At 39.6% G+C, this 144179-nt stretch overlaps 2 protein-coding genes and 1 long non-coding RNA gene across 3 annotated transcripts; 1 reads left to right on the forward strand and 2 right to left on the reverse strand.

Annotated features, from left to right (window-relative positions):
* Positions 1-12527: 12527 nt before the first annotated feature.
* LOC143888166 (uncharacterized) lies at positions 12528-83308 on the reverse strand. The gene is made up of 25 exons (XM_077392505.1): positions 83158-83308; positions 73242-73464; positions 72933-73090; positions 72707-72852; positions 63811-63873; positions 63621-63713; positions 62302-62463; positions 61789-61886; positions 61541-61704; positions 53745-54049; positions 43948-44343; positions 41345-41591; positions 29286-29487; positions 28902-28986; positions 28020-28160; positions 27819-27937; positions 27598-27694; positions 27074-27246; positions 26883-26949; positions 15315-15473; positions 13953-14229; positions 13662-13770; positions 13046-13158; positions 12856-12931; positions 12528-12684 (listed from the first exon to the last, which is right to left on the reverse strand). Exons 1-25 carry the CDS (start codon positions 83246-83248, stop codon positions 12528-12530), a joined length of 3921 nt encoding a protein of 1306 aa, XP_077248620.1. The 5' UTR covers positions 83249-83308.
* Positions 20430-22343, reverse strand: LOC143887535 (uncharacterized). The gene is made up of 2 exons (XM_077391617.1): positions 21635-22343; positions 20430-21452 (listed from the first exon to the last, which is right to left on the reverse strand). Exon 2 carries the CDS (start codon positions 21412-21414, stop codon positions 20572-20574), a length of 843 nt encoding a protein of 280 aa, XP_077247732.1. The 5' UTR covers positions 21415-21452; positions 21635-22343; the 3' UTR covers positions 20430-20571.
* Positions 83309-85591: 2283 nt separating the features above from the next.
* LOC143887013 (uncharacterized) lies at positions 85592-127942 on the forward strand. Its single transcript, XR_013253980.1, has 3 exons — positions 85592-86153; positions 124954-125029; positions 127497-127942. It is a non-coding gene; the product is annotated as an uncharacterized LOC143887013 (long non-coding RNA).
* The last annotated feature ends 16237 nt before the right edge of the window (positions 127943-144179 follow it).

Raw genomic sequence — 144179 nt, forward strand, 5'->3', positions numbered from 1 at the left:
TAAAATACCGTGGCAAGGCATTTGGATTGGAGAGATATACGAAGCCGGTGTGCTCATAAAACCAGACCTGTGATTTCACGACCAAGAAGATATACACTTAATCAAATCTAACATATTCATCATTGAAACTACCGAGTGTAGAATAAGTATGCGATCCTAACCTGGTACGCAACTACTGCACAGTGGAAATATGTAGTCATTTGTCCTGCCTCCGTCTTTCCCTTGTTCTCCACTAACATATCATACACCTTATTTCCCTACGAATATTTACAAATCTCTCTAACATCATCAAGATAATCACAAAATAGAGAATCGACTTTGTGCTTCGATGTAACGAATAAGAAAGTCGAAAACAAAAGTAAAATAAGTAGTCGTACACTCTCGTCCACTTGAGAGGATCGACTACACATTGTTTCAGCCTATCAAATATTACCTCACAATTAATGGAACTATATGTGACAAATGTCTGCCTGAATGGGGTAATTTCATACTTAACCTATTTAATTGGCTCCCCCTCTATGGGCAACCCAAATATAGCACCAACATCAGGGGCAGTAAATTGTACCGACTGCTCACCAAGTTTAAAGAACTTGCCCCCTATCTCTCAAGTAGGAATCAACTCTTCCAGAAGGGCACGATTTATAGGCATGTTATCTATTCTCCACATTAACGTGGAGAATGGAGTCCTCCCCAATAATGACAGATGCTCCTTCGTTAAGGCTAATAATTTGTAGTAGTATTTAAATTTCTTAGCACTGCACCTCGAATCAAACGGAACCTGCAAACAAGACGACCGAATTAAGTTATTCAACTGCAACCATAATCAAACCTAACTTAATGACCCAACCCATCCCAAGTAATGGTAGATTTACTCTTTCTCACTGCCGGGTCAGTGAGGAAGAGTTAAATTTTATGTGGGAACGAAAACGTCTGTAACCGAAATTCCCGCTGGCGTACAATGCAGCTTTTACATGGGTATGCCACCAAAAACTTTGCCGGAAATAATTATACCTATATCGCCATGTAAAAATGCTAAAGTAGATTTAAATAACGCCAATGAGAAACGAGTACGCCATCGGAAACATCCCTGGGAATGCCAGCGCTATCGATTTTACCTAGTAATTGAGGGAAGGTCAGATCGAAATCGCTAGCGGAAAAGCCACCGGAAACGCCAGCGCTATCAAATATACCAAGTTAATGAGGCAAGGTATCCGGTACCTGTAAGCCCAAGGGTTTCCCTGAGTTAATCATTCACCTTACCTTCTTGTTTTGATGCTAGCAAACTAAATTGATTAGCATTTATGGACTGATGTGTTGCTTTGAGGTGTTGTGTTGCATACAGGAATTTCATGTCATAATCGCCATTACACAACTCTTCACAACACATGACTTGTGGATCAAGGATCAAAGGACCCAAGAGCTTGTACCTACATTGGAGTCATCATCATTTGAAAATGCTCAAGTAAAGAAGCTCATCATGAAGATCGCACAAGTTCCTAAGCAAGTTTCAAGAAGGAGCTTGGATCTGAACATACCATTGGTGACACCCCATGCACCTCACTACATACAGTGAAGATTGGAGGATGTCACAAGAGCCAAGACAAGGTCAAGATGTTCACCCAAGCCGAAGAAGTCCAAGAAAGTGCAAAGGAGCCAAGACATTCTAAGAAGACTCAAGGGTCTTATTTTTAGAATGTATTTGGAGTCTTCTTGATTTTATGTTTAAATGCACTTTCAAAAGGTTTTCAAATGGTCTTTATACTTAACATTTTACATCTTTGAAAACTACCAACACACCAAAAAATGTGATTGAAAACCTTGGACTTTAGCCCAAAGACCATAGCCCAAAAGCTCCTGATCTTTAAAGTAAAAATGGAATTTTATACAGGGCCGGTGTACCGGGCTATGCCGGGCGACCCCGGGATGGAACCTGGAAATCCAGGCCATCTCGAATTTTATCGGGCCGGTCGACCGGGTTAAGCCGAACGACCGCGAATCTGCTTCTATTTCAAACAGAACAATCCAATTTGGTCTAGGGCGGGTGACCGCCGTGGGTCGGTCGACCGAGATAGGTTTTTGAGCCAAATTTTTGAGCAAACAGTAAGCCCTCGCAGGGCGACCGCCATGTGGCCGGTCGACCGCAACCGCCATGTGGCCGGTCGACCGCGATGGTAAAAAATTTGAAAATAGAATAGGGCGTCTGATAGGGGCGGGCGACCGCTGTAGCTCGGTCGATCGCCGCAGTCGACCAAACTAGCCGTTGGGGCATTTTCTGCTTGTCTTTTTCAAGCCGTTTATTTACAGTTTTACCCCAAACGGTAATATTTTCAAATACATTATATATACATCATTAAAACCTATCTCTATAAGCTTTTGAACATCTGAGAAAGATCAAATCCCATTTCTCTTTGAGCTTCCAACATTTTATTTCAAAAGCTAAAAACCTCTTTGATCTTCCATTTCTACATGTTATCAAGAGGCACTCCATAGAGCTTTTATTTGTTTATTTCTTGGAGTGAATGTGAGCTTTCAATATTGTAATCTGCTTATTAAGAGGCACAAGAGTTTTTATTTTTATTTGTTCTTCCTGTGAGAGTCTCCTCTTCGGCCCGTAAAGAAAGGTGAAGAAAATGGTCTTCGATTCGGCCCGTGAAGAAAGGTGAATCATGTGCAAGAGTTGACTCCCTTGTCAAGGCTTCGTGCGAGGGGCTTCGCTTTCGCCCTTGAGAATGAAAAGGCAAGGGTTTTTTCCCTTTGGAGATGAAGGAGTCGGGTGTACGGCTTCATCATTTTAGTGGAGATCCCAAGGAGGTAAACTTGGAAGAGTGGAGTAGGTCAAGTTGTGACCGAACCACTATAAATCTTGTGCCTTGTGGATGCTTGCTCTTCTCTCTCTCTCTCTCTCACGTGTGGTGATTGGTAATCTCTAACCTTACTTATGTTTATGCTTTAATTGAACAAGGGTTAGTGAATGCACTTAAGATAAATGTGTAGAGCCTAAATTGCATTATAATATCTATTTGAACAAAGGGTTAGCTAAATGTGCATGATTAGAAAGTTTAATCCCTAGAGTTTATTGATATGCCTATTTGAACAAGGGTTAAACTAATTAGTGCTTAATTAAATAGATTAATTTTTAATCTCCTTTAATTAAGCCTAACATTTCTAATTGACCAATTCACCCGCCCTCTTGGATTGTCACACCTGTATTTCAGTACCTCTACCGGAGGTGCCACCTGAAACGTCAGTGCTCTAAAATAAACACTGGAGCGCCACCTGAAATGCTAGCGCTCTTAAATTGAACCCTGTTGTTGCAGAAAGGGTCGAATCGATAGAGCTGCAGGAAATGCCACCTGAAACGCCAGTGCTCTCAAATAAACACTGGAGGCGCCGCCTTAAACGCCAGCGCTCTTAATTGAACCTGTTGCTGCAGAAGGGTCAAATCGATAGCGATGCACGAAACGCCAGCGCTATCGGATGAAACTTCTGACTACAGAAAGGTCGAATCGATAGCGCTGCAGGTAACGTCACCTGAAAAGCCAGCGCTATAGGATGTACCCTAATACAACGACAAGGCCGAATCGATATCGATTGAGGAAACGCCAACTAAAACGCCAGCGTTATAAAAAATTACCCAATAATTAGAAAAGGTCGAGTAGATAGCGGTAAGGGAAACGTCACCGAAAATGGCATCGCAATCGAATTTACCTTGTTACTGCGGCAAGGTCGAATGCATAGCGCCACCTGTACCGGAAATGCCACCGATATCGAATCTACAAGCTATTTATAGAAAATGGAATCGATAGGGCCATCGGTATTGTGTTCACGCCACCGGTTAGGTAAGTGTTTTTTTCACATGACCATTTAACCTAGAAAATGACGTTACTCCGGTGTGGTCCCCGACGTCTCTTTTCAAATATCACGTTACTTACAGTTACAGTTTAACAAATGCAAGAAAAAATCATCCATACCTTTCTCTTCATCCTTCCAGGCTTCACTGGTACTTCCACAGGAGGAACCTGCGCCATTGGTGCAGTTGTTGCGGCCTTCTTGGATTTCTTCGGGCCCATTTTGCCTTTATAATGGGGGGGGGGGGGGGATTTGATGAACGAATACAAGGGTGGGTTGAACAAACTGTTGAAAGGCAAGGGTTCGAATGAAGAAGATGGTGAATACAGAGAGATGGAAACGGTTGAAATGACAGGGATGCGCAGAGGGTGGGACGGTTTTGGTTTAAATTTTTTACTAACGCCGGCGGTATTAATAAAGGACGCCACTGTTACATGTACATGTCCACATGTCGTTGATCCAACCGTCTATGCATATCGGCGACGGCCAAAGGGACTTTGGTTCAAACACAAATTTCGAAACCAAACCAAACCAGCTGTCAACAAAGGCGCCACCGTTCAGAAAAGTTTATTTACGACGTGTCAAGTATCCTTCCGTCTGCACTAATTTCCAACGGATAGGATCCAAAAGAACCCAATGAAACCTCGTGTAGTGCGCCAAACGTAAATGGGGTGATATGCATTAAATACATGGGGTTTTCCTTTCGAAGAAACTAGTAAAATAATGAAAAAGAGAATGATGAGGACCAACATACGTGGAGTCGTGATTGTGTCAGAAGGGTATTGGGGTCTCTTTCCCACCTGATTTTGAAGTTTAGCCCTTTTTTCGTTCTTGTTTTAAAAGTGCTCATGATCCGTAATTTCATTGCATTACGTACTTTTCTCAGTACCCTTTATCGACTGGAATCTTTCCGTGTTGTGTTGTCAGAGAGTCCTTCATCCTGATAGACCTACCTACAGCTGGACGTGGACTCTAGCCGGATATTAGGATATACGTACGCTCATAATTCATGCTCCTAGTGATAATGGCACTATCTTGTTTTAATATGGGAACAGTAATAAACCTTTGACAGATACTTGAATAATAAAAGACAAGATGAATTTGTGCAATTATTAAAATATGGCAGTGCTGATATCAGTAGCCTAAATTTACAATCTCTCATATGTGTTTTTTTATCAGCCTAGGAACGAGCATTATTCATATGCGAGTCCTAATAATAAATTTAGTGATATAATTCTCCCTTGTTTGTAATACCTAATAATAAAATTTTAGTGATATAAGATACAAGAGATTATTAAAAAAACATTATTCAAAGTACATGCAAATGAATATTAATGTTGTGCATTTTAAGTACATACTGTTTGAAAGTACATATGAAATATTCTTCAATATCTTCAGGAGAATATAGTCTGGTGGTGGCAGCAGCTATGGACTCTAGCGTAGGAGTAGCAACGACACCAACAGTGATGCATGGTATTACACATTACCACTCGGCAGTGTCAATGAGAGGTCAATGGTTTTTCTTCTTGCAAGACATACAAGTATAAAACCTGTTAGTATTTTAAACGTGGGCTGAAACAATGATAAAAAGTTGGACGAATGAAGTGTCGCATGGCTAAGGTAAGGGGGAGCGTAAAGGACAAAAGCTATTTGATAATTAATATTCTCTAATACCTTAATAAGGTCAACTACAATATTGATTGTTAGAGTGCTAGCTACAGTTAATTTCTAGGACATTTACCCCAAAAAAAGAGGGGTAATTTGGTCATTTTTCATAGGTGTTACGATATTGATATCCTGTTCTTGACCAAAATACACCTCTTTGTGGGGCAAATTTCCTAGAAATTAACTATAAGTGACACTCTAATAATCAATACTGCCTCATTTTGTATAAGGTATTAGAGAATACTATTGAAAACAGTGTTTGTTTTCATAGCAACTCCCAAGGGAAGCCTTCAAATACCAGGGTTGTTCAGTAAGGGTGCAACTCGGGTTGATTTTTGGGAATTTGGGTTGAGATTTTACCATAAAATCGGGTTGGGTTCAAGTTGATTCGAATTCAGTTTTTAGCAAAAGCTCAACCCGACCTGATCCAAGTTTCATCCTAGCTGTTCTCCACAGGGATATAAATCCTTATATAAGTTGTCCTTGGGGATTGGCTATCATATGCTTGGGTAATTTTATCTGAGGATTCTGTTTTCTAATGTGCATCAATTTTGTTCTAGTAATATTTTATCCAAGAGCGAAGGTCGAAGCCCACGACAGGATAGTAGGTCTATAAAAGGATAAGATAAATTATATATACATCTTTACAGTGTATGTGTTGTAGTTGCAAAGAAGTTATTAGGTAGTTACTTATGCAAGGTTGTGGGTGTTAGTTTCATTATGTGTCATGTTAGTGGGTAAAGTTTGTGGGTAGTGGGTTCTGATAGTAGGCAAATGGGTTACTGATATGGCACACCTTTCTACTTGTATATAAGTTCTTTGATTCAATGAAATGAGAAGAGGAGAAATTTACAGCAAAGGAAACTTGTGTTTCTTGGAGAGTCATGGTTCCTCTCGATTTGAGCTATTAGGAGGTCCGGTTGCCTCGAATCAACCTCTTTCCTCCTCTTTTCTATTTTCTTTTTGTTTATTTGTGTTGCGGCCTAATTAGGCACGTAACAATAAACCATGATTTGCTATCACCAAAAGGTGTATTTTACTCCATGGCCTATCTATTTATAACAAGGCCTAGGCAATAAATGCTTTGGATCAGTGAGAGCAGCCCCACTTGTACTTTTAGGCTGCTCGTATTTGGAAGAATATGTGCATTATGGTCATGTTTGTCAACAATGATTTTATGATTTTTTTTCCATGGAATATTAGCTTGCCCAATGGTGAGTGAGGGCGGGAGACGAGGTTGAGACGTGAGGGGCACAAAGTGAGGACAGGATAAGGCTGACAAAATATGAAAAACAAAGCGCAGTGATATCCACCTTTAACAGTTTTCGTTAACTTTCATGAAGGGGAGGAGAAGCAACCGTTAACTCTAAAAGCATAAAAATTAACGGTTAGAGGGGGGGGGGGGGGGGGGAATATCACTCCCCAAAACAAAACACCATTGAAAATAGGATTTTTTTTTTCCTATATTTTAGCAACTTCCAACTCTCTTCTCATTCATGCCCTCTCAAGTCTCTCCTCAGTCCTCCCACCCTCACTCCTCTCTCACCACTTAATAAGCTGATTTCACATGGAAAAAGAAATCATGATATGATGCACGCTATGAGACGGGGAAGGTATAAGTGGAGACCATCTTTTCAATAATTGTTATGTGATGCACTAAAGTTGCACCCACCAAATGATTCTAACCCTTCAATTTGTGATTATTAAATGGAATGCAAGCTTATCTTCAACATTGTTGCTTTCCTTTTGCGTGTTTGTTTTTTTATTATGTTTTTGGCTTTTTCTGATTTATTTTTGTAGACCTCGTTCTTCATGCTCTTTTAATGATATCATCATTCAAAAAAAAATAAAAAATTTGGATCATTGAACAAGTGGACCTCACTTATACCTATGCCTCATATCTTCTCGAGCAAATAAAAAACCTCTTATGAGCAGCTGACAACCTGCACCACCTTGACCTCCTGAAATTCGATTACCGTCCGCATCCGTATCCGTTTAAAGCGAATATTATCCGAATCCGTTTCAAGCGGATATTATCTGAATCCGTTTATGAGGTATCCGGCTCTTAGCGGATGCGAATCTGGTAAATGGTATATCCGATCCGTTTAACATCCGAATCCGAGAAGTAAATCCTTTTTATTTATTATTAATAATATCATTAATATTTATTTTTAGTAATGACACACTATCTTTTGTTTCTAAAAGAAAAGTGAATTTTCTTTTTAGAAAAGAAAAACAAAAACAAAAATAGCCCAAATCCATTCCATCAAAATAGCCCAAACCCATTCCATCATATACAAAAAAAAAGGGAAAAACCCAAAGACCACTACCAACACTATCATCCATCCCCACCGCCTCCCTCTCTCTGCCTTTGTTTTAAAATGAAGAAGAGGATCTCATATATTTTAGGGTTTGTGAGCTAATTTTGTGAAGAGAATGTAGATGTCTAGTTTTAGGGTTTGGAAAATTCATTCGAGTAAAGAGAAAAAAGATAAAGTGCTGCAATAAAATGTTCGAATTTACCAGATAAACGGATACGGATAATATCCGAATTCGAATAATATCCGGCGGATACGAATTCGGTAATAGATATTAAATATCCGTCGAATCCGAATCCGAATCCGAATCCGAATTCGGATAGTTTAAACTGTAATCGAATTCGAATATAGCCATATCCGCTCCGAATTCGATCCGTTTACACCCCTACTTCACATCAACACCAGTCCTTTCTACTGTATAAGGTCATAAACAGGAGATAATTTTTTTTATTGGTAGAGTCAAATGGGAGATATTGATAGAGTCAAATGGGACTGGTGAATAAGACATATGTTTTTCACAAGACTGGTTTTCTCAACCGGACTCTCACAAAGTAGGAATTTTGTTATTGATTTTCTTTGTTTCTAAGTCTAAAAGATTGTGGGGTTTCAATATCAACATGTCATCAAGCAATAGGGTAATTATATTGGACCGTCTAGTATATCACATGTCCTCTGCCAAAGAGTTAATCTCAATGACTTTTCTAGTTAAGTGTACTACGTACAAACTCTAGTATTATAGTGTGCATGTAATTCAAAGTATTTCGAAAAAAATGAATATAAACCCAACTTCCTTTGAACTATTTTTTTGATCCCTCACTCATGTATGTATTTAATTATTGAATAAGGCTTTGTTGGGCAATGCTTCCGGTAATCCATTTTCCAGAGCAAACAAAACAGGCAAAAATGGGAAAATGAGAATCAGAGGCGCGGCATCACTTCGAAAATATAATTTTTTTTACTCCTCAAAACGCGGGATTTGGAGAAATAGGAGTCTTGGGTTGGATTTTCCAAATGCATGCTACCTATTTATTTATTTTTCATTCTCCACACATTAAAAGCACAAAAACGCCACAAAAATGATTGCCAAACACAGCCTAAGCTGTTCCATTGATTGAATACCCTGCTTAGATACTTTTATCTTGAATAAACCCCTGGGATAAGCTACCCCTGCATGTATAGCATCCCATACTTATTGAGGCGGTTCTCTGACCGGAGGATAGCAAGCCTATCCAAGGATAAAATAAACATCAGCTTTCTATCTCCATGAAAAACAGCTCCTATGGAACCCAAAACCTAACAACATTTTTTTTTAAAGATGACAATTTTATCGACACTATGAAAGATGCATTAGGGACTAGTGGTCCCGATTTGCATTACGTAGGATCAAATAGTACTGGCGAGGATCATGCTCCTAGGCCATTAAAAGCAACTAAAGCAAAAGCTACCCTATGCTAAGAAAATAAACACTACTAAAACTTCCTCCGAATCTCCGCCATTACATTTCAGTCCCCCAAAACCTAAACATCTAAATGTTCCAAAAACTATGGAAACCTCCCTCCTTCCGGAAAAACTACAGCGGCGTCTCATCTTTAGACGACTTACCGATGAGAGTACTTTTCCAATTCCCCAAAATGTGCTGGATTTGGAAATCCGGCATTTCAATGAGAAGTTCCTCCAGAATTCGATCCAGGCGACTACGGTGTTTTCTTTCAGCGATCATTTCTTACTAATCGAATGCCTACCACCTTATTAGCTCCCAATTCATTCTCCTCTCGGCCCTTTCTTCAGCTACAAGTAGTTTGAAGAAGGGGTATTTAAATAACGGCGAGTGGGTCTCTTTGACCTCGCTAGTCCCACATAGATTATTCAATGTGAAGGGGCAGTCCTGGGCTTTTAGTTTAAAAATTTTCCACTGTTTCTGAAGAAGCTCTGCTGCTATTTCTTTGTGGGTTGGGTCAATAGTAGAAGTCCTCTCCTCATTGTAAGTCATAGACTTCATTCTTGTGAGAATGTTTTCTAAAATTATAATTTCCGTGAATATCTGAAATCTCCGCCCGTCTGAACCAGAGGAAGACCCACCAGTATTGTCTTGATTATCCATTCCTGGTTTATGATTTGATCTCTCAGAGAGAAGAAGAAACGCCCAAATACCGAGTGCTCCTTTGGACTTCTTACTGCTCTTAAAAGAACTGAACTAATGATGCCCTAAAAAGCCAACTCCAGGACCTTAGAACTTCCCGTATCTCGATAGGGGGGTAAAAACTATTTTAGCAATAAAGTTAATGTGGTCCACTCCCCAAAGCCCTATCTCTAATGAAAATATGTAAGAAATTCTGCCAGTGCAACTTTATCTCGAAGTCCTCACATCTGCTGTAAGTAATAAAGGTAATCCATACCCAAAAAGCCAATATCAACTAGAGACTAAGGAAAAATGCCTAGTGGTTTATCCCAAAGCAAAACCTACTATAGGCAAATGGGATAATTTGTCCCTTACCTCTACTAAAGTGGTTCCGGATGATTTGTCCAAGCTGCTTATTAGCCTTTCAATTGGTTTTACCATTCTAGCCTTAAGTTTTAAACCAAGAAAGCTTTCGTCAGAATAAGTGTTCCTAACTCTTGAAAAGTTGCCAGCGTTTTTATTTGCTAGCCACTTTACTTTCCACCTAGGGGTAGGAGGGTCATTTGGTTCGAGCTCCACCCTTGACAAGCTAGCATTTCGCCTGATCCTATGTCCCATCACACCTTTCCCAGAGGCTTTCTCAGTTCCAGTCTTGGACTCGCGCAAGGAAAATTTGATTAGTTAGATTTGAATTTTGAAATCAGGCCGGGGTCCAAGGGAGCACCGGAAAAACTCTGAGGATTAGATGGATCCTCGACCAGAGCCACTGAGTTGCCCAAGTCGGCGGATACCGAAGGAATTTCTGACAAACGCCAATCCAATGACCTAGAGGGCTCAAAATTGGGTGTACACTCATTTTTTCCAGGGATTTCGATCCGAATGGGATAAGTCTGGTTCAAAATCCTGATCTTAACAAAAGAACTAAAAATTCCTTCGAGGCGCTAAAATTTTGGCGGAGATGATTTCCTTCCATCTTTATTTCCAGGACCCTACCAAAAAAACTCCCTATAGCTTTAACCGTTGATATGGCCCAGGTGTGTAATGGGATACCGTAAAATTTTACCCAAAGGGCTTCCTCGCCTTGAAGGAACTCCCTATTCCAAGGTGCAAGAGAGCACAATTGGGACCCTAGAGCTTCAGGACCTTTAGTGAGGATGTTAAAGGCCTGCTGTTCTGATTCAAACATAAAGAGGAGCTCATCTTCCACCAAAATACATGGGCATTGTAAAGATGGAATGTCCCATAATTTTTTGCCCATAACCAGAGATCTTTTAATGAGCCATTAAGATTTTTCCTTTTTCCTATCAGACGAGCTTTTAGAGTATCCATTCGAACTCCCACTTCCCTACTCGAAATGGACAAGGTCGAAATCCCTCCAATCTCATGAGAGGAGATAGTACCAGTGTCCGGCCATCAGTCGTCCTCAGCACAGCCCACCTCCAGACAAGGTGAAGGGCTAGGCCGGGGTACCCATTTAGAAGGGCTCCTATTCCGTCGACACCAGCGACAGTTATCCCGCCACTTAAAGTTAAGATACTTACAGGGAGAACAAAACCAGTTACCAACACTACTATCTACCCCTTGTTTGGTCCTCCCCTCCACACTCTGTTTTACTATAGCTTGTTTGTAGATTCTGCATCTTTTCCACCAACCAAAACCTCCAACCATTTTCTCCTTATCGCCTCCTACCAAATATCATTTTCTACATTAATCACAAAAAGCAAGGTCTTAATTTTGAGTCCAATTAATTTTGGACTCGCAATTGATTCTCAAAATCCAAAATGAACAGGGACTTAATGTTCTTACTAGTGACTAGAGCATCAACCTTTTCAAATAATCCAGTGACACATGTTTTCTATATGAAAGTTAATTTTCTTTATTATTGGACAAGGGTATTAGAGGTCCCATATAATGACAGAAAATGTAAATTTGGAAAAGCAAAAGAAGCTATGGTAACATCTCAAAAGAAACTATCACACCCCGCCCCCCCAGAACCTAACAACCTAGCAAACACATCTAGTCAACCTTAGTTCCATTGCATTTAGCTATGTTTTATCCAAAAAAAAAAAGTATATGTTTTAGTCATGTTTTATGGGGAACATTAAGTGTATGCATAGTAACTACGAGTTTTAAATAGAAAAACACACATTTTTTCTGAAAAATTCCCAACCTCTTCCCGAAAATTTACCAATTTTTTCGAAATTTCCCTCTCCGAATCATTCCCCAACCCAAACTTTTTATTTATCAAACATATAAATATAACATTTCAAACTATATACATCTTGAGAATTTTGGTTTTTGAAGCATTAACATGTATAATCCTATCCAAAATATGCTTCAAGAGAACGATAATTGGAACTTCTTTGCAGATAATCCAAGAGGTTTTGATATATCACCCCTAGAGTATCACATCTATGGCAGAACACATTTGCAATCTACTTACATTTTCTATACAGATTCATAAGCATCGCAAAGTGTATCATAAGATGGGAGGTAAGAACATCAAGATTCAATCCACAAATGGACCTGGTTCGACATCCACATAGAGGGGCAGATGATTGCTGGGTAGAGTTCTTCTAAGCAAGAATCTCTGAAGTGCCTCCATAGATCTCGTCTGCGTTGGTGGTGGGCACGTAAACTACATCCAATAGAGAACTATGGTTCTGCCCGTAGACTAAATAAACAAATACTCCGATTACCAGCCATACAGAAACACGAATCCATGTACCAGTGCTGAGGAGTTAAAGAGAGTAATGTTAGAGCCTTGAGCTCAAGTGGGTATGTGTTTGGATCAAATCCATGAGCTCAAAGTTACTAAAGTTGCAGTGTAACCACAGAAACAGAAATGGTCAATGTGTAATGAAAAAAATGAAAAACACAGCAGTGAGGTGTTTGGGTACTCACCTGAGATTTATCAATAAGTATACATTTATGAGAATGCAAGAAACGGGGAGGAGGGGAACAAAAGGGCACATGAAACCTGTGGAGATTATTAAAACAATCTTACTGCACAAAGCCTATTCGTTGCTTTGATGAGTTGGTACAAAGCAGAATGTGTTAAACAAAAATTAAGATATGAAAAAAGGATGTTTACCTCCAGTGTGTCCAAAGCTGTGCCGACCATCATCTTGGTCGATCCAAAAGAGCACTATTAGACCACACAAAAGAAGCAGGCCACCAACTAAACACGCTGATAATCTTACAAAGCTGATGAAAATAACCGAGTCAGGAGCCAAAACACTCTAAACCCAAATAATTCACTGGAATATTAGTATTGGACTTACACCCAGGGACAAGATATTAAAACCGTGCTACCCAGAGACATCGAAATAATACTATATATTAAGTCATGAGCAATCTAAATCAAATTGAATTGTGCAATTGAATGAGCTAAAGAGCAATTTGTAGGCATAAGTGGAGCAGAATAATTTGAATTGAATAATCAGATCGAAATAAATAAAATTTCCAAAAATTCTTTTTAAAAATTAAGACAAAAGGAATACTTTCTCTGAATACAGATGGAAAACAAAGACAAGGCCAAATCAGCCATATTCTGACATTACAAAAGACAGTTCTCTGCAGTGACAAAGTGTATACTATATATGCATATAAGTACATATCAAATGGCAATATTAATATGTTATTCGAATTTAACCTTGTAGTATATATGGGCCTTAAAGTTGAATAGAGGGCATGGAGACATGACTAACCTGGGAAAAAATTCAGCTGAAGCCCCAGAAGTGAGGAGGAGCACTCCAATACATACGATCGTTATACTCAAAGCCGCCGCTCTTCGCCTTTTTTGGTCCTTTAATTTGTCTGCAGCATTCAATATAATTGACATGACCACTTAAAACAAAATCCATGCAGACCAGAAATCCATAAAAATAAGATTTGCTTGCTAAATTTACCATAGAAATAAAGGGGACCATTCAATAGGTGCAGACACAATATAAAACTAAACATCACAGAATAAACTGCTGCATCTGACTATCAGTTACCTCGATCAACTTCCTCCACAATAAGAGGATAAGCATCTGATTCTTCTGCATCATTTGGATAAAGCATGCTATCTTGTGAATGTTGATTACTATGCATAGAGGCCGCAACAAGATATTTTGGGCCTGCATTTTTTTCCCGAGTATTATATTGTAATGATACGGAATCAATAGATTCCTTGAGTGATGACCGCATAGGTACCTCATCTGGTGGGACATATCTGAGTATCAAAATAGACAGTGCAACAATGGTGAACGCAAGAAGCGTGCCCACACTGACCTGCACAAAGAGCATCTAATCTCAGCTTTATTTTTAGAACTTAATGAATCTGATGTTCAATCTTCATGAGATAATCAATGCACCAATTGGTCCCCATTCTATTTCTTCATTCTCATTTCTTTTTTAACAATTTCAAAAGCATACCACCATTGCACTCCTGACATTCCATGATATCCGGAGAGCATGGTTTTAAATTTCCACTGAAACCAACACGAATCGACCTAAATGTTTCCATTTCCATCCCCACCGAAATGCATCCCAAAACTAAAATGCACACCGAAACCAAAACCTTGTGTATATATTACATTATTTTGGTTGAAACCAAAAAACATGTATGTTTTCAATTGGAAATTTCATTGAAAATCATATACAATCATGAAAATGTATGAACACATGCAAATGATGGAAATTTAAGATGAAACTTCAGAAAATCCTAAAAAATATTTATTTTATTTCAAAATAGGGGATATAATTAATATTTTGTATTCAAAATATTCAAAAACAATAAATAATATTTAAAATTTATCGTAAGTTAGAATGGATAAGAAAATTACAAGAATAACATAATTCACACTATTGTAGTGTTATTATAAATAATATTTGAAAATTATAAAAATCAGAATTGACAAGAAAATTATATGAATAACACAATTCATACCATTGTAGTGTTACATACTACATTTTAGAATATTATAAGTTTATAACTAACTTTTTGTTTTTATTAAAAATAAAAAAATCATTAAACTTTTAGAAAAAAAATAGTTGCATGTACATCAAAGTGTATGATGTTGTTAAACCATTATAGGTATTTTTTTTACTTATGTAATGGTTTTTGAGTTTGCATTTATGCTTATTCTAGCACTTCCTGAAGTTTCATTTTAAATGTCCATCATTTGCATATTCTAGCACTTCCTGAAGTTTCATCTTAAATGTCCATAATTTGCATGTGTTTCCATACATTTCCGTGGCTTGACAAGATTACCACCAAAACTTTCATCTAAAACCGACATATTTCCATTTCCGTCACAACTGAAACGCATATTGAATCGAAACCTTGCAGGAGAGAATGCCCGATGGTAGCTTACCATGCCAGCTAATTGAGAAACATCCATACAGAATGCTAATGTTGCAGCGCAGATCCCAGTCACTATTGTGCTCTTGACAGGAACTTGTGTATGTTTGTTAATGTCTGAAAAAAATGGAGGCAGTAGTCCATCTCTAGCCATTGCCATCAGTATCCTAGGCTGAGAAAAGAGACAACACAGGAAATCAACAAATCAGTGAAAGTAAGGGTGGAAATCAAGCATATGTAATCATATTTGGCAACAAAAGTCAAATGCCATGTTAAAAGAAGTTAGAGATTACAACGTTGTCCATAAGGCATTGTGGATAGAAAGATCGCAACCTTCTTTAGACAGGGATGGGATGTTGAAGGCACTCTAATGCAGTGTATCTATGCCGTTTGAAGGCCAAGAACTACAAATCCATGATCGGACGATTTCAGACTGTCGGATCAACCAACGGATAACATGTATCTACGATCGAGACCGAGATTATGCAAGATCATGCTCTTCAAAGGCCAATCAATGCAAGACCATCAAGATAGCGAATGGCGCTTAATAAATGGTCCTTGTTTCACAAAGGATCTAAAATTCAACTTGTGTTAGTTTATTTTATTTGCTAATTTTCTATTGGCTTAAAATAACCTTTATTTTAGTTGTGCAACTGTGTTAGAATTTATAGAAAAGTAGAGTTGGATGAATTTCATTAAGAGATATTTTAGGATTTGAGAAAGTTTTAGGAAATGATTTCCTCACTGTTTCTGAAGGAAGGTCTTCAGCTTGTGATGCCATTTCAACCCATAGATAGCTTTACGAACACGACACGTTGAAGATCACATCTCTCTCTGAGCAACATATTCAAGAGGTCGCTCCATATATACCACCTTAGTATGGTCATCATGTAGAAAAGCATTCTTGACATCCAATTCATACAAGGGCCAACCCCGGTTGACCACTAAAGAGAGTAGAACACGTACATATGGTATTTTGTCAAGTGGAGAGAAGGTTTCGGTGTAGTCCCCACCAAATGTCTAAGTATATCCTTTTTCAACCAGTCGCGCCTTCAGGCGCTAGGCACTCAACTGTACCATTTGGTAGATACTTAATCGAGAATACCCATCAGCGACCAACAAGCTAACCACCAGAGGGAAGAGAGACAAACTGCCAAGTGTCATTTGAGTGGAGAGCATCCATCTCAGCATCCATGGCAGCACACCAATCTGAATGATCTAAAGCCTCTGCAATAGACTTAGGCACAATGATAGAAGACAAAGCACAAACAAATGTATGATATAAGGGTGAGATACGATCATAAGAAATGAAATGAGAAATGGGCTGTGTTGTGGTACATGAACGAGTACGTGAAGCAACATGAGAAGTAGGAAGCACATAACTAAGAGGATCGGTGAGCTGATTACCTGAAGAAGACATGTCGGACTCGAAAGTCGATTGGTCGGGTGGAGGAAATGGCACAAGGGTATGCTGCAAAATCCAATGGGGTACACAAGTGTAAACCTACAGTTGAGAAGACTGGAACATCTAATAGAACAGAAGGAAGAGGAAGAGTTAGTCCATAGTCATGAAAAAATTCAGTCACAAGGCCAAGAGCTAATTTGTGAACAAAACACGTACAACCAAAGACACATGGGACGGGACCTAAGGAAAGGAGTCTGGTCAGATCATACTGATGAGGGGAGACGATTCCCCAAGAAGGAAGCTCTGAGGACAGCATCACCCCAATAAGGTTTGGGCACCCTCATCTGGAACATAGGAGTACGAGCTATATCAAGAAAATATCGGATTTTCCTCTCAACCGCACAAGAGAACTAATGAAGGATGCCATGAGACTCCAAGAAGTGCTGAAATCCATTACACAGAGAAATATTTTCTAGCATTATCAGTATGCAAGCATTCAATTGGGCACTTACATTGGTTATAAATTTCCAAATAAAATAAACGAAAGTAAGAGAAAACTTATGACCAATCTTTTATTAATGTTAGAAAAGGGGGGAGAGAGAGAGAGAGACGAGATGAGATGAGAGAGAGGGAGAGAAGAGGGTGTTAAGGAAATTCCCTCTCTCCACGCAAAAAAATATAATATTATTACGTGTGTGTGAAATGACATAAATACCCTTAAGGCTTGTGCACTTATTTAAGACTCCCCCTCAAGCCGGAGTGTATATATCATACATTTCGAGCTTGTTACAAATATCTTTTAACTTAGCAGGTCCTAAGGCTTTGGTAAACACATCTGCAAGTTGATCTGCTGATCGAGTGAACACGGTATAGATTTCGCCTCTCTGAATCCTCTGGCGAATGAAATGATAGTCAACCTCAACGTGCTTGGTCCTTTCATGGAAGACAAGATTATTGGCAATATAAATTGTATACTTGTTATCACAATATAATCGAGCTGGACCTGAAGATGAGAGACCAATCTTTGATAAGAAGGAACGTAGCCAGATTAGTTCCCCACTAGTATAAGACATGGCCCTGTACTCTGACTCTGCACTTGATTTAGACACAATGTCTTGCTTCTTACTTCTCCATGATACCATATTACCTCCAACAAAGGTGCAGTAACCAGTTGTTGATCTCCTATCAGCTGGAGATCCTGCCCAGTCAGCATCTGTGAATCCCTCTACTCTCTCATGACCATTCTTCTTGAAATACAATCCTCTTCCTGGGGTACCTTTCAAGTACCTAATAATTTGAATTACTGCTACGCAATGAGAAGTCCGAGGAGAATTCATAAATTGACTGACTACCCCCAAAACAAAGGAAATGTCGGACGAGTAACTGTCAAATAAATTAATTTGGAGTCCATGCTCCCTGAACCTCCCAAACCATGCTCTCGGAGATTGTTTGAGTCCATAAAAAGCTTTATGAAGACGACAGACTGATGAACACATCTCCCCCTTAGCAACATACCCATGAGGTTGCTCCATATACACTTCCTCATATACACTTCCTCACTGAGATCACCATGGAGAAATGCATTTCTAACATCAAGTTGATAGAGTGGCCAGCCATGGTTAACAGCAATAGAAATCAAAACTCGAACAGTTGGTATCTTGGCCACAGGAGAGAATGTCTCCTGATAATCAACCCCAAAAGTTTGAGTATACCCTTTAGCCACAAGTCAAGCTTTAAGCCGTTCAATGGTGCCATCAGGAAGATATTTAATTGCAAAGACCCATCAACACACAACCGTCTTCGCACCAGAAGGCAAAGAAACAAGTCGCCACGTATTATTTGAATGCAAAGCAGCAATTTCGGCATCCATAGCCGCTCGCCAACCAGGATGAGCAAGAGCTTTTGAAACAGACTGAGGCAAAGAAATAGAAGAGACACTAGAAACAAATGAACGAAAGGAGGGTGAGAGATGCTCATAGGAAACAAGCTGGGAAATGGGATGTGCAGTAGTATGTGAGCGACTGCGAGAGGCAATAGGTGAATCAGAGATAGGAAGAGAAGTACCTGACGTAGGAGCTTCCGACTGAGGACGAGGATCAGCTGTATGAGATGATGGCTGAGCAGTTGAGAAAACAATCTGTCGAGGTCCTCGAGTATAAACTTTTGGCTCTTTGTGACCCTCGGGTGTCTCACTACCACCAACCACTGGAGAGGGCTCTACAGGATAAGGGGGTAGTGGAAATAGTGTAGTTGGTACATCAACAGAAGTGGAAGGATGGTATGAAAGATAAGGACTATCCTAAAAGAAAGTAACATCTGTAGAAACATAAGTTTTGCACAGTCGAGGATTATAACACTTGCATCCTTTTTGGGTACGAGAGTATCCTAAAAAGATACATTTTCCAGCCCAAGGATCTAGCTTATCGAGACCAGGTCCTAACTTATGAACGAAACATGTACACCCAAATATACGTGGAAGTAAAGGAAATGGGTCACCTAATGGGTATAATGTAGCGAAAGGTGTCTTGCCAGATAACACTGAAGAAGGGAGGCAATTTGCTAAGAAACATGCTGTAAGCACTGCATCTCCCCAATAGACCTTTGGGATATGCATCTGAAACATGAGAGTCCGAGTAATATCTAATAAATATCTAATCTTCCTCTCTGCAACACCATTTTGCTGCGAAGTATATGCACAAGATGATTGATGAATGATGCCACGTGAATCAAGAAAATGACAAAAACCATTAATGTTAGAAAAATATTCTCTAGCATTATCTGTACGCAAGCAAGAGATAGAACATTTAAACTAATTAACAATTTCAAAATAAAAATTACGAAACGCATTAAACACTTCAAAACGATCCTTCAAGAGGAATAACCACGTAACTCGTGAAAAATCATCCACAAATATAACAAAGTATCTAAATCCAAATAAAGAACAGTACGTGAGGGACCCCAAACATTAGAGTGAATAAGCTCAAAAGGCCGTGAATCACGACGAACACCACGCGAAGGTAAAGACACACGATGGTGCTTTCCCAACTCACAAGACACACAAGAAAAGGACTCAACATATGTAGTAATAAAAGGAGATTTCCTAAGACTATCAGCAGGAGGGTGGCCCAAACGACAGTACCACTGATAAGCATCAACTGAGGTGTGAAGCGCAGCACCAACATGAGCAGAATCACGATAGTACAAGCCAGCCCTCTCATGTCCTAAACCAATCCTCGTCCCAGTCTTCAGATCCTGAAAAACACAATAGGAAAGAAAGAAAGAAAACAATTTAGAGTTTTCGTCAATTGACTCACAGACAATAAGCTAGCAGGAAATGAAGGAACATAAAGAACTGAAGATAAACAGAGGTCTTTAGAGATGGGAACTACATCGACCCCAGAGACGATTGATGTAGTACCATCTGCTAAAGCAACAGTATAAGGTGTACTAGACGATGCTGACTGGAAATAAGTAGTTTGAAATTACCAGTCATGTGGTGGGATGCCCTTGAACGAATGAGCCACGATCTAGAAGCATCGCTAGAAAGGAAACAAGATGAGCTACCTGGTTGGGCAAAAGTGGCAATGTGTTGCTTGCCTCGATCACGTAGGCGCAAAAGTTCTTCATACTCAGCCTTGTTAATCATCACAAAGTCTCGCTGAACCAAAGGAGCAGGAGCAGGAGCAGAAACAGGTGGCAAAACAGGAGGAGCAGACCCTGTAACAGAGGCATGGGGGTGGCTATCAGATGCGGTGGTCAACCGAGATGGACGAAGCTCCGGATGTAAATCATAACAATAATCAATAGTGTGTCCCTCCATACGACAGTGGGAACAATACCTAGACCCACAGCCATGGACTCCCCCTCAATCACGACCACGGCCACGGCTACCTCCATCACGACCACAGCCACGGGAACCTGCATCTCGTCCACGACTAAGTCTAGTAAAACTGAGACCATGCTCTCCCCTAGTGGATGTGGCCAAAGCGGATCCATCGAGAGGATGATCACTAACTGGAACCGTTCTCATATGCTGTACTCGACAAAATGCCTCGGAAAGAGATGGAAGGGACCCAGAATTATATATCTGCTGTCTCATCTGAAGATAATCTGTTCCTAAAGAATCAAGATAGCGAACCACACGCAGTTTTTCTTGACGCTCTGCAAGGACGATGGGATCGACAGTGAAAGGCATTAGCGTGTCAAGCTGCTGGCACAATGAAATATATGAGTTGTAATGATCTATTGTGGACGTGTCACCGCGCTGAAATTTAAACCAATCTGAGAGTAGATCACACATGCGAGTGATGTTATCTGCTCCGGAGTACAAAATCCTAGCCTGGTCCCAGACTTCCTTAGATGAATCAAGATACATCACATTAGCAGCAAGCTGCGAATCCATACAACCCTGTAAGAAGGATCGAATCACTGCATCCTCTTGTTCCCACTTGGCATAAGTGGGATCTTTCACATTTGGAGGAGACTGCTCAAGAAAACGAACCTTGCCTCGACCCAGAAGATATATACGAACTGCCCTCTTCCAAGCAGGATAATTATTTCCATCAAGACGAATAGAGGTCATTTGAAGAGGAGGCTCTATGTGGGCACCCTTATAAGAAGAGCTAGTGGAGGGAGCCGTAGATGAAACAGGAACCCCATCATCTTTAAGGGAGGTCATCTGCTGCGAAGATGAATCAACAGGATTCATGACGCAACCAACAACAGTCGGCAACCACTACACCAACGCTGATAACAATCACCAACAAGTAAAAAAAAAAAAATTGTGATCACCGACTTAAGCAATCAATAACAGTGAACATCTACCACTCTTCCACAAAATACTTCCAACACATCCACCAACAGTAAAGTAGTCACCAACAAACAACCATCATAATAAAGGTGACAAAACCCATGTAAGATGAAAATACCTCCCACACAGCCACCAACAACAACCAATTAACACTTTGGTCTCACGGCAATAATCAACATCCAATACGATACCCACCAGCAGTAGATAATAAGACATCAACAATAATCAACCTCACGCTCCAACAAGACCACTCATATGAACCAACCAAGAGATCACAACGCGAATCATCAACTAAACACGGAGAAACCAACAATCAACAACACCACCACTTCCATGAAACCATCAATAAATCGATTACCACAAGACAATACCAATAATAACCATCGCACAATCCACTAATAACAAGAGAGAGAGTATGGCAAACCTCTTTAGATCATTAAGAAAAGCCAAATAGGGGCTGATTTGGTCACAGAGGGAAACCGGTATAGTGGAATCACAACATACAAAGAACTAGGGTTAGGGTTTTAAAAGGATAACACATGGGATTTAGGGTTTAGGGTTGTCAGATGGCCAAGGGAAGGGGGCGAAAATATAGAGGGGGTGGATGAGAGGGTTCGGTTAGGGTTAGGGTTAAAGAGGAGATGTGGTTAGGGCTAGGTTAAAAAACTCAAAAAGGATGAAGAAAGAACTGTAAAAAAAAAGGGAAAAGAGGGGGGCTGAGGTTTGAGGGTTTAGATATGGTACCTTTTAGGGAGGATCTTCCTTGAGTTTTGATACCATGTTAGAAAAGGGGAGAGAGAGAGAGAGAGAGAGAGAGAGAGAGAGAGAGAGAGAGATGAGACCAGACGAGACAAGAGAGAGGGAGAGGGAGAGAAGAGTGCGTTAAGGAGATTCCCTCTCTCCAAGCACAAAAAATATAATATTATTATGTGTGTGTGAAATGACATAAATGCCCTTAAGGCTTGTGCACTTATTTAACAATTAAAAATAACCATGTCATTCTAAAATAATTATCAACAAAAATAATGAAATAATCAAAACCAAATAAACACAAAGTACGACAAGTTGCCCATACATCAGAATGTACTAACTGAAACGTACAAGAAACAAAATTAATGACTCTTGAAGAAAAAGTCACCGGGTGGTGTTTTTCCTACTCAATGGACTCACACTGAAATGAATGGACTAGAAACCAATCAGCATCCTAATTGAGGGATGACCCAAACAGCAATGCCACTCAAGTTAATAAAGATCATCTACCACACAACCCAAACCAATCTTCTTTCCAGTCTTCAGATCTTGAAAATACTATAAGGGAAAAAGGAGGCAGAACAGTTTAAATTTTTGGTTAACTGACTAACATATAGCATATTAAAAGCAAATTTAGTACACAGAACATATGATAAAGAAAAATTTGAGTGAGGGAAGCCTACACCAACTCCTGAAACATGAGAGGTTGTCCCATCAACCAAAGTGCCACTATGACCTGGAGAAGAATATGACTGAAAGGAAGAATGAATGCCAGATTTACCAATCATATGATTGGAAGCTTTTGAATCAATTAGCCAAGGCCGGTGACCCAGAAGCAGTAGAAGTAAGAAAGCAAGATGAAGTGCTACCTTGTTGGGCCAAAGTGGCAGTTGATTGCTTGCCTTTACACTTCAATTGTAAGAATTCATCATATTCAGCACGGTATACCATCATAGAATCATGCTGCTCAACCGGACCAAATGATGGAGGTACAGAGCTCTCAGACACAACAATTGAGGCATGACTAGCATATCTAGGAGGTCGTAACTCTGGATGCAGATCATAGCAATGATCAACTGAGCGGCCCTCCTTATAGCAGTGAGTGCAAAAGTGGGTTCCACGACCACAAGTACCACAACCTCCCCCTGAATCAAGGCCACCTCCACGACCACGGCGACCTCTACCACGGACAAATTGACCACCACCCAACTGAGCAGCTAGGGCCGAGCGCTCAACAGAAGGCTCACTCGAACCCTCAACTCTCATAGACCTCTAAATCACTCAAACCAATTGAGCAGTCATAAACTCACTATCCTCAAATAATCACAAGTCACCAATTAGAACCACAGGCAACCAACACAAGAAAAGAATCACTAGAGTCACTTCATAGAACTAATCCAGAGAAAAAAAGATAATGATAAGGGATGCTGAGCCTCTGAATCATATAGACTCCAACAAAACACCTTTCAAAAGTGATTAATGCACCAACCCAGCCATATATCCAAATTTGTAGGGCCAAATAAAGAACATACAGACAAATCCGAGACTTACGGCATCAAAACGGCGGCGGCTGAGGCTTACGAAGTCAAGACGACGGCGACCAACAACAATATACGCACTATTTGGTGCCCTCCGATAACCCTAGAAAACTAGGGGTATTGTTCACGTGAATAGTGTAGCGGTACTATTCACGCAGTACTGTTCATGAGGTACTATAATGGCACTACTCATGCCGTACTGTAGCAGTACTGTTTACGTGGTACTGTTCATGCAGTACTGTAGTGATATTGTTTACGTGAACAATGGATCATTGATGGGTGTAAGGGGTGAGAATGTAAGAGCCATAGGTAAAATGGATCACTGATGGGTGTAAGGGAATACTTCGGAAAACGACCAATAAGTCCTCCGGATATTTTCTATTTGGGAAGGAATATAGCGAACGAAACCTGCACCTGTGGCTATAGAATAGAAAGTCTTAAAGATCTATACCAAGACATTATAGAGGTTGGCTATACTGTTTTTGAAGCTCTGCAATGGCTGGAGATCGACAAAGATTGTTGTAGGAGAAACCTAATTCTTCTGGGTAATGGCCGTAGGCCACCATCTCCCCGATCAATGCCGAGAAGCCCACGTGAATATAAATCAATTACAGGAAGCAGAGGCGAAAGGTCACCAGAATTTCTTCCGAATAGCAGACGACGAGTAGGAAATTGGACTGAAAATCACTCAGTCAATTGGACCTGTGGAACCTGTGAGTGTTACAACTTCGGCTCAGGTAATAGATGCCGCAAGTGCTCTAAATACAGAGAAAAGGAGAAGGAAAAGGAAGAAAGAGATAGATCAAGACCGGACAAGAGAGAGACCTATATTCTGTTTGACATGGAAATCCGGGGGAAATATCTAGAAATTGAAGTGGCTGGCAAAGAAGTTGAAGACAGTAAAAAGGAGCTCAAAGGAGCTCAAAGAATGCCTGATTGGGTGTATGAAAACTGGCTCATGAGACCTTGAAGAGGTATGGCAGTGGGCAATTAAAGAATGGCACCTACCATTACTACAAAACCACTTGTCATTAATAACCAGGAGGTTTTATTTAGATTTGACTCGGAACAACAAGCACTGTGGATTCTACGGGGGGGGAAGCCCAGGGGTCTAATATATCCTCTTTGCTCTCATGGAATCCAGTGACACATTTTGGAGCCAAAACAGTCTGCCTGAAATTTTATGATATCCCTCTCTACGCATGGTCATTATCAACTGTTGAAGCTTTGGGGAAGCTTTTTGGGCATGTAACCAAAGTTCAGTTATCAAGGAACCATGACTATTGTGTGGCCTTTACCTTAGTGAAAGTCCTAACAGAGCACTGGAAATAGATACCACCTTTTGTTAGGTTAAAAGTGGATAACAAATCCTTCCTAGTTCAAGTGAAAAGTGCTACCTCCAATCATAAGGGGAATAAGGATCTTAAGCTAGGAATAGCCTCAGAAAAAGGCAAAGTTTGGTTTCAAAAAGATTTCGTGCAATCGAGACTACAGAACTTCTGTGAAGAGTCACCTCATCTAGAAAGGTAAAAATGAACAGAAATTGCATAGTTTCCGTGAAAATAAAGTTTCCTCTCTAAGCCGCCTCTATAAAACCAAAATCCCGTACCCTCCCAGAGAAGGTAGGAAAGTTAGGTACACATTTCCCAAAAACGGTGGGGGAGAAGTGTCTCAAATAGAAAGAACCAAAAAACGAAACATTTTGTTTCAAATATAATAAAAATGCTAGAAAATTATGGGAAACCAGGTGGCTCGTGGCACTCAGATGAGGAGGAAGGGGTAAGTATAATAGAGGAAGGGTGTATCAAAAAAGAAGTCGGGGACAAAAGCATGGAAGACCTCACGATGTTTCCCCATCGAGAAGTGAGATTGCAAAAGAATTCAAGAAACTCCAACTCTCAAAACTTAGGCAGGATGCCGTGGCTTTTGAAGACAGGTCTTCAGAACTGCCAGTTCTGGCAAATGAAGGCAATGACCCCCCCCCCCCCAATCAGCAACATTTTAATGAAAAGAATTGGCAAGAAAGTAAGGAATGGTCGGAGGCTAATCGGGCAGGAGAAAGGGGTAAGGAGAAGGAAATAATACCCCCGGACGAAGGATCCAAAACGACGAGAGACTCAATGGAAGTGGAACTAAGTGGGAAAATTAAATCTTGCATTGAGAGGGGCGAGCAGCTATCAGTAGAAAGAGGGAAGAAAACTTTAGAAGAGGAAAGAGGAGTTTCGTCTAATTCAGAGGAAAGGGTATCCTCTGAGGAGTTCGAAAAAATGATTAAATTGGGAGACCACTTGGGAATAGGATACCGGGAAAATATTGAAGAAACAAAGAAAATGTTCCTAGATATAGAAAAAATGGACTTTATGCTAAAAAAAAGGAAAAACCCCAGGAAGAGGTAGAAGGGAACTTAATGCTCTCAAAAGTTACGGATCCTCTCCTTTTTTACGGATTCCCCCAGATTATAATGTTAGGTCCTTAAACCATCAATAATGGTTCGGGGCTCTGATGTTGGATAAATAGTAGAGCAAATTGGCCTTCCTACTTGAAGGACTTTGAGAGCGCTTAGAAAAAGATACTCTATGGCGGTAGGAAACGCAGATACCGCGACCATCCACTAAGGAACTGGCTTCCATGGGGAGCTTCTGTGCTGGATAATTTTGTTCAGTGTTTTGGAAAATTGTAAAGGAAAATGTAAAGACGCTAGTTTAATTTCAGGAGGAATGGGTTTTCTTTTTGACCTAGGAGAATGCTCCTGGGCAATTCATACTATGTACATCCAGTGGGACTACTGGTCCCCACTGTATTTTGCTGGTATGAATATATTTGTCAATTTTCAAAAAAAATGTAAGAGCCCTAGGTCTCTGATATCATGTTGGTGATAGAGGAGAAAAGTTGAGAGACATGAGAAAGAGAGATGGAGAACGCCCTCTCACCAATATGATTTATATAAGTGCACAGTTCGCCAGGGTTATACATAGTGAATTGAATAGTATTCCCGCAGCCCGATAACTCATCAAACAATATCACAAAACAAGACAAGAAAACATGCACAAATACTAATATGATTAAGCAATTGTTTACCTGAGGAAGAAGCATTCCAATTAAGGCTGAACAAAGTGCGGTCACTGCCCCGGTTGTGATAATGTACCTACACTTAAATAAAATGTCAATTTGAAAATGGTAAAACAATTACGTTTATATGGAAAGAAACAAACTTATAATGTGGCTTCGGGTCTGAAATCACCATATTTTACAAGTAAAGCATTCCTTACATTGCCCACTGCATCCCATGGATGGAAAACGCAGACGAAATCGGGGTATCTGGATCCATTGCATAATATGGCACCAGGCCAACAATAATAACAGATACTGACATGTACAAGAAGCAACATGTGGACAGTGCAATTCCTATACCTAGCGGAAGATCTTGCCGAGGATTCTTCACCTGTGAAGCAGGTACTCATCTTATCAGAACAAGAAACAATGGAAATTCAAGAAATCCCAACATAATAAATCTATTGAAGTGGCATCCTGTTCATGCTTACTAAATTTCTTTCAAATCTCACTGATCCACTCTGAATAGGACCAAGGTTTGAAATTGCAGTTTCGGCCTCAACTGAAAACGAAATTCCGATGGAAATTTCGGTGTAAATCTTATAATTTAGGCCAAAAATTTTATTCAGTTTCGGCTTAAAATTCGGTTCCAGCCAAAATCCGAAATTTCAGCCGAAATTTAAAACCATGAATAGGACATAATACACAAACATTTTCAACAGTACCAGTAATAGTGCTATACCTCTTCTGCTGTGCTGACAACTGCATCAAAGCCGACATATGCAAAGAAAACAGTTGCAGACCCAGCAAGCATCCCATTTATTCCAAAGGGAAAGTATCTGAGGATCCAAAGATAATAGGAAGGTTTAAATTGCCCATGAATTATCATATAAACGAGAGAGAGAGAGAGAGAGAGAGAGAGAGAGAGAGAGAGAGAGAGGGTATAATGGAAAAGAAAATTACCCGCTAGGGAGAGAGTATCCAATCCACTTAGTTTGGAAACCAACGTAAGCACCAGCTATGATGACAAAAACCATGACACAGACATTAGTCGTCGTGACAACAGATTGTGCAAGAGCACTCTGCAGGAAAAATAAGGATTGAAATTAAAGACTGTAGGGGACATGTTAACCTTCCTATACAATATATCTCTTAAAGGGATACCTCCTTTATTCCCACGCATAATAGGCAAGTGACAATGAGAACAAGAATAGCAGCACAAGGATCAACCACAATATCAAGACCAGGGATGGTTGTACGGGCTAGAAAAGTAGGCATATTATCTTGTCCACCAAAAAACAACGCCTGAAACATTAAAAAAAAAAAAGGGAACATCATATGATACCCATAAAATCTTGGAAATCCAGTGTTAAGTCAGAGCTTCTAGTTTTCAACTTTTTTCATTAATAATGGTAATGCTATATCACACGTACAGCAATATGGACTTGAAGTGCACAACTAAAAAGAAGAGAGGGGATTAACAAAGTCATGAACTTTTCATAAAAATAGACATAAATGAAAAATAAATATTCTACAATAATAAATAAACACATTTAAAAAAGTCATGTCTAATATCTAAATTTTGCAGGTTGCATCCAAGTCACTATATCAAAACTTGTTCAAGAGTACAGTCAGAACCACCATATTTGAGTTTCATAGACGATCCAGTGATTATAGATTTGTAGATCAATGCAAATGCATAAAAAAAAAAATTCAAAATCAACATTTGGGAGAAACTCAATATGGTTGTTTCCAACATCTAGGAAACAACAATGATTGGAAAAACAGATTCCCGAGTGGAAACTAAAAATTGGAAGAAGAGAAAAATGAAGCCTAACACATTAGAGAATAGCATCATTAAAAGAAATGCACTTCCAAAGATGACTCAAGAGTAACATATACTAAAAGAAGGCTCATACTTTAAGAAACCATTCTAAAAGGATGCCTTTTTAGTATGCAGAAAAATATAACAAGTCACTTGCATGCATCATTGAATGATCAGCATTACTTATTTGGTATTCCAAATTGCAAAAAGAATGAAATTACCAAATTTGGAGATATGCCACGAGCAACAGCTGATCCACCAATTGTATATTCCAGTATAAGGGCCCAACCAATCAGCCAAGCAACACTAGAAACAATCAGAACACTCAAAATCACCAATTGGAAAACAATCCCATCCAGATAAAAAAACAACAAATAAGTAAATATGATTTTCACCGGCATGAAAGTACACTTGCATGGTGTCCAAGTTGGCCTATTAAATTATTCAATCGCCATAGTTGGTACACAAGAAAATAATATGTTGGGCACATAGCTTGCTCCCCTCAAGCAACACTACATAATTAACTTGCCTATATGATTTTAGACATTGAAACATGTACCACTAAAGACTAAAAAGCTTGAAAATGATCCAAAAGGTTGCATTACCCTTCACCAACACATATGTATGAGTAGTGATAGGCGCTTCCAGCTGACGGGCAACGACTCGCAAGCTCCGCATAGCAAAATGCTGAAAGAGCAGCTGCTACTCCAGCTATTAGGAAGGAAATGGTAAGAGCTGGTCCTGAATGCTCTCGAGCAACTGTTCCAACAAGCACATAAATTCCAGATCCAATAGTCGTTCCAACACCTGTTTAGAAGCAGGAAATTTTCATTGGCACAACAAGATAAATGTATACATAACTGCATGCCTGACTACAGTTACACATTGGGTTAGTCCGCAACAACAGCAAATAAAAACTTTTAAATACAATAATTAAAAGAGGAAGGTTAAAAGGACAAATAATTTACTATTACAGTCATCATTGAGGAACTGGAGAAAGTATCGTTTAAGACATTCATGGTGATAATTGGTAAGACAAGACTAAATGAACAAAACAAAAACATATTCACACAGACAACACTAATTGAAGAAGGCTTAAACATAAAATAATTTATGAAAGAAGAGAGTATTGCATTTCCAATTCAGCGAATGTGTGACACAAGCAGGTCAAATAATTCCATGATTTTTTAAAGCATAAGAATTGCAACAGAATCCAAATGAATAGAGGACGAAGCCCAAGGATTAGAAGCATGGTTGCTGTCACTATCTGAACTTTAGGATGAGGGTGCTTTCTGTAAGTGTGGTTTTCATCCAAACATTGCAAGGAAAGAAAATAAGTGAGAAGAAGATTTTATGAGTGGTAAGGCCACGGACATTGGGCATGAGCCTCATAAGTTGGAGTATGTTCTTCAAAACCCAGAAATCAAAGGCAGTATGCTGGGAGCTAAAGAACTGAAGAAAGGATCATAAGCTGAAGTAAGAAGGGATCATCAGTTGGAGCTTGGGCCAGCAAAAGGGATAGCTTGGTGTAGGTACAATAGGGGATGCCCATGTGGTCCTAGTGGGGAACAAAGCTTCTAAGAAGAAAAAGCTCCTAAAATCCTACTTAATTGTACATTTGGTGTCTGTTTCCATTTGTGCGTAACATCAACAAGCATCAATAGATTTTCTACTGGCCTTCATTATATATTATGGGCAAATTCACGGATTCCCCATGCACATCAATTCTTCAATTGGTGGGAGCAAATAATATCTTAGGGAAAACGACTACAAGTAAAGCGCCTAGAAGCAATTTTTCTCTTTATTTCTCACCAATATTCACCATTTTCTTACCCATTTTGCTCGACAATTTACAACCCAACAGAAAGTTAAAAAAAAAACATTTTGAATCTACCAGGCATTACCTTATGATACTCAAATGGAAACAACAAGATCGAAAGATCGTTGATAATTTTCCAATGCAAGAACATGAAACAGATTTCAACAGGATTCCAGCTAACTAATAAGTTTTGAAGATAAAACCCATTACACTGCAAGCAATTTGAGATAATGACCGTCAAAGTGATTTACATCAATCGCAGAAAGAATAAACAAAAGTAAAAATTCAGGTAAAATAGACACACACAACAACAATCTGAAGACACATAATAAATTTCCCAACATCTTCAAAGCAAAAAAGAAAAAAACAGAAACAAAATATTACGAAACCTGAATCAAGATCACAGTTCAGATGTAATCTTTTGAATAACGTGTACTTAGGGTAGTTTAGTCATTACTTGTAGATTAGGGGTATTGTAGTCATTGTACATTGGATGCGCCATGTGGGGCCTATATATACATCATTTACATGAGGAGCTCCCTAGTGGAGACTCACGATCTTCTCCATTCCTCCTCTTCTTCCTCTTCTAACCCTAACTCCATTTCTAACATGGTATCAGAGCCAAAGGGATGATCCTCAAGAAGGAAAGAAGAAGAGTTTATCTCTGTCCACGCCATTCACGCCTTCACGGCATTTTTTTATTTTCTTTCAGTGTCTTTTGTGCCATAAACCCTATCTTCCATTTCTCTATCTTTTAACTCTGTGTAGTCTCGATGTTGTTCATCTCTCTGTCTTTTAATCCCCATAAACCCTAACATTCCCCACTCCAATCTAGTTTCTGTTATCGCAAAAAAATATAAAAAATCTTATCTCTGTTACTTGTGTAAACCCATTTTTGGTTCTCCTCCACTCCAAATCTCTCTTTATTTTCTCTATTCTATAGCTTTATGGCCTATTGCCTTTGTCTTTCTCATCTCATTATCATCTTCATAGTGTACCCCAAGTGCTTTATAAAATGTTTCAAAGGGGTTTTGTGCCTTGAAAGTCTTCTTGTCATCTCTTTCTTTCCATTGTCTTTTGTGTTATTCTTCAAGGTGCACCCTAAGTGTTTGATAAAATGTCTCAAAGGGGTTTTGTGCCTTGGAAGTCTTCTTGTCATCTCCTTTCCATTGTCTTTTATGTCCTTTGTGTTGTTCTTCAAGGTGCACACCTAAGTGTTCGATGAAATGTCCAAGAGAGGTGTGGTGCCTTCTTTGTCTTCATTTCATTGCAAGTTGAAGGTATTCGACCTTCAACTTGAGGGGGAGTCTTGTCATGTAGCTCTTCGTGTTGTCATGTACATGGTTTTAAATTTCGACCGACCGAAATTTCGGATTTCGGTATAGACCGACATCGAAATCACCAAAAACCGAAACGGTATTTTATTTCGGCTGAAATTTTGATTTTTCCGAAATTTCACCCAAAAAACCTGTTTTTAAAAAAAATTAATTTAATATTCCACCGAGATTTCGACCGAAATTTAATATTGAATAAAATATTATTTTCATTGTTGTACCGGATTTCGACCGAAATTTCGAAATTTCAGGGGTCCGAAACCGGTACTGAAACCGAAATTTTAAACCATGGTCATGTAGTCCTTTATTGTCGTCATGTAGTTCTTGGTTTGTCCTTTTCGTGTCTTTTCTTGATGAAGTGTTATCTTGTTTTCCTTGTCTTGTTGTCTTGGTGTTGTCTCCTTGTTATCTTTTCTTGTGTTGTTGTCTCCAAGCTCATGGAGTCTCGCTCGAGGGGGAGTATTGTTGGTGATTATGTTCCTCGTCCTTCTTCATGATGTCTCCTCTTTGATGTATTTCACTATTCCTTCGTATTGTGAGTTTTCTTTTCGCATTGTCGTTCTTCGCATTGTCTGTCGTCTTCTCTTCGTGTTTTTGGCGTAGTTTTACGCAGCCTTGTCCGGTTTTATGCCTTATCCTTCTTTCCAGGCGATGGTTTCCCCATCCTTGGTCGGCTCTCTTACAGGCGACGTCTTCATTTTTCCGTTGACCTCTCTTTTCCGAGCGATGGTTTCCTTATCATTGGTTGGCTCTCGGGCGACGGCTCTTTTGCCCGTCGACTTCCCTTTTCGGGAGATGGTTTCCTCATCGTTGGTCGGCTCTCATCGGGCAACGCCTTTGTTTTCCCGTCGACCTTTCTTTTCCGGGCGATGGTTTCCCTATCGTTGGTTGGCTCTCTTACAGGCGACGACATCGTTTTCCCGTCGACCTCTCTTTTTCGGGCGATGGTTTCCCCGTCGCTGGTCGGCTCTCTTGTGGGTGATGGCTTCATTTTTCCATCGACCTTCTTTTTCGGATGATGGCATCGTTGGTTGGTTATTTTCTCCCTCATTTTCTTCCTATCTTCAGGCGACGATGTTCATACCGTCGACCTTATCACCAGACGATGGGGAGGTTGTTTATCCTCTTTCTCTTCTTCTTATCTTCAACTGATGGTTTCCCCGTTGACCTTGTCTCTGATGGTTTCCCCACTGGTGGTTATCTTCTATTGGCGTGGTGTTGCTTATCTGGTGTTCCTGCTCGTGGTGCTTCGCCGTTTCTCATGTATGCGCCCTTGGTATGCCTATTTCGCTCGCTGGACCGTTGATGGTTCCTGCCATGGCACCTCCATTGCTCGTTGATATGTGAATCTGTTCGTCGTGCTCTCATTCAGGGGGAGGCCCTATTTGATCGCTCTCGTCGTTGTGCTACTTCAGGGGGCTGCTCTTTTTTTATGGTCGTTGATCTCGATGTTGTTCATGGGGGTCGTTGTCCTTTTTTATGCTTTTCATTATGTATTTACCACATTAGCTTGATGAGTATTATGCCAAGTTGGATGTGTATATGAGCTTATTGTACTTCTTGTTGTATGGTCTTTTTGTCGTAATTTTGTTGTTTGTTGTAGTCTCCTTTGTTGCAAACTGGAGTTCCATAGTATATACACTCCAACCTGAGGGGGAGTGATGCAATCCAAAAATTAGAAATAAATTTTGACGATGGCTATTTTAGGAAGATTCATAAGTGGAAATTTCACAAGTGGAAAATATGGAAAGTTTTCTGTGAATAAGGAGGCATTTTGGTGGAATGGAAACCTGCTAAGCTTACATGATTTTGAGATATGGGAAACTTACATTTTTAGAAAGCTTGCAAGATTACAAGCTTTGAGATTTAGCAAGTTTTAAGATTTGGAAAATATGATTTCCTATTCCCTTAAGTATTTTCTTCCTAAAAGGTTATCATTTTCTAATTTAGCTATTTACTAGATTTGATAGGCTGTAGTTGCTTTTCTTATTTGTAGCTAGTTTTTAGCTAAGGAAACTTCAATATTTTAGATAGATATGCCAACATCATTTAGCTACTTTTTAGATTTTGGAAATCTTTTGGAAATCTTTTAGAGATGTAATAAAAGAGATGGACGATTGGAGTTGGGGGAGTTTTTGAGATTGGATAAAAATTTATTTTCACGGCATACGTGAGATTTCATACGAGTTCTTCTTGTTACTTGTTCTTTCTTGGTTTTTGTTTGATCCTAGTATTTGAGCTGCTCCAGATTGGTATCAGAGATATCTCGTTCCTGTGATAGGCGGCGGATTGATCATGCCACCGAAAAGAAGAGGCGCTCATTCTGTTCTGATGGCGAAGATTGAGACACGAGACGAACTAGCCATGCTTTGAAGACAAGTCGAAGACTTGACGGCCTGGATTTTTCACTTGGAAACTTCTGGCCAAGATGAAGAAATGGAGAGGAAGATGAAACCCGCCTGAACCGTTTCCATGACAGGGTGAAAATGGAGGCTCCAGTGAACCCGCGTGAAAGAGACAACCGCAGTTGGGAATCCGGACTGAAAATAGAGATGCCCAAGTTCCATAGTGGATTGTCCGCAGAAGAGTTCTCAGATTGGTTACACACGGTGGAAAGAATATTCGAGTTCAAAGGGGTTCCAAACCCAAGCAAGTCTAACTTGTGGCTTTGAAGTTGAGGGGACGAGCTCGGCATGGTGGACATAATTGGAAGTGACACGATCCCTTCTTGGAAAATCCAAAATCAATACTTGGGAAAAGATGAAGAAGAAAATGAAGGAAGCCTTCCTCCCTTTTAGATGTCTTCAGTTTTTTTATCAAACTCTACAGAATCGAGAAGGCAAGCAGTTGCTTATTAATATAGACATCGAAGGTCAAGATGAACCCGTCTATAATGAGTACGGGATGAAGATGAAATAGTGGAACTACAATCCATTTATGATGAGGACGAGGATGAAATAGTAGAACTACAAGGAGTTGTCGGGGAAGCCTCGGTCATTCGAAAAGAAATGATTTCACTTCAAGACAATTTTGTCGACTATTTTAGAAACAATATTTTTCATTCTACATGTACGGTGTCCACGAAAATTTGCTCGTTTGTTATCAATAGTGGGAGTTGTGAGAGCATCCTATCAGAGTCTCTCACCTCCAAGTTGCAAATCGACATAACAAACCGTTCAAAGCCCAACAAGCTTGTATGGTTGAAACGAGGAAGCAAGGGTGATTCGTCAAAGGACGATGTATCGAATTCGAGGGCGAATACACCCTAATGCAATCCAAAACTTAGTAATAAATTTTGAGGATGGTTATTTTAGGAAGATTCATAAGAGGAAGTTTCACAAGTGGAAAATACGAAAAGTTTTCGTGAATAAGGAGGCGTTTTGGCGGAATGGAAATTTGCTAAGCTTACATGATTTTGAGATATGGGAAACTTACATTCTTGGAAAGCTTGCAAGATTACAAGCTTTGAGATTTAGCAAGTTTCAAGATTTGGAAAATACGATTTCCTATTCCCTCAAGTATTTTGTTTACTAAAAGGTTATCATTTTCTAATTTAGCTATTTACTAGATTTGATAGGCTCTGGTTGCTTTTCTTATTTGTAGCTAGTTTTTAGCTAAGGAAACTTTAATATTTTAGATAGATATGCCAATATAATTTTTACCTACTTTTTAGATTTTGAAAATCTTTTGGAAATCTTTTAAAGATGTAATAAATGAGATGGACAATTGGAGTTGAGGGAGTTTTTGAGATTGAATAAAATTTTATCTTCACGGCATACGTGAGATTTCGTACAAGTTCTTCTTGTTACTTGTTCTTTCTTGGTTTTTGTTTGATCTTGGTATTTGAGATGTGCCAGGGAGTGTTGAATAAGGTGTATTTAGGGTAGTTTAGTCATTACTTGTAGATTAGGAGTATTGTAGTCAATGTACATTGGATGCCCTATTTGGGGCCTATGTATACATTATTTACATGAGGAGCACCCTAGTGGAGACTCACTATCTTCTCAATTCCTCTTCTTCTTCCTCTTCTAACCCTAACTCCATTTCTAACATAATTAAAAAAAATTGAGACATAGGTTGACATGAACACAATAACTTACACTTTCTAAAGACATACAAACCCAGAATTCCTACAGAATAACCATAAACAAAAAAACCAAAACAATGAGTAAGAACAAAACCAACCCACTACAGAGTGGGGAAAGAAAAAAACACAAACGAAAAGCAAGTAAAACCCATATGAAGAAAACAAACCCAAGCAAGTAAAACCCATAAGAAAAAAAAAACCCAGCAACCAAATAGCACAAAAATCAAGTGTTAGAACCCTAGGTCCCAACGATGAGAAATTAGCAAGAGAGAGAGAGAGAGAGAGAGAGATGCGTTGATTCGAAGTAACCTGGGCCTCCCAATAAGCAAGAAAGCAATAGAATTTTGCATAATCCCCTAGGCATACGGCATCTACATTATATAGAGGATCTATGGATCCCTGCATAGGAATTAACACAAAGATGGAATAAGTAAAATAGGAAAGACAACGTAACAATGCTTAAAATAAACGTAACAGTGCCTAAAATAAAGACTTGCTAAAATAAGGTCTTGCCAAAGGAGGGATCGTAACATCCTCCCGCCCTTCAATCCAACCTTGTCCTCAAGGTTGACCAGCCACAAACTCCGGAAATCTTTCATGTAATGACTGAAAGGATTCCCATGTAGCATCTTCTGCTAGCAAATTTGTCCATTGCACCAACATCTCTGTCACGGCCCGATTACCACACTTGACCATCCGTCGTTCCAACATAGTCTGCGGTTGGATTTTGAGCTCTCCATTTGGAAGCATATACAGAAGTTGGCTCTGGACCACAATTGTATCACCCACTCTTTTCTTCAAGAGAGACACGTGAAAGACAGGGTGTATCTTAGCCCCTTCTGGAAAGTCCAAACTATAGGCTATAGGCCCAATTGTTCAAGCACTTTGTATGGCCCATAGAACTTGGATGATAACTTCATGAATGAACGAACATTGATCGAGCTTTGACAATAAGGCTGCAGAAGAAGATAGACTCAATCTCCAACCTGAAATTCACGTTCCGACCGATGCTTGTCTGCTTGTTGCTTCATACGGGCTTGAGCCCCAACTAGGTTATCCTTTAAGAGCTTAAGGATACAATCGCAGTCTCGCAAGTCACAATCCACCTGATGGACATTAGATGACCCATGTGTATAAGAGGTGATGAGAGGAGGTGGACGCCCGTAGACCACCTCGAACGGCGTCGTCTTAGTCGCAGAATGATAAGTAGTGTTATACCACCACTCAGCCCATGAGAGCCATCGGACTTAGTCCTTGGGACGGTCACTAGTAAAGAAGCAGAGATAAGTTTCCAGACACCGATTAACCACCTCTGTTTGTCCGTCGGTCTGTGGGTGGTATGCTGTGCTCATTTTCAGCTTGGTACCCTGTAACTGAAATAGTTCCTTCCAAAACTTGCTAGTGAATAGAGGATCGCGATCACTAGCAATAGACTGAGGCATCCCATGCAACTTGAATATGTTGTCGATGAACACTTGTGCAATAGTCAAAGTAGTGTGGGGGTGGGATAGCGGACAGAAGCGACCATCTTTTGTCAAGCGATCAACAACCACGAGTATAGCATTCTTTCCTCAGGATATCGGTAGTCCACCGATGAAATCCATAGAAATGTCAGTTCATACCTGATCTGGAACAGGCAAGGGCTGAAGCAAGCCAGGACTAGCCATTGTCTCTCCTTTGTTTCACAGGCATACATCACACTCTTTGACAAATTGCTTGACTTCCTTTTGCATGCCCCGCCAATAAAAGGGACGTGATAGCCGTTTGTAGGTCCAAAGATATCCAGAGTGACCGGTAGTTGGGGAAGAGTGCATCTCCTAAAGTAGGACGTGCTTTCGGGCTGAAGTGGTTGTCAGCACCAGTCGACCCTTATACCTCAAGTCAACTCCATTCCAAGTGTAGTGAGGTACAATTGTAGCATCATGTTGCAGCTTTTGAATAATTTCTTGTGGGTCCTCCATCCATCTTTCCTGATGTCATCCAAATCGGCACACCAAGGCATGGATATCGCAGCCGGTTGTACTTGCTCTAGAATACAGGACAATGCATCAGCAACTACATTCTCGGACCCCTTTTATAAATGATTTCATAATCGTAGCCTAGCAACTTCGATACCCAATTCTGCAGTTCCATAGAAGAGATCCTCTGCTCCAAAAAATATTTTAAACTTCTATGGTCTGTCCTGATTTGGAAGCGACATCTAATCAAATAAGTCCTCCATATCTCAACAGAATGAACAATGGCTAGCATTTCTTTGTCATATAGTGAAAGCTTCTGGTGGAGTGGGGAAAGGGCCTTGCTAGTGAAGGCCAACAGACGACCATCCTGCATCAATACACCGCCAATGGCTACCCCGGAAGCATCGCACTCTAGTACAAACTTTTTATTGAAATCAGGAAGGGCCAAGACTGGTGTGGATGACATGGCATTCTTCAATCCCGTGAAAGCTATATCAGCTTCTGAACTCCATTTGAAGGAATCCTTCCGTAAAAGGGTTGCCAATGGTGCGCTGATTTTGCCATAATCTTTCACGAACTTGCGGTAGTAACCAGTTAAGCCGAGAAATCCGCGTAATGCCTTGACGGACTTGGGTGCAAGCCATTCTCTCCTAGCATTGATCTTGGAAGGGTCTGCTGCCACTTCCATACTAGAAATGATGTGACCTAAGTACTCTACCTCAGATCTCCCAAAGTTGCATTTAGACTTCTTCACAAACAAGGAGTGCTCTCGCAAGAGGGTGAGAGTAATATGACTATGGTGCAGATGATCCATAAATGACGAGCTATATATGAGAATATCATCGAAAAATACCAAAACGAACTTACGTAAGTGTGGCCGAAAAATGTCATTCATCAAGCTCTGGAAGGTGGATGGCGCGTTGGTCAATCCAAACGGTATCACAAGAAACTCGTAGTGGCCGTCATGAGTCCAGAAAGCCGTCTTTGGAATGTCTTCCTCGTGCACTCTAATCTGGTGGTACCCAGATTGAAGATCCAACTTGGAGAAGTATTGAGCACCGATAAGCTCGTCAAGCAATTTGTCCACGACCGGGATCGGATATTTATCTTTGACGGTGATCTGATTCAATGCCCAACAATCGACACACATACGCCACGTTCCGTCCTTTCGCACTAGAAGCACTGGAGATGAATGTGGACTTATGCTGGGCCGGATGATCTCTGTTTGCAACATTTCCCAAACTATCTTCTCGATCTCTTTCTTTCTGAATATGGGGGTAACGATAAGGAAGGACATTTGGAGGACCACTACCCGGAATGAGAGGAATGTGATGATGATGGGTACGATGTGGTGGCAAACCCTCGGGTTCCTCAAAAATGTCAAGGAACTCTGACAATAGCAACTCTAGCTCATGTTCCATCATTGGTTGAGAATTCGGTTTCTCAAGAGACCGAAGATGCAATAGGTAAGCGTAACATCCTTTTCGGAGGATGCACTCCATACAATGGTTGCTCACCGTTGTAACGGTGTTGTCATTCCTGCCTTTGATTGTGACCGCCTTTCCTTACAGTTCATAAGTAGCTTTGAAAAATTCCAAGTAATGTCACCCAGCGTGTGTAACCAACGGGCTCCCAAAACAATTTCACATCGATCTAATGGTAGTAAAAACAAATCTGTGGTTAACTCGTGATCTTGTATGAAAATTTGAACATGAGAGCGTTTTCCCGGACTTGTCAAAGTTCTTCCGTCGGCTACCTTTACGTCAAACTTTGTCGCCTGCTCTACAGGACAAGCGATTCTTTTGGCCATCCGTACATCAAGAAAATTATCGGTACTACCCGAGTCTATTAGGATCTTCACAGGTTGACTTTGATGAATCCATTGACTCGCATAGTTTGGGATGATGAACAACCAGCTAGAGCATCGACAGAAATAGCGGCAGGGTCATTGTTACCCTCGGGGTCCTCTTGTTCTGGCTCATCACTATCCCCACCCTCTTCGCCTGGGTCATCAGGGTCGTCGGCAGCATCAATCATCAGAAGTCGCTTTTCCTTACACTGGTGACCCCTATAACACTTCTCATCACATCGCCAGCATAATCCTTTTGCCATTCAATCCTTGAGCTCTGCGTCTGTCAACCGCTTCACTGGCTGGTTTTGACTAACAACCTTTATAGGGTTTTGCCGAGAGACTTCGGAAGGTCGACTAGTTGCGGTACGGAAAGATCGTCGACTATCTTCATTCAGACGGTCTTTCTGTAACCTGGCATAAGAGATCGTTGAGGACACAGTGCGAGGCGAACACATATTGACTTCCCGTCGAATTTCCGGGCGAAGTCCTTCAATAAATGTTCCCACTAACTGAGGTTCCAATCAATCTTGTGCATGATTGGCGAGTCGTTCGAAACGGCTTTGATACTCTAAGATTGTCGTAGTTTGTCGTATCTTTGCTAACTCGCCGTGAACGTTCTCATACTGGGAGGGGCCGAAACATACTAACAACCCATCTACAAACTCTCTCCAGTTTGGCAATCCATGATACATCCCCTCAAACCACTTGAACCATTGGATGGCATTACCTTCTGAATTAATGGAGGCGATGGTAGCCCATTGGTCGATAGGAGTTTGATAGAATCGGAAGAAACGTTCCGTCCGTGTCACCCATCCCTCTAGATTACTACCATCCAATCGTGGGAAGTCTATCTTCATACGGGGACAATGTTGCTCTCGTTCAAAGCCGGAGCCGCCTTCCCGACGAACACGATCTTCGTCCCGTCAATCCGGTGTATCGACAGATCTAAGCCCTGCACCCGAATTGTCATGAGTAACGGTTGGCTAGGGTGACGGACGCATTTGCAGAAGAAGATCCGTGATCTTTTGTAACTACGTCTCAATGTTGTTGAATTGTGCCTGGTAAACCGCATCGAGTCCGTCATGCAATAGATTTGGAGGTTGGTGATGCCGGAAAACTCTTTCTAATGGCAAGTCAGTACCATGCGCCAGGAAAGTGCTCTGATACCAAGTTGTTAGAACCCTAGGTCCCGACGATGAGAAAATAAAAAAAAGAGAGGGAAAGAGAAAGAGAAATGGGTTGATTCGAGGTAACCCGGGCCTCCCAATAAGCAAGAAAGCAATAGAATTTCGTATAATCCACTAGCCATACAGCATCTACATTATATAGAGGATTTATGGGTCCCCGAATAGGAATTAACACAAAAATGGAATAGGTAAAATAGGAAAGACAACATAACAATGCTTAAAATAAACGTAACAATGCCTAAAATAAAGACTTGCGAAAATAAGGTCTTGCCAAAGGAGGGACCGTAAAAGAAAAAAAGTTCAGAAAGGGAAAATGACTAACAACTAAAACAGAAGAAACCCAAAAACCAACAACATGCCACTAATTTACAAGTACAAGACACAACCATTATAAACATATAGCAAATAAAAAACAAACAAAATTTACCAATTACAATAAGCTGAAGAAGAGATAATTTCTTTGCCAATTGTTGAACCTCCTGCTTCCCTTGAACAGAATCAACTTGTTTTCTCCTTATCAAACTTCCAAAACTCCATGAAAATCCACCACCCCTTTGAAGATCAACTACTTCCATAAACACAAATTCAGAGAATGAGTGAAGAAGAAAACCCAAAACTTCAAAACTCTTCCTACTTGCAAGCAAGCTGCTCTGATTCCTCGACAGTAACGAAAATTAGAAGAGGAAAAATAGCCAGGAATATATGATGGCTCTTCATTTGAGACGTAAAGTAGCAGTGCCATCATGGTGTGGGTCCAAATGCGATTTGGAGTTCATCGATTGCTTTGCAAATAAAATTCGGTTTTCAATTCATTTTAGCAAATGAAACACTTTACTTGAGGAATTCTAGACTGAAGGGAGCCTGCAAAAAATAGGTGAAAGGGCTCTCCTATTTGGCTACACATCACTATCATGCATTCAAAACAGATGGAAGTCAAACATGATGGTGATGTGCAGCCAATGGGGGAGCCCTTTCAGCTCTTTTTTGCGAGGGCTCCCTTCAGTTTAGACTTCCTCTTTTTTTTATTGCTTTTCTCCATCGGACAGAATCCCGTCCCGATTCAAATGATTATAATTATCGTGTGGTTTGTGTCTGCCATCAACATCTCGGGTTCATATTGCAATGATATATTCGTTTTTACATGGGACACTAGAGTGGGCTGGCCCAGGGAAAACAAATGTATCACTTCGCTTTTGTCTTACGATTGGGACATGCACCAAAATCCACCCCCATTGGAAAGGTACTACTAGAAGTGTCAACTGGATCCAAAGTGGATCCACTTTGGATCCGATCCATGGACGAAGCCAAAAGGGGCTGGGTGCTATGTTTGGTTGCCGGGTTTTTTTTTGTTCCTGGGAGTTATGTGGGAGAAAAAAATACCCTGGGAGATAGGTGGGAAAAAAAAGTCCTAGAAGTATCCTGGTAAAATAAAAATTCCATGTTTGGTTGACCGGATTATGATGGGAAAAAAAAAAAACCTTTGTTTGGTTGCTTGAACTGTTGGGTAGGAAAAAAATTTCTTCTCAAGCTTATTTTTGGTTCTGAGTTTATTTTTGTTCCTGGGGTTATCTTGGGATGGGATGAAAAGGCAATCATTACAAAAGTGGGATTAAAAATTTCACCCCACAAGTAATCATTACAAGAGTGAGATTAAAATAAACCTAGTGCTAAAAGGCAACCAAACATGGGATGGGACCAAAATTTAACTAACTCTCCCACATAACTCCCAGGAACAAAAAAAGCCCGGCCCCGTTTGGATACGTGGATTTTAGAATCTTGGATTTCCTCAAAATCGTAGATGGGAGATAAGGGAAGGAGACCAACCGTCGTTTCCTGATTTCTGGCCTTACTTTCCGTCAGCAAGAGAGCAGGAGATCATCCCATTTTTCCAGGTTTTAGAAATCTCAAGATGTGGGAGAGATTTTTGAATGGATTTCTTACTTAGAATCCAAGATTCTAAAGAGAAACGAAACGGTTGTCTCCTTCTCTTGTCTCCTATCTAGGATTTTGACGAAATCCAAGATTCTAAAATGCAAGTATCCAAACGGCCCCTTAGTGTCTAAATTTTTCCACTCTAACTCTGTATAAGCACGGCAGAGCCAGGAATTTGCTGCAGAGGGGGCAAACAAAGATGGTCAGTCTCTTATTAGAGAAAAACACAATAGGGTGAAATCAATGCCAATGGCTCCCTAAACGACAATCAGTATTTCTATTAGAACTAAAATAAAAGGAATGGGTTCTTGAGATATTATTTGACAAAAGGAGTACCAAAAAAAATTTAGGACTTAATTCAAGGAAGTGATATATTCACCCCCTTTTTTTTACTTGGGACAGCCGCCCCTAGTGTATTTAGGACTATTCTTTTACACTGGAGGGGTTGTCCCAAGTAAAAAAAAAGGGATGGATATATCATTTCCTTTTTCTAATATCAATTATCAGAGTTTATCAACAGATAGGAAAAACCATATCACTCCAAAGGAGATAGATTTCTGTTTGATTAGAGAAGCATCCATCTAGGGGTGTAAACGGATCGACTTCGGAGCGGATATGGCTATATCCGAATTCGATTACAGTATACACTATCCGAATTCGGATTCGGATTCGGATTCGATGGATATTTAATATCTATTACCGAATTCGTATCCGTCGGATATTGTTCGAATTCGGATATTATCCGTATCCGTTTATGCGGTAAATTCGAACATTTTATTGCAGCGCTTTATCTTTTTTCTCCTACTTACTCGAATGAATTTTCCAAACCTTAAAACTAGACCTCTACATTCTCTTCACAAAATTAACTCTCAAACCCTAAAATATATGGGATCCTCTTCTTCCTTTTAAAACAAAGGCAGAGAGAGAGAGAGGGAGGTGATGGGGATGGATGATCGTGTTGGTAGTGGTATTTGGGTTTTTCCTATTTTTGTATATGATGGAATGAGTTTGGGCTATTTTGATGGAATGGGTTTGAAGCTTTAATCGTTCCCACCATATTGAGGCATGTTTACGAAGTTTGATTGTTGCGATTTTCACTTTGTGCTCGTCGGGAACTTCTTTATCATAAGAAATCTGTTCAACCGTAGTAAGCCATTCTATGAAGATATCCGGTTGCATCTTTCCTTCAAACTCGGGAACCTCCACCTTAACATCGGTGAAACATTGACGTAAAGGGGGACGTCTCGAAGAAGAACCGTCACTCTCTCTTTGGCGTTGGTGTGGCTGAGCGAAAGGGTTGACGTCCGACTCCGATTCATTATTTTCCTCCACCTCATCTTGAGGCTCTTGAAGAGCTAACCTCTCGGTGAGAGTTTGAACTTGACACCTCAATTCTTCAATCTCGATATCACGAAGATCCCTCTCTCGATTAGGAGCCTCTCGTTCAATCGGACCTCGGTGACGTCGATTGGCCATTGAGAAACTTGAACTAGCCTAAATTTCTCGTTGGTAAGCACTAGCGTAGGATCGCCTCACGATCACCGTCGTAAGGTTACACCTAGATGCTCAGATACCAATTTGATACTGTTCGGATCGACGATCGCAATCCTTAGGGTTGTGGAAAAAAAACACAAGAAGTAGAACTCTTGCTAAATGCTTAGAAAAGCTTTCTTTCTTTAACAAAAAACTATCATCTCCTCTTTTCTCATTCTCATTGATATATTTGGAGATACAAGAAGTAAATGAGATACATGGAAAATGACTTATTAATAACTTCTAGGACAATTTTCATGACAATACCATTTCCTAAGTAGTCAAAATACAAACCCAATAAGTCTTAACAATGTCCCTATAAATCATTAAAGAAAGACTTAACTAACACATACTAAAAACTAGACATAGTAGTTGCTTATCTAAATTCCCATGCAAAACCCAAGACCAAGTCAAACCACAAATATGTGCCACATGGATGACAAATGGCATTATCCTACTGTGCCAACTTGGATATGCCACTACATCAGTCATAGATACATTGTAGTAGGCTGGCCCAAGGAAGAAAAGGGGGCAAATATATCATTACCTTTTTCAATACTAGTGCAAATTGTCTAAAAGACTTATTTAGATGAAAAAAATATTATGGCAAGGGGTATTATCGTCCTCATGAAAGTTAATTGCAATCTGCGTTCATGGTTTAAAATTTCGGTTTCGGTACCAGTTTCAGACCCCTAAAATTTTGAAATTTCGGTCAAAATCCGATACAACAAAGAAGAGACTATTTTATTCAATATTAAATTTTGGCCGAGATTTCAATAATTTCGGCCGAAATTTCGGTGAAATATTAAATTAATTTAAAAAAACAGGTTTTTTGGGTGAAATTTCGAAAATATCAAAATTTCGATCGAAATTCCGAAATTTCGGCCAAAATAAAATACCGTTTCTGGTTTTTATCATTTTGGTGTCGGTCTCCACCGAAATCCAAAATTTTGAAATTTTGATATTTCGGCCAAAATAAAATACCGTTTCTGGTTTTCATCATTTCGGTGTCGGTCTTCACCGAAATCCTAAATTTCCGTCGAAATTTAAAACCATGCCTGCGTTAAAGGGTTTATAGGGGTGCTATTGTCCTCACGAAGGATTATTTTTTTCGCGGCTGCGTTAAAGGGTTTAGGGGTATTATGGTCATTATGAAAGTTGAGTATATTTTACGTTAAAAAGTCCTCAACGTGGAAGAATCTAGAATTGTGGAGCAGTTTCCTGCTTAACGCTGAGGAGCGAAGTTTTGTTCTAAAGCGCACCACCTCCTTCCTTCTTTCCTTCCTCAACGTAGAAACATATGCCTAAGGTGCATCTGTTTTGTTTCCAAAACCAGTCGGTTTCTCTCTAATCTTAAAGAAAGAAAAAGGAAAAAAATAAGGTGCATCTGTTTTGTTTCCAAAACCAGTCGGTTTCTCTCTAATCTTAAAGAAAGAAAAAGGGAAAAAAGTGGGCTTTCTGGGGAAGAGGAACCCTGAAACTATAAAGGTAAAAATGAGGTTTTTTCTTCTTCCTTTAATTTGTTCTTCGTTTGGGTTTAGATCGAAGCACAAAAAAGAACTCTAATTGACCCTCTAATTTATCCTCATATGCTCATATTTTTCCTGATCAAAACAGTCAGGATTTCTTAATAATCTGTTAGTCAAAACTCTACAATCTTTGCCATGAACTTGGAATTTTTTTTACTACTTCAAAGTTTAAATACTAAAGTTGATACCCTTCTGCTGTCATTGAAGCAGAACATTGAACTCTCAATGGTAGAAAACTTTCCACTAGTGGTATGCTGGAATTCACAGATAGAGTAGTTTGAGAATTAATATTCTTCTGACCTTACAGAAAACTTCCCACTAGTAGCACGGCTTCCAAACTTTAGTATTCTAAATTGGGTTGTCTAGGAGCACACTAGATACAATATAGGTAGAAAATCTCTTCATTCCAACAGTTAGTATGTGGTTGAATAAGACTTGCCACCCTCTCATTATCAGAATTAGAAAGTTAAGGAACTTAGAGATTGTTTGGCAAATTGGCAAGCTGAATATCACCCACCCAAGAGTCGGCCCAAAGCTTTGCATATTTCTTATCACCAATTAAAATCTCCCTTGGCATAAAGATTTCCTCCCTTCCACATGCTCTTCATATGTCCAATTATGTGCGAATTTACTGAGTTATGTAAAGCTAGCACTAAATCGTGCTATATACTTCTGGTACCATCTGATTCTATTTGTATTGATCGGTAGTAATACTATCATCTATTACTAGTGTGGAATTTATTTCCAAAAGTGGGCTTCTATTATCTAGGGGAGCGGGCATGGCAACAAGAAGTCCAAATAGGCAAATTAGAAGCATCAAGTAGTTATCGGTCACTCTGTTCCGTTTAATGTCATATGTCCCTTACAAAAGAGTTCACTATAATGGTTATGGTGCATATCAATGTTACATAATTCAATGTCTTCTTAAAAAAAATGTATTTAAGGCCTTGCACTTTCATATAATTAAATTATAATCCGCACACGTGTAGATTTTCTCGTGTTGTATCTCCTACCCACCTATACATTTATTCATGTTTCCTCAATCACATAAGGTTACAATCTTCAAGAGAACCCTTAATACAAACTCTAGCAGAATATTCCTTGTAGCACGTCTGAGGCCAAATATCCATTGACAATTCTCATGGTCTTATAGGCATTGTAGATTTTTTATTGTAGACTTACCTTCATCTAATTAGGTCAGTTTGTACCAACAACCTGAGTGGATTTTAAATAATTCCACCATTCACATGATGCATATATTTTACTGTAGTTGCATGTATAATTTTAGAGAGTACCTAAAGCAGCTCTAAATCTCCTTTGCATACTTACATTTATCACTGCAGTTACTTATATTTAATCCTTGCTCTGATTGCCTATCATATTTCTTTTTGTTCTTTTCTTAGCTTCCAATACCGCCAAATAGCATGATACACATGAACAGTGACATGGATAAGTGGTCTGAAATTCCAAATGAGCTGTTAGAAATGGTCGTGGATCGTCTTCCTCTCATTGATCATATCCGGTTTAGTGCTGTGTGCTCGTCCTGGTATCAAGTCACCTTAGAAAATCGCCACCGCTTGGATTTTCGAGATCAACTTCCATTTATGATGCTCCCTGATAAAGAGCGTACTAAAACTCGCAGCTTCTATAGTATCGCTAAAAATAAGCTTTACGATATTCAGTTACCAGAATTTAATGGAAAATGGTGTTGCGTGTCTTCCAAAGGATGGGTGATGACTGTAGAGGGGAGTGGTAATGTTCATCTATTAAATCCCTTCACAAGTACCCAAATTGAGCTTCCCTCGCTTGATAAATTTCCTGACAACCAAAATAGTACTGTACCTGATAAACCAAGGCACTACAGGTAGTCATCAAGACTCTTTTATCTGCAAATTCTATTTCAACACTAGATCAGTACGTTGTTGTTACCATTATCACTTATTAGCTGAAATTGTCCCTACAGGTGTATTGTCAAGACTGTTTTATCGGCAAATCCTACTTGAACGCAAGACTACATTGTTGTTACCGTTGTCAGTAATTGGTCGAAATTGTCCTTCTATAAACCCGGGGATGAAAAATGGACTACTATAAACCACGGATGGGTTCATTATTATGATGTCGCATTTTTCAAGCACAAATTGTATAGAGTCACCAATAGCAATGCTTTTGTAACTTGTGACTTTGCTTCCAATGATTTTCCCAAGTTTTCAGTAATTACACATACACAAGAAAATGACAGAGCTGATCTGAGGTATCTAGTGGAATCTTCTGGGAGGTTGTTGAACGTTTTAAGATTTATGGATTGGGATCCTTCTGAACATGAAAATTTAGAATGGCTTTATAGGACGGAGCGGTTCGAGGTTTTTGAATTGAATGAAGAGACAGGAAAGTGGATCGAGATTAAAAGTTTAGGCGATCAGATATTGTTCGTGGGATTTAGTAGCTCTTTCTCTCTTTCAGCTCATGACTTTCCCCAGTGCAAGGGAAACTGCATCTACTTCAGAGATGGCTTTGAAGAAGCACCAAGGCATGGTATTGATAATGGTGTCTTCAACTTGGAGGATAAGAGTTTAAAACCATTTTGTCCCAGCTCTTCGACTTGGATTACGAAGCCCATTTTCGTCCCTCCATATGTTACTAAGTGAATCCCATTTAATTATTATATTTAGTTTCCTCTTTATTCTTAGTTTACCACGTAGTGGTTTGATCATAATATAACCACTGGTACTAGGTTTAGATTATTGAATACTTGTAAGCCTACTTATACCTAACTTCTTTAATTTTCTCTCAATAATGTTTTTTTTTTTTAAGTATGCATGAGAAACTGATGTAATTTTATTGAGAAAATATTTCTTTGATTTCTTATGAAATTTTCAACCATACTAAGTCCGGAACTTTTCTTCCATGAGTTGTGATTGTTGTTTTTGTAGGTTGCATTATCGATATTTGCTTTTCATCTGAATCCTATAAATATTATCCACTTGGGCCATTTTAGTTTGGAATTTTGAGAATTGATTTTGAGCCTGGATTCAAAACTACGTTTAAAACATGCTTGGCAACGTTGGAAAAACATTCTATGTAATATTTGTGGGGTCAATTGTGAGTGATAGGTGGGAGAGGGGCAAACTTGAGAGGTGGGAGTGAGAAGAAAGACTCTTGGTGGCTGAAATGAGCTCGCCAGGTTCAGAATTCTGAACTGATATGCTCCAATAGTTGGTTGGCCCGGTTCCCTTTTAGAGTGTACTTATGCTCTCTCTCATGTCTCTACCTCTCCCTCCTCCGGCCCTTACACACTTATATGGCCCAGATTGATGATGACCCAGATTATCATCAGTGAAGGAATATTAGTAGAAACTTAGATATTAATGAAGGGAAGTGATATATCCGCCCCTTTTGATTACCACGAACACCCTCTGTCAGTGTGCGTGGCAATCAGGGGCGTTGAATTCTTCTGACATCAAATACAACAGCCCCTCTTTAGTCACTGATACACTGACAAGGAGGTGTTCCTGGTAATCAAAAGGGGCAGATATATCACTTCCCTTTCTGTTTTAGTTGGCTGTGAAGAAGGATGTTCGGTAACAATCCATATGGGAATTGAACACAAGACCTCAGACAAAGACAAAGTTCATGGACAATTACCACAAACACGATGGTGGGGGATTGGTTTTTCTGTTTTAGTTGGCTTGTAAGAGCTGTCACACCCCAACCCGAGGTGTGGAGCCGGGCCCGCGCGATAGCTGCCACAAGCCTGTAGGGTCGCCCCCCATGGGCACGCAAGGCTCATTCTCATTCAACCATTCATAACATACAAAGCTGCTAAATGATTTGCGGAAACATAATTTATTTAAAACATTAAGATCAAATACTTAATAACAGGGACACATGCTTGAAGAACAAGTTCTCTGATGCGAGTGGGCGATGGAAGCAGGGGTGGAATGGACGAAAGGACTAGAGCTGCCCTACCTGTGGTTACTGTAATTTTAGCTGGAGGAGAAAATGTCGCCGGTATGCCAATGCTAGCCAGAAGATGAAACCTAATGTGGCGGTGAAATCAGAGGCTAAGCAAGGAAGAATCAATGAAGATGGGAGAACTACAGAGGGAGGCTGGCCCGACTCAGGAGAGATTTTGACCAGTTCGGAGGGCGGGCTTTCGCGTTTATCAATTTCGGGGAAAGAAATAGATGAAAGGTGGAATCTTTTAAGGGCTTGCTTGATAGAAAAGTTTACAGAGAAGGAAAGGAATATTGAGGAACTTTGGATTTGGGCAAGAAAGCACTGGGGGATCCCATCCCTGCACAAGCCCTGCTTTCTTGCAAAAAATGAAGTATTGTTCATGTTTGACCTCAAAAGGTTCTTACTATGGGGGATAAAGCCTGTGATATGCATCTTTTATCCTTGAAAAGGTGGGATCCCGATTATCAACAAGAAGCGGAGGTCTTTTGGGTAAATTTGTATGGAATCCCCCTTCAGGTGTGGGCAACATCCACTGTTGAAGCTCTGGGAAGGTGCATTGGATATGTGCTGGAGATCCGAATGGGGGTAAACAACGGCCGGGGCATGAGCTATGCTTCGGCGAAAATCCATACATCAAAATGGAAATTGTCAATACCCTCTTTACGACTACGAGTTCTGGATTCTTTTTTTATGATGGAGGAGGCTCAAGGGGAAGGAGTGTCGTTTTCGACAGAAACGGTGGTTCCTCGCCGTGAAGATGCTTTGGTAGATCTCACGGACAGTCCAACGGTCAATCGCACCTCGGCGGATGTTGGGATGGACGATGTTATTAAACGACAAAAGAGCATGTCCTCGAAAGCTCAAACAGGCCAATGTGAAGTGTTTTCGAATTTTAAATTTCAAATTCAAAAAGCTAGCTCAGGAAAAAACAATGAAAAGGTGACAGCTGGGGAAAAGGAAAAGATGGCGTGAAAGAAATGGTGCGAATTTGCCCGGGCTCGAAGCCAAAGTCAAATGGGCCATGGGTATCCTAGAAAGAAGTGCGGGTGGATCCAAGTTTTAAAAAGGGTTATCAAAGACAAGAAAGAATCAAAACCGAGAATGGAAGGACAAAGGGCCTCTTGGAATCCTTCCATAAGCGTGGTGGAATGATTGACGAGCTTGTCGCCATGAATGCTATGGGTGACAATCTCGGTGATGATGTGTGCACCCGAAAGACTTTCATGAAGATCGAAAACAAGGATCGAGCCGGTAAACATAAATTAAAAAGCTTGGGAAAAGGAAAAAGGAAGCTCAAAGCCTTACGCCACGCAAGAATTAGAGGGTACTGTGGGAGGGGCACTCGTCTTCTTAAAAGAAGATCATGATCTGGATGATTAAGGGTTTGGGGACGGAGAGGAAGAAAATGACGGCAAATGACATCCGCCATAAGTGAAAACTAGACTTTTTGATATGTTTTTAATGGGGAGCCGCTGGTGTCCGATGGTGGTCTTTTACATGTTTCAAAATTTAAAGGATGGTGGAAGGATTTGATATAATGGGGAGCCGTTGGTGTTTATTTGTGGTTCGACGTGGAAGCCGCCGGAGATCGGATGATGATGTTAGGTGGTTGGCTATCGTGCACGGTTAGGGGCACACAATAGCTCTGGGCCTTCGAGTGGAATTTTGGAAAATCGAATTAGCCAGCTGGATTGTGGTGGAGAAATTGGTGTGATTTGGCAAGTCACGACCATGATTTTAAATTTCGACCGAAATCTGAAATACCGACACCGAAATTGACCAAAACCGAAACGGTCATTTATTTCAGCCGAAATTTCGGTTTTTCAGAAATTTGACAAAAAAAACTGGTTTTTTAATATTAATTTAATATTTTACCGAAATTTTGGCCAAAATTTAATATTAAATAAAATAATCATTTCGGGTTATGTACCAGATTTCGACCGAAATTTCGAAATTCCTTGGTCTGAAACTGGTACCGAAACCGAAATTTTAAACCTTGGTCACAACCTTCACTTGGTAGGCCCTACAAATATGGCACATTTTTCTGGATTCGATTCAGTTGAGGCTATTGGGTAATGTAAGGGGGTAATGGGTTTTTTTGGGCCGATGGCACTAGTGGTCCCCATTGTACTTGCTACTATGAATATATTTGTCAATTTTCAAAAGAAAAGAAAAAAAAAAAAACTTAATATAAGGAGTTCCTAATCACTTCCTACCCATAGCTAATTGTTCATTAAAAGACCTCAAGTACAAAGTCTAAAAAAAAAAAAAAAAAACTGAATAACGTGATTACACTTAAACTGAAACTTATTCCAACGATCTTTTCACTCAGGGATCCAACGGGGATATATCTACCGCTCTTCAATACCTGAAATTTTTAACCACATAATGAGCTAACAACCTAGCCGATTTACCCAATCCATATCAGCTAATAGAGATATATTCTAGTCACTGAATTTGTCATACGATTAGGGGCACGTTTGGTTGCCAGGAGTTTTTTTTTTTCCTAATAAATGGGCCTCTTGAAGTGGAGATGAGGGTGAAGTTGGCTAAAAATCAGGAAACATAATCTCTGAAACTAATGTCCGGCGATGAGAAGTTGCTAAAAAATCGGAAAAAGGTGGATCCAGTGAGTAGACCTTTTGTTTCCAAAATTTTAACAACTTCTCATCAGAGGTGGCTAGTTTCTGGGATTTTGTTTCTTGATTTTTAGCCGACTTTACCCTCATCTCCACTTGGAGAAGCCAATTTACCATGAAAAACAATTCTTAGCAGCCAAACGTGCCTTTCAGTCTGTAAAACTCAATATTTGGTAGAGATTCGATTTTCTGATTCCAACTATTTCTAATCCATTCCTTCCTGTGTTGGCCATGTCAGCTTTTCAATTGTGTCTCCTCTCCCGGCCATCCAAACGGACCCTCAATGAAATGAAACTGAAAAAAAAAAATCATTTTTTTAAAAGGAGACACGCATCATTTGACTCGAAGAATAGTTAAAGAACGAAGCCGAATGGGTTCTCCATTTGCTACCGGGCCGGACCAACTTGGTAATTCTATGATGATCAATCAGATCAACCACCCCGATCATCAAGTACATAGACACAGAGTCATGGCCAACCTTAATCGGATGATCCTAGCCTTTTGCGCCTCACGAGATCAACAGTCAAGATCAACATGTCCCCATGAAGATGACAACATGAATCAGAGTACAGATATTCATTAGTTGGTCCCCTAATGGGCTGGCCTAGCCCAAAAAATCTCATCAAACAATCCTATCTAGAACAGTGAGGCCCAAAAATGGTTGGTTAACAAAAAGTTCAGCAGCAATCCAATTTGAAGTAATTAAACAAATTGCTAAGATTGTTTGCTATGTGATTTTCAAGCTATAGAATCCACATGCTTGGGCCCACACATGAAATCCAAATCATACAGACAACATTCGGGTAGGCCCCATCACTTCTCACCTTTCCCCAGTAACAACCTTGATTTAAAGAAATTGTCAAATAAATAAATGAGAGCGAGAGAGTGATAGAAACAACATTCCCTTCAAATGTGTCACAAAATGGTCCTTTGTATACAAAAATCATAAGTGGGAGAAATTACCAAAATCTCATTTCAATTCAAGAAAAAAAAAGGATCAAAACAACCTACCTTTCATGTACAAACTCGCAATGGAGGAGCAAACAAAATCAGCATAGTCTACCTCTACCATAGTTTTAAAATATCAATATCAGCCCTCTAAATAGCGCGATATAACGGACACTAAAATGGCACTAATATATCGGCCCATATAACCGTATCAGCATACCTCTGATAAAGATATATATTGATTATATCGGCCACTATTTTCTGATATTTAAAACCTTGAGCTCTAGTACCACTTGAAAAGGCTAAGCCCACTGCCGCTCTCAACAACAGTCTCTTCTGAGGAATCCGACCCACTCACCATGGAGTCATCTGAGCTTTCATCTGGAAGAAGCTGTATACGATCTGCATGCTCGACTATCCAATCCGTGAACTCTGGAGAGGACGCCCATTCGGCCAAGGCTTGCTTCGTGGATTCAGATGTGAAGTCCTCCCATTCTTTCTTGGAGAATCTCTTCCGTGTGGGAACCTTATGGAAGGTGGAGTAGTAGTCTTGCTGATTTGGGGTTGTCTTCTGAGGGGATGAGAGGAGCAACCCTGTTAAACCAAAAAAAAGAAGAAGCAAAACACTTCCATAAATAGATGACTCAACCCTACTAAACATTAGTTACCAATATGAAGACAGACTAATTCCTCCGAAAAATTAGTTACCAATATGTAGAAAGATGTTTTATGGAAGCAAGCAATGAGTATAAGAAATCTGTCATGATATTGATAATTTTTAAAGAGATAACAAACACTATATTAATAAAAATGAGAAAAAAGTTACGACGGGTGAAAAGATTGTTCCTCCACTAGTATATCCTCTCTACTTGGCCCTTAGCTAAAGAGTTAGCCAGCTTGTTGGATTTTCTAAGAACACGAATAGAGAGACCTCTTTATCCCTACAAAAATAAACTTTACATTAATAATATTTACTAAATGCCATGGCAGCAAGGTATTTTCAGCTTGTCCAACTGATTGCATTCTTCTAGTCTTCTTCAACTAAAAGGCTTCCTTTTAACCTTGTAAAAGGTAAATGCAAAACAGTAAGAGGGCTTGGATTTCTTTGAAACTTCAATACCAATATGACCCAAAAAAGCCAACATAACTTCCCTGTTACAATGTCTAAGCAACACCTACACCAATCGGGCCAAGATTGCCTGATGAACAACCATCAAAATTTAACTTGGTGGGTGGGTGGGGATATCAAACTAGCATGTCTTCTAGGCTTGAATAATTTTACCTCCGAACTCACTTTCCATTTTAAAAAAATTGTGCTGACAAACCCCAAAATTATTCTTTTGCTAAAGCCCAAACTCACCGTTGTGACTTAATTTCTGCAGTGATCACGTTAAAAAGAAGCATATGAATTTAAACATACATTGATTCCTCTCGTTCGACAAAGACCACACCACTGTCGGAGGCTTTAAGACCCCTATACTTGCCTCTATCACCAAGAGGCTTGAACTACCATCCATGGAAAAGAACCCACAATAATTTTGGGGAAACCCAAGTCATATCGAACCATTTGAAGATTGTGCCCCAATCCAAGGACCCAACAAGCAATGAATGAAGATGTAGTTGGACGAGGTCTCCGCACCATTGCATAACATGCATCTATTGGCGATCTGGAACTTTTCTACTTTACAACACCAATCTTGTATCTTCCCCCAATTCCTCCTTTCCATCTCGCATTTTGTCAAAATGGACACCTTGAGTCAACGTTTCTCAAACTCTACAAATATCACCTTGCAATTAAAAGACATCCACTAGAATGCCCAAGAGGTTAGAAGACCATCAAACCAAAAATCCCTAGAATTCCTACAGAAAACCCAGCCCATGAACCTCCTATAACATCAAACATTCTTGCCTCCTTATCTCTAACCTAAAAAGGAATCAGGAGTGCAACGGAGTAAGGGACAATTTCCTATCCAAATATTACCTAGAAGTTCATCCTATCACCCACCTCACCCTAAGCATAACCCAAGGCAAAAACTACCCCCAACATGACATAATTCCATGGCCCAAACATCCACCCTTACATAACTGATTGCATTCCTACCCTCCCCATACTTTTCCAATAAATGATTTTTCTCCACAATGCCTCCTCGTCCCCAAATCTCTAAAACAATTTCCTGCGGAGCACTTGTTCCTTAGGAAGCGGTTTTCCACCCCAAGATCCACTCCTCTTTTCAAGTTACATACCATTTCCCACTTCATCGGGTGCTTAAACTTTTCTCCTTCCCGCCTCCCCCCCTCCAAGGAAATTCATCTTTCCAATTTTTGCTGCTCACGCTCCATGAATCCTAAAAAGAGACGTAAAATAAGAGGGCAAATTGAATAAGAAATCCTTTATCAAAGTGATTGTACTCCCCATAAGAAGGATACCCATTCACCCCTATGACCGCGGGCCAAAGAGCCTTTGAAGGGATAGTAACGCCGAGAGAAGGCCTATATATAATCTGGATCTAACACAAAAATTTACGGCAAATTGTCATCCTGATTATAGAATTTTTTTTTTTTTGTGACATAGGGTATACCCCACCCCATTTTAGGGCGGAACTAATCCCTATGGATGAGCGCAATCACCCGTAAACCATGCGCATCAGGTTACTATGGGGGGATTCAAACTCGCGTCACTGGGGAGCATACCCATGACTTTAAGCCAAAGAGCCACACCCGTCCTGATTATAGAAAATTTAAACATGCCATAATGCTCACCTGCCATACTGCTCTCACTTGCATTGACCCTCAAACCCAAGCTAAAACTGTTTTGAACCACCTTAAAATGCACTTCAAATTCAACAATTGCTCCTCTGAGTCATCACAAGATATCAATGTGTCGACCATGTACTACAAGTGATGGCAATGGATATTCATCCCCTTCCAATTGAAACCATGACCATTGCACAGGTAACCGTTATATTTAAGGCATCCCCCTTCTCTGTGAATAAGAATGCAGATACAGTCATACAGCATCATTGTAATACCCGGCCCCACCTTAGGAAATTATTTTCTGAAAGGGGTGTCTTTATCAAAATTGAGCATAAGTTTTTAATTAAACTTGTATGGGTGTTATAAAAAATGGCTTCCGATGTATATTGGACTTTTGGAGATAAGTATCTAAGATCTGTTAGCCCATTTTGGTTATCTTTTTCTTTGAAATTTAACCAATAAGATTTTGAAAGGAAGTTACTTTAGTTTTGATTGGCTAAAATTAAAAGAGATATTTTTCCTTCGAATTTGGGAGAAGTTTTGGGATTGAATACTTCTTGACTTGGGCGTACAATTAGAAGATTTATACGAAAAGCTTTAGGGAATCTAATCAATTTTAGGCGTCAAAGGGGTTGTGGTGAAACTGAATTTAATTGTAGGATTTCCTACTTTTTCTGATCTAAATTATTCTCTGTTCATTAATTAGCGCATCTCCACGCGTCTAAGATTAAGGGGACCTTTATTTGGAATTTGTATAAGATAGAGTGAGAGAGAAGTTTTAAGAAGTGATTTAGCAATGACATTAACGGTTGGGATTGATGACAAGTTGATAACGGTGGTAGTGTAAGTTGGAGATTTTATTTAATACTAGAATCTAAGAGTGGGCCCAATCTAGGGCACCATAATAGAGATGTCATGGCCCCACTTGTAAATCCATGATCCTTATGGATGGGTATCATGTATCATGCAGCATAGCAATGACTTCTTCTGTTATGATAGGTTTCCTATCATAGGTCTCCCACATAAAGTAGTTGAGAAAAACAAGGAAATCTCTCCACCGATTCTCAAAAGCTATGATTTGTGGACACGGACACGAGTATAGCGCGTTGAAACAGACATGGAATGTCAGAGACGGCAAACTCGAAAAAGTTAGAAACCGGGACACAGCTAAAATAGAAAGTACATATAATCATGATTTGTGGACATGGATTTGTGTGCCAAATTTCGACACGGATAAGAGGTATCTGACATACCTCTAAAAATCTAGAAATAGTGTCACACTCAAACACATACATACATATAAAGTAACTAACGCTTCTAGCAGTACATTTAAAAGTGTCTAAAGGAGTGTCGAAACGTGTGGACACGAGTGTCGTGTCGGAGTGTCGGACACGACACAACACGTGTGTCGGCAATAAATTCAAAGTGCCAGCCAAATCATACCTCAAAAGGGAAGAAGTCTGTCTTTTGGCTTCTAGAAGGAGAAGAGGGCAGTTGCTATTTTTTGAGTACAAATAGGACTTTTAATTTGGGTAGGAATAAGTTAGTTTTGGGTTTATAATAGGGCATGGTTATAGAAGAGAGGACGACGGCTGAAAGTGCTCTCTCTTCTTTTCGTTTTTCCTCCTTCTAATCTGGGCATTAGTTACCACTCTCTTAGTGGTTTATTTCCATTGGTTTTATTATTATAAAAGAGAAGAGTTAGGAAAGCTGAAGAGTCTAGACCTGCTTCTGAGCAATTCCGAGAGGAGTTACTTGTTGTATATGCGTGGGTCTAAAATCTGCAGAACTTTGGCTTTTATAAGGTTGTGAATTTGGGAACAAGTGTAAGGTATTTTGTGCTTTGGTAATTTTCTATGAATCTGCACTTATGTTGGGCGTTGGGATTTTATAACTGGGAACTTTTCTGAGTTTTAATTTTCAAATTTGGAGGTATTTTGAAGCTTTTTTCTTCATTGTTAAATTTGTTGTCTTGGTTGGGTACAGATCACTGTTTTATACCATTAAAGTTGCATTATAAGGAGAGTTTTGTTCTCAAGAAAGGTACACATGGACATGTCTTTTGGTTTTTTAGAGGTATTTCATGGAGCATTAACAATGTGTCCTTTTCATGGTTGATTCAATTAAAATCACTGTTGGAATGAGACCCATCAGAGACAGATGTGCTAATGTGTTAGTAGAGATGTTGAATTACTTGCATAGTTCCAAACTTCCAATGGATGACTTATTGACATGCTAAATAGAAGTGAAGTAGCCATCACACATCTGTTACATGGCTTAGAGGATCTTTTCATCCAACTAGTGGCTGTTGGTCTGTTCTTTTTGGCGAATAAGGGTATCCTCGATTTGGTGCAAATCTTTTGACTTATTTTGGATTTTTCTAAGGATTTCTTTGTGGGTCTTGACCTTACAAAATGAATTCTTGAGGAGATTGTGCTTAAAATAAGTGATTATTTATCTTATCTAGTTGTTTTCTTTTATATGTGGTTCCCTAGGACAAGTTCTTCAAATGAGTTGTAAGTGGTTATATATCTTATTTAGTTGTTTTGTCTGTCCTCTATCGTTTTCTAAAATGAGATTTTTGAAATGAATCGCACATAATGATATTGTTTTTGAATTGCTTCTCCCTTTTGATTCATTGTTCACATGAAAATGGGTTTATAATCTACCTTCAAATACTATTCTTGATTTGCCATCAGATTTCATGTGTCACCGCGTTTTAAATGCTACGAGTCAAGCATGCAAGTGTTACTGAAGTGTACTTTTGAAAGAACATGTGTTTATAATTCTTATTTCTTAAGACATTGATTATTGAACTGAAAGTGTATTGGACGATCGAATACCGTTCATCTAAGGCCCTGTTTGGATTGTAAGGAAAAAATTTCTGATGGAAAAAAAAATGTTAGGATTTTTTTCTTTCTACAATTTTGAAGGAAATGATATGATTATGGCCAACTTAGGGGATATTATCATAAATTGAGAGTCCTCTAATTAAAAAATGAATAGGGTTGTTTCGGGTCTTTATTTTTTTGTGTATAAGTATGTAAGGAAATTTAGAAATATTGTTCCTTTCCAAACTTTTTCAAAAAATTCTTGCAACCCAAACAGGGCCTTAAAGAATTGCTTTTATGGGTTCAGTCGGACTGCGAAGATCCCGTCATTGGGGGTCAATATGCTGACATAACATCCCATCAATGGGGGTCAATACGCTGACATAAGATCCCGTCAACGGGGGTTAAAACGTTGGCACATGATCATGTTATAGTGATAATATGGTAGTGACTCTAAAGTGAAAGTGAATTGTGCTCGCCACAAAGTGGTGACCGAGTGAAGTGGCCTTTTCACCGGGTTATAATATGACCGTGGTTCCAATGACGGTAGATTCCAAGTGCTTTTCAAAAGTGTATCGTTTATAAACAGATCGAATTGTTTAACATATTCTTAGTGAAAAATGTACATGATCGATATTCAATGGTTAGGTTGCTTTCTTAAATGTAATGTTTTAATTGCTTATGTTGGTTATCAAATGTGCATGGTTTCCGAAAGTGATTGAACTGTTTTATCTGTAGATTTTTAAGAAATTGCTTATTTGTTCTTATATTGCGAAAGTATTTTACTCAATGATTTAGGCTTCAAATGTTCTATGGTGGCATGCTTCTCTCGGCTAGATAAAGTTTATAATTGCTTGCTGAGTTCTGTCTCACTCTATTATCATCTTACGTTTTTCATAAATTCTGAGTATTAAATGGGACATTGCAGAACTCAGAGGGCGAGTGAGGAATAACCGGGTAGGACTGACAACTAAGACATTTATTGTATTTCAATTGATTGAGAAATTATTGTGAGAGATTTCATGTGAACTTTGTGTATGATATTATGGAAAATCATTAGTAGCGATTTCATCATATTTATGACTTAGCATTGATTGATGACTTAGCATTGATTGAATGAATGGAAGATTTTAGTTGCTCCATTTACAAGTGATATTGATTGTGATAGCCTTGCATGCCCAGAGCATGTGACAATGTCACGAGCTCGACCGGTATTCGGTTCAGAGCGTGACAGTCACCTAGCCTAAGCACCCTTGAACTCTCAAAAAAACACCAAAGCACTCTTGAACTCTCCAAAAAACACCAAAGCACTCTTGAACTCTTAAAAACCGTAAATGACTCCAATTAATCAGTATCTTAGAAGCACAAAGCGAGTGCAGGTGCGGGGGCGGGCAAGTGTGGGGTCTAGAAGAGTCAGGTTGGGAGCACCGTGGGAGCGTTAATATAATATTTTCTTTATATGTTTTCAAAATTCTAGTTCATCAAAAAATAGTAATTTATATATCTTTCAAAATTTAAGTACACTAAAAGAAGTAATTTCTCACCATCTTCATTTTTGTGTCCTCTTTCCACGTGCCTTCTAAAGACGCCTTTGTGCATGCTCCAATGAAGTTCTTTGAAAAGTTGGAGGAGTTTGATGCGAGGAGGAGGGGCTGGTGGAATGATAGGACCAGGTTAGGAGTGCCATGGGAGTGGTTTCCATCTCTTCGGGAATGCCATGATTATAAGCATTCATTGGGTATTAAAACTCAACTCAACTCAACTCAACTCAACTCAACTCAACTCAGCTAAGCCTTTGTCCCAAACTAGTTGGGGTCGGCTAATGAATCTAGAAAATTTTCATGAAGAGAGTGGAAAAATCTACTCGGCTCAAATTGACTAAGTCCAATCCTGACACTAGTTGGGTACGTCTACATTTTAAGCATTCATTAGATATTAAAACTGTCTCCACGATTTGACGCCATCCAGAAACACACCTTAGAAAGTTGAAGCAGTTTCCGTATTTTTAGGTTCTCGTGTAGTCAGTAGGTTGAAAGTTTTTGCTCTTACATTACATATAAGAACCCATTTTAAGAGCATGACTGGATTTACATAAAAGACCCCAAAAGGGTATGCCTACCTTCAACTGTGTGTATTACAAAGAAAATCTGAAACTGTAAAGATACAAAGGGTAATCCTTATAAAGAGAAAAGATAATGAAGAAAGTTTACAGCCTAAAATTCTTACATGAAACAATAGTACCTAAAGCAGACACTAAGCAAAGGCCCAAAATATTTGAAAGCCCCCATACTAAATGTTACAAGTTAGGGCTTTTGAGTCTTGGATACTTCCAGAATGATTTCAAAATTTAGGAATATGGCTCTCTTATCAGTAAATCACTGTTCCTAAGTAACATTATATATGTCTTCTTTGCCATTCAAAAAAAGAAGTTGCCTACAATGACAAGCCAAGTTGTAATTCTAAACAACAGAAAGTTGGACAGCCAAATTAGGATTCATACCTTTAATGGGAGAGTTGGACCAAGAATATGGCCTATTTTGGCTACCCCAAGCAGTCCTCCCAGACCCCATCTTAGGAGATCTACTCAGGAATTCAGCACGTGTGCGATTTGCAGATCCCTGCCTAGCCCTATGTTGCCACACTTTCACTGAGCGTGCCTGCTGCCTGCATGAACCCACAAAACCATGTCTTAATTTGAAGGCTTCCAAAACTTGGAAAGAGGTAAAAGATTAGTTTTAAGTTGCTTACATTGACATTGGACTTCTCCGCATCTTAGAAGTGATAAGAAAGCAGATACCCCAACAAGTAGACAATGCAGCCATTGCTAAGAGAGAATCAAGAGTGCTCTGGCAGAGAATGTAACATCAGAAACTTGGAAGTAATACAAATAAAATTTAGTTTATGAAAAATCAAATAATTAAGTTGGAGAGATTAGTAAATTCAGACACTTTAACATTCAGAGCGCCCAGCAATCAAGTTAACTCACAAACTCAATCAATTTGTTGGAACGATTTTTCTTATATTACCATGAGAAAATGGAAATAACTTTCAACATCATGGATAATGAAGTAAATTTTATTACCAAACTAAACATCAACCAGATCTCAATTACTTTTTTACAGTTTTTTGTTTATTTACTTCGAATTCAACATAAATATACCTGGAAGGAGATACTGTGCACAGGTACAAACCATTGCAAGTATTGGTGTTCTATAAAATTTGCTAGTATGATTATAATTTTCACAGCCAATAACCACCTACCTGGAAAATAGAAACCATTGCAATGACACGCATCGCCCACTTGACAAAGTGAGCAACATCAACATCCACACGGCCATCTTCTGAAAGGACAAATTTTCTTACGATCCAATACCCCAGTGCTGCTCCCGCAATAAAAATTCCCAATAATACAAATACTGAAACCTGTGCATAAAGCCACAATAAAAGAAGAAAAGAAGTGGTAATTAGCAAGCCAATTAATCCGAAGGTCAGTATAAAATGAACAAAAACTGTCATAACTTCAATAACATATACTCGTTATGTGTTTTAATGCTCCTAAAATAGGTAAACACAGTTCTGTTTTCTTAGCTCTTCTAATATATTATATCTATTCCATCTGGGTTAAAACACACCAAGTTTTCTGTGAGCGATATGGGAAAGAAACCTTGCATTTGACCGGCCTCAGCTACTACCTTACAAACCCGTAATCACCTGGTTGACTGATACGTCCTCAGTGTGGATAAAGTTCATGTGCATAGTACCATGGAGTATGCTTAGCTGTTGCGTTTTCAGAACAGTTAACCACTATCGCTTAACTTAAATATGAAATATTCCACATAATGTTATATTCTATAGTATAGTTCATCAACTTGTTTCTATTTTACAATTATGTTGCTCAGCTAGACATGCCAGATGCACATTCTAGTGGTGAAATGACATCGTGAGCTAGCATCCAAAAGTTATTATTATGACTTAAAATAGTTTCATCCCACATTGAAAGTGTGAAAAAGGTTCTTTAAAACAGTATACATTCATAAAAGAAAGAAAAAAGAAAAAAAGAGGTCCAAACTCCCGACCAAAAGCCTCATTGACATAGTGAGATTTAGAAATACAACAGAGTCTTACGTAAAAATCCAAAGTTCCATGACACCTACTGACAAGGAAGAGCTAACTGATTTATGGTCAGTTGGTTCAGGCTGAAAACTGAACTGAAGAGAACCGTGTTCCAGTATGAAACATAATAATTTGTGGCTTGAACTGGTTCCTTGCATCACTTTAAATTACAGTGACCCCAAAGAAGCAAGAACAAGAATGAAACTAATTGCAAGAAATTAATCCTCAACAAAAAAGAATTTTAATCAAAACTTGCTCTGATAAGAAAAATCAAAGAAACAAATCAAAGGAAGCGTGTAATTTATATGTAGAAAATTACATATAAAACGGAACTTCATTTTTAGAATGGTGCATACAAAAAGGAAGTTATTCTTCCTCACCTACGTTTTAGATATGAAGGAAAGGACTTACAGGGTAGCTACTCAAAAAAAGAAGAGGAAGAAGAAGCAGAAGAAGAAAGGACTTACAGGGTTATGCATATCTTCGCTCAGCCCAAAATTCCCAAGAATGGAGTTAATCAGCACTGAGAAGTAGTGGACAAGAAAAGAACCAGCACCGAGCTGAAAGAATTAATGGCATGTAAGGTCTTGTCAACATTAGAAAGGGAGTGAAACTTGAAACCACCGCATCCTAGCATCAGATTATCACGTAACTTACCACTGATCCATATATTGTAAGGTAAAAGACATTTTTCCTTCCAGTTGGCAATAACTTCATCCCCTGTATGACAAAGAAAAACAATACACGATGAGAGACCCTAAACTTGTGCCGGTGAATAAAACACAAGCAGAAAAAATAAACAAAAACATGTCGCAGAAAATTATAAAATTGAAGTGGATTCTCAAAGAGGATAAGGCCAAACAAGGAATGAAAGTGTAGTAGCATTTGCGAACAGAAAAGAAAGACATTTATAAATTTCATATAAACAAACATTATGTTTCTTGCTATATAAACTTAGCAAAGAAGGTATACAAATTAAAGGAAGTGTATTTTTCAAAAAGCAAAATTTGATTTTGCAGAAAGCTACTTATGGACAAAAAGTGCTAATGTGATGTATATCTCAAAGATTTGACTTCATTCCAAAAAATTATATATCAAAGATTTGACTTATTGTTTGGGATTTCTTATTAATTTAAATCCCATGAGCATATTTCATATGCCAGCATTCCCAACATTTATTTATACATTCAGAATTAAAACTACTAGCATTTACTGCAACATGAATGATAAATATATTTAGCATTCTTTTCCCATCTTGAACATGAAACTATTTAGTAGCAATGACCAATATAAGGAGAACATGAGGCTTGAGTAAGCATCTATTAATATTTATCTTCGCCTTTGGGTGAGATAGGTATTTCATGCTTTTTTTTTCTTGGTTTGAATTGCTGTTGAAATTTCCAATGCTTGTCTCTATCTAGCAAATGAGTATGGGCACATCCAAGGGGAGAGACCAAGAAAGTAATTAGATATTAAGCAGTTTTTTGCAGGATCGAATGCTTACGAGACAATCATCTACCTTGTAGAGCTATGGCTAATATGTTGGGAAGATCAGTAGCCTTCTCAGGAATCTTCTCAGCTTACTAGGAAGCACTTAGAAATATTACTGTGATAGTATCAACTATACTCATGCTTCTCTGCTGGTGCCAACCAGGAGGTTCAAGAGTGGTTATGGAGAATTTTCAGTACTAAAGAATCAATTCTCAATGTTAAAATAGCACGACCAGTCCCGAGTCCAGATGAACGTTCGGATAATTAGTCAATTTGCGTTAGGAAGTTTACCTTAGTTTAACTGTTGAGAAATTTTCAGCAGAAGTCTAAGAATATGTCCAAACATGCATCTGACAAATAGTAAATACCAAAAGAAGACCATAAATATAACTATGACAGCAAAAAGTAGGTGTCTGAATACAATCTGAAATAAAAGCAAACAATAGAACTAGGGTCCAACTAACCACTTATAAGGATCAAACAATCTCATGAATAAAATAGGTTCAAAGGTGTGTGACCAGAAGGGTAATTGTGAAGCAAATAAAGACGAATAGGGCTGGAAATAACAATGGCCAGATCTCACCAGTAAGAATGTGCATCGTCCTCGGATCTCTAGCGTAGGAGGCCAAGACATGTGGTAAAGAAGCCGGGAAGTCCGATCCACTCAAGATAACTGCAATCGCACCAATAGGTCAAGACCTAGGGGTAATATGATGGAAATGAGATCGTGCGCGGCCCCTCGAGCAATAGAGAAGTCCCACGATAGATCTACGGTTTGTAGGTACCAAACAGATGGGAAAGAGTGCTGAAGAAGGTTGTAACTGGCCAAGGCTATCAACCGGGAGAAGAAGAAGTAAGAGGGGAAGTGCAAAGGGGGTGAAAGTGGAGGCAAAGGGGTTGTCGGTTGTGCACTGTCTTGTTCGCCGCTAGACCGTAGTCCTAGGGACTGTTTGGACAACTAGAGGGTTAGGTAGGAGCTATGAAGCACGGGTACGGGTACGTGGGTATGTGATTTTCCAAAAAAACCGGGTGCGGGTACGTTCGGGTACGCCAAATATAATAATATATTTTAATATTTTATTATATATTTATAAAAAATAAAAATAAAATAATTGGAGAGCAATCAAATAACAATAACATCACCAAAATAGAAAATTCTAATATTACTCTTCATTTCATAAGTGATTAAGTTCCATATTTCATAACAAGAGGCATCAATACATCATTCATTTGAAAAAAAGTTTGTCGCCAGTGTGTTGACCAGTGCCTGACAAGATGAATAATTTTTAGAGACCAAATTATGAGATTTTTTATACCGGACTTTTAGAATTTAATAATGTTTGGACATGATAGATTTTATGAATTTTTAAAATTTGAATTTTTAGAAATTATGAATTTTTAAAATAACTCACCATTTGAAAAATAACTCAGAAAAATAACTCAGCATCCTCTATTGGTTCGGCACCCGCTAGATCGGATGACCAGGCATGGGCTTACGGAACATTGGTTCCGGGTCAAAAAAAAAAAAGTAACTTGCATATTTTGTGGCAAAGTCATATCGGGTGGAGGTATAACCCGCTTGAAAGAACATTTAGAGGTTATTCCTGGTGAGGTAACATCATGCCAAAAAGTGTCTGAAGATGTAAAATACTGAATGAAGCAACTCTTAGATTCAAAGAGAAAAGAAAGGGCTAGGATGAGAGTATCTAGAGCAAAGGTTGGAGGTTTTTATGGCACACCAGACGAAGAAGAGGAAGAAGAGCAAGATGATGAGGACATTAGCACTAGACCATTGCCTCGGTGAAAGGGTAAGGAAGTTCTTGAAGAACCGAGTGGTACAAAAAGGAAGAAGAAGGGAGTCACAGGAGGGATCAGGAATTTCTTTGCACCACGAACAACCCCGGGAGCCCAGCCAAGCATTAAAAGTGCTTTGGCTACCAAAGAAACAGTGGATAGGGCAGACATGGCGGTTAGCATGCTTTGCTATGATGCCAATCTCCTTTTCAATGTTGTTAATTCACCTTTCTGGCAACCTATGTTTGATGCTGTGAATGTCGTGGGTTCGGGTTATAAGGCACCTACTTATCATGATTTAAGGGGTTCCATTTTGAAGAATACAGTGGATGACGTAAAAAACTACTTGGAAGAGATTAAGATGTCATAGAGATACACTGGTTGTAGCATTATGGCTGATGGATGGACAGACACCAAACAACGTTCCCTAATCAACTTTTGGGTGTACTGTCCTAAGGAGTCGTGTTCCTAAAATCTGTTGATGCATCTGGCATAGTGAAGAATGCCGATGAATTATTCAATATCTATGATAAGATTGTCGCAGAAGTTAATCCGGAGTATGTGGTGCAGTTTGTAACTGACAATGAGCAAGTTACAAAGCTACTGGGAAAAGATTAGAAGTCAAATATGGTACATTCTTCTGGACTCCGTGTGCAGCCCATTGCTTAGATCTCATCTTGGAGCATCTGAGCAAACCGAATGTATTTCCTCACATAGCAAGCACAACTGAAAGGGCTTGAACGATTACAAAGTTCATCTACAACTACGGAGGCCTCTTGAATTTGATGAGGAAGAAGTTCACAGGTGTGAGGGAGTTGTGCGGTCCTGCTTGGACCAGATTTGTGACAAATTTCATCAGCATACAAAGTCTGGTGTTGAATCGGAAAGCACTTCAACAAATGTTCATGTCTGACGAGTATAGTACTAGTAGGTTTGTCTAACACTCACTGAGTGAAGGGGTAGTTAGTACTGTGTGGACAAATCTTTTTAGGACTAGTGCAAGTACATTCTAAGCATCTGCGAGCCTTTAGTGAGAGTGCTACGTTTGGTAGATCGCCAGGACAAACCTGCGATGGGTTACCTATATGAGGCCATGGATAGGGCCAAAGAGAACATCAAAGAGAGGTTGAAGAAAAAATCAGATTATATACCCATCTGGAGGATCATCGACCAAAGATGGGATAGGCAACTCCACAGTCCCTTCCATGCAGCAGGATAATTTCTTAACCCTGCTCTACTTTTCACTCCTACCTTCTTTAGGCACAGTGAAGTAGCCAGAGGCTTGCTGGCATGCATCACTCGACTAGTACCTGATGAAGCTACACAAGACCTCATCAGCAATCAGAGTTATCGAGAGGCTACCAGTATGTTTGGAATGAAGCTTGCAATCCGCAACCGAACGAAGTTGGGACCAGGTATATTTGATTTGTTTGTTTAATTAAGTTTACTTCATTTTAACTCTCAGTTCCTCAGCAAATAAATGCTTTACTATTTGTTACTTTACAGTTGCATGGTGGAATCAATTCGGAGGTGACGTGAAGGAATTACAGAGCTTTGCCATCAGAATCCTCAGTCAGACCTGTAGTGCGACTGGGTGTGAAAGGAATTGGAGCACCTTCGAACACATTCACTCCGCAAAGAGAAACAGGTTGGAGCACCAGAGATTGAATGACTTGGTGTTTGTCCATTACAACCTTAAGTTTCGGCAAAGATATACAGCTTAATATAATGTTTTCAACTCTCATCTCATCACTTTAAGCTTTAAGTTTAACCTTTGACATTAAACTTAATGTTTTCCTTTCCAGGGACTTGTTGAGGAAATTTCTACCACTAGTGACCCTTTGAGTATAGATCATCTGGATGTCATGATGGATTGGATTGCGGAAGATGTTATTTTCACACTGGAAGACATTGGTTGGGAAAATCTTGAAGCACCTACTACTGTGGTTGGGGCTAGGACCGGGAATGACGACGACGACGTCATGCCTCTTGAAGATGTCCCTACGGTGGTCCAAGTGGTGATGGCGACGAAGGCGGCGGCGGCGACGGCTTGAGAGCTACTACCTAGGAAGCACGGGTACTCTCCCGGGACTCCCGCACCCGCACCCGACACGTATGGGGTGCGAGTACGTCCAGGTACGCCCCGGGTATGTCCGGGTACGCCCAGGGTACGTCCGGGGTACGTACCCCATTTTAAAAAACAAAAAAACTAGTTTTGGTGTTTACATGCGTGTCGGGTGCATACCACGCGTACCCGACACGTCCTGCTTCTTCCTGCTGCTTCTTTTTCCTCTCCTGTACTTCTCTCTACTTTCCTGTACTCGGTATTTACATGTAAACCATTTAAGTAAATGATTTACTTAAATGGTTTACATGTAAATAACAGAATACCCCCCTTTTGGATTTATTAAAAATAGTTTCAACACCCAAATCTAAAAGGAAAAAAAGTCAACTCTCCAGTTCTAGTACAAAATTCAAAGAAAAAGGGTCGGGTCAAAATTTTAACTTTCTCAACTTCCAAACGGTGGGGTATTTTTCAAATTTTAAAAATTCATAAAATCTATTTTGTCCAAACATTATTAAATCCCAAAAGGCCGGTAAAAAAAATCTCATAATTTGGTCTCTAAAAATTATTCATCTTGTCAGGCACTGGTCAACACACTGGTGACAGACCTTTTTTTCAAATGAATGATGTATTGATGCCTCATGTTATGAAATATGGAACTTAATCACTTATGAAATGAAGAGTAATATTAGAATTTTCAATTTTGGTGATGTTATTGTTATTTGATTGCTCTACAATTTTATTTTTTTTAATTTTTATAAATATATAATAAAATATTAAAATATATTATTATATTCGGCGTACCCAAACGTACCCGCACCCAGTTTTTTTGGCAAATCACGTACCCACGTACCCGTGTCGTGTTGTACCCGTGCTTCATAGGCTACTACCGACTGTCTATGTTTTACTTTCATGTATTACTTTTTTTTAAGTTCTTCTATGTATCAAACTATCAGTTGGACTTGTCCAAGACCTTCCAGTGTTTAAATAACGAATATGCCTTTTGGTTTACATATTTTGGACTATTTATTAGTTTTTTATCCTTTTCTATCGATTTCTGATTTTTTTTATTTTTCTCATATTTTTAAATATTTTTTTGGTGTGACAGAAAAGTTTCGACCGAAATGACTGAAATCCCACCGAAATTTCGTTTCGGTGGCCAAAACAAAATGGCAACCAAAACGAGATTTACAACTAAGGGAAGAACTGGTACTATTTAAGGACCAAGCAAACATACCTGAGCCTACAATATCTCAACCATCCCAAGACAACCCAACTGTATCCCCAAAACCAAGCCATACCAGAGACTTTCCCATCATTTTCTTCATCACCTATTCCTCCCATACATCCACCCAACCAAAGAAAGAGAAAGGAAATAGTTGATATAATAGATGAGTTGATAATTTCTACCTGTTCAGGGGCGATTCTTAGTTCGATGGCACGACAAACTAGTTACAACACAATAGCTTCAACAGCTCAACCTGGATCTTTGTGAGAGGTATCAAAGTTTCTGTTCACTGGAGATGAATCCTTCCAAGCTGGGGAGAGTTGATGTGGATCCAAACTTAAGATTTCGAGTGTACCAGCAACGGAGGAGACATAGAGAAAGGCAGATGACTTCGATTTGGATGGACGGCCGGATTCTTTTGACTTCGATTTGGATGGACGGCCAGATTCTTTTGATACAGATGTTTAGGACCAACGATCTGACGGCACAAATGATTCACAGGTGTAGCAAACATATTTCAAATGTTCGACGAGTCCACATATACTTTCAGATATCATGTGGGCTATTTTGGATTTCATTTGTTTTTTAGACTTATTTCCTTTAGTTATAACATTTTAAAAGAGTCTTCTATGAGTCTTTTTAAGTTGTAGGGAGTAACAAGGTCTTTTTACATCAAAATAACTTAAGTTTTAAATAGGCCCCACACATGTATTACCGAATTTTAAGTGGGAGCAAGTCTTTATGTCCTTAGAAATAGGTAGTTTAGTCCTTAGGGTTTTTTATTGGTTTGATATAAATACTTTATGTTGGGTTTGTTAGAAAAGAACATTAAATTCACTTGCTATTGATATTGAGACCTTCTTAGAGAGAAAAGTTGTTTCTTTATCATCTTCTTCTTCTTTGGTGAGATGCTAAGGATTCTTTAGTGGGATGCCAAAGAAATTCATTGTGTGAAGCCTTGAGATAAGTAGCATACTTCTCATTACTCGTCATTTATTGTTTTACTATTCTTCTCTCTTCTCTTTTGATTTTTCTATGATATACCACTATCTCGGGAACCCCACATTTCCATTAATCACACCCAAATCCTCTCTTGCATTACTTTTCACATATTTTCTACCCAAACTCCTAAAATACCCATAAAAAATTGTCCAACCTTAGAATCACCGAACCCATTCATGCCCACTGCACCTCTTATGTTGTCCAAAAACTAATTTACGCCTCCCAGCTTCCTTCGACATATGTCTGCACCCCTCCAAACCTATCATAAACCTCGTAGGAATATTTTCCCAATCTAATCACCTATTTTAGAACACAAACACGTAATTTTCACACATTTGTTTCACCCATAATCCCTACCGCCATCGTCAACACAATCTCGGCATCTTTCAACAACTTCTCGGCTAGTGTCTGCACCAATGTTACCTGGAACGCGGTTCGTTCCGGTACGTGGTACGAGAACGGGTACGTGTACGGGGTACAATGGTAGCCAAGTACACGGTATATATATATATATTTATTTATTTATTTACAGGAATATCATTCCATAGTACACACTACATACATTTTATACACAATATAATAACCTCATGTATGTCATACATATTTTTTCAAAAAAGAAAGTTCCCGTTGGAATATATGAATATCCTTCCATAGTCCATGCTAATCCATTTAATAAAAAAATAAAAAAACCTCATGTATGCCCTACATATTTTTTTCAAAAATAAAGCTCTAATTCCATTTCAACCTAAAATATATAAAATTTGTAGCCCTCTCCATCTCTCTCTTAGTCTATATGCATCTCTCTCTTTCTCTCTCACAGGTCGCCGTGGTTCGTCATTTTTGGCGATCCGGGTCGCTAGCGAACTACGTTTGGGATCGTACGACCCCGGATCGCGGATGGGAGGGCGGTTGGCAAATCCGGTAACTATGGTTTGCACACCTCGAAACCTACCCAAAAGCCCTCTTTGTGGTCCAAGATCTTCCTCATTGGCATATTACTATTGTTTTGAGACCTTGTGAGATTTCGTATGTGGGATTGGAAATTTCTTGATTGTGAGAATTGTAGCTTCTTTATATTCTTGCTACCTACATACTAATGTGTAGATTGATTACGTAATTAAATTTACCAATGGATAATCTTAAAATCTCTATTGTTCAATCATATTTTCATGGTTGAATCGTAGGAGTTGCACGCTACTAGATTTACGATACCTTTGTTAATATCCCTTTCATATTTCTGGACTTCCAAAACTCGATAGTCTCTCACCTTCATTCTGTTTCTAGATAACCCCATAAAAGTGTGATCCGTCCTACGTCGTCCTTGAATTAGCACTAAGGACGAAGAGGGACTTGAACACTATAAGCCTCAAGGGACACATCGGACCCATGGATGGCCAAAGAAAATGAAGAGGAATTAGGGTTTTAAGTTTGGAATACAAACAGTGAAAAGTGATTGGGTTTCAAATAGTGAAGAGATGTAAAATTAGGTTTTCATATGGGAAAAGCTGGGTTTTGGGGATTCGGATTCGTACGGGAAGAAATGAAAAGTTAGTACCATTCCAAAAAAAAAAAAAAATGAAAAGTTAGTGTTTCATACAGGGTAGAGAGGAGTTTTAAGGTTTCGAATGGTTGAAGGGTGAAATTTGGGAATTCAAATGGTTGAAATATAACACTGCAATAAAACAATTAAATAAAGGCACAACATTAAAATATCAGTATAAATCAACCTAAACAAACTTAACTCTTAACACCAACCAGTGCACATGAATTCCAAATTCTATATTAATATCAAATCTACAAATATGAATGATACATAATAGTTATCAAAGAAAAAAGATCTTTGATGTGAAAAATATTTTTATGCTGCAAATAATAATGCATCCGTTATTCTTCATAGCTTTCCAAAAACATATCATGACATTTATTACCAAAAAAAAACTAATAAAGAGCTTCCATATTCATAAAAACAATACCTGAAACAAAAGGATCAAGATGACAAGCAAAACTCCAAGAGCCATGGAACTGCTATAATAAAATGGCACCCAACTACTGACAATTGGTGCCAGTAGTAGTAAAACAAACCCAAAACCAAGGCAAAAAAGACGCCATTGTTGAAACTCTGCAAGTATGGTTTAAATGCCAAAGTCAAACTTTAAGATAAACTACAAAAAATTAGAAAGATGGGAAAATGCCTCCTACCTTCTTCAACAGAAATTGTGATGGGACCAGATACACCATCCACAAACTTAACATCAACATATCTATCCTCATAAGGTGACATGGCATTGCTCCATGACCCTTCCTGTATAGATCTCCAATCATCCTTTGTGCACTGACATAATCCCATAGAAATGTTCCTACAAATATTTCTATAATGAGATCCAATTCTCCATCACACAAAAAAATTCAGCATTACAAGTTCCCAAACAGTATGAACAAGCCCAGAGAAGGCAATATTAAAGGTGCAATATTGTAAATAGGTCAGATAAGTCAAAGATATGTGCTCACCGGTGAAAGCAAACCTCAATTTTGCTATGAAGTTTCTCGGAGATTAATTCTGAAGGTTTCAAGATAATTCGAAATGCGTTGGCATAATTTCTAATTATCAACCTTGAGACACCAGCAATTTGAACACGGTCACATGATATAATCTCTTTGGCACCATCAGTAGATGAATATCCAACAAGAGGAAGCGGAAGGAAATGAATAATTGGGTTGTCCAGATCAACAACTGCAATTCCATGGCTCTTAATATATAAGATGCAGCTCAGAGTTTAAAAGCAGCAATTAAACAAGTAGAAACCACTGTAATGAAGTTCAATATGCTATGACATTCAAGTCTAATACCCATTTGTTGATAAAAAAATTAGATTTTTTTTCCCCATGTATACATACTTTCAACAAAAGGGTAGTGACAAAAGGAAACAAACAATAATGCACGAGTAAACAACTAGTGTTGTTTGTTGAACAATATCTATTTATTGACTAAGAGAAAATGGAAGTAGAAAAAAGTGAAGGAGCTCATCACCATTAGAAATTAAAAAAATAGACGTATACTACTCCTTCCATTTTCTATAGGAAAATTTTCTCCAACTACAAGTTCTTGTCTTCCAACACCCTACTTACCAAAGAGAACCTCTGAATTTGCCTCCCAGAGAAGAAATGAAACCTGCTAATTTTTGTCATGACAAACAAGAAATGAAACCTGCTAATCAGAAACGATATCTACAAGCACCTCTACATAATGATGCCTCCAATCACCAAGAGTCATTTCCATGTCTCTAAAAATGATTCAAAATGCGGATGTGGGTCAGAACACGACCAAAGCAAATCCTAGTCAACTCGGCACAACGTGGTCGAGTACTCGGTTGACGCGGCTGAGTACTCAGTTGATGCAATCATAACTCGGGAGAGTCAAAAGAGTTTTGATTGACTTTGTAGGCCAAAACGTGGACTCGGACAAGAACGCAACCAAGGTATAAGGGAGTTGACTCAGGGGAGTCCATGATGACGAAGGATAGTTTTGAAACTATGGTCTCTAATGAAGCCCCCAATCCATGGTAACCGCTGATTCCCTAAGCTAGATCGATCAACATTCAACTTAAGGACATCATGTGCTGGAGAACACCATCTAATACTCTCCCTATTGGCATGAACATGACCGTCGACAAACCAAACAACTTTGCAAATCTGAGCCAACACAATATCTGTGATGCACTCGAAGCACTTCTTACTTTCACAACCAAGATTATTCTATCCTTTTCAAATATTCCAAAAAAGTATCCACCAAAGCCAACTTCCAAAGGAATCTCTCTATGGCAAAAACAAGAGGAAAAAAACAACATTGCAATAGGCCCATTATCGATCCCGCCATGACCCACTTATTTTCAAATAGAGAAGAAATGAAGGCCCACAACTTCAAAATAGAAAGGCAACACATATGAAGGTGATTGACGGTGATCTCCGAAGATGCAACACAATATACATTGGTTTGCAATGAATGAAAGATAGGGTGCCATTGGATTTAACTCAATCAAAGGCATGGCCAAGAAATAAATTAGTTCAAATGTGATCCAACCCAATTACAAAAGTAAATTTTCAAACGATCCAGCTTTGGCATTTTGGCACTCCTAGCCAAAAACGGTGAAGTAAACGATCCATTGTCTTTTCGTCCAAAAAAAAATGATCCGGTGTCAAACTCTTGTCAAGTCCTAGTCCAACAAAAAAAGTGATGACTCCTGGGGACTAAGGGAGGACATAACCTACACGTGAGAGCAAAAAACCTATTAGAACCTATTAGAACCCCACCAAAATCAAATAGAAGCGCTTAACCGAAGAGGCTTCCTTAGGCAAGGTTTTAAATTTCGGTTTCAGTTTTGGTCATCAAAGAAACCGGAATGTTTCGGTTTTCAGTACGAAATTTTGGCCGAAATCTTGCAAAATCGCGTAAATATTTTGGTACAAAATCACGGCCGAAATCCAAGCAAGATTCTTCACCACTGGGTTTTCTTTATATTTTTTTTCCTCTTTTTCGAAATACCTTATGGCTCTGTTCACTTGTTTTCCTGGGAAAGGAAAAGAAAAGGTTTCCCGGGAATCTGACATGGCATTAGGAAAAGAAATCCAGAGAAACTGTGTAGGAAAAGGTTTCCCGCGCCTGTTCATGTGTGCAGGAACTGTGCAGGAAAAGTTTCCCGAGAAACTGCTTGCCCACCTTTTTTCACTAGTTTTCCCAGGAAAGCAAATCCGACCAAAATAGTGGGATTTGATTTCCCACACTTGTGAGAAAAGAGACATTTCCACATCATTTTTGGCAATTTCCATGTCATTATTTGACATTTTCTACCTAGGCTTGTTACTTTCTCAGTAAAGCAAGTGAACACCAGAATTCTGTCTTGTCAAGGTCTTGTCAAGGAAAAAAGAGGTTGTTTTCTAGGGATTTGCTTTCCCGGGAACGCAAGTGAACACAGCCTAAGGCTCTGTTCAGTTGCACCGTTGAAACGGAAACGGAAAGGAAAAAGTGCCCATTTTCTGTAGAAACGCGCCAAAATGGTTGTTTTGTTGCCCACATAAAGAAAGCGCGTGGAAATGGGCCTTGTGACGTGGAATCCCTAAAATCCCTCGTGACCTCCTCATTTCCGCCTTCCAATATCCGAGCCAAACTATCGGAAACGAGTTATTTTCCGAGGGATCACGCGAGATTTTTTGCGAAAAAGCAAAAAAACAAAGAAGTAGAAACGGAGCCCTAACTCGTTTCTCCACTCGTCTTCTCCCTCTCGTCTGCAACTACAGCAGCTGGGCTTGGATTTCTCCATTCGTCTCCACTGCTAGCACACTCGTCTTCTCCAGGTATTCCTCGTCCCTTTCTCCTCTTTCCCTCTTTTTTATATTTTTTTGTGGATTTCTTGTTTGATCTCAACTGCCATGGTTTTGGGATTTCTTCTTTGACCTCCACTGCCATGGCGTAGCTTTCGATCTTCTTGCTGTTGTAATTTGTTTGGATCTGAAACCCTAATTACCTTTTTTCTGCATTCTTTTGGTGTATCTACGGTTTCTATGTTTTAGGATCTAATTTGTTCTTGTTATCTGCATTTGTTTGGGATTTCTTGTTTTTTTTGTGCTATATTTTGGGTGCTTTAATCTGTATGCTTTGATCTCTATTTTGGTTTCTGTATATTTTGGGGTTTGAGGGCTTTGATCTTTATTTTGGGGTTTCGGATTTGGGCTTCGATCTCTATTTTGATGAAAGGGGGTTTGTTAATTTCAATTTTTTTGGCCATCTCTCTCTCTCTGGGTTGGGGAATATGATGAAAGGGGGTTTGGGGTCAGTTTTTGTAGTTTTTGTGCTGGGGAAGAGAAATGGCTTGGCTTAAAATCTGACTTGTTTTGCAGGTGGTTGGTGTCCTCAGTTTTAGTATAATTATGTATTGTTTGTGATTTGTACTGTGTGTAATTTGTGTATGGTTTGTGTGGTTACTCCAATATTAAATCTGTGATGGTGAATGTTATTAATTGAGGTATCGAATGTTCTGCAGGTGGTCAGCCTCCCATTTCATTTTCATTATCAAGAATTTTTCCATCATTTCCAAGGTAATCAACACTCACAGTTATTTTTTATATCTATTTAGATAGATGTGCTTGTGAAATGAATCCTATAGATAGATGTGCTTCTGTTGTTTGGCTGTGGTAGTGAATGTTCTTTCCTTGTTTGTATGTGTTTGGATGGATGGGTGGTTTATGGAGGGATGGTTTGTGGAGGGATTGTTTATGGAGGGATTGTTTGTGAGGGAGTGGTTTGTGGATGGATTGTTTGTGGGGGGATGGATGGTTGGTTTTGGAGGGATGGGCTGTGGATGGATGGATTGTTTATGGAGGGAGGTTTGTGAAGGGATGGTTTGTGGATGGATTGTTTCTGGAGGGATTGTTTGTGAGGGGATGGTTTGTGGATGGATTGTTTGTGGGGGGATGGTTTGTGGGGGGATGGATGGTTGGTTTTGGAGGGATGGGCTGTGGATGGATGGATTATTTATGGAGGGAGGGTTTATGGATGGATGGATTGTTTCATGATTGTCTTCTTTGTGTTTGTGTTTAAGATGCCTTATTTGTGATTGTGTTGTCATTTCCATTGAGTTATTAACTTCTTCTTTAGAGTAAGATGCCCCGTCGTCCTACAAGGAGGAGGAAGAAAGAGTTGATGCGAAGAGATGAGTTGAAGCGTAGGAATGAGCTAGTTGGGCAAGCAGTCGCACTACTAATGGCTGGTGCTGCTGCTATGTTAGTACTTTGGAAAGAGTACTACGAAAAGTATCTTCTCAGAGCTCCCTATGAAAGCAATTACTTAACGCGTCGTACATTCATTTCTTTTGTCATCGATTCAGATGAACATTGTCATAACTTGCTACGGATGAACGTCAGCTGCTTTCGTCAATTTGTTGAAATATTTAAACGGGCGGGAACCTTACAAGATACAATCCAATGTAAGGTGGAGGAGCAAGTTGCCATCTTCTTGCATATTGTGGCACATAATCAGAGGGTTAGGACTATTAGAGCATGTGCTAGACGTTCAGGGGCAACTGTTTCGACGTATTTCAATAAAGTACTAAAGGCAATTTTAGGTATGCAAGATTTCTTCATCAAACCACCGACAGCTGAGACACCATCGCAGATTGAGGGGAATCCAAGGTGAATGCCATATTTCAAGGGTTGCATCGGTGCAATAGACGGGACATACATACGTGCTAAAGTACGTATTGAAGACAAACCTGCCTACTTTTGTCGTAAGCATTTTATAGCTCAAAATGTTTTGGCGGCCTGTGACTTTGACTTAAAATTCACGTATATCCTAGCCGGATGGGAGGGTTCGGCTTCCGACTCGAGAGTGTTAGCGGATGCATTAACAAGGGCTGACAAGATTCCACTTATTCCAGGTACTTTGTATATGACATAGTTTCATTCTAGTAAACAAGTTCCCACTTATTACTAGTTTGCTGATATAGAATCTTTTCTTATTTGTAGGAAAGTTTTACCTCGCCGATGGCGGGTACCTCTCTTACGACATTTCATTACCCCGCATCGTAAGACCGCATACCACCTAAGTGAGTGGAGTGGGCGGCGTCCACGGACTAGTAATGAGTTGTTCAATCATAGGCACTCGTCCTGTCGAAATGTCATTGAGCGCACATTTGGCGTCTTGAAGAAGCGTTTCAATATTCTTAATGAAGAACCAATGTACAATATCGAGAAGCAGATTGACATCTTCTTAGCATGTTGTTGCATCCATAATCATATTCCGTTTCATGCCTAATGATTCAATACTAGAAGATGTTGACAACTTTCTAGCTAGACAACTCTTGCTACAAACTGTGGAAGATGAGGACATACCACGAGATCCTCCTCAATCAAGGGATAATGACAAAAGAGCAGGAGAGGAAATTAGAAACACGCTTACCACACAGATGTGGAATGATTTTAGTAGACGTCATTGACGTTAGGGGATTATAGTTTCACCCCATATATGGTTTGAGTAAATTTGTTATGTTTTCATGGTTATATGACTCTTTTACTGTTTCGAGTAACTTTATTATGTTCTAATGGTTGTATGTGTGTTTATTCAAGTAACTCTGTTGTTATTAGTGTGATGGATTAAAATTTTGAAGGAAGATAGTAGCTAGTTGTTTTGGATGATGTATGCTGTATCTTTTGATGGTTGTATGTGTATTTATTCAAGTTATTATACATCTCAGGTTGTTATATGGATGTATGACTCCTAACGAACATATATGTGTACATTGAATCAGAATGACAACTGCGCCACAAACCTCGCAGAAGAGGGGGAAGAATGTCATTTGGAATGACCAAATGGACAAGGTGCTCGTAGATACCCTTCTAGTTCAAATCGCAGAGGGGTACAAAATCCCAAATGGTTTTAAGGATCATGCTTATGTAGCTGCGGCCACTGCAATGAATGCCTTTTTCAACCTCCAACTCAATAAGGAGCACATAAAAAACCGCATCAAGACTATGAAAGAAACATACAAGAGTGTTTGCATCATCCTCAGTAGAATCGATTTTGGTTGGGACAATGACACCAAAATGGTCACCTGCGAGAAAAAGGTCTACAATAACTACGTCGCTGTAAGAAACACTTCCTCTCAAGATACAATCTTCTTATAGTAATACCATATCCAATATCTTCTTATTTTTTATGCTCCTTCTCACAGGCTCATCCAAAACATAAGAAACACTTCACTACCCATCATGTTTTGCATGACGATATGTGCAAAATCTTTGGAGATGAGTTCGCGAAAGGGGCCGGGTCTAGGACGCGTGAGAATCCAAGCATAGCAAGTTCGCAGCCAGTCAGTCTTGATGACATTGGGGATGACTTTGCAGATGACCATACCCCCATGTCTCACCACCCACCATCTCCAGAAGCAGATCCTACTAATGGTGGTAGTGAGACATGTCCCTTAAGACGGGATGGTACCAGACGACAGAGGACTCGCCAGGGTGGGGCACATTTGGATAGTATGTCGCGTCTCTCAACAAGCATGGACAAGGTTGCCGATGCCCTCACAGGTGATCGTGCCCCTGCTTACCTTGCACAGCTTCGCGAAGCTGTTAGAGGGGTTGGGGGTTTTTCGCAGGATATCTTGTTGAGGACCACGGAGTACCTCACAATAAATCCATCTCAGGCGCATCTTTTCATCATGTACGAGGAGGATGAGAGGAGGTCGTACATCCGAAGGAAGATGGCTCATTTCATCAGGCAACAGATGGATGATTGAGGGTGGTTATGGTGGTAGTTACTGTTATATGAACAATGCTTTTATGACACTTTTTGGGTGATGGTTATGGTGGTAGTTACTGTTATATGAACTTTACAGTCTTTGTTTTATTTTGGATGGTGGTTATTTATTTTGGATGTTGGTAGCTATGGTGGTAGCTTTTATTTTGGATGTTAGTAGTTATGGCGGTAGTTATTTTTATCTGTATGGGATCTTTGACATTTGGATGGCGGTTAATGGCAGACGGTGCATATTTTCTATTTTGACATTTGGATGATGCTTTGATATCTTTCATCGAAAATATGTTGTCTTTTTGTTAGGTGAGTATGGGGAAGCAGAAGTACTATGCTGTCTTTAATGGCAGGAGGCCTGGGATTTACTACACTTGGCCAAAGTGCCATGAGCAAGTTGACAAATTTAGCGGAGCATGCTACCGCTCATTTGGGACGTTGGCGGAGGCTCAGTCACAGCTAGACGCATATTTGGAGAGAGCCAGGTATCGGAGCAGCGAAAGGGTTGAGGAGGTAGAGGAGTTGCGAAATGAAAGGGCAGAGGTGGTGCCACAGAGGGTGTTACCATGGGTTTCCCTCTTTCTTGTTGGTTCCATTATATTGCTTTTAAAATTTGCTTCTTAAGTTTTTTTGAGTATTTTTTTGTATTAGTGGACTATTTGGTAGGCTTAGGGGGCATAACTTGTTTAATATGTGGTAAAGAACATATTCTGTGATGTTTCTTTTCCGTTTCCCGGGCAACTGAATGCACATTCCTGTTGTTTCTTTACTGTTTCTTTTCCGTTTCCTGGCAACTGAATGCGCACTCTTACTGCTTTCTTAGCAGTTTCTTTTCCTTTCCGTTTCCTTCTGCCACGTCATTTCCTTTTCCTTTCCGTTTCCTGCACGCAACTGAACAGGCCCTAAAGGAATCTTTTGGTTCTTCTCTTTTCTGCGAGTTGATATTTGTCAGGATTTCTGTCGAAATGTGTTAGTTTATTATCTGAAAAGTTGCTTGTTTCGCATATTTCGATTGAACATTAATGAAATCCCAAACTTTAAGGCACAATTCTGAAAATTTGGGAGAAATCTTGCATTTTTCCGATTCCAATTGGCTTTCATTTCAGTAAGCAGCTAAAATCGAAATTTTTAGGCCGAAACGAAATGTTTTAGCCGGAATTTAAAACCATGTCCTTAGGCTAGCACTTCAAAGCCCATTTACCCAACTCATCTTACAAATGTAAAGCCCAACCTAGGACAATAAATGGTCACGAAAAACTACCTCATGAATCCAAAGATTCTCCAAAAAAAAAAAGGTATGCAAGCTTGGAAGCAAACAACCTATTACACTCCCTATCATAAAACTCTACCCTTTAATACCTTTACAATTTACTCAAAGGTAACCAATAAGGCTCAAAAATACATTCTCAAAGGGGCATCACCCGTCCACGAGCCCCCCCCAAAACTAACCTTATTGTGTAAACCTACATATACCTAACAACAGTATCGAAAGGGCCACCACCCTACTAATCATCCTCTAAATAACCCAAACCCAAAGATCTATTGTCTCCATAGAATCTCGCCCCCAGACCCAACCCAAACTTTTTGGTTATCACCCCCTTCCACAGATCATCAGCCTCTGGTAACCATGTCAGGACATAAGTGAGCATTTACGATGTTTGTAGTCTCTATAAAGTAGTCAATGTCATTCTCCTAGGTACCTGGATGAGGTTCTCACACCTAGATGTGGCTGCCTAAAATCCCTAAGTTCCAAATATACAATCACCAAGGACCTAGGGTCTGCGTAGGCCCTAAGTGACCACCTAGGACTGGGGCACCCTGTGCCCCAAATAGAAGGATAAAAGGCAACCTTCCCTTAAGGGAAAACAATTGTACAAATAAACACTAGGCAAAGTTCAATCTCCATCAATTTCATGAATTGAATTATATAACCTTAAATATCTATGCAAAAAAATATGGTAAAAGTTTATAACTTGACAGATTAATAGTATACTACAATTTTTTTTTTTTGGAAGGTCAGCTCAGATCAAAAGGTTCAGATACAAAGCCTCAACCATTGAGCTACAGGCCCAACCTCATAATAGTATTACTACATTTACATGAAGAAAACTACTATATATGCATTTTAGTGGGTAATAATTATGCTAAATTCCGTTCCATTCTGCAGAGAGTTCCTGGATATTCCGTTCTAATAAGGAAATCAAAACAGAACTGTTACCAGATCGTCCAGGCCTGCATTTTGGTATGTCAAAATGATGCCAAACTTTCTAAAATCACAAATGACACCCAAATCCTTCATATTTTGTGGTTCCTCATATTCTAATACTTATTCAAATTATATTGATGTCCATTGAGATAAAATTCGACTTACATTATGCATTGTTAAGATACAAGCTTAATTATCAATCTTAGATCTCACATAGCAGTATAGCACACATCTGTGATTGAGAACATCAATTTATCTATCCCTATGAAGCGATTTACATGACCATGGTCCCATGCCATATGGATGCCTCAACCATAAGATCAACACCGACAAAAATCAATGTGTTATCATCACTTAGAGGAGTAATAAAGAACCATGACTCTCCTAAAACAAAGTTTCTTTGTTGCTAAAGTCTCTCGATTTCCATTGTAATACAACTAATTAAATATAACAACTTAAAACACATAAGCCATTTGCCCAATTACAACACACATCATCAACAACTAACACTCACTTCCCTAAAACACATAATAACTACATTTCAACTACCACATAAACACCTTAATAGTATGCACTTATCACAAAACATAAAAAAACAATAGAACGAAAAAAACCCTAGAACTCGAAAGGATGATAGACTAAAACCCTAAATTCCCCAGCGATCATTCGGTAAGACCTGCCAAAAAGACTCTAGTTGAACTGAGAGCACGAATCGCAATGATAATATCAGAGAAACCCAAAACCCTAGCCAATTCAAGTGGTTTGCATAGAAATAAAGGAAAAAAATGAGCAAAAATGAGAATAATTTGAAAGGTAAATCGAGAAGTTTAGTGATAACGGATCTGCAGAGATGAAGAGACAAGAATTTTAGTTCAAAAAAGGAAAAAGATCGAATCTAAGAGGGAGAATGGAGAAAGTACCTTTGGATATTGTTCCCTCGCTCGAAGAGAATACGAATAGAAGGGCGAGCGAGAGAAAACACAGAAGCCAAGAGGAAGAAGAAGCGCCCATTTCTTTCTTCCCTCTCCTCTACTCCCCCTGAGAACAGTGAAAGAGGTATAAATAGTTTAATACTTGGGAAGCAATATATGCACTCCCTTTTTTTAATAATGGCACTCCTCACTTCTATTAGATTTTATATGGTGTGAGCCCGTATAGTCCAATTTTTACAAACCATTTGATGGGCCACAACATAAATAGGTTATCCCACGAATATCATTTCCAAAGATTTACCCCAACCCTCCAACCTATAGAGGATTTCATAACGTGGAAGTTCCTCTATAGATCCGAGGGCTAGGATCATCCATTGGAAATGAATTTTGGGTACAACCTGTTGATTTGAAATTGTGACAAGCGATTTTGTGCCCTAAACCGATTATTGGGTTCAAAATTAATCTGTTTAGGGTACAAAATCGGCTGTCACAGTGTCAAATAACCAGGCCTTACATTGTGGCCCATCAAATGGTCGGTTTGGATCGGATCATCCTATGCTATGGACCGTAAAGTACTTTTTGAAAAATACTGGATTATACGGACTTACACGATATAAAAACTCCACTCTTATAAAACAATGAAATTGGTTTTTCTTAGTAGGAGAAATTAAACGGCAGAGGGCCGTGCATGCACGTGCGGCCCAGATGATCATAGTTCCATGCCAAATGGATATCACATCCGTAAGATATAACTCTACAAATATCAACGGTTTAGATTTTCTTAATTGAACCTAAAACACAGATTGTTGGATCAATGAACTAAGATCATCCAATCAAGGTGGATTTGACTGATATGGTCTGATCCTGTAGTTTGAGATCAGATCAACGGACCAAAACACATCTAAAAAGTCGCTGTTAGAAAGGACCAAGGGGGTGCTATATCATTGGACAACATTCAAGTTTGGATAACATGCAAGTTATAAAGAGAGGAGCGCACTTACTAAAACAAGGGGGTGCTGTATCATATGCCTTTGATTCGTTATTGACAGGTTTCTTCAACTGTAAGCATCTTAAAGAACAAAAGACGTATACTCAAGTTTTTATAGTGGGTCCCACGTACATGCAACTACGCAAAAAAGGGAGTGTTATATTCACCCTGTTTTGCTATGGACAGCCCCATCTAGTGTATTTATGACTACTCTTTTACACTAGATGAGGCTGTCCCAAGTAAAAAAGGGCATAGCATTTCCCACAAAAAAAAAATACAGTGGAGCCCAGGTTATTGTATGATCTGAACCGTTCATTTGTTAGGACCTAAATTGGAAGGTTAGAAAAGGACGACACGTTATAAAATCTTCCCCGAATTTAATTGGAGGGTTAGAGTCACCATGTCGGGAATTTTTTTGGGGCGAGGCATATTTAAGTTAGAGGCAGTAAATGAACGGTTTGGATCGTTTAATAGTGTGGGTCCAACTGAGTTTTTTTTTCTTTGTGGATTTAAGGATAACGAGACCAAGAATGGTATATATTCTGGGTTTTTGCTCATCTGTTGTTTGGTTGCACTAAGAAAGCGGGGGGACAGAGATTGATATTCTTGCTTCCCATTCCAATCGTCTCCATAGGATGATCCTAACCCTCAAATTTGCAGATGATGATCCTAAGCCTCCAATTTCTAAGGAGAAATTATCCCCAAATGAACATTGAACTTTCCATACATAGGCGACCATTTTCATCAACCTTGATAAAGGGGATAGTATCATTCGATCATGGTAGACAGAAAGATCAACAGTTGAGATCACTTATCATTCGATCATGGTTCAGTATTTTTCAGAAAGTTACGGTGATCGAAACCGCTCATTTGATGGGCCACAACATAAATACTGTACCCGGTAAATTATCTCCATAGGATGATCCTAACCCTCCAATTTCTCTATAGCTCGGAGGGTTAGGATCATCCTATGGAAGTGATTTGCGGGGTACAGTATCTTTATGTAGTGCCCCATCAAATAAACGGTTTACATCATACTATGATGTGGTGGATCCCACTGTACTCTCTGAAAAATAATGGACTTCAGGGGGCACACAACATATAAAATATTGTTTCAGGGGTTACACAGGCATCATTAAAATGTGATTGTGATGGGTACTGATATTTGCACTTCCATAATGAGACAAAACACATCTTGTCTTTTCTCTCTCGTAACAAAAATCAACATCTCATTTTCCACAAATGAAAAACCATTTTTGTTTGAATAATTCTCAGGGGGGGGGGGGGGGGGCATCGGGTTAGATGAAATGTCATTATATGAGGTAGTTGAAAGAGCTTGGTCGATTAAAGTAGAGGGTAACCCATGTTCATTGTTACTCAAAAGCTTAAAGAAACAAAAAGGTACATAAAGATCTGGAACAAGGATATCTTCGGCCGGGTGGATATCATCAAAAGTCAGCTTGATAACATCCAGACAAAAATAGCCATATCCCCCACAGATGCCAACCTCAGAAAAGAAGAACTCAAGATCAGGGAGGAATACTTTAGAATTGCAATTAAAGAGGAATCAATGGCGAGGCAAAAATCTCGGATCCAATGGCTCAATTGTGGTGATCAAAATTCCTCTTTCTTCCATTCAACAATGAAATCTCGAAAACACCATAATTCCATAACCATGTTAACTGATGAAGCAGGAGATCCTATTTCAGAACCCACTGAGATTGAAAGTACCATGGTCAACTTCTTTCAGAAATTTCTCAACAACAAAACTCTGTTCCTGACCCCTGGATTCCTGAACCTGGAACAAAACTAACCTGTGAAGAAGCTGAATCTCTTTCAAAGCAAGTCACTGCTGAGGAGATAGAACAAGTCATAAAAGAATCAGATGGAAACAAAGCCCCTGGCTCCGATGGTTTCAACGAAATTTTTTTCAAAGCATTCTGGTACCTTATTGGGAAGGATGTCACTAAAGCTATCTCCCAATTCTTCAAATCAGGTAAGATGCTCACCCAGCTAAATTCCACTTTCATCTCTTTAATCCCTAAGTCTACTGATGCATTGTCCCCCGAGATGTTCAGACCCATATCCCTCTGTAATTTTCTCTATAAAGTCATCACCAAAGTCATGGCAAACCGTCTAAGACCTCTTATGGATAAAATCATTAGCCCAAACCAATCAGCCTTCATAAAAAACCGGATAATCCAAGACAATATCCTCCTTGCTCATGACATCATCCACAATTTCCATAGGAAAAACTCTCCCCCTGCCATTTGCCTCAAAATCGATCTAAAGAAAGCCTTTGATAATGTTTCTCATAACTCCCTCATTTCCTTCATGAAAAATATGGGATTCAATGAAACATGGTGTAATTGGGTTAAACAATGTATCCAAACTGCCTCTTTCTTGGTGATCGTTAACGGTTCTCCTTGTGGATTCTTCAAATCCACCAATGGGCTAAGACAAGGGGATCCCTTATCCCCTCTGCTTTTCTGCATCTGCATGGAGATGTTCTCCACCATCCTCAATGATGACACCTCCTCTGGGCTCATAGTTTCCCCTTTCTCTTGCAGAAAATTCCAACTCTCCCACCTACTCTTTGCTGATAACATTCTTATATTTGCAATTCCCAATCCTCAAGTTGCTAGAAATATCACAGATTGCATCAAAAAGTTTAATCAATGCTCTGGCCTACATATGAATGTTCAGAAAAGTGAGATCTTCTATTCTGAAAGCTCCATGCATCTCAAAAGTTTCATTGCTCCAATTCTTAGCTTCCCCGAGGGTCATCTGCCAATAAAATACTTGGGCCTTCCACTCACCTCCAACCGCTTAACCTCAGTTGATTGTAATCCCTTGATTGGAAAGATTGAAAACCGATTGGCAAGCTAGTCGAGCAAATTTCTCACTAGAGCTGAGAGGGTTGAGCTCACTAGAACAGTTCTCAATTCTTTCCAACTCTACTGGTCCTCTTCTTTCAATTTGCCTATCGGAGTCCTTGATAGAATTGATAAGATAACAAGAAATTTCTTATGGGCTGGGAGTACTGTAAAAAAGAAATACCACCCGATAGCATGGCACAATATCTGTACTCCGAAACTGGAAGGAGGGCTTGGGCTCAGAAAAACCAAAGAAATCAACACTGCCTACCAACTGAAGCTTCTCTGGAACATCATAAACAGCTCAAGATCCCTTTGGAAAGCTTGGTTTCACTCCAAATACCTAAAAACAAATCCATCTGGCAAGCTCCAATCCCTTGGAATCCCTCATGGGGTACCAAAAGCATTTTTCGTGCGAGAGATCTTGCGAAACCTCACATATGCTATCAAATAGGTAAGGGGAAAGGAATAAATTTTTGGAAAGACCCTTGGCACCCAAATGGCCCCATCATATTTCAGTACCCAGATGGCAGACCTCTCATTGCCATCTCTCAAACCTCCTCAATTGATCAAATCTACTCTAATGGAAAATGGCTCCCTTCACGTCTAGCTTCACTCCCAAACATCAACTCCATTCTCAATGCAGCAATTCTGATTCCTGGTTGTGAAGACTCCCCAATTTGGAAACCAAACCCAGATGGGAGGTTCTCCAATAAGAGTGCCTTGAACATCACTCGAATCTCTCATCCAAAAATTCCTTGGGCCGCCACTGTTTGGTTCAAAGGCTCAATCCCAAAGCAGAGTTTTACCTCCTGGCAAGCTCTCCTATACAAGCTCAGCACTAGGGACAAATTACTTCTTGGATCTTCCAGAGAAACAAGATGCCCTCTATGCCTGAATGACAGAGAAACTCACGATCACTTATTCTTCAGATCTTCTTTCTCCTCATGGATATGGAGATCGATACTATGGCGCTTCTCTACCCGAAGGAAACCTCTCAAATCAATCGAAGAGGAGGAGGAATGGATCAGAAAAGATTTCCCAGGTAGGAACAGAATTGATACCGAAATGAGAATAACATTCAACTCTGCTATTCATCACATTTGGCTCGAAAGAAACAACAGAATCTTCGAAGGAAAGAAAAACCATAAGCAAATCATCCTAAGGGAGATCCTAGTTAATATCAGAATTCGAATCATTCACTTGGGAATGACATATTCCCCCAACCCCAGAAGCCTCCTGTTTGCAAAGTCTTTCAATCTCAATGTCGACCCTTCCGAGATTCCTGAAAAATTCTCTAAATGGATCCCTCCAGCTAAAGGCATATCAAACTGAATACTAATGCCTCTCTTGAAGAAAACAGAGCATCTATTGGAGGCATCATCCGAAATGAAAAAGGTGTATGCCCTCCATTGCATTCTCTGTTAACACCTCGGAAAAAAGCATCCAACAGCTTGAAATGGAAGCAATTCATAAAGGAATCCATCTGGCCTCTGATGAAGGAATTAAAAATCTCTGGATTGAATCAGACTCCCTCACTTCAGTTCTAAACATCTTGGGCACAGTCAGATGTCACTGGATGCAGAGACCACTCCTTCATTCAATTCACTCCAAGCTGATTAGTTTCAAATCCAGGGAAATCACTCATGTCTGGAGAGAATCTAATGGTGCTATTGATTACCTCTCAAAGGTAGAGTGCCCCATCAAAGGAGAAAGAGTTCTACCGTCTTCATTCGCGACGGATCTTCTCCAATCCATATCCAGTGACGCTCAAGGAACTCTCTACAAACGGCGGAAATGACTCCCATCCTCATCATGTTGTGGCTACTATCAGAAAGAGACCTATTCTCTTGTTGCTTTAGATGGCTCCATTGCCCCCTCTGTCTTGCTCAATCCTTGCCTGAAGTCATGGGAGTTTCTTCTCAGTTGATTATTCCTATTTCTTCTAGCTTGCTTTAACTTCTTTTTGGTATATCTTTTCTAGCTTGGCACCGATTCAAGCCCCCGTGTATCTCTGTTTTATATTTATTTTAATGAATCTCTGGTCGGGGTCCGCCTAACCCCAGCTTACCGATAAAAATAAAAAAAAATTCTCAGGGGGGCGCTTGGATAGCTGGATTTTATAATCCAGGATTTAGCTTGACAACGGATGGGTAAAATCTCTCTCTCTCTCTCTCTCTCTCTCTCTCTAGCTGGATTTTATAATCCAGGATTTAGCTTGATAACGGATGGGTAAAATCTCTCTCTCTCTAATGAAAGGTACACAGATAAAGTACATACTATACACAATTTCAAGAGAAAGGTACATAGGTAAAATACATATTTCTCTTATGGGTACATGGGTGCTAAGGCATATGCATACACCAATTTCCTTTGCTGCATACCCTTTTGTTGAGGTATTCCCCCACAAACATCAACTACCTGGATAACAAATATCAATATTCAACAGCACAAAGTAAAGCATGCAATATACCTCTCTGTGTATTTTTTCTTACAATTATCAATATAAAGTCCATCTAGTTCATACAATGTCATCAAGTCAACATGTGGTATGAAATTGTTGGTAATTGTAATGATCATATTAAATTCATGCCATTTCAAAAAAATTGTAATGATCGTATCACTAGTCTGCACGACAAGATACTTTGAGTTTTTATAGTAAAAATATGTTGCAAAACAATATAGAAAGAGATTCATTAGTAATCATATTTTTTTTACTTGTGTTTTTTTTTTGTAAGTCTTCTCTTCTTCTCAATATTATTGAGAAAAATCCGTCGGGCAAATCCGATCCGATCGTTCATAAATTAAAAGAAAGGTAGATTAAATGAAAGCCACAAGATGAATACCAAGATTATGATTCGGCCAAGCCTACATCCACAGACGAGAAACACGATCTTCACTATGAGGAAACAAAATTTCAAGGATTACAATGGATTGATCCAAAACCCACAAACCCACAAACACGCAACCCTTCCCTTGTTTCTCTCACCGAAGACCATACACTGAGAATAAACTGAGAAAAATTCCCAAAAGAAAAACCAAGAAGATACCTGAAGAGGAACCCGAGAAGAAACTCGAAGAAGAAACCCTCTCTCTTTCTCCTTCTCTCTCTTCCCTTTTCTTTCTCTCTCTTCCCTCCACTCTCTCTCTCCACCTGAGGTAACCGACACACCCCAAGCCGTAACTCACTTTGCAGCCGGCCACACCAAAGAGAAATTAATAGAGAGCATTTTATAGGTAAGTTTTTCCAAAACCCTAAAAATCTTATTTGTATTTTTTGCTTTTGCCTTCCCACACAAGTCGTGGGAAATAAGGCAACTTTACTAACAGTAATGAATTCTTTAAGTGGGATAGCACTAAAGAAACACAAAGTCTTAAAGAAACATAAACTCTTTAATGAAATTCTCTCCCCTTCTTTTCCATGGAGAGAAAACGTGTATACACTTCTTTATATAATGTGTGATACGTTTACAAAATTTACAATTATTGTTATCAATCAAGAGTAATTAAAGAAAATAATAAATATGATTTACAATTTAGAAAAGAAAGGTAAATGTAGTTTCTAGAAGAATCAATTTCTTAAAGAACCATTCCATAAATATAGATAATCTTCCTTCTGAAGTGGATGGCGTATTGTTGCAAATCTCTTCTTCTGTTTTATTAGAACCATTGGATCTTTGACTAGATCGAATGGTTCTTGATGCTTCAATACTCCCCCTCAAATTGGACTGGGGATTAATCCACATGTCAAGTTTGGCTCTCGAGCTTGGAAATACATCACGAGCCAAGGCTAGGTGAAGATATCAGCAAGTTGATTGTGAGAGGCAACAAATCGTGTGACCAAAGACTGGAGTGCAACTTTCTCACATACAAAGTGATAGTCAATCTCTATGTGTTTTGTGTGTGCATGAAAAACTGGATTGATTGTCATATACAAAGCACTGAAGTTATCACAGAATAAGGTGAATGGTTGGGGATGAGAATTTCAATATCACGCAGGATGAATGAAAGCAAAGTCAGTTCGACGGTGGCGGAGGCCAAGGCACGATACTCTGCCTCAGCACTTGAGCGAGCGACTGTTGATTGTTTTTTTGCACTCCAATAGAACAATTTGAGCCAAGAAAAGGACAGAAGCTAGTTGTAGATCGTCATGTAGCAGGACAGCAGGCCCAGTCGGCATTAGAGAAGGCATATAAATGAAGGGGAGCTATGAGCTAGGAAACGCAACCCGAGGTGCACAATACCATGAATATATCGTAAGATACGTTTGATGAGTTGAAAATGGTCGATGGTGAGGTTGTGCATGTATTGGCAAACACAATTAACCGTAAATGACAAGTCTGGCCTGGTCATCTTAAGATATTGTAGAGCACCTACAATACTACGATAGTGAGTAACATTTAGATAAGGTTCATCAGCTCCCCTTGAAGGTGATGACTTGATTGCCATAGGAGTAGAAATACTTTTGCATGTCATCATCAAGGCACAATCCAAAAGATCAGTGGCATATTTGGATTGAGATAGGAAGAGACCATAGGGTGTACTATGCACTTCAATCCCTAGGAAGTAATGAAGTGGTCCCAAATCCTTCATGGAGAAGGAGCTTCCCAAAGTCCTGATGAGATCATCAAGTAGAGATTTATTATCCCCGGTTAATATAATATCATCGACATAGAGAAGTAAGATGATAGTATGTCCACCATGGTGATTGACAGAGAGAGAGGAATCTGCTACACTGCAACAAAATCCATACGCAAGAAACAGTAAGATCGTAAGTAGCCATCTACAAACAGAGCATAATATCTAAATTTTTGCATTGAGCTAACTAAGACCGGTCCCCAAAGACCACAATGGACTATATTTAATGGCTCAATAGATCAATTATTAGAAGCAGAAAAAGGAAATTTAACACTTTTACTAAGTTAACAACTAGTGCATAAATCCAAAATTTCCAATAACAGAAATAAAGCCATTATTCTTGAGAAAATTTAGTACCCTAGTTTGTGGATGACCAAGTCTCATATGCTATATGTCTTCAGCTGCATCTTGAAACCATTGCAAAAAGTTTGCCTCCACTCTAGAATCCAAATGCGTACAATCCTCCTTGTTTACTCCCCGATGCCAATATTTGCCTTGTCCTCTGATCCTTTATTTTAAAACTAGTTCCATCAAATTCAAAGTAGCAAGGATAGTCAGTTGTAATTTGAGATACAGAAAGTAGGCTTTTCTTAATGTCTGGAACAAGTAATACATTTACCAAAGGAATTTTAGTATTACTATGGACCCCGATCCCGAGGACGGTAGGCGAGGGACACGAGATCCCCCGTCGGTCCTCTAAGATCTCCACAATGTGAAGGAGAGCTCTACCAAGGAACTCTCGAAATGATGCCACTCACAGCATGGGTGGCGATATAAATGAGATACCTCTCGATTCAAGGACTGGCCCGGAACCAAGATATACCTATAACAAAGAAGAGTCGCCATCCAAGGAAGTAGGCCCTGGATCCCACGAAATACTCTGTTGCAACGGATAACCAGAGATACAAAAGTCCGTGCCTGATGACGAATGGGGAAGGTGTTAAGCGCCCCCAATTCGCCCAAGTGCAAGCACCTGGTCTCTTATGTCATTTTTAATTAATTTTGAAGAGTTTTGGGCTAAAATCATGTGAAATGGGAACGGGTATCCCCGAGAAAACGTCTATCTAAGCATGCATGACCCGGGGATGGGCAAAAGAAAATAAACATCCAAATCCTAACTCACCGCATCTAATCCTAACCCATCACATCTAGAAAAGCAATAAAATCCACACGCACAGCTACAGCTAAGCAGATAATCAAGATAAGATGAATAAATACTACAACTAAGCAGGTGAGAGGACAGATAAGCACAACAGTAAACTACCAAAGCAATAGAATAAACACACTATCATGCGAGCCTATGTATGAGATAATGCAAAGGAAATAATAATCAATCTCATGCTAGGAAAGTAAGCAAGCTAACAGTAGAAAAGCAGTAAAATCCACACGCACAGCTACAGCTAAGCAGATAATCAAGATAAGATGAATAAATACTACAACTAAGCAGGTGAGAGGACAGATAAGCACAACAGTAAACTACCAAAGCAATAGAATAAACACACTATCATGCGAGCCTATGTATGAGATAATGCAAAGGAAATAATAATCAATCTCATGCTAGGAAAGTAAGCAAGCTAACAGTAGCACATAAGAAGTCAAAGATAAACACACAATGAGCTAAAAGATACAGGGAAATAAATGAATCGGAAAATTAATGATACATGAGAACCGAGAATGCCAAGGAAAAGAAAAGGGAGTGTACGATAGGCTCAGGGAGCGATTCTAATAAATCAAGCTCAGCGATCCTGACCCGCTAAAGATCGGATAAGCCTCATGATCGTCATAGCCTATCGTTGGGCTCAGCGAGGACAATCCCTGTGAAGGGGCCACGCTACGTCATCGCCCGTCCCAAACCGGATAAAACGTCAGAAAACCGATAAAACCGGAGAACCACGATCAAAATCGGAAATGAAATGAAAGGAAGGCTCCGAGTGACCTGGCAATCATCATCCTTGCCCATTTTGATTTTTGTTGTGAAAGGTTTGAAAGATTTTTTTAGAAAATGTTTGAATGATTTTTTGAAGGGTTTAAATGATTTTATTGAAAAGTTTGACTGAACTTGGGACGAGAATCCCAAGCTGCCTACGTACCCTGTGGAAAGGGATCAAGCCAACGTAGTTCGAAACAACATTTCGAAATATGCTTTGAGTGTTTTTTTTTTTTTATGTTTTTTGGATTTTTGTTATTTGATTTTTATGTATTTTTATCCCTTTTGATCGAAAGGGGGTTTTGGCTCAAGAGGTTGCCGTCTGTCATCGCCTAAACCCGACGAGTGTTCCCAATATCGATGGGGATCCCGAAATACGAAGAGGATCCCAAGGAACGTGAAGAGAGATGAACCCGAAGAAGGCAAGAAGTTAATCCCTAACCCTGTAGAAAATGATCATCTCGAAGATGAAGGAAACCTTGAGTCCTGTAAGAAAGGATGGCCTCTGTAGACACCCCATTTTGTTTTGTTTTAATCAACAAATAAATTAGTGTGTTAAATCCATGTGAGAACCCCCTCTATAATTGATTTATATGTTTTAGGTCATTAATATCTTGATCTGACTTTACGGATCATCAATCGGGACAAAATAAGCTAGGGTCACTTCATAGCCCGGACCCTGATTCTATTCCGAAACCCGATTTCCGTAAATCGTTAGATCAGTGGCAGATCATGACCTGGGTCTAACCATCCAAAACCACCTAACCTCTCCTCTCATCCTAACCATCCAAACCTCACCTAACCTCACCTAACCTCTCCTCTCATCATAACCATCCAAACCTCACCAAACCTCACCTAACCTCACCTAACCTCACCTAACCTTACCTAACCTCACCTAACCTTACCTAACCTCACCTAACCTCACCTAACCTCCTATCCCATTCTCCTATAAATACCCTCTCATCCCACCATCAAAGGAAAAAGAAGAGAAGAAAAGAGGAGAGAACCCCTCTCTTAGAAAATTCATCCCTCTCCCTCATCTCTTCAAGGGTTCGGCCATCCTTGCCGGATCGGGTGATTTTATACGTTGGGTGATATATATTAAAAGCAGTCATTATCAAGCAAGGAATCATCTTCAAGGAATTAACATCAAAGAAAAAATCAAACACAAAGTGGGTTTCCAAAGAGGTAGGCATTTATTTCAATTCTATGTAGGGTCTGTTTTCATGCATATCTTTTACTTTAAAAGAAAAACCATGTTAGGAAGCATGTAGGGTCCGTTTTCCCCCTGGTTAGCCTCTGGTTAGACCCTGGTTGCACCCAGGTTCGCTGCTGGTTGCACCCAGGTTCGATGCTGGTTGCACCCTGGTTCCCTACTGATTCGCACCCTGGTTCCCCTGCTGGTTGCACCCTGGTTCCCTGCTGGTTGCACCCTGGTTCCCTACTGGTTCGCACCCTGGTTCGATATTGGTTCGCACCCTGGTTCCCTGCTGGTTCGCACTCTGGTTAGACCCTGGTTGCACCCAGGTTCGCTGCTGGTTGCACCCAGGTTCCCTCCTGGTTGCACCCTGGTTCCCCTGCTGGTTCGCACCCTGGTTCCCTGCTGGTTCGCACTCAGGTTCGCTGCTGGTTGCACCCAGGTTCCCTGCTGGTTGCACCCTGGTTCCCCTGCTGGTTCGCACCCTGGTTCCCTGCTGGTTCGCACCCTGGTGCACCCTGGTCCGCACCCTGGTTTGTACCCTGCTTCCTCCTAGTTAGACCATGGCTAGTCTCGGGTTTGCTCCTAACTTAGACCCGACTCACTTGACCCTAACCATTAACCCAATCCAACCAAGTAATATCCCAACACAATCCGAGTCGCATGTCTGAATCCATTTGGCCGAATCTCATAAGCCCGCCCACTTCGAATTCCGAAAATTCAAACCCTTGATGATTCCTATATGCTCAATTCTTTGATGCAAATTCCCAATTCCAAAATCCCATTGCTAGATCAATGTTTCTGAATCTCAAGTCCAATGCTCAAATGCAAACCCGATTCCAGATACAAATACCAATTCTGTCTTCCAAAATCCAAGTAACCTCCCCAGTGGAACTACGTGTGGCTTGATCCCCATCACGGGGTACGTAGGCAATTTGGCACTCCCAAGTTCAGTCGCACCTTTCTCTATCTTTCCCATTCCCTCACACTATTCATCATCTCGATTCATCTCGTGTCTCTCGGAACCATTGGATTATGGTTTCCGTCGTAAGAACCCTTAGAGCCCAATTTAGGAACAATGGTGTCGTGTCGTGTTGTGTCCTAAGTTTTAGGGAGTCCTAGAGTTAGGAGTCCAGCCTCATCACGGACGCTTGCTATGTATAGCAACCGTGCCATAGGTCTAGTTACACTAGTCACCCAATCTTTCCCTAGGACAAGCCTAGTAAACTAGGATGTAGGCAAACCTGCATTAGTCTAAGGGACCATTTGCATTTAGATGAGAATCATATAGCATCTTAGATGAAATCCTAAGATAATAAAATCCTCAACTTGAATTAAATAACTTCTCCTAAAACTGTTGAAACAGTCAATCCCGTCTAGGTCGGTGTCCTAGTTGAGTTAGGCATAAGTAGCTTAGCTTAGGTGCACCGAACTACGTCGACTCTGATCCCAGTGAGGCTTGGGTACGTAGGCAGCTTGGATGTCTGACGGCATACCACCCGCGAGTCGGCACCATAACAAATTGTGGTGTTTTGGATATTAATTTTCTTGTAAATGCTTAATCAAATCATTTAGGACTTTCCATGAAATTAGAATTTTAGGAGAACTTTCACTTAGATTGAATCCAGACAAATTAATAAATCAAGATACACATTTAGGATTCACATTGAAATTAGATGTTAGGATGCATGTCACTTAGTTCGCACTTTAACATAGAGTTGAATGAGCCATTTAAAATAAATTTAAAAGAGTTAGCTTTTGGAATCGAAGACCGATTATCGGGCAGGAATGGTGCATGTGGTGGATAACTCCCCATACCTTCCATTCTCGTAACCAGGTAGCGAGTCTAGATTTCTGGTTAATTATGGGTCCTAGATCCCACATCTAGGTGGCGACTCTGTCAGTCTCTTTCGTGTGGAATTCGGATTGCCTTAGTGATCCCAAGTTCACATAAAAGACGAATTACAATCAACAATTAAAAAACACACGCCAATCGCGTGGATACGAGAGACCAAGAGAGAGAGCGCGGCGGCTCGCGCCCCACCCCTCTCGCGGGATTCGGGTACCACAGTCTGGCGACTCTGCTGGGGATCACCTAACTTCATTAAAATTCCAAAAGATAATTCATTTGAATTTAATTTAACTGGCTCATAAGAACTCTATCTCTTGTATACTTGTCAGATTAGTTTGTCTTGTTTTATTTTCTCATCACATTTTACTCAAACTTAATCTAACAAAACCTGAAGGCATCATAGATCGCGCGAACTTATTGCACACACTTACATCACTTGCATCTAAACCCTTGCATCTCACGTGCACACACGTCCTATTTTAGGAACCCGGAGTGTTATCTAGCATGGTTGACTGGGATTTCATCACCTGGTGCCTCTGTGCTAGAGAAGCATTCCACCCTTAGCCTGGTACCTTTATGGTACGTAAACGGATCTCTTGTTCACGTACTGATACGCCGGACACTGGTACAGTATATCGAGCAGGGATTCGCGCTAAGGGAACTCTTGGCCTTACCCCTAGATTAACCCACACATGCATGTAGTATACGAACACATGTGCATCACGTGTGTGAGCCTAGTTTAGGATATCCTACCCATTGGTGTCTAGATTAGGCCGTGGTCCATCTTCCAATGGTCACGATCGGTCCTTATATACACGAACAAAGTCATGAGTCGAGATTCTCTCTCCACTCCGATAGATTAGGATTAAGGTTGATGCCTTCAGGTAACACTGATAAAATGTGAAAAAAAAAAATTCCCTTTGAGTTAGGATATAAATCCCATCATTTCCAAAGATCTCATAGGATTAGTCATTCATGATCTATCCGTTGAAAGCAATCTTATGCTATCTCATCTAATCTTTTGATCGTGCGTCTTTCGTTCTTCTGTCATACGATTCGATCGTATCTTCATGCCATCCCCTAACTGGCAGATGCAGAATCTCACAATCTTTCGATTATGCGTTCTCATGATCTGATCATGCCTGGTCCAGATAATCCAATCTTGCTTGTACCCCTGGTCTGTTCCTCCTCTAGGGGCTACCTTTTTCAAGATTATTTTGCTAAGTCCTTCAGAGTTCACTCTCAGAATCCTTGAGCTAGGGGCATTTCCCTATGCGAATCAGTCATCATTGTCCAAAATTGAAAGTATCAGCCATGATGATGTTCAGAACGAACCAGCCTTCGCCGAGCCTTCAACGCCAAACAGTTGCAGCAGTTAAAGTTTTAGTCACTTACTATTTTATGTTGAGTCAGTCATCATGGTCAGTATAATTGTTGAGTCCGGTCTTACAGTTAAAGGTCAATGCCTAGTCCAGGCAAGTTATCTTCTGTTTCCCTTTCTTATTTAGAGTTGTGAATCCTGAGCATGTTCAGGATAGGTCGTCTGATGTAATAGCTTTTCTTTAAATAAAATTTCAGTCCGTTCCAAAAAGTTCACTTGTGTCTGTTCTTAAGTGTGCTTCTGATCTTAAAATAAGACTCCCTCTTCAAATGAGGACAAAATTGACGAAACTCCACTTGAGTCACAGCAATTACTTGAACGAGAGGAGGAGCGCCAATCCCAACCTTTCAAAGATGAAATTGAAATGATAAACACTGGCACTGAAACTTTGATTCAGTGAATGCCGATTGAAAATACATTACCCTCTAAAGAGTGTGAAGAATTGATAAAATTATTTCAAGAATAAGAAGATTGTCTAGAAAAGCTACAACCGATACCAGGGGCAAGACATAGAGGGAAAGCTCAAAGAAAATGAAGAAAGTGAGAAGATATATGCTATACAAGGGGCATAGAGTGGAAACAACTTTCATATTTCCAATCAATGACCTTGGTTCTCAAATTCATAGCAAAAAGCCAACAAATTCAAGATGAAAAGTTCAAGAGCAAACAATGAAAAGTGATCATCAGATATCGAGAGTACGAATCCATAGATGGAGGATGTCAAAGAACAAGTTTCGCTCTATGAAAGTCGAAAGCACACTTTAGAATCTTGGAAGAAGAAGATCCATTATCTCTTACCTGGAAATGCCGTCAAACTCCGTAAAAAAAAAAAAACAAAAAAAAACAAAACAAAAAAGAAAAAAATAATCAGTACCAGACGGACTCTAGCCAATCTGAACATCGGAAGGCCCCCTTTGGCCGAATAAATCCCAAAATCAGAACCAATGTCAAAAGAATACCGGTTTGCAAACCCTTCGAGCCTGAATAAAATTTTCTTGAAAACCCATCAAACCAGGGGCATTTCCCCGAACTACGCGAGACCTGATCCCTACACTGGGGTACGTAGGCAGCTCGGTTAAACCGAGTTCGGTCGATTCAAAAAAAAAGAAAAAGAAAAATCAATCGTTCCAGAAAAAAAAAGAGGGACAAGTTCCAAAAGAAGAGAAGTTAATTGTTCCAGAAAGAAAAGAAAAAAGGAAAAAAATCAATTAACCTTCAAACAATTGATCTTCAAACTAGGGGCATTCGCCTTGACCTACACACGACCTGATTCCTACCTTGGGATATGTAGGCAACCTGTTCACAGGTTCGGTCGAAATCTTTGTTGAACCTTAAGCCATTCTTTGAAAAGCCCTATCCTACCTATAAAGTCCTTCTGGTGTTCAGAACTAATGAGCTAGGTCCCGAGACACAATAAAAAAAAATGATGAATAAGAAAACGAACGGAGTTTGAAGATCTGCTAGACTGAAAACCTGAAAGGGCGGTCTAGGCAAAATTTAAGATCATTCCCCTGCTAAGTTGAAAACCCGAAAGGGCGGCTTAGGCAAAAGCTAAGGGGATAGCCTGCTGGATCGAAAACCTAGAATGGTGGTTCAGGCAAAAGTTAAGGCTAGCGCGGTCCGCCAAGTTAAAAACCCCGAAGAGGTGACTTGGTCACGGTAAGAGAATCATTATAAGAAGGCTACAGCTGGTATCAAGACTGAAGATCAACTGAAGTTCAAGCAAATTCAAGTGATATCCTCAAAACTGGGGGCATTGAAGCTAAGCAATCTTAGGGGGCGTAATTAAATCCTTGAGGCATTACTGTTTTAAGGAAAAAGTCCAGTGTTTACCAATTGAAAAACTATTCCTCGAAAGGATAGACTTACCAAACAAAATATTAACTAAGTCAGAAGCATCACTGTGTTTGTCAGTATAGTCAGTCAATCTTTGTTATTCTAAGTTCACTCCTTCAGGGCTGCTCAATCCTTTGAGTAGTGCCTTTCATCTAAGTTTTCTCTTTAGAAAGAGTCAATCGTCGTTCCTATGTCCAAATGATGTAACTGTCTTGGTGAAGGAGGCCCGGCCTAGGCAGCTCCCTGCAATTATACCTGAAAGGGTTCGAGAATCTAGTCAAACAGCTACATTTCAAAGAAGATCAACTCAGAAGAGTTCAGAAGTAGAAACATCAGAAAGCCCAGCTTCCGTAAAAAGATCATACCCCAGGAAGGCACCTTAAGCTTGGAAGAGCCCCAGATGCAATGGTGGTTGAGCCAATTTCTCAGAAAGATGAACCATTAAAATTCAGAATTTCCTTCCGGTTAGTTAAATACTATCCTGGTCAAGAAATGTTCATCTAAGCACCTGTCAAAAAACAGATCCCGCTTTTCCATGTTAGAGAGCCGTTGTTCTAAATTACCAATTTCAAGTATCTTGTTCAAGGTTTCAGTTATCAAAATCCCCAGAAGACAAGACCAACAGTCTCATTGAGAAAAATCTTGTTGAAGTTTCATAAAAGTGTTCCTAATCCATTCTTGTTACTAATGGTTCTTCGTTCATAAGGTTGGTCGTCTCATCATTCGTCAAAGTCTTGGTTTCCAATATCTTTACTGGGCACGATCTATAATGTCCCCGATTTCATTGAGTTCAAAAAAAAAATAAAAAAAAAAATCCAAAATTCATCAAATCCAATCCCCGATTCAAACAAATCCAATCTTACGTCAAATTCAAGTTCATGAAAAATCTCATGTCCTCTTTGAGCCCTTTTGTGAAAGGTGCCTCATTTCTCGAGTCCATTTGTGAATGGTCTCGTCTTCTCCTTGAACCCGTTTGTGAACAGGTTTCTCATTCTCTGAGTCCATTTGTGAATGCTCTAATGTCCTCTTTGAGCCCGTTTGTGAACGGTGCCTCTGTTCTCGAGGCCATTTGTGAATGGTCTCATCTTCTCCTTGAGCCCGTTTGCGGACGGTACCTCATTTTCCAAAAATAAAAAAATTTATCAAATCCAAATCCTTAATTAAAAAAATAAATAAAAAAAATCCAATCCTACGTCAAATTCAAGTTCATGAAAAATCTCATGTCCTCTTTGAGCCCGTTTGTGAACGGTGCCTCTTTTCTCGAGGCCATTTGTGAATGGTCTCATCTTCTCCTTGAGCCCGTTTGCGGACGGTACCTCATTTTCCAAAAATAAAAAAATTTATCAAATCCAAATCCTTAATTAAAAAAATAAAATAAAAATCCCATCCTACGTCAAATTCAAGTTCATGGAAAATCTCTAAATTCTTCGAGCCCGTTTGTGAACGGTACCTCTTTTCTCGAGCCCATTTGCAAATGGCCTCGTCTTCTCCTTGAGCCCGTTTGTGAACGGTGCCTCATCTCTCGAGTCCATTTGTGAATGGTTTCGTCTTCTCCTTGAGCCCATTTGTGAACGGTGCCTCATTTTCTGAGTTCATTTATGAATGGTCTCATGTCCTCCTTGAGCCCGTTTGTGGACGGTGCCTCATTTCTCAAAAAATCAAAAATTCATCAAATCCAATCCCCAATTCAAAAAATCCAATCCTACGTCAAATTCAAATTCATAAAAATCTCTAAATTTTTCATTGTTGAATTCATCAATCAAAGCTATCTTGTGTCGTCGAGCCCGTTTGTGAACGGTGCCTCATTTCTCGAGCCCATTTGTGAATGGTCTCGTCTTCTCCTTGAGCCCGTTTACGGACGGTACCTCATTTCCCAAAAATAAAAAATTTATCAAATCCAAATCCTTAATTCAAAAAAATCCAATCCTACGACAAATTCAAGTTCATAAAAATTCTCTTGTTTCTTTGAGCCCGTTTGTGAACGGTGCCTCTTTTCTCGAGTCCATTTGTAAATGGTCTCGTCTTCTCCTTGAACCCGTTTGTGAACGGTGTCTCCTTTTTCCGAGTCCATTTGTGAATGGTCTCATGTTCTCCTTGAGCCCGTTTGTGAACGGCGCCTCATTTCTCGAGTTCATTTGTGAATGGTCTCGTCTTCTCCTTGAGCCCATTTGTGAACGGTGCCTCATTTTCTGAGTTCATTTATGAATGGTCTCATGTCCTCCTTGAGCCCGTTTGTGGACGGTGCCTCATTTCTCAAAAAATCAAAAATTCATCAAATCCAATCCCCAATTCAAAAAATCCAATCCTACGTCAAATTCAAATTCATAAAAATCTCTAAATTTTTCATTGTTGAATTCATCAATCAAAGCTATCTTGTGTCGTCGAGCCCGTTTGTGAACGGTGCCTCATTTCTCGAGCCCATTTGTGAATGGTCTCGTCTTCTCCTTGAGCCCGTTTGCGGACGGTACCTCATTTCCCAAAAATAAAAATTCATCAAATCCAATCCCCGATTCAAACAAATCCAATCTTACGTCAAATTCAAGTTCATGAAAAATCTCATGTCCTCTTTGAGCCCTTCTGTGAAAGGTGCCTCATTTCTCGAGGCCGTTTGTGAATGGTCTCGTCTTCTCCTTGAGCCCGTTTGCGGACGGTACCTCATTTCCCAAAAATAAAAAATTCATCAAAACCAATCCCCGATTCAAACAAACCCAATCTTACGTCAAATTCAAGTTCATGAAAAATCTCATGCCCTCTTTGAGCCCGTTTGTGAACGGTGCCTCTTTTCTCGAGGCCATTTGGGGATGGTCTCGTCTTCTCCTTGAACCCGTTTGTGAACATGTTTCTCATTTTCTGAGTCCATTTGTGAATGGTCTCGTGTTCTCCTTGAGCCCGTTTGTGAACGGCGCCTCATTTCTCGAGTCCATTTGTGAATGGTCTCGTCTTCTCCTTGAGCCCGTTTGTGAACGGTGCCTCATTTCTCGAATCCATTTGTGAATGGTCTTGTCTTCTCCTTGAGCCCGTTTGTGAACGGTGCCTCATTTTTCGAATCCATTTGTGAATGGTCTCGTCTTCTCCTTGAGCCCGTTTGTGAACGGTGCCTCATTTTCTGAGTCCATTTGTGAATGGTCTCGTGTCCTCTTTGAGCCCGTTTGTGAACGGTGCCTCATTTCTCGAGTCCATTTGTGAATGGTCTTGTCTTCTCCTTGAGCCCGTTTGTGAACGGTGCCTCATTTCTCGAATCCATTTGTGAATGGTCTTGTCTTCTCCTTGAGCCCGTTTGTGAACGGTGCCTCATTTCTCGAATCCATTTGTGAATGGTCTCGTCTTCTCCTTGAGCCCGTTTGTGAACGGTGCCTCATTTCTCGAATCCATTTGTGAATGGTCTCGTCTTCTCCTTGAGCCTGTTTGTGAATGGTGCCTCATTTCTCGAGTCCATTTGTGAATGGTCTTGTCTTATCCTTGAGCCCGTTTGTGAATGGTGCCTCTTTTCTCGAATCCATTTGTGAATGGTATCGTCCTCCTTGAGCCCGTTTGTGAACGGTGCCTCATTTCTCGAGTCCATTTGTGAATGGTCTTGTCTTCTCCTTGAGCCCGTTTGTGAACGGTGCCTCTTTTCTCGAATCCATTTGTGAATGGTATCGTCCTCCTTGAGCCCGTTTGTGAACGGTGCCTCATTTCTCGAGTCCATTTGTGAATGGTCTTGTCTTCTCCTTGAGCCCGTTTGTGAACGGTGCCTCTTTTCTCGAGTCCATTTGTGAATGGTTTTCTATCCTCCTTGAGGCCGTTTGTGAACGGTGCCTCATTATCCAAGTCCATTTGGGAATGCTTCTTATCCTCGTTGAACCCGCTTGTGAGCGGCGTCTCATCTCCTTCTAAAAACTGTTTGAGAGCGATCTTTGTCCTTTCCCTTCAGAATCCATTCGAAAATGATATCTCATTCTCTAATTGCCCGTTTGTGAACGGCGCCGCATCGAGTTTTTTTTATTATTCAAGTTCTAGGGTTTCATCTAAGGTTTTGCATTATGTTAAGGTGCGTTGTGTCTAGAGAGTCCTTTGTCGATTAAAACTACGCAAAATGGTTCTGTCATTTTTAACTTTGGTATTCAATGACTACGTCATCTCTACCAAAGAGGGGCATCTGTAGACACCCCATTTTGTTTTGTTTTAATCAACAAATAAATTAGTGTGTTAAATCCATGTGAGAACCCCCTCTATCATTGATTTATATGTTTTAGGTCATTAATATCTTGATCTGACTTTACGGATCATCAATCGGGACAAAATAAGCTAGGGTCACTTCATAGCCCGGACCCTGATTCTATTCCGAAACCCGATTTCCGTAAATCGTTAGATCAGTGGCAGATCATGACCTGGGTCTAACCATCCAAAACCACCTAACCTCTCCTCTCATCCTAACCATCCAAACCTCACCTAACCTCACCTAACCTCTCCTCTCATCATAACCATCCAAACCTCACCAAACCTCACCTAACCTCACCTAACCTCACCTAACCTTACCTAACCTCACCTAACCTTACCTAACCTCACCTAACCTCACCTAACCTCCTATCCCATTCTCCTATAAATACCCTCTCATCCCACCATCAAAGGAAAAAGAAGAGAAGAAAAGAGGAGAGAACCCCTCTCTTAGAAAATTCATCCCTCTCCCTCATCTCTTCAAGGGTTCGGCCATCCTTGCCGGATCGGGTGATTTTATACGTTGGGTGATATATATCAAAAGCAGTCATTATCAAGCAAGGAATCATCTTCAAGGAATTAACATCAAAGAAAAAATCAAACACAAAGTGGGTTTCCAAAGAGGTAGGCATTTATTTCAATTCTATGTAGGGTCTGTTTTCATGCATATCTTTTACTTTAAAAGAAAAACCATGTTAGGAAGCATGTAGGGTCCGTTTTCCCCCTGGTTAGCCTCTGGTTAGACCCTGGTTGCACCCAGGTTCGCTGCTGGTTGCACCCAGGTTCGATGCTGGTTGCACCCTGGTTCCCTACTGATTCGCACCCTGGTTCCCCTGCTGGTTGCACCCTGGTTCCCTGCTGGTTGCACCCTGGTTCCCTACTGGTTCGCACCCTGGTTCGATATTGGTTCGCACCCTGGTTCCCTGCTGGTTCGCACTCTGGTTAGACCCTGGTTGCACCCAGGTTCGCTGCTGGTTGCACCCAGGTTCCCTCCTGGTTGCACCCTGGTTCCCCTGCTGGTTCGCACCCTGGTTCCCTGCTGGTTCGCACTCAGGTTCGCTGCTGGTTGCACCCAGGTTCCCTGCTGGTTGCACCCTGGTTCCCCTGCTGGTTCGCACCCTGGTTCCCTGCTGGTTCGCACCCTGGTGCACCCTGGTCCGCACCCTGGTTTGTACCCTGCTTCCTCCTAGTTAGACCATGGCTAGTCTCGGGTTTGCTCCTAACTTAGACCCGACTCACTTGACCCTAACCATTAACCCAATCCAACCAAGTAATATCCCAACACAATCCGAGTCGCATGTCTGAATCCATTTGGCCGAATCTCATAAGCCCGCCCACTTCGAATTCCGAAAATTCAAACCCTTGATGATTCCTATATGCTCAATTCTTTGATGCAAATTCCCAATTCCAAAATCCCATTGCTAGATCAATGTTTCTGAATCTCAAGTCCAATGCTCAAATGCAAACCCGATTCCAGATACAAATACCAATTCTGTCTTCCAAAATCCAAGTAACCTCCCCAGTGGAACTACGTGTGGCTTGATCCCCATCACGGGGTACGTAGGCAATTTGGCACTCCCAAGTTCAGTCGCACCTTTCTCTATCTTTCCCATTCCCTCACACTATTCATCATCTCGATTCATCTCGTGTCTCTCGGAACCATTGGATTATGGTTTCCGTCGTAAGAACCCTTAGAGCCCAATTTAGGAACAATGGTGTCGTGTCGTGTTGTGTCCTAAGTTTTAGGGAGTCCTAGAGTTAGGAGTCCAGCCTCATCACGGACGCTTGCTATGTATAGCAACCGTGCCATAGGTCTAGTTACACTAGTCACCCAATCTTTCCCTAGGACAAGCCTAGTAAACTAGGATGTAGGCAAACCTGCATTAGTCTAAGGGACCATTTGCATTTAGATGAGAATCATATAGCATCTTAGATGAAATCCTAAGATAATAAAATCCTCAACTTGAATTAAATAACTTCTCCTAAAACTGTTGAAACAGTCAATCCCGTCTAGGTCGGTGTCCTAGTTGAGTTAGGCATAAGTAGCTTAGCTTAGGTGCACCGAACTACGTCGACTCTGATCCCAGTGAGGCTTGGGTACGTAGGCAGCTTGGATGTCTGACGGCATACCACCCGCGAGTCGGCACCATAACAAATTGTGGTGTTTTGGATATTAATTTTCTTGTAAATGCTTAATCAAATCATTTAGGACTTTCCATGAAATTAGAATTTTAGGAGAACTTTCACTTAGATTGAATCCAGACAAATTAATAAATCAAGATACACATTTAGGATTCACATTGAAATTAGATGTTAGGATGCATGTCACTTAGTTCGCACTTTAACATAGAGTTGAATGAGCCATTTAAAATAAATTTAAAAGAGTTAGCTTTTGGAATCGAAGACCGATTATCGGGCAGGAATGGTGCATGTGGTGGATAACTCCCCATACCTTCCATTCTCGTAACCAGGTAGCGAGTCTAGATTTCTGGTTAATTATGGGTCCTAGATCCCACATCTAGGTGGCGACTCTGTCAGTCTCTTTCGTGTGGAATTCGGATTGCCTTAGTGATCCCAAGTTCACATAAAAGACGAATTACAATCAACAATTAAAAAACACACGCCAATCGCGTGGATACGAGAGACCAAGAGAGAGAGCGCGGCGGCTCGCGCCCCACCCCTCTCGCGGGATTCGGGTACCACAGCCTCCAAGAAGGGAAAATCCCTAAGCCCATGAGAAGTGACGAGATAAGAAAATAGACATGAAAGGCAAAGGGGGGATACTAAACCAAGCCGAATGAGGAAATTCGAGTATTTTGACTTGTCAGCTGACTCACGGATTTTTGACTAATCCTGACGAGTGCTCTCACTAACAACCTAGCATAATCAAAATAATGAAACTTATAAACTGCGGTGCCAATTTTTACTTGATTTCTCCTTCAACAGATGCAGATAACTTCATAACCCGACTGTGTTCAATGAAGAATCACTCAAACCCGTTTGTTTCACCATGGACAAACCGATTTGATTTGGATGAGGGTGGAGACCTGTTCCACCGCTTCAGCCAACACGGCCCATCACATATGTGCATTATCAAACTCAGGAAGAACCTAAAGGGTGGCTAAAAGGAAAACCCATTGACATGAGAATATGGTATCAACACCCTTATATCCTGATATTCATTGAACACAATTCCCATGGGCTCTTGAAATCGAATTAAGAAGAGAAGACCAATGGGATTTAAAATCGAGAGAAGCAAACCAATCGGACAAAACTCAGAAAACATATGCCTCTTCCGATGAGAAACACAAGGTGATTAAATTTCAGCAAATTACAGGGGGATTAGGAAAATGGATACATCAATGAGAAAATTAAGGCAATTGGAAATCACACATCAAAGGGTCCAAAAATCAGTCAGGCAACAAGAAACCAAAAAGCCACATGAGCATGAGACATTAGAAAGGAATTACTAGGGAAAGTGAGATGGGTTTTACCTTCTTGTAAAATTTTCTCCAAATGGGTGAAGATGAAGATCAAACCTCTTTGCTGCAACTTCTCTACTTCTCTCTAAAATTTACACAGACCTTCCCTCTCTCCCTCTGCTTTCTTTTCTTTTGCTGCTGCAAATGAGCTCTCTGTCCAGATAAGAGAATGGAGAAAATGTTGGGTTGACAAGAATCAATGGCAAGGGAAGGAATTTGCTAGAAATTGATGGTGGAGGTAAAAATCAAAGAGGGTTTTCTGGGTTTGAGAGGTCCATTCAATGGAAATGGAGGTGGAATGGGTTTGAGTAGGTAGCAAAGGTAGGAGGGAAGAAGGAAAATGATTGAAGGTGGGCGGCCATGGCGGAGGTGGGGAGCCGGCACCGGCGAGATTGCCGGAGAGGAGAACCTGCAAAACCCCTCTCTCTCTTAGCACTCTCTCTCTCTCTCTCTCTCTCTCTCTCTCTCTCTTCCTCTCTCTCTATTGCTCTGTTTTCTTTTTTTCTTTTTTTTCTTTTTTTCTAAAGAAAGAAAAGGAGGGTTTGCGGGTTCGAGGGACGCCGATGGTGGTGCCTATGGGTTGTGGCTGTGAAGAAGAGGGTTTGAGGGTTAAGGACTTGGGTTTTCGAAATGGGTTTGGGGTGGAAATGGGTTTCGGTTTTGGAGGTGGTGGTTGGAGAAGATAAGGGTGGAAGAGGTGGGTTGCAGAGGTTGGAAATGGAGACGGGTTTTGTGGTGGTGATGTCAAGATGGAGATGGGTTTTGGGTTTCGGGTTTGAGGCCGGATTCCGGCAAGCTTGCCGGAATCAATGGAGGTGGTGGTCTCTCCCTTGGTGGCTGTTGTTGGTGGAGGTGGAGGTGAAGAGAGGGGGTAGATGGGTTTGTGAAGGGTGGTGGTGGTGGTGGTTCGATGGAGGTTGGCTCCGGTAATGGGGGTGGCGGTAAGAAACAGCAGAGGTGGCCGGCTGATGTGGGTTTGGGTTTTGGGGGGGTCGGAGATTGTGGAGGTGACCGGCGGCTATGGGGTTGGTCGGAAATAGAAGGAGAAGAAGAGTATGGGTGGTGGTGCCTCGGCTCCCTCTCTCCTCTTCCTCTGGATTTTTCTTGCGGCTGCCCTCCCAATCCCCCCTTTCAGAAAATGGGGCTCCCCTCTTCTAAACCCTAATTCGATCCCTTTTGTTAGGGAAATGATATATTCCACCCCCTTTTGCTCCTTGGACAATCCTCTTCAAGTGTATTTATGACTACTCTTTTTAACTACGAGGGGTGGTCTGGGTAAAAATGGGGGGGAGAACATTTAGCTCTTATTTGTTTACTACCCATGGGGTTGGTATTAGCACACCCATGTTGGATATATCACCTCCCTCCTGCTTAATTTTGAGATAAAAAAAAATGGATTAGAGTGCAACTTGGGTTAAATTTTCTCAGAGTCGGGTTGGGCTATTAACTTAGGATCATGTCGGGCTCGGATATTTTGGGAAACTTTAAATTTGGTTCCGAACCTTAGGTTTCGGGAACTTGAGACTTGATTCGGGATTTATTTTTATTTTTTTGGAAAATTGAGGCTAAGTCAAAATGGGGTGTCTACAGATGCCCCTCTTTGGCAGAGGGTGCTCGTCACACGAATGTCAAAGCCAAAAGGACAACGCATTTTGACCTGCCCTAGAAATTGGTTCAAAGAAGAAAAGAATTAACGAAAATGATTTTGCGAAGGTTGAATTCTTAAAGGGGTCAGATGCCTCAAGGGTCTTACTCAGAGTGGATGCCTCAGGGGACTTTGGAAGTAAAGCCTCAGGAGACTTTGGAAAGAATGCCTCAGGGGACTCTGGAAAGAATGCTTCAGGATGGCGGATGCCGTGCGAGAACGGGCTTGGATGCCGTGTGAGAACGGGCTTACATGCCGTATGAGAACGGGCTTACATGCCGTATGAGAACGGGCTTAGATCCTCTTATAGTAACGAAAGGTGAAATTTAATTAGGCGGAACCCTCACGCACTAATCAAAAGGGAAAGCTTTGTTATGCGGAACCCTCACGCAGTAACAAGCGATGGAAATTTGTTATGTGGAACCCTCACACAGTAACAAAAGGTGAAATTTAATTAGGCGGAACCCTCACGCACTAATCAAAAGGGAAAGCGTTGTTATGCGGAACCCTCACGCAGTAACAAGTAATGTAAATTTGTTATGTGGAACCCTCACACAGTAACAAAAGGTGGAATTTAATTAGGCGGAACCCTCACGCACTAATCAAAAGGGAAAGCGTTGTTACGAGGAACCCTCACGCAGTAACAAGCGATGGAAATTTGTTATGTGGACCCTCACACAGTAACAAAAGGTGAAATTTAATTAGGCGGAACCCTCACGCACTAATCAAAGGGGAAAACTTTGTTATGCGGAACCCTCACACAGTAACAAGCAATGAAAATTTGTTATGTGGAACCCTCACACAGTAACAAAAGGTGAACTTTAATTAGGCGGAACCCTCACGCACTAATCAAAGGAAAAAACTTGTTATGTTGAACCCTCACGCAGTAACAAGCAATAGAAATTTGATCGAGGAGTAAAACTCTTATGAAAAGATTGATACTCTCCTGCTTTTGATTGATTGATTGATTTGAATTGATTGATTTGGATTGATGGATTTTGATTGATTTCTTTGGAGATTACTTTGTCTCTCCAAAGAAGTGGGAACTTTTTTTTTTTGATACGCTTGCTGGATTGATTGATTTGGATCGATTGATTGATTCAGATTGATCCCCTTGAGAATTGCTTTGTCTCTTGCCGAGAAAAAGGGAGTGCAAGTTCCTTGCTGAGGACGGGACTCACATGATTTGCTGGAATTTTGGATATTGACCATTTTTGAAAGAATTGGATTCTGCTGGGGATTGAATGCTTTGAGCAGCTGCCAGCGAACTCTCTGGGAAATAGATACTAGACTCCATTGGAGACTAGCTTTGCCGATGAGCTGACTATGGAGTAGAGTAGGCTCAGCCGGGGAATTTGGAGGTTTGACTCGAGATGTGCTCGAGCTTCTCTCATCTCAACTTGCTGGAGACATTGGATTATCTTTGCGTGCTTGACATCTTTTATGACGCAAGTCATAAAAGATGCCCATAGTGTATTGTATTTCCATGACAAGGGTCTTAAGGAGGCGGAACAATGATGGTCGAAGAAAAGATGCTTTGCTTCATGAAGGCTTGAGGTTGCAAAGGTTTTTTTTTTTTTTTTGAATGGAGAGAGTAGGACAATCACCATGATGGCTGAGTCTGAGAGTCTCCTTCTGGCATTGCTCGCTTCTGGAGGCTTAAGGTCTCTGGTAGGTTTGACTAGGATGTCTCTTGCCCCTTCCGATACCTAAACCAGGACTGACTCTGATGATTTTTTTTTGGAGGGCATGCTGCCACTCTTCCAACGCCAATGACTTTGACTTCGAAGGGAAATGACAACAAATAAAATAAGAGAAACGAATTTCAAAGGACTCAACCAAAGAAAACTATTACTCTAGAGACTCGACTCATTTTTTTTTTGAGGGCATGTTTCCATTCTTCCAACGCCAATGACCTTAACTTTGAAGGAAAGGGAAAACGAACAAAAGGAAGAATAAATTTCAAAGGACTCAACCAAAGAAAACTCCTACTACTCTAGGGACTCAAATTACTTTTAACTCACCCTTGGATCTTATGTCTTATTTCTTAAGGGTATGGCCTAGCCACTCTAAGAGTATTTCGAATACCGTGTCAAGGGACACTACTCTCCTCCTTCGGTATTTCCTTCATGGTTATTATCCCTTTCAGATTGCTCGGTTTCAATGCCCTAGTTTAGAGGAGCGTCAACATAAGCTTGCTGGCACTCCTTGGACTTTGAGATTTTGCTCCGGTTGAAGGTTCTTTCTTCACCTCATTAATTCGCTCCTTGTGACAAGTCACTGCCATTGACCAGATTGCCTTTCCAGGTTTTCAATCCGGCGGACCGCTTGCCCTATCTTTTGCCTGGATCGCCCTTTCGGGTTTTCGGTCCAGCGGGCTTGAGTACCCTGACTTTTGCCTAAGCCGACTTTTTGGTTGTCAACTTAGCGGGTGAACGACCCTAACTTTTGCCTAGGCCGCCCTTTCGGGTTTTCAGCCTAGCGGGTCTTCAGACTCCATCGTTTTTCTCTTTTCTTTCTGCTTTTGCCTCGAACCTTTCCTTGTTCACCCGAAGGACTTTCTAGGTGGGCGTGGGTTCAAAAGGGTTGGATATTTCTTTGGTTCAAACGATTTCGACTGAATTTGGTCTAACCAGATTGCTTACATACCCCAAAAATGGAGGATCAGGTCCGCGCAGTTCGCTTGGGTTTGGAAGAGAATGATTTGACATTTAGCTCAAAGGTTGACCGAACCTGGAAGATCAGGCTGCCTACGTACCCCCTGTAGAAAGGGATCAGGTCCGCGTAGTTCAGAGCAAAATGCCCCTGGTTGGTGGGTGTTTGAAAAGAATGTTGATTTGTTAAGGCCCAAAGGAGTTTGCAAAAGGATTTTTCGAATTTGGGATTTTTGGTTTTAATGGTTCAAACAGCCAATGATGGCCTTCTGGTGTATAGGCTGGTGTACAGGCTTATGAAGTGATTGAGGTTCAACGGCTTTGAATCTTTTTCTCTCTTTTTTTAAAGGAGTCTGGCGGCATTTCCTGGCAAGACTTCATCTGTACTGCGCAAACTTGACTGATTGAATTCCCACTTTGTCTTTGGGATCTTGCACTGATGCTCAGTATTCTAAGACTCAGGGTCTTCTCTATATGCTGAAGATGCTTTAAAACTGACTCCACTTCTTGGGATTCTGATATTTCTAAGGAGTTGACATAGGGGCACGTTCCCTTCTCCTTTTTGTTATGGATTCTATCTTTCTTTCTTTTGGATGTTCTTTTTCTTCTGATTTTTTTTTGCTTGGATGTGGGGAATGCCCCTACACCTTGAATGCTTTAACTTGAAATTCCATTGCAATGCACGATCCAAGTATTCTTATGGGACTCGTGTTCTTTGATTGTGACTTTGTTGTTCGAAAGTTTTTTTCTCAATCTTTTTACTATCTTCACTTGGTATTTGATGTTCGTCCTTTGAAATCTTAGGTTTTTTTTTTTTTGACCTGATGTCAAAGTTGAGGGAGACTTGCATTGAACAGTGCAAGGGCACGATATCGGTTTATCCTCGTAGGACCAAGCAGAACTACTTTGAACCCCCTAAATAGGTTTATCGATTCTTCACGCTCTTCGGGAGATAAAGTTTTGCCAATCTGTATTTCCCGAGTCTCGGATTTTGATACCACTATCCACTGTTTCGATTTCGTCTTCAAGTGGCTTTGCTCGACGCTCTTCCTCTCGTTTGACCATCTTTCAGATCTCGAGGAGAATTTCGTCTGCATCCTCTTCCGAGATGGGTGTCTTAGTGTGTTCAACATTAGATCCAAGAGGAAACACAGAGGAAAATTGACATTGAAAACACATGTTCATTTCATTGCGAAATTTATGTACATTGATGATACTCGACACGCAACATTGGGCTTTACATCTGACATAACAATGGGTTGAATGCTGACTCACCATAAGAAAGGCGAGCAAACACAAAATACTTGGACTTGACACTAACATGATTATTTGACCTACCAACTTGGACAAGAGAGTGGTTACACACACGACAAGGACGAATTTCAAAGAAATGACACTTTTTTGGAGGCAATGGACTAGCGCTGAAAGTTCATGACATCGTGCCTTCATTAATGATGATAATGATTGGAGGAGCAACCCTGGAGTTAGAATCTTAGAAGGAACGGCCTCTTTGGTTTCTGTTGACCCAACTCAAATTGATCTTTAGCACCTGACAATGGCAAGGCTTTATCTGGTATGATGTTTTCAAGGGGTTCAAGCTATGACATTTTTCCTTTTCCTTCCCATTCATTTTCCAGCCCAAAGGGTGGATAGGTAAAGGTGGTAAGATCTGTGAAGGGTTGAATGAGTTGAATGGTTCCCACGGTGAGTGGAAGAGGGGCAACATGGTTAGGTGCAGGGTTCTCGGAAGCATTTGAGTTCGAGAAGAATGAGGGGATCCCCGTTTATCAGGTCCTGGATTTCATCGTCATTTCCCTCATTTCGGCCATAACAAGACTCTCAAGAGACTCAGCCATCTGGGTGGGGTTGGACTGACGAGAGTGAGCGAGTCCAGAGATGAAGGCTCTTTTTTAGGAGGTATGATGAGCAATTGGGTGAGACTCCTGTCATGGACACCATAAACACTAGGCTCAATGAGAAGTAATCACATGACAATGTAATGTGCAAGTTGAAACGAAAGGTAGCACAAACACATCCTTCCCTTGGATAACATGTGGCAGCGAAATAGCTGTACAAGTAGATGTGGTAAGGTAAGCACATGGTTTGTCAGCAGGACTAAAAGGATAATGACCACACTCAAGGTATTTAGAGAAAATTCGGCAGCATGACAACTGTACTAGGAGATATGGTACGGTAAGCACATGGTTTATCAATAACCCTAAAGGATAATGGTTACGCTTAAGGTTTTTGGAGAAAATCCGGCAGCATAACGACTGTACAAGGAGGGTCTCGGCAACCAAGCATAAAGAATATGCTGACAAGGTCAAGATGAAACAGGGCTCTCAGCAAGAACACACTATGGTAGTGATAATGGCAAAGTAGACTCATAATTGGCATGCGGAGCGATCTGATCAAGATCGATCAAAGGATCAAGCTCCGGGAAAATAGATCATGGCTATAAAGATAATGATGTGAAACCAATGATCTGATCATAATCCAAAAGACGGATGGATGAAAAAAATGGATTAGATTAGGAAAGAAAACCTAACTATGAAGCAGGCCCTAATCTAGTAATAAATATATATACAAATATATACACCCTAACCAGGGGCACCAATCCTAGTCTAATCTTGCGGAGTCAAGAAAGTCTCGACTCATGACAGACAAGTGAGTATACTAGGACCGCATTTGTAGCCACACGAAGTGAACTACCCTAGTCTATCAATGGGTCAAGGCTCCTAACTCTAGGCTCCACATGTGTAAGCAACACATGTTCATCCCCATATGAATGCAATATATATATATACTCCGGACTCAATCTATCGGGCTCTATGCGTATGAACCATACTTAATATGTATAACAAAAGTACGCCCAATGTTATACATAGTATGCTTCATTGCTCATCGGCTGCTGTAAACACAAGTACCCCTAGTGTTTACAGCTACAGCACTGGCGCATAGCTTGGAAATAGATTCAACGGCCCATAGGGTAATGACATCCCGTCTGGTACGCGCCAAATCTATCCCGTGGAGCCAACAATAAAAATAACGAAAGAAATAAAATACAATGAAAGAAATAAAGAATATGATAATGCATGTTGTGTAGTGTGTGAATCCCTTGTTTTAATTTACGCACCTATTTGGTGCCCCTGACATTCTAACGGAAAAGGTTCTCATTTAAAATGATTTTAGTCCAAATTTCTTCCAAAATTAGTAAAAGTGGCATTTTTACAGAGTTAGGCAATGCTCCAAGAATTCCCCAGCAGAGTCGCCAGCCTGTGGACCCCGATCCCGAGGACGGTAGGCGAGGGACACGAGATCCCCCGTCGGTCCTCTAAGATCTCCACAATATGAAGGAGAGCTCTTCCAAGGAACTCTCGAAATGATGCCACTCACAGCATGGGTGGCGATATAAATGAGATACCTCTCGATTCAAGGACTGGCCCGGAACCAAGATATACCTATAACAAAAAAGTCGCCATCCAAGGAAGTAGACCCTGGATCCCATGAAATACTCTGTTGCAATGGATAACCAGAGATACAAAAGTCCGTGCCTGATGACGAATGGGGAAGGTGTTAAGCGGCCCCAATTCGCCCAAGTGCAAGCACCTGGTCTCTTATGTCATTTTTAATTAATTTTGAAGAGTTTTGGGCTAAAATCATGTGAAATGGGAACGGGTATCCCCGAGAAAATGTCTATCTAAGCATGCATGACCCGGGGATGGGCAAAAGAAAATAAACATCCAAATCCTAACTCACCGCATCTAATCCTAACCCATCACATCTAGAAAAGCAGTAAAATCCACACGCACAGCTACAGCTAAGCAGATAATCAAGATAAGATGAATAAATGCTACAACTAAGCAGGTGAGAGGACAGATAAGCACAGCAGTAAACTACCAAAGCAATAGAATAAACACACTATCATGCGAGCCTATGTATGAGATAATGCTAAGGAAATAATAATCAATCTCATGCTAGGAAAGTAAGCAAGCTAACAGTAGCACATAAGTCAAAGATAAACACACAATGAGCTAAAAGATACAGGAAAATAAATGAATCGGAAAATTAATGGTACATGAGAACCGAGAATGCCAGGAAAAAGAAAAGGGAGCGTACGATAGGCTCAGGGAGCGATTCTAATGAATCAAGCTCAGCGATCCTGACCCGCTAAAGATCGGATAAGCCTCATGATCGTCATAGCCTATCGTTGGGCTCAACGAGGACAATCCCTGTGAAGGGGCCACGCTACGTCATCGGCCGTCCCAAAACCCGATAAAACGTCAAAAAACCGATAAAACCGGAGAACCACGATCAAAATCGGAAATGAAATGAAAGGAAGGCTCCAAGTGACCTGGCAATCATCATCCTTGCCCATTTTGATTTTTGTTGTGAAAGGTTTGAAAGATTTTTTTAGAAAATGTTTGAATGATTTTTTGAAGGGTTTAAATGATTTTATTGAAAAGTTTGACTGAACTTGGGACGAGAATCCCAAGCTGCCTACGTACCCTGTGGAAAGGGATCAAGCCAACGTAGTTCGAAACAGCATTTCGAAATACACTTTGAGTGTTTTTTTTTTATGTTTTTTGGATTTTTGTTATTTGATTTTTATGTATTTTTATCCCTTTTGATCGAAAGGGGGTTTTGGCTCAAGAGGTTGCCCTCTGTCATCGCCTAAACCTGACGAGTGTTCCCAAAATCGATGGGGATCCCGAAATGCGAAGAGGATCCCAAGGAACGTGAAGAGAGATGAACCCGAAGAAGGCAACAAGTTAATCCCTAACCTTGTAGAAAATGATCATCTCGAAGAGGAAGGAAACCTTGAGTCCTGTAAGAGAGGATGACCTCCAAGAAGGGAAAATCCCTAAGCCCATGAGAAGTGACGAGATAAGAAAATAGACATGAACGGCAAAGGGGGGATACTAAACCAAGCCAAATGAGGAAATTCGGGTATTTTGACTTGTCAGCTGACTCACGGATTTTTGACTAATCCTGACGAGTGCTCTCACTAACAACCTAGCATAATCAAAATAATGAAACTTATAAACTCCGGTGCCAATTTTCACTTGATTTCTCCTTCAACAGATGCAGATAACTTCATAACCCGACTGTGTTCAATGAAGAATCACTCAAACCCGTTTGTTTCACCATGGACAAACCGATTTGATTTGGATGAGGGTGGAGACCTGTTCCACCGCTTTAGCCAACACGGCCCATCACATATGTGCATTATCAAACTCAGGAAGAACCTAAAGGGTGGCTAAAAGGAAAACCCATTGACATGAGAATATGGTATCAACACCCTTACATCCTGATATTCATTGAACACAACTCCCATGGGCTCTTGAAATCGAATTAAGAAGAGGAGACCAATGGGATTTAAAATCGAGAGAAGCAAACCAATCGGACAAAACTCAGAAAACATATGCCTCTTCCGATGAGAAACACAAGGTGATTAAATTTCAGCAAATTACAGGGGGATTAGGAAAATGGATACATCAATGAGAAAATTAAGGCAATTGGAAATCACACATAAAAGGGTCCAAAAATCAGTCAGGCAACAAGAAACCAAAAAGCCACATGAGCATGAGACATTAGAAAGGAATTACTAGGGAAAGTGAGATGGGTTTTACCTTCTTGTAAAATTTTCTCCAAATGGGTGAAGATGAAGATCAAATCCCTTTGCTGCAACTTCTCTACTTCTCCCTAAAATTTACACAGACCTTCCCTCTCTCCCTCTTTCTCCCTCTGCTTTCTTTTCTTTTGCTGCTGCAATTGAGCTCTCTGTCCAGATAAGAGAATGGAGAAAATGTTGGGTTAACAAGAATCAATGGCAAGGGAAGGAATTTGCTAGAAATTGATGGTGGAGGTAAAAATCAAAAAGGGTTTTCTGGGTTTGAGAGGTCCATTCAATGGAAATGGAGGTGGAATGGGTTTGAGTAGGTAGCAAAGGTAGGAGGGAAGGAGGAAAATGATTGAAGGTGGGCGGCCATGGCGGAGTTGGGGAGCCGGCACCGGCGAGATTGCCGGAGAGGAGAACCTGCAAAACCCCTCTCTCTCTCTCTCTCTCTCTCTCTCTCTCTCTCTCTCTCTTCCTCTCTCTCTATTGCTCTGTTTTCTTTTTTTCTTTTTTTTCTTTTTTTCTAAAGAAAGAAAAGGAGGGTTTGAGGGTTTGAGGGAGGCCGATGGTGGTGGCTATGGGTTGTGGCTGTGAAGAAGAGGGTTTGAGGGGTTATGGACTTGGGTTTTCGAAATGGGTTTGGGGTGGAAATGGGTTTCGGTTTTGAAGGTGGTGGTTGGAGAAGATGAGGGTGGAAGAGGTGGGTTGCAGAGGTTGGAAATGGAGACGGGTTTTGTGGTGGTGATGTCAAGATGGAGATGGGTTTTGGGTTTCGGGTTTGAGGCCGGATTCCGGCAAGCTTGCCGGAATCAATGGAGGTGGTGGTCTCTCCCTTGGTGGCTGTTGTTGGTGGAGGTGGAGGTGAAGAGAGGGGGTAGATGGGTTTGTGAAGGGTGGTGGTGGTGGTGGTTAGATGGAGGTTGGCTCCGGTAATGGGGGTGGCGGTAAGAAACAGCAGAGGTGGCCGGCTGATGTGGGTTTGGGTTTTGGGGGGGTCGGAGATGGTGGAGGTGACCGGCGGCTATGGGGTTGGTCGGAAATAGAAGGAGAAGAAGAGTATGGGTGGTGGTGCCTCGGCTCCCTCTCTCCTCTTCCTCTGGATTTTTCTTGCGGCTGCCCTCCCAATCCCCCCTTTCAGAAAATGGGGCTCCCCTCTTCTAAACCCTAATTCGATCCCTTTTGTTAGGGAAATGATATATTCCACCCCCTTTTGCTCCTTGGACAATCCTCTTCAAGTGTATTTATGACTACTCTTTTTAACTACGAGGGGTGGTCTGGGTAAAAATGGGGGGGAGAACATTTAGCTCTTATTTGTTTACTACTCATGGGGTTGGTATTAGCACACCCATGTTGGATATTTCACCTCCCTCTTGCTTGATTTTGAGATAAAAAAAAAAATGGATTAGAGTGCAACTTGGGTTAAATTTTCTCAGAGTCGGGTTGGGCTATTAACTTAGGATCATATCGGGCTCGGATATTTTGGGAAACTTTAAATTTGGTTCCAGATCTTAGGTTTCGGGAACTTGAGACTTGATTCGGGATTTATTTAAATTTTTTTGGGAAATTGGGGCTAAGTCAAAATGGGGTGTCTACAATTACCATAAACTTTTTTTCCCTCACCAACATGAGAAATTCGCAATCGATTTCCATTTCGTACCATGACCGAATCAGAACCGTTATATGGAATCAAGTTGGTGAGATTACCTTATTTTTCAGTCATATGCGCAGTGGCTCCTCTATCGGGGAACTGCTCATTGTCTCGTGATTCAGAAAGTTGCATTACAGCTAAGGCTTTTGAAATATTCTCTGGCTGAAAGCTGTTATCAAATCTCTTCCAACATTCTACAGCTTCATGCCCTCTTTTCCTACAGATCTGACATTCCACAACATTTCCATTTCCTTGGTTTTGGAAATGTAGGCGGTCACCTTGTTGAGTATTGTTTTGTCCATGATTCTGATTTTCACGATGTGGTGGATTTCCAGTACGAGGAAACTCCTTTTCCTTTGATGTAAAGGGATGTTGCCACCCTCTCTTATTATTGTTATTCTTATTCCCTCCAACTTTATGTCCATAGAAGGCTATCAATTGATTTGGAAGATCACTTTGATGGTTCTTACTACGTATCTCATGACTTTATAATAGGGAAATAAGATCGGCATATGAGGAGATGTGTGGCTGAAGCATAGTGGTAGCAAACGACTCATATTTTGGATCAAGTCCATTCAGGAGCCAAAAAACTTTGCTTTTGTCAGGTACTAGTTTCCAATTCCATTCAATGGATCACAAATTGATTTGAATTCATGTAGGTATTCTAAAAGAGATGACGTGCCCTTGTTTGTTAAACCCCTAAAACAAATGGCATTGACATTGGCTTGTGGTGGCACCGTATAGCCTTACCAATAGCCAAGTGGGCCTAGGGAGTTAGGCTAAGAGGAAACAAGGCGGGAGGAGACCATGGCATATGACCCATGGCGTGAGAAGACCAAGTGTAGATGGGCTTGGCAAAGAGGTGTGGCAAAGACCTTGATTGCACGGCATGTGTGCAAGGTAGCACACAAGCAAAGGCCATGGGCTGGGCATGGCTAAGAGGGTTAGTGCACAAGGCATGCACACAAGGTTCAAGAGACTTGTGGGCATTGGTTTACAAAACAGCACATTGGCGGGCTAACATTGACGTGAACCTTACACATGGTGGGCTGGTGCATTGGCGTGTCCGACAATGCACAATGTGCAATGACGTTGGTGCTGGTGGGCACACAATGGGCCAGGTGGATGGGCGAGACGCCCGTGCTTGCACATGCTGGAAATGGCTACAAATGGTTCAAAATGGACCAATAGCATGCTTGGATGTGGTGTTTATGTTTGAAAACAAGGAAGGCATCAGTTGGGCAGTTTTGGCACAAGTTTGGAAACTTGGCAGCAAAATAATGGGCAAAGTGGTGTTGCACATGCACATCTTGGAGGCAAACCATGTGGCTATTGTACACACATGGGTGGACAATTGTGTGCTGTTATGCCACTTGTTGCCTTGTAATTTGTAAGTGCTTGTGTAAATGGATTGTGGATGTGTTGTACATTGGCCAATAGCCTTTAGACACTATGTAAATTGGCCAATGGCCTTGAGTTGGTTGCCAAAACTATCATATATGTGTGAAAAATGAACCACGCACAAGGGAATTGGGAGTTTTGTGTGTATTGTGAGAGAAAAGCTTCCTTGTAATGGCTTTGGCCTAGGTAAGAGTTTGAGACTCATGGAGTAGGCATTGTTTGGCTAGACCACGTTAAAAATTGGTGTCCCTTGTGTATGCATGCATTTTGTGTGCTGGTTTTTCTTTGTGTGTGCTGTCCTATTTCTTGAGAGAGCCTCATTGTATACTTGAGGGTGGATTTGGCTGACTAAATTGTGAAGCCTTAGTGACATTACGGGTTCCTTTGAGTAGGAGCAATTTTACCCGATGCATTTGGGATAGCGGTTCAAATTCTCGTGCTTGAGAATTTTGATAAAATGCGGCTGCAAGGGCACTCCAAACATCAGTCGAGGTGTTCAATCCAACAACCAAACCGAGAACTTCCTCTGATAGGGTTACGGTTATCCAAGCTTTTACAAGCCGATCCGTGAGAACCCATGACATAAAAATCTGGATCCTGGGCTCTCTTTCCATCATATGAGTCCATTTGGGATCATGTGCAGGAACTTCTCCATAGATGAACTCAGCTAGCTCTTGGCTTTCTAGGAGTGAGAGGATCTGAGTCTCCCAAAGTAAGTAATTCGTTTGTGTCAATTTCAAAGACACAAAGGTTGTGACATTAAGATATGATGGGTAGGGATACAAAGGTGATGGAGAAGATGAAGAGTTTGACATGGTGTTGGATGAGAAAAATCGGTCAAGAAGAAGAAAACGAGTTGGGAGAAAACGAGTTATAAAATGAGTTTTTAGAAGCCCATGGATGGCTCTGATACCATAAAGAAACATAAAGTCTCAAAGAAACACAAAGTCTTTAATGAAACTCTCTCTCCTTTTTTTCCATGGAGAGAAAACGTGTATACACTTCTTTATGGAGTAGATGGCGTATTGCTGCAAATCTCTTCTTCTGTTTTATTAGAACCATTGGATCTTGGACTAGATCAAAAGGTTCCTGATGCTTCAATATGCATCTCACTACAGGCTCACACTATCTTCTTTAAGGTTGTGTAAGGTGTATGCAAAAAGGCACTAGCATTTCTTTTCGTCCCATCAATTGTAATCGTCACAATACTCTTCATATTTCCTTTGGATGTTAATTTATCTCAGTTCAAACATGCTTAGCTCATTTCTAACAACCTCCAATTAGGCTTTAGCCATCTCTCTTCATAAGATTTCAACAAATATTAGCTAATTCTAAAGTTTTTTATTACTTGAGAAATTGTTTTACGACACTTTTACCGCAATTGGATCAGATAAGGTATTATCTGATTACAAATAAATTACAGCACAGGTCAATTAAGTAATATTTGAAACGGGAACAACATTTTTTATAGGTAAAATGCTAAAAAGAAAGACACTAATAGGCTTCTTCGCAAATGTCACTTTTTGAGCTGCATTTCTTCCTTGTTTACAAGACAATCATAAATTTAACCAAATTTCGTTAAGAAAACCTTGATCAGATGATCTTAATCCCTCCATAGGACTAAAAAAACAAAACTTTTACCATTGATCGTAAAGTGACTTTTGCATACTAAAAGAAGACTAAACAAAAAGTCACTTTTACTATCAGTGATGAGTGGCAAATCTTAGACCTAAGTATGTATGTATGTGATGGGGAGAGGGGGTGCATGAGGCTCCCGCCATTGCAGGTTCTAGGGAGGGCTAGATGTACGCAGCCTTATGCCTGCTTTGCAGAAAGGTTGTTTCTGTGAGTCGAGAGCATTTAAGACCGTTGATATGTTTGTATGTGAAATCGAGAGCATTTAGGACCGTTGATATTGTAGAAAATCATGAGGCTACCCATATAGTTTTTGTCCCATCCAAAACAAGACTCTCTTAGACATAAGATAAAAGAACTACAAAAATCAACAGCTTAGATTTTCTTGGAAGAACCATAGATGAGTCTTAATCGATCAAGGGCCCAAATCATCCAATCAAGGTGTTCTAAAGAAAAGTTACATTAAATTGATATTTAATTAGCCTACCCCAACTAGTTTGGGACAAAGGCTTAGTTGAGTTGAGTTGAGTTATATTAACATGCTGTTTAATATTAAACACAACTATACATTTAATGTATAAACCCTAAAATAATACAAATATTAAATAAAAAAGTATATACAAAATCTAAAATATATAATAAGTTGATGCAAATTTACCAACCTTTTGTAAATTAGCAAGGATTCTAACTTGGAGTGAAAGTGAAATGCCATTATAATCATTCATTGTGGGGTCCAGTGGATGAATGGTTTAGATCACGAAATGACTGGACCCTACTAGTAATTTAGGTGTTGCAATAGTCGGATCGTGATGGATTATGGTGAGATCTACGATGACGAACTAGATTTAAGGTGGCTCTAAATCAAAAATCGTGTGGCAAGATCAATGGTGACGGACTTGATCTAAGGTGGTCCACTAAATCAACAGCCTAATCACAATACATGTGTCCCATGTGCACATGGCCAAGGATAGTTTCAAAAATATCAAAATACTACGAAGACTCCCAAGATCATTTCTAAAACTACGTAAATAAATAAATTCATAAATAATTAAAATGACTTGCTTGTAGATTATTATAGTTTAGATAATTTTAGAAAAATAAATTTGTGGCCTTCATAGAATTTCTGTGTTACGTGCATTCAGCGTGAACACGAGGATTGCCATTTTGCCCACTCTGATCAAAGAGAAAGAACGAGAAGTGTGTAAACTCATTCATTCCGAATGAGCCCTATTCAACTCTTTATATCAGGTTATTATTCAATAGTTGTTTCAACAGAAATGAGATATTGGAGGAAACCATACAAAAAAGTAGGTTGGTAAATCTGGGTCAATTTATTATACATTTTAGATTTTTGTTTAAAAATTTAATCATAGATCTACTAATTTAAAATTTTTAGTTTAAAAGCAACGTGGACAATCTCACCCCTCCATGTGGCAGGAACTTGGGAACTACGTTCGGACCCGGGTAGAACTCACCCTTAAAAGCTAGGAGTTAATGAGAGGGTGCCCAAGTTCTTATAAAGTCCACCCACATCTATTACACTTTCGATGTGGGATCTTTCGCTTTCACATGGAACCCCAACAATCTATCTTGTAGAAAATCAAGATCATAGCACAAAGACTTGATATCACTTCTTCAAACAAAGAACAAAGCAGAAGCAAAAAACCCAAAACAAACAAACACAAATTCCAAAGGAGAGAGAGAGAGAGCGAGAATTCTCTGTTAATATTCTATTCAAAGATGTAAAACCGTACACCACCTCCTTTCTCACCCTCATGTTATTGTTCTCTACTCTGTTCACGTTTTCACTATCTGATTTCTCAACTCACTGATAACGTTTTTCCCTCACACATAACATTTTTGCACCTCTATTATAAACAAAGCAGAAAGGTAACATAAGGCAACACTTTCTAAAATACTAAAGAGAGTGCATTGGCTGATGAGGCAATACTTTCTAAAATACTAATTCCTATTTCTAAACAAACTAAACCACCTAAATTAGACACTTACCTAACTGATTAATTTCCTATTTCCCAAAATTAGAAACTTTAATAAAATAAGACTCCACTCTCCAACACAAACTAGAATCCTAAAGCTTCACCAAATTAGAAACATTGGATCCATGTGGGCCTACGCCAGCACGAGTTGGCCCGGCGTCGTGTGCGACACCTGGCCCCTTCGACCCCGTGTGTAGAGTCGGTGATGACTCTAAGCGTCACCCATTGTATACGTCCTCGTTTATCTATCTATCTATGTAAATATCAAATATTTTCATATTTATATGGGATTTGTTAAGCTATTTCAGGGCTGACTTTTGCATGAGAGAAAAACCACATCAAATGAATTAAATGAATAAGACTAAATCTGCTAGCAAGTCAGCGTATGTGGTTGTTCTCCCATGCAAAAGTTAACCGATCTGCTAGCAAGTCAGCGGGTGGCTCTTCTCATGCAAAAGTAAGCCGCCAATTGGCTTTCGGCGAAATTGCCTATCAAATCCCTATTTGTACACACACTCACTGAAGTAAAAGAAGGAAAAGATAATTCCGCCCTTAAACTAATACCTAATACCACCGTAAAGTTATGACACTAATACTCTTTCATAACTTTAAACTAAATATATTTCAATTCACAATCATGGCCACAACACACAAATTGAAATTTTATTACATTGTAATAAGAATATAAAGAAAGATCAAATACTATTGACCCCTTCAAGTAAGAGAACTGTAGGAAGTAAGAGTTATTGTTTTGTTATTTCTAGCCATCCACTTTTTAAGTTAATTTTATACATCTTATTTTTCTTCAGTCTCGATGTGGCCTGATGCAGTTCTTATGAAGCTGTCGGACTTCGAAGAGATAGAAATTCTGAAGATGGTGGCAAGGTAGCTGCAGTTATACACCGTATCATCCTCTCAAAAATCCTTCACATTCTTTCAGTTTTTTATTGATACACATCATTGTTTTATGGGTTGATGTCTGCATTTAGTTGATATAAATTCCAAGAAGCTAGAAATAGCCAATCAATGAAGTTTGAAATGAAGAGATGAGTGCTAATATTAAAATAGAGGGCTGGGACGTAAGCACTCTTTATTTCTTTAGTACTTTTTGCTTTAGTTTTTCATATGGCTTTTGGATCTCTTTGGTAGTTTTGAAAAAGGGGTTTTGTACATTCAGTGAATCCAGATCTTTATATTGACATCCTCTAAAGCAAAACAAAAGCTAATTGAGAATAATTTGAACACGCAAACCCTGGGTAGTGGACTGCCATTTATAGATTCTAAAACAAATTATTTGTTGTGTTATTGTAGTGTTTATCAAATATCATAGGTAAAAGTAGGGGAAAAACTCAAATCCATTTCTACTCGTATGGTTATTTGCAGGATCTAATTGAATTTTTTTTTTTGAATTCATTTATGTTTTAATGGCTACTTATGGGTTGTTGTTTACTTCTTTTTTCCTCATTTAGTTTATATCCTATTTTCATTTAGATTATGTTTTTAAAAGTTAATTATGGGTTGTTATATTCAACGTAGAAGTTGTCAAGAAGGGGATATAGAGTATGATATGGCTCGTTAAAGGTCTACTTTGTCTTTTCTTTCTCAAATACATGTACTATATAACTGTATTTTTGTGCTTTTTGGTCTTATATGTTGTGCACTATAAATTTTTATTGACTTGTCCTTCTTTTGTGTTTTTGTTAATTTACCCCTTAAAATCCATTTTTGTGGAATGCTAGGCAAGTTTTTATTTACAGGTTCTAATTGCATTTTTTCTCTTTGTCTTTTCGAGAAAACGGTTCCTACACATGTGTAGAGAGTTCTCTACACACTAGCTTAAAATACAGTGGGGGCCCACATTGTTTGGGTGATCCAAGCCATCCATTTTAAAGGCCCTCACATAGATGTCTACAAAAAATCAGATCCATAGGATCATCTCAACCCTACGATTTGTGGAGGTAAAATGGATGTCTTTAAACCTTTACAAATTAGTCCATTTTTTGCCTCCACAGTTCAAATGATTAGGATGATCCTATGGATCTGATTTTTTGTGGACACCCTATCTATATGAGGGCCTTAAAATGAATGGTTTGGATTACCCAAATAATGTGGCCCCCACTATATTTTAAGCTAGTGTGTAGGAACCGTTTTCTCTTTTTCTAATTCAATTATTTTTCAACGGCTACTTATGGGTTGTTGTTTACATCTTCTTTCCCAATTTTATTTATATCATTTTTTTTTCAATTGGGTTATGTTTTTAAATAAAATAATATATGAAAAATTAAATGAAACTTTTTGAACAATTGATGACAAATTTTGGAACAAATAAAATAGATTACAAGGTCATGTTGGGACTCGGGTGGACTACATCCATGCCCAAGACGTTAGATGTGTTATCATCAGCAACAATGACATTGTCAATAGAGGTCTCACGTTGAAAAGATGACAAAATACTATAGTCACCAATCATATATTATGATACCTTTTTGAAAAGGAGTAGAAGTATACCATGGCTAGATGCTACCTTGGGCATGAATCAACTTGGAAAACTCTTCCTTAGAGAGAATAACATTGTCAATAGTCTCATCATACCTAGAAGTAGAAGACCGATTACTATCGTCCTAAATAGATGAAACATGATGGGCATAGCAGGGAGGTTTGTCATTCAAATCCACGGCCAGCACCTCTACCTCCCATATCTCCAACACGGTCAAAGCCACAACCACCGAATCTCCACCACTAGGATGTCCAAAACCATGACTACCACCTCCTCCATGTCCATGACCAGCTCTATGTTGAGGAACTAACTCAGATCTATCTCAAACAGAATTACTAGTTGGCTGGGATGAAATAGATCGTTGAATCTATGGCCCATATGTACAGTTAGATATATGGCCACATGGAAGTCGGACACTTGTTTTGAATAGAGAAGAACCTCAAATTTTGTTCACATTTTCTAATACTCCAATAACCATACTCATTTCTAAAAATATTTTTATCTCAGACTACCCATGTCAAATTATTTTAATCCCCTTTGCCAACGTAGAAAATATTGTAGTTAAAAAGTGTTACTATGCATTGTGGAATCTTCTTTTTCACATTTTATCTTCTTTTGGCCTCATCATTTAATCTTTCTTGAACATCATGACTTTGGAACCTTATGTGGGAAGCCACTGTTGGTGATCCATTCTATTTTCATTCTGATATAGCAAGTTAACATGTGTTGTTTCTTAATGTGTGTATTCATTTCTTTTTATAGGCGATTCTCTAGAAAATTCAATATACATTCTTGATTCTGGTATAGGAGCCGATTTTGGCAAGCTGATGGATTATGTATTTTGTTCTAATGTAGTTTTCTATGTTGGTAAAAAGAAGTTTTTTGCTCGTAAGGCGGTTTAGGTCTCTCGATCTGCTCTGTTCTTCGATCAATTCAGTCGTGGGTTGAAGAAATATATGAATGAGTTTCTGTTCAAAAAAGAAGAAGATATGACTGCAATTTTTGTTGGAGATATGGAACCAAGGGTGTTCAATATGAGGATTGTCATAGTACTTTTCTTTGCTTTGGGTTTTGGTAATAGGCTTATGTGGTTGAAGAGCTTCTTTTTCAATATTCTCCTTGCTTATCTCAAACTTTTGTATTCCTATGTTATCTCCGGGCCTTGTTACAGTTTATATATCAAGACAATATTATAGACGATGACGCATTGGTAGCATCAAGTTCAGATTGTACATCAGCCTTATGTGATGCATGTTAGAGTCAGTGCCCTAAAAGTCAGTGCATTTTGTTTTTCCTTTCAATTAAAGAATCAATAAAGTTTCATTTCATGACATATTATGGGTATTAAATATATGAATGTGTGTGATGTACTTAACTAGTGACACTTATTCGTCCTTAGGTAGCAAAGTAGGAATGCCATGCTCAAGATTCACAGATCTAAGGGAGCAAGGAGATATGGCATTCCGATTCTTTGCAAACCTTAAAAGTTTCTTTGTCTTTTTGCGGTTGAGATTGGACGTCTCTTCTTGTATACAACCAGCAGTATACTTGTCTACATGCATCTGTCATGAGATGATTTATCTTTGTCAACTGGGTAGGGGACCCTAAGCAAGAAGAGTGGGTGTAATGATTGGATCGTACACTGAACATGATCACATTGGAACAACCTGTGGACAGGTGTAGACACCCCCATTTTGACAGGACCCTAATTCTCGAAATCGAATAAAATTTCAAAGCCCAATCTTGAAATTTCCGCAAAATCGAGCCCCGAGTGTGGAAGAGCTTGAAAAATACTCATTTGCAGACCATTGTTAAGGCCTTTGTGGAGCTCGAATGACCCCCGAGCCCCATTGATATCCTCCGTTCAATTGCCCCGACCTTCTCTTTCATTTTACAAAAATTAGAAAAAGGCCTACAAAAATACCACAAAGTTTTTTTGGTATTGGCACTACTTATTTGCACCCCTAAGCCTTAATGCTTGATCTCAACCACATATTGAAATTTTCTCTGATTCTTCTTGTACATTTGCGCGCTAATTACTGCCAAGGTGTTGTTATTACTCCCAAGAATATACTCATAAAATTTTAGAGGGAATGAGTGAAAAATGGAAGAAACGACAAGCTGAGTTTGTACAAGTATCAAAACAGGTTGTGCATATATCATTTCCGATAAAAGGGGAGTGAATAAAATTTCAAGGTGGATGTGCAAGGAAGAAAAGGAGTGCAAATATATCCTTTCTCTTTTTTATCCGCCCCAGCTTTTACCCGAGCCACCTCTGTGATGTAAAAAGAATAGTCATTTTTATCAAGTAGAGGGGGCTGTCCAAGCAATCCAAGGGGGTGTAAATTTATCATTTCCCCTTGTATCTAAGGGTGGCAAAATCATCCGAACCGAACCGAAATCGAAACGAAATAGAACCGAAAATTTGGTTTCGGTTTGGTTAAACCAAACTGATTCAAATTTCGGTTTGGTCCAAACCGATGCAAATTTCAAACCGAACCGTTGCCCCCGATTTCCAATGATTATGAGTAAGGGGTGGCGAAATTGGCTGAACTGAACCGAAAATTCAAATTTCGGCTTGGTAGAACCAAACCGATTCAAATTTCGGTTTGGTACGGTTTGGGGGTCAAACCAAACTGAAGCCGAACCATTGCCAACCTAACTTGTATCCCAATCGATAAAGGCATGAGAGGGGAGAGTTCCATTTTCATCTAAAAAAATTAGAGAAGGTTCACAAGAGAGAAATCTTAGGAGAAAGGGAGCTTGATCTCCATCTTCATCTCTATCTCCCACCGGAGCCGTCCATTTTTCCCCATCACCACCTCACCTCCTCGCGCCTATAAATAGGGAGCTCTCATTTTCGCTCAAACGAATTCCCACAGAGAGGAGGAAAGAGGGATTTTAGCAGAGAGAGAGAGAGAGAGAGAATTTGTTCAAACCCTAACCCCTCCACCTTCTTCTCCGACCAGACCTTTGCCGAATTTCGGCCAATTTCTGGCCGGATCCTTACCTTCCTTGACCTTCTTAGCTCTGCTCATTTACCAGCCTTCACTGTCATTGTGTGGGCCCCGATCCCGCGAGAGGGGCGGCGCGACCCACCTCCCTCTTTTGGTCTCTCGTACCCACACGGTTGGCATGTGCCATTTATTATTGATTTAATTAATCTTTTCCGTGAACTTTGGATTACTAAAGCAATCCGAATTTCAAGCAAAAGATAATGACAGAGTCACCACCTAGATGAGAGATCTAGGACCCATAAGTGATCAGAAATCTAGATTCGTTACCTGATTATGAGAATGGAAGGTATGGGGAATTACCACCACATGCATCATTCTTGCCCGATAATCCGGTCTTCAATTTCAAAAGTTAACTCTCTTGAATTTCTTTTAAATGGCTCATTTAACTCTATATTAATGTGCGAACTATGTGGCATGCATCATAAAATCTAATTTCAATATAATCCTTAATGTATCTCTTGCTTTTCTTGATTGGTTTGAATTCAATCTATGTGAGAGTTCTCCTAAATTCTAATTTCAGAATATCCTAAGTATTTTAATTAATTCAATTATGAGAAGAAATAAGTAAACTATCCTAAAATTCCCCACCATGTGAGGAAGGCCGACTCGTGCTCGGTATGCCATTCAAAGCATCCAAAGCTGCATACGTATCCAAGCCTCACTGGAATCAGAGTCGATCGTAGTCCGGTGACCTAAACTAAGCTACATGCCTAAGACATCTAGGACAACGATCTAGACTGGATTGACTGTTTCAACAGTTTAAGAGAGATTATTTAGTTCAAGTTGAATAGATTTTATTATCCTAAGAATTCATCTAAGATGCTATATGGTCCTATCTTAGTGCAAAACGTTTCCTAAACTAATGCAGGTGAACCTACGTCCTACGTTAACTAGGCTTGTCCTATAGGAAGATGGGTTAACTAGTGTAACTAGATCTATGACACGATAACAACGATTGCTATCCATAGCAAACGGCCGTGATGAGGCTGGACTCCTAACTCTAGGACACCCTAAAACCTAGAACACGACGTGACATAAGTGTTCATAATCAGCTCTAAGGGTACCTACAAGGTGATACCGTTATCCAACGGTTTCAAAACATGGGTTTGATTAACCCAGATTGTGAAGTTAATGATTTTCAGTTCTTTAAAGGTTTCTAACTCCTAAAATCTAAGGAATACCAATGGTTGTATGGCTGACAAATTTCATCCTTGGGTTGCATCCATTAAAGGGAATCAGACTTTCCACCCTTGCACAATTTAGCATGTAAGTTATAGTATATTATTGCATGGCGTGTTTCTCAGGATTTCCGTGGACTACAACCTCGGAGCCAACAACATACTATAATTTAAATTCTCAAATTCTCAAGGATTGATCGCAATTAGGATACGATTATGAATGACACATTGGCATCTAAACTAACCTTATATGGCAAGTTTACAAAGGAGATAAATGATTCCTAAGGTTTTTGTTTTGTTGGCTTAAGGATTGAATACATGATGGAAGATTATAGTTTTTTGGAAATGTTCATGACTCTTTGAATTAATTTCAATTTTTAATTAATTTTACCAGTTTCAAACTAGCTAGGTGATTTTACAAAGCAACTTATATCAAACTAAGTTATATATTCCAGAAACTTTAGAATATGATGTGTTCTATAAAATTATGTTCTTCTTGAATTTTTACCGATTTTAGAGATTACAACTTGATTTTTAATTGATTTTACCAATTTTAGGCCAGATTAGTGACATTACAAAGCAATACATAGCAAACGAATTTCAAATCAAACCAAACTTTTATTCGAACATTCTCATTAGTACAAAATCATAGTAAAAATTGTATACATTATTTCTGGATTTTACTATTATTAATAGATTTATTTATGTTCTAGTCAAATCAATTAAAAATAAATAAAACATATTAAAACATGCACAAAAATCTCGAGAAATTCATAATATAATTTTTCTGAGCTAATTCATCTTATTACGAAATTTCAGCTTTTGAAGAGTTTATTTAGTAATATCTCTTTTATATATGTGAAAATCAGTGATTTTATTTAAAAATTTCAATAAAAATAATAAACAAACTCAAAATCTTTTGAAACTTTTTATATGATGTTTAAATATTAAAAGAATTCTGAAAACAAAATTTCATCCAATTTTGAATTATTTTGATACATGAACGAATTTTTATTCATCATATTTCTCATTTCTAGGTATTTTTTAACGACTTTTAGAGTAATCAAAATAAATGAATTATACTGGAACTTTTAGATTTTTTGTGTTCTTTAAGCCCAATTAGAAATCAAAAAATATAACTTTGTGAAAAATCCTTAATTTCGAAACACTTGCTTTGTAAAACGATTCAAAAGCCACTTGAAACCCTAATTGGTTAAACACCCAATTTTCACATATAACATGGTTCTTCTTTCACCAAAATCGGTAATAAAGCAAATTGACTCATCAAAAATCATATTAAATCATGCAAGTTAACTTCTCATGAGATTCTCTACAAAAAACATGAAGAAAATGAAGAAAAGACAACCCTAAACATGCTTTTCTAGTTCTTAGATAACAAAAAGGAAGAAAACCTACCGTTGATCGCGAATCCTTGTCTCTATGGCTGGTAATCCAAGATATACGCTTTGTTCAGCCCTTTATACGATTTAGAAAATCCGATGACCAAAGAATAAAGCACAAATCGATATATATTGAAGAGGAGACGAAGATATCCAAGTGTGCTTTAGTAGAGGACACTTGACAGGGAAGAATTGTGGCCCAAAAAGAAGTGGGATGAATTTTCTTGAAGCGGGAAGACTGTTGAACGAATTTTTCAGCCATTTCCTAAGGTTGAATTGATTTGCTTTATAGAAAAAGCTAGGGTTTGCAAAGAATATGTGGTTTCCTTTGTGAGGAGTCTCACATTAGCTAGTTTCTTATTTCTCTTCCTTATCTTTCCTTCCTTTTAGTTTCCAAATCAACTTGAATTCTACTTGTGATTACTTGCAAACCAAGGCATACTATTTTGCATAAGGTAGATCTTTTAAGACTCTTCTAGAAGCTCTCACACAATGGAAATAACATATATATGAAAGATTCCAGTCCAAAAAGGACTGCCCAACGTTGTAGCTCATTTTTGACCTATTTAGGGAGAGAATCAAGAAAAGTTGTAAACTAGAAAGTTATATATCTCTTCGAGCTGTTCGAAACAAGTATAACAGAATTTTTTTTGAAATAGTAGGTAAAAAGTTATGGCTCTTTTACTAACCTAACCATACTAGCCATTTCTAATTATAACTCTTCATTCTTTTCATTATTATTATTTTTAAAACACATCAAATATGACATCACTATCCCACCTCATCCATGTAGGGCACACAACTATCTGTGCCACCCATGTAGGCCGCCCAACCATGTGGGCCAACCCACATGAGTGAGTCCACATGGGTCTCCCATATGGGCTCATGTCCAATAGGCCTTTTTAAAGTGTTTTTTGGATTTTTTTTAACAAAAATTCAATAAAATCTCATAAAATTCAAATTTTTATGAATGAACCCAACCGATTTGACATTCATAGTGCACCCCTCAACTCATGATCGAGCCACCCCTTTTAGAAAAAAATAAATTTTCAGACCAAAATGCCCCATTTGATAGATACACCTAAAGGCAACTAAAAATGTTTTCAAATTGGATTACCCCTAAAGGAAAAAATTAAAAATAGAAAATTTTCAAGGAAAACCTTAAAAATAACAACTTTTTAAGGTCGCTTCTCTTGGTTAACAAGATCAAACATGATCATTTGGCATTCCCTGAAAATGCCATCGACACTCAAAATTTCCAAATCAAGTGAAACCCCTGAGAAATTCTAAACTTAGCAGGTTTTTTAAAATTCATGGAATCACTCAAGATTTCTCAGATATAACTTGGGGTTCAAATGAGACATATTAGAAATGACCAAAATACCCCTATAGTGCAAAAAATCGATGAAAAATAGGAAAAACCCTGAGAAATTTCAAAAATAGTAGGTTTTCCAAAATATATGGAATAACCCATAACTTCTGAGACATACCTCAGGGATCAAATGAAACACACTGGAAATGACCAAAATACCCCAAAGGTGCAAAAATAGGCAAAAATGAGGAAAACCCTGAGAAACCCAAAAATAACAGGTTTTCTTATTTGATTGGAAACTTGAATTTTCATCTTCCGGAGATCAATAGCACCCCCTAGAGACCTTTAGAATTGCGAATTAACTTCAAAATTCCTAAAATGAGTTGAAATTCACCATAAAATGCAAGAATATCTAATGTAGATGATTGACACAAACCAAACAAACCTTTTGCTTTTTAAAGCGTAGCAAAATGAGGGTGTCTACACATTGTTTTCATTTTTTGTGAAATCCTAAACTCATTTTAAACCCTAAATCAGTTGAGATCCCTCATCTACTACCATTTTTAACCCCTAACTCAAGATTCGAGTGTTTTACTTAAACCTTGGCCAATTTTACCTTCGAATCTAATTTTCTTTACCCCAGATCTGATTTTCCCCATTTCAGACCTTGATAATTCCTGATTATACCTCATTACATTAATATTTTTCTCGTTTGATTTTCTAAATTTCGTAATCTGAAGAAGCACACAAAAGAAAAAGAAGGAAAAACTCAGATCCAAAGAAGGAGCTGAAAGAAAGGTAACGGAAGAAAGAAAGGGATAATGCAGGTATTTTAGTGTCTTATGCTTTTTAAATTTATGAAATAATTTCGATAAAAAAGGTATGATATATTTCTATGAGCATGATTTGATATTGTTAGCTTCATTGTATTAATTTATTTCTGTTTCCTGTTGTGTTTTCTTGATGTGTTTTGGATCCATGAAGTTAAGGATTATCAATATATTGATGCTATGCGATTTCTCTTTTGAGATTTTTGCTTGAAAGAAAAGGTTGTTAGGTTGTAGGGTTAAACGATCATTATAGTAGCTTAGATTGAGAGCTTTTGTCATTTTAGAAAAAATTGTGATATACATATGCTTGGCTTTAAATTATGAGCCTCTAATGCTAATTTTATCTTGATCTCCAGGTTAACAAAATTATTATTTAAGCTTTATGAAAATCTGTCAAAAAAATGATTTATTTCTTCCTCGATTTGTGTTCATCATAGGTTTCTTTACAATGTTAGAAACTTAATTACTCGATGGTTGATCAATCCTCTTTGGTTGTGTATACTATATAAAAAATATATGAACATAGACATGAAACTTAGTTTGGTTTTTGCATTTGGAAGGAAAATGGAACAGGGTATTGGTTTTGGGAAGTATAAGTGCGAGCTACTGATTGCAAAATTGTCATTCCTTTATTCTTCCCCTAACCATTAGTTACAAGAAACTAGAACTATCCCCTGCTACACGCATGATTATGTTTAGTCCCTTCATTAGACCAAGTTCATTCAGCTCATTCGATTATTTGATTTGATTTTTAATGCATGATCTTATAGACTTGTCATTCTTTTGTATTCCTTTTGGCCTGAATTTAGTATTGTCTTAGTTCTAATGATGTATATGTTGATGGTATTTTTTTAAGATTGTAAGCTGAATTCTAAAGGGGTTCAGGTGTTTATGTAATTAAAATAATGACATAAAATGGAGGAACAGTTATACCTTATACAAACTGTGTAGTTCAGTAAGGAGAATACCAATGCTCTTTTCATTTATCTTGAGTCGTAACATTGTTCAGCTTATTTGGTCCAAGTTGATTTTGTAAAAGCACTTGATTGTTCTTCACTTTGAAGTCATTTCTTTTGGTCTTGATTGTTGCACTAGGGAATACACAATTAATTTATCTGTTTGTAGGAAAGCTGTTGTTTTTCGGAAAGAGTCATAATCGTTTTTCTCTCTGAAAGATGTAATTATTAAGACATAGTGATGTCCCATGACAGCCGCTTATTTTATTAAGACTTGATGGTGTCCATAGCAGCCCCTTCTTTTGTTAAGATTTAGTGATGTCTTATGATGGCTTGTCTTTTTATTGATGATAAGGGTGATGTCATGCCCTGGTAATTGCACAACGTCAAATTTATATCATATACAGAGATAGATTTGTTCATTAGATTTTATTTTATTTTTTTATATGGGTTGTAGAGTCAAAATCTGTGTTTATGGAATTCCTTTATAATAGCGTCTAATTTCTTGCCTTGATCTGAGTGCTTATCACTGTGCTTGTTAGTCAGCTAACTTGTGTTCATGTTGGTATTTATATTGGTCACTTAACTCCTTAAGTTTCAGCACAATACATTTTTTTAGCCCAGTAGTTATTTGTATGATTTTAAAATGCCAATGTAAAAAGACATGTAAGTGTGTACAGGTGTGTGTGTACATGTGTATACACAAGCATTTGTTTGAGCATGCCTGTGTGTGTGAGTGTGTGTGTGTGTCTTTGTGTATCTGCATGTAGGTGTATGTGAATATATATGTGAGTGTGAATGTAAAGTGTAGGTGACTCTGGGCAGGGATGTATGAGTGAATGCTTGTATACGTGAGGGTGTTAATGTGAGTGTGGAATATATGAAATTATGATTCATTCCCTCATTCTATTTGTTTTTGTTCAAGATGTTGGTGCTCAAATGAACAAGTTTAGAGCCCTCATTTTGTAGTTGAAATATAGCAGCCTTTCATTTTATAGTAGAGACATAGCAGCCCTCGCATCAATGGAATTGTAAAAAGCAGACAAATATAATTAGTGTGGTTATGTTTGTGAGTGTGAGAGTGTGCATATGTATATATGTGTTCGAATGTAGGTATACATGTGTATGTGTGTGTATTGTGCACATATGTGTGTGCTGCGTGACTATGGGTATATGTGTATGTAGGTGTGTGTATGTGTGTAAGTAAATGAGTGTGTATGTGTTTGTGAGAGTGTATAGGTGTGTGTGTGTGTGTGTGTGTGTAAGCATATGATGTCCGTGAGTGTATGTGTGTAAGTGTGTGTGTGTGTGTGTAAGCATATGATGTCCGTGAGTGTATGTGTGTAAGTGTGTGTGAGTGTGAATTGTGTGTGCGTGTGAGAATGTATCTGCGTATATGAATGTATGTGTGCGTATATGAGTGACTAGGTGTGCGTCTGAGTATATATGTGAACATGTGTATCTATGTCATCATGCATATGTTCAGTTTTTGTTTAGCTGAGTCCTCATTACAGGTTTATACACTCATAAATGTGATTTTCTATTTGATTTAAAACACTCAGTTGCTGTCCCATAGGTTTATACACTCATAATTGTGATTTTCTGTTTGATTTAAAACACTTAGTTGCTGTCCCACAAGTTTGTACACTCATAATTATGATGTTTTCTTTGGGTTTAAACTACTCAGTTGCTGTCCCATTGCTGCCCCACAGGTTTATACATAGGTTCAATTCAGTTTCTCACATATTTACTGGTTTATGCAATAGATCAGTCACTCATTGGTTTAGTTTTTTTTTTATCGATCAATAGATTTATGCAATAGTTCAGCCCATGTTATTCATCTCTAGTTCAGTCCATGCCATCTACTTATAGTTTAGTCCATGTCATCTACTTATAGTTCAGTCCATGTTATTCAGTTTAGTCCATGTTACTCAGTTCAATCCAGGTTATTCACTACAGTTCAGTCCAGGTTATTCATTTTAGTTCAGTCCATGTTGTTCCTTTCTAGTTCAGTTCATGTCATCTACTTATAGATCAGTCTATGTTATTTATTTCTAGTTCAATCCAGGTTATTCACTCTAGTTCAGTCCATGTCATTCATTTCTAGTTAGCCCAGGTTATCAAGTGAACTAAGTATGCCTCTAGTCTTGGTCAGGTTACCATTGGGTTGGTTATCCAATTTGGTGGATGTGTCTTGTTGGGTTATCATATGATGCATTTTTTTTAGTATAAGCTTACCATGTTCGATTGTCAGGACATTACAAATTTGTATGATGGTCCTTTTCAATGATACAGGGTTATTGTATTTAGTTTGTCAAACAATGTGAACTCATTGGTTTGGTCATAGAATGATGTGTGTTTGCATCATCAGGTTATTAGACAATGTGAGTCAGTTGAATTTTGAATATCTAGTAGATATAATATTTAAAAAGTGATACCTTGCTTATGTCATTAAATTTGTTTTATTTTGTTCTTTAGTGAAGTTCAAGTAATTGCACCTGTAGAACTCTATACCTTATCAGTAATTTGGTGTTCTATTTGGTATTTATGATAGAATTCAGAATTCTTTCTATAATTTGGGCGGATGTTACCTCATATGTTTCGTGGATTGGCTAGTGCATATTTTGATATACATGCTAATGATATTGAATCAACTAATTGCTTCTTCTGATATTGTATAATTACAATTTGGGCTTCTATATAATCATTACTCTATGTTGAAGTTGTTAGTAGTAGAGTCTTTTGTCATGTTTGTCCTGAAATGTTTGACTTAATAATTTTTATGGTGCTGCTAAGAAGCATCATAGGAGCAAGTTTATGTTTGCAAAATCATAAGAAACTTGTATACTTAATCTTTATGCTTTGAAATTCTCTGGTTATTATTTCTTTGTTTCTTTTAGAATTTTTCCTCACTGCAAGGGCGATGAAGGCGTTAGCCCAAGCCCATCCTTAGAGGGACTTACTTAGTTATGGTAGTATCCTCTGTCTTCTTTCTATTTCTTTATATAGAGGCCTTATAGTCTTTTAGACACCCTTTGAACCATTGCCCTTCCTCAAGGGCAATGAAGGCGTTAGCCCATGCCCATCCTTGGAGGGACTCACCATGCCATGGTAGTACCCTCTTTCTTCTTCCTCCCTCCTCTTTAGGTAGAAAGTTGCTTAGACCTTTAGACATTAGTACCGTATTTATCATTGCAAGGGCAATGATAAGGTTACTTGGAGCCCTCCATAGGAGACATTCAATGTCTCATTAGAGTTAGTTGTTCTTCCTATATGAAACAGGTTTTGTCTCATTATAATTAGTCGTTCTTCCTATAGGAAACATGTTTTGTCTCACTATAGTTAGTTGTTCTTCCTATAGGAAATAAGTTTTGTCTCATTGGTTATAGTTATTTCTTTTAGGAGACTTGCCCAGTCTCACAAACATCCTTATTCGTCTCTCCTTCTTCTAGAAGACATGCTTTGTCTAGATAGCGTCCCCCTCTTAGAGTTATACATTAGGAGTCAGTCCATTAGTATAGGAGTCTGTCCTTAGCCAGAGAGTCAGTCTTTTAGGAGTCTGTCCTATCATCATAAGGAGTTAGGACTTTGTCCAACCTTTCATCAAGTCATGGGATTCTGTCCAACTCCCGCAAAGCATAGGATTTTGTCCAACCTTTGCAAACCTTTGTTCGATATAGGAGTCTGTCATACCCTTATGATGATAGGAATCTGTCATCTTGAGTAAAAAAGAACAAAAACACTTGAAAACATGAAAATTCAAAAACAACAGAAATCAAAAACATCTAAAAAAATTCAAAAACATCTGAAAAGTCATGCATCATTAGGAGAGTAGTTAGGAGAGTCTGTTTCCGAACTACGTTAGCTTGATCCCCTCCCACATGGTACGTAGGTAGCTTGAGATTCTTATCCCAGGTTGAAATCCCACTAGGCAACCCAAGAGGGGGGTGAATTGGGTTTCTTTAAAAAAACTTATTCTCTTTAAAAACTCCTTACCAAAATTACCCTAGTTTTAACTTTTCTCAATCAAGTTAGTTTGATTAATTAAGCTTAATAGTAATGATGTAAACTTTACTCCCTAGTTGATTTTATAACTTGACTAGAATGATGAGAGGCTTAATTAGAAAGAGATTAATATGCAATTTCAACTTAAGTGCTAATCACTCACTCAAGCAAGGATATGAATATTAAAGCACCTATAAGAGAGAGCAAGAGAGATGTGTACCAATCACCAATCAAGAGAAGGAGGTAGAGAGACAAGAGGCTTTGACACAAGTGCTTTTATAGTGGTTCGGTCTTAAACCCAAGACCTACTCCACTCTTCTCAAGTTTGCTCTCCTTGAGGTATCCACTATCTTCCAAGGAACTTAAATACGGCGTTCCTTTCGCCTTGTACAATCCGAGCGTCCAAGCTCCAAAGGTCTTAAATACGGCCCCCTTTGTTGCCAAATACAATGAAGAGAAGAAGATGTTGCTCACTTGCCTCTAGATAGGCTAATACAAAGTAGAGCTCACAATGCACTCTCAAAGATAATTACAAGTAATGCCTAAACCAATATCAAATGATTTTCTCAAATCAAGGAACAAGAGGTTGGTGAGAGAAAATTAACCCAAAATGATTGCAAGTAGTTTTCAAGGGTTCTTTTGAGTTGGAACATGTTCTTCTTGTTGTTTTAGGTCCGTACAATGTGTATATATATAGTTCCAACTCAATATGACCGTTTTGGGGGTATTTCGGTCATTTTTGGGTCAAAAAACTACTAGCCGTTGGACCCCCAACGGCTCTATTTTTTTGTGTCCAGGTTGTTTTCTCGGAGCTCCGAGAAATGTCTCGGAGTTCCGAGCTCGGAGTTCCGAGAAAATTCTCGGAGCTCCGAGACTGGATTTCCAGCAAACAGCTTCCAATTTGAAAAATTCATATCTCCTTCGTTTCTTGTCGGATTTCGACGTTCTTATACTCTACGGATATGAGAAAAATGAGAGCTATCTGTTAAAAATATTTTCAAAAATATTTGAAAATGTTTTAAACAAGTTTTGATAGGATTTAGTTGCTGGTCCAGATTGTACTCTTAAAACTCTGTTTTGTTCAATGTTGTGTTGAATGCCATATGGGACCCAACATGTTGGTGCACCACCATGGCCATTCACTTATCCATTTAAGTCCTTAAAGGGTGTGTTAGTCTCTTTGAAAAATATATTTTTAGGGGTTTTAAGGTGTGCCTTGATCAAGAAAAAATAAAAGAGAGAAAGGTGATACATACTACCATTCTAAGTATTCCCTTGTTCTCTTAAGCCAATCTTCATTTGATCTTCAATGGTGTGCTTGGTTTGCTTTGGGATCTTCAAGGTTGAGCTTCTTTACTTGACACCTTCAAAGGATGATGCCACCATTTGGTTCAAGCTCCTTTGCAAGTTGTTAATGTACAAGCTTTGGCCTCCATTGATCTTCCTTTGTTTGTTCAATGCTTTGAGATGGTTGTGTGGAACTTCTCCTTGGTTGATCCTCCAAGGTATGGTTTGTCCAAATATGCTCTAGCTCCTTTGTCCTTTGTTTGGTTCATCTTCAAGCATAGGCTATCAACGGTGTGTGCTAGCATGGATTGACATGTGAATTCCCTGTGTATAGCACAACACTCAAGGCAAACAATTAGTCCATAAAAGACTAATCAATTTGTGTTTGTTAATCATCAAAACAAGGTGATTGAATGAACCCAAGGGGAACCCTTGGGCTAACACAGGTCCAGTCAAACCTTTCAAAATAAACATGTTCAAATCATTCAAAAACACAAAAAATCTTCAAACAAATCTTTTACAAACAGTTTTTCAAAAAGATCTTCCCCTAGAGTTAGGAGTCTGTCCTAGATGTTTGGGATGTCTTAGAGTTAGGAGTCTGTCCTGGATATGTTGATGCTTTGTGTGTCTTGTGTGTGAGTGTTCCTAGAGTTAGGAGGCCTCGAGTTGTGGTCGGTTAGATACTTAGTCGAGCCGATGGCTATATTAGGATGCACTTAGTTAACCCACTAGACTAGGTTGACTTGCATTAGTTTAGGACAATATAGGAGTGTCTAAAATACTTAAATAACTTAAACATGAGTCATGTTGTGTCGAGTTTAGTGTGGTCTAGGCACATTTAGACATTGTAGCTTAGAATAGGCCGCTGAACTACGTTGACTCTGATTCTTCCCGAGGCCGGGATACGTAGAGCAGCCGGGATGTCCATCCTGGTTCGAGTCAAATTTCACATTAGAGTCTAGGGTTTGTAGTGTTGTGTTGTGTGTTGTGTGTTGTGTTGAGTCATGTTGTGTGTTTTGTTGTGTTTTCTTACTTTCCTGTATAGACTTTATACATTTAGCTGTAGCATGCATGTGTTTGCCCACCAGAACTTAGACACTAACTAGGCATGACACTTATAACCTAGCTATGCTTAGGTGACATTTCTTTCACTTATTTTGTGTGTGCTTATTATTTTCATCCCCGGGTCATGCATGCCTAGGTAGACGTATTCTCGGGGATATCTATTCCCATTTCACATGATTTTCGCTCAAAATTCTTTGAAATTAATAAATAAATGGCATAAGAGCACTCGGGCGGATGTGGTGGTCTTCGGACCTTCCTCATTCGTCACCAGGCACAGACAATTATCTTTGGTTTATCCATTGCACAGAGCATGTTTTTAGTTCTGTGACCGTATTCCACATATGGCGACTCTGAGTTATTTTAGGTACATCTCGGTTCCGGGCTCGTCCCCAAATCAAGAAGTATCTAATTTATATTGCTACTCATGCTGTGAGAGGCACTCTTTTGAGAGTTCCTTGATAGAGCTCTCCTTCACGTGTGAAGATCTTAGAGGATCGACGGGGATCTCGTATCCTTGCCACCTTCCTCGAGATTGTGGTCCACAACAGCAGATTTTAAGGTTGTTCTACTAGACATGACCCTTTACATGTCCTTTGACCTGAGGGGTCATATTGGTCTGTGGGCCCGTTCTAGGGTTTTAATTTATCATATAGTGGTTCTTGTTTAGAGCCACATTCGGATGGTACTAGATCCTAGGATAAACCCTCAAGATCAATAGGGATACCCAACACGGAACTCTCTGCCCTAAACTTTAGGGAAAGACATCTACAATTTCAGTCAGAGTGGTAAGCCTGTTAACATACCTGGCCAGGTGGATTTGATAAAAGGTTTATCAAAAAGGTTTTGAAACATTAAGAAGTTTTAACAGTTTTGCAAATGCATTTGCGAGGCTTACATTGTTTGACTGGAATGGTATACCATGAGAGGGCCCAAGGGGTAAGAGGTGTCCACCCCCCGTAGGACTCAATTCGGTAGTTGTTGATCGGAGAAGGGACTTGCACATACTACATGTGGTTAGGGGCAAGATGATTTGACGGTCATCTTCAGGGATATGTTTTAATGGAGGCCACTGACTCAATGCGATTGTAGTTTTTACTACAGAGCGAGATCGCAGTGGGGCCCACTATTGAGTTCTGCATGATCGGTTGTCGGATCCTTGCAACGATCCCACTCATAACTCGAATGACCCGAGTACATTCTTATGAATGAGGGTCCCTCATTTTATCTATAAGCATTTACGGATTTGATCCAATGGAGAAGAAACATTGGAAATGTTTAAAAGGATTTTAGAAATCCATTGGAGCCTTTTCTATTTCCATTGGATGGGATTTAATATATAATTCTAAACTCATAGGAGCCCTTGTAGAAAAAGCCTGCAAGGGTGGCACCATTGGAGCCACATCAGCCTGTGTGCATTTAAAACGACACGGATAACCGTATAAGCAATAACGTGGCTCCAATAGTGCCGCCCTTGTAGTCCTTATCTACAAGGGCTCTTGTGAGTTTAGCATACCTCTAATTAGTGAGAGTTATATAGAAGGGGAGTGAATTATTTTGTATATAGTTGAGATTACAGGGGGGATGAATTATCCTGGAGAATTCGACCATGGGGTGAATTATCCTAAAAAGTAGGGATTTGTTTCCTACAATTTAGAATCTAGCTTTTGAGAGATATTTAAGGAGAATACATCTCCAAAAAGTTAAGAAAAGATAACCTATCTCCAAACAAGAGCATACTATTGGTCCTTGTAATCCTATTTCATGAGAAACTCAACATAAGATAGGATTAAGGAGAGAAATTGTAGGGAATTGATATCCAAATCAACTTCAACCACCTAAACCTGTTTAAAGCCACCATTTGTTGAATTTTGCTTATCCCAACTCATTCCAAACTGAAAATTTTGGAATTCCCTCTCTCTCTTCTAGTTTCTCTTTACACTCTCTCTAGGAAAACTTGTTCTATTTGATAGAATTAGACAAAAGCTTCAAAAGAGAAATTTTCTCTCAACCTCGATTTGTATCAGTTCCTTGCTAGAATAAAAGTTATTCCATCTCCAATTGTGCAAAAGAACCTTAATCCATCTATTCAACTTGCGGATTCACAGTGTTGAGAGTGTGCGTAGATATTTGAGGAGTAGATCAAGCAAAAGAATTCCCAACTTCGAATTCTAAAGGTAAAGTGCTGATCTTTGTATATTTTAATTCATCACCATAAGATCATGTAGTTCTCTAGGATCCTGGGTTAACGGGCGAAATCGAAAAAAAAAATTATTCTACACGATTTCTAGTTCCGCTTTGTGTATCGATTTTGCCTGGGGTGAAAACACTTCCAACAAGTGGTATCAGAGCTAATTAGGGAATAGATTAGAGGGCTAACGAACCGAAGTAGATCATGCGGTACATCCGCTGTGAGTCTGAATGTTTATCCTTACTATCCGAAGTTCCTAGCCTGTTATGTGATTTAATAGACATAGGGACTGTTGTGCAA

This window comes from Tasmannia lanceolata, unplaced genomic scaffold (assembly GCF_043159265.1).
Source record: "Tasmannia lanceolata isolate RefF3 unplaced genomic scaffold, GAP_Taslan_0.1 ptg000012l, whole genome shotgun sequence".
Classification (NCBI taxonomy): domain Eukaryota; kingdom Viridiplantae; phylum Streptophyta; class Magnoliopsida; order Canellales; family Winteraceae; genus Tasmannia; species Tasmannia lanceolata.

Coding starts and splice junctions, on each gene's coding strand:
- LOC143887535 (XM_077391617.1), bottom strand. CDS start 21,414: ATGAATCCTGTTGATTCATCTTCGCAGCAGATGACCTCCCTTAAAGAT.
- LOC143888166 (XM_077392505.1), bottom strand. CDS start 83,248: ATGGGCGCTTCTTCTTCCTCTTGGCTTCTGTGTTTTCTCTCGCTCGCC. Junction 28,987..29,285: donor TACATATGTGTTGGTGAAGG/GTAATGCAACCT, acceptor GATTGTTTCTAG/TGTTGCTTGGCTGATTGGTT. Junction 14,230..15,314: donor TTTCTCAATTAGCTGGCATG/GTAAGCTACCAT, acceptor CTCTTTGTGCAG/GTCAGTGTGGGCACGCTTCT.